Below are 144179 nucleotides of genomic sequence, written 5' to 3'. Positions count from 1 at the left end.
GAATTTGTCTTAGAAATATGCAGCCCAAAGCATGGTTCATGTTTCTTTTCAAAAAGAGTACAGGAAGACCTCCAGCCAGTCAATGTCTCACTGCTTAAAAGGTCTGGGTCTGAGCTGGATCTCATTTAAGTCTATAGGAATTTAGTTCAGTAGGACTAGGACTGGACACTTAATTAGGGAAATACTCAAATTTCTGCAGCAAATGGTTTCAGAGGTATCTACCGGAATAAATCCAATAGGACTGCTGTCAAAAGGGCTCCGTTTCTATTCAACAGCCTCAAATAGCCAAGTCCTAAGGTTTCTGTCAAATGGAAGGTCTTGATTGTCCTCTCACTTATACCAGCATAAGACAGAGGTTATGTCCTTAACAATTCAGGTCCTCTCATGGTGTAAAATCAGCATCGTTTTTGGACTTCAATAGAACTTTGCTTATTTAGGCCATCTGAAGTCCTGGTCCCTATGGACTTACATCAGTGTTCAAAGAATCTTAGTAAGAGGAGAATTAGGACTTAGTTTCTTCTCATCACTAGGGCCCAAGCCAATAAAGTGTTTAAGCAGGTGAGTAGCACCATTGCTTAAAGTTAAGCACCTGCTTAAGAGCTTTGCTGGATATAGTGAATTTCCCCCAGTACTTTAGAATAAATGGAGATCAGTGTGTTTTGATATCACACTAAATATATATATTTATATATATATATTGTTATATTCTCAGTGCAGGCCAATTTCAGTATCTAAATTTTCTTAATTTTCATCATGGGTGTACCTACCTTTGAATATGCAAAAGAAATAGAACACCACATGAATTAAATTCACTGCTGAGGTAAATGGTCATGGCCATTACGCACAGGACTGAAAGAGAGAGAGTGTAGTAGGAATTGGGTGTCCATAATAGATTGACCAGAAAAGGAGGCATGCAGGCGGTACATGAATGCAGCTTGCACCAGCGAGGCATTCAGTGGGTGGGCAAATCAAGAGCTTAGATGGTGAGGGTGAAAACCACCAACAGAGGAAGATATGATAAAGCAGTTCCTGCCACTTTACTTTACATGCTTCTGATATCTACATCTGACCCTCCAGCAGTATAAATTAAGGCTGCACAGCTGGAGCGCAATGTGTCCATTTGGTCCAAGTTCAAACTAATAATGCCTCAAGTTTCCTCATATATAAAATAAATAACCACACCCCTCTGCAAAGTGTTTTGAGCACCCCCTACATGAAACACCCTTTTTAGGCTTCCTAAAAAATATAATTTTCACAAGATAATCCCTGCGTGTAATTCCATAGTCTAAAAAATTGAAAACCTGAAAAAACACTGTTCCCTCCTAGGATTTTTCTTGGGTTTTTTTGCAGGCTAGTTCTGTATTTTGTCACCTGCCAATATGAAGATCATCCCTTGGATTTTTAGATGTGAAAAGGATTAGCACTATAGAAACTAGCCAATGGAAGGAACATTCATGAGCCATCCCCTGTAGTCATTAAACTAGCTTTCTGAATACATCAATTAACTAAACACGCAACTGTTTAAATCAAGCCACCTCATTTCTGTTCTACCACATTAAATTCAAGACTACTTAATTAAAACTAATATTCAGTTTCAATGTGCCTGGTACAGAATGTGCTAAATTATGAGAGTCACTTGCAGAAGGAAGTGTTGAAGGAACCGATATGTTAAGATTACATGTGCACTACACCAAACGAAATAGATACAGAAATGCAGCAGAGCTCTTTCAGAGAGTATCTGCTCAAAAAAGCTCCAAATGGAAAGATACAAGGGAAAAAAACAGCAAAAACTGACCTATAACCTGGAATCCAATTGATGCAATGCCTGGGTTTGCAGACCACCTGAAACAAAAGCTCTAAGCTGCGTGATTGCTCCTAGCTATCTCAGTGTAGCATTAAGTCATGCTCAATGAAAATCACTTAAAACGTTATCATTGTTAACTATTTCACTGCTGGCTAAAGCATGTAAAAAGGAAAGGGATGAGAGGAAAATTTACATGATCTACTCTGAGCAGGGCCGGTGCAAGGAAGTTTCGTGCCCTAGGTGAAAATTCCACCTTGTGTCCCCTCCCGCTAACTCCGCCCCCCCCGTGGCAGCTAACCCTGCCTGGGGAGCCCGCCCCAGCTCACCTCGGCTCCACCTCCTCCGCTGAGCATGCTGGCATTGCTCTAATTCTCCTCCCCTCCCAGGCTTGCGGCACCAATTGTAACAGAATTAGAGATGATCTAGGGTGGGGAGCAGTTCCCCTGTGCGCCCCCCCCCCCGTTACTGCAGGCAGCCCCCCTGCCCCAGCTCACCTCCACTCCACCTCCTCAGCTGAGCGGGCTTTTAGGTGCCCTCAACCACTAGGCGCCCTAGGCGGCCGCCTAATTTGCCTAAGTGGTTGCACCGGCCCCGACTCTGAGGCTATGTCTACACTGCAGCTTTTGTCAGCAAAATTTCTTTCGCTCAGGGGTGTGAATAAATCATCCTCCTGAGCAACATAAGTGACACTGACATAAGTGCCGGTGTGATGGGTTGTCCTCCCCTCCGGGGTGCCACCCAATGAACTGGGGTACCACTGAGCCTGCCTACTCCACCAGTCTGGGCTCCCATACATTGGCCTGCTGAGCCACGCCCTCTAGTCTCCTCCAGCACACACACAGGTAGGGACACACCCAGCTGCAAAAAGACAGACACTGAGATCAGCTCTGCATGGGAAGGATTCAGCTAAGGAATTGCCCAGCACACAAGTGCACACCCCCTGGAGTGTAAACCCAAAATTGCATAGTCTTGCACTGCACAGAAATCTGTACAATGTAAGCTCATTGAATTCGCTCCCTTCCTCAACATGGAGGAAGATATGCACAGCTTCTCCCCCACACATGCCCACATTATGAATTCCACAAACTGGTTTTAAAGAAAACAAAAACAAGTTTATTAACTACAAAAAGATAGATTTTAAGTGAATGTTAGGGATAGCAAACCAATCAAAGCAGGTTACCTAGCAAATGAAACAAACACACAAGCTACGCTTAATATACTAAAGAAACTGGTTACAATTTCTCACCCTAAATGTTGCTTTAGACAGATTGCAGAGGTTCTTGAAGGCAAGCTGCTCTTGCCTGCAGCTTAAAACTCCAGGTATTTCTTTCACAGGCCAGACACCTTCCCAATCTGAGCTCAGCTCTTCTCTCCTGCTCAGTCTTTGTTTCCTAGATGTTTCCAGTAGTCATCCTGGGTGGGGATTCAGTAAAGAATACTGGTATTCTATCATGGAGTCCAGTACTAGGTGGGATGATCACATGACCCTGCAGTGTCAAAGCAGCCATGAGTCAAAGGCTGTTTGCAGCATCTCAGGAAGGTGAGAGATTAGCATCTTCAAAGAGCTATTGTTCTCCCTAATGGTCTATTGACTTGTTTCTGGCTACCCAGCCAGACTGATTGCATTTTATCTGGTGGGCATTCCCCAGGTGAAAATACTTTTGAGGTACAGATGTATAGTCAATATTCTTAACTTTATCCTATTTGTATGCATGTATGTAATCATATTCAGCAAATCATAACTTTTCCAATGATCTCACATGCCTTATCTTGCATAAAACCCATCTTAGTTATGCCATATTCATATCATAACAATATCTCTGTGAAGAATATGGGATGTAGTGTCACAGCTGGTGTGGACAGCACTATGTCGGCAGGAGAGCTTCTCCTGCCGACATAGCTTCTGCCGTTCGTGGGGGCTGAAGTAGTTAAACTGATGGGAGAGCTTTCTCCCGCTGGATTAGAATGGGTACCTTGGAGAGTTTACAGTGCAGCTGTAAACTCTCTAGTGTAGCCATGCCTTGAATAACATCTTATTATGGCATCAGGAGTGGGTGACACCGCTTACATTTTTTCTCCAATCAAGGGTGAACCAAGTCCAAGGAGCTTAGTAGGTGTCAAGGAATTTATAATAGCAAAGAATAGGGCTCATCATTTCCTGAATAACCTCTTCCAGAGGCAGATGATCCAGAATGAAGAGATGGCTGTGGCTGCCAATAAATACAGGTACCAAACATTCAACAATGCAAACCTCTGTTGTAGAAAGTTGGAGAGAGTGCAAAGTCCCAGTTCTGGGTCAGAAATTGCAATGCCTTACTAATGCCAACAACCCTTATTCACGTGAGTAGTTGTATTATACATTTCAGTGGAGCTATTACTGAGAAGAGGTGACTTACTTCACATGCGTGAAACTTTTCAGGATCAGGCCCTTAATGTGGCAGAATAAAGGCTCCAGCTATTCAAATCTGACTGAGATTTAGGCATCACCGGTGGATGGGGAGGAGATGGGAAGACGACAGGTACTATACTAGAGAAAATAAAGTATGCCTCAGAGTCTCCATATCTTTTGGCCCAGAACAACCTCAAACCAAGATCTATTGACACAGTGCAGCCAAGAGGATATGAGCACCATCATCACCACCAGGAGGCGTTGGAGATGGATTGGCCATGTGCTTTGAATGGAAACTGATTCCATCACCAAAGCAGCAATAAGATGGACACCTGAAGGTAAGCGAAAAGGAGGCTGCCGGAAAACAACATGGCGAAGAGCTGTGGAAGCTGACTTGAAAAACCTGGGGCACAGCTTGGGAAACCACTGAAAGACCTGCCAGAAACAGACAGGAGTGGAAGAGCTTCGTTGCTGCCCTAAACGCCGTAGGCGTAATGGGAACATGATGACAACGACGATGACAACTACTTCTTGTTTTTTTAAAAAGATCCCACAATTCATCGCCCTTTTCCCTCATGCTTTTTTTTTCCTCTCCAAGACACAGGAAGGAGACATCACTAGAGCAGCCTAAAATCCAACACTAAACACACAGTGCAGGCTTTAGGCAATTATTGATTTTGCTATTTAAGTAAAAAAAGTAGTTACCATAGCAACTCTAATACCACATAGTATGTACAATATCACTGGATCTAAAATAACCCCTCCCCCCCCTTTTAAAGGCATAGACATTCATTCTCAAACTGCTGACTCATGAAGAGGATTTTACTTTGGCTTTGCATGGACATAGGTGACCAGACAAGAGACAAGGCATGGGAGAATCAGGGTCCTTGTTTGTGGCTGCTTTAAAATACATCAATTTCCTGATATTACTTGTTCATATAAGGAAATGTTATAGTTGCCTCAGAAATGTTATGCTGCAGTCGGCGTAATAGCCAGTGGAAAGGGGAGAACAGCCCACAAGATACTATCCCTGACTCACACTGTGAAGAAGCTGGAGAACCCTTGATAAAGAGATTCTGTGCTTTACCCTCTATGGGATCCACTCCAAACTACACATGCATCGTTCCCAAAAATGGCTGAGGAAGGGGACTCTCCACTGTCCTCAGTTTTACTGTCTTGCTGAGGTTCCTCTCATTGTGACTGAAGAACGTAGACTTCTAAACTATTTGTCCACTGCAGGGTACACTCCCTGGTGACTTCAATTAGAGTAACCAGAATTCTGCTATGAAGAAGCCCCTGGTTCATCAAAACTTTGTTTATATATACACACCGAGTTAAAACTGGTACAAGTGAGAGGTGAATCAGGCTCAACGTTCATTGCATTTCTCCCTGACATTTTGTAAGCTTTATAAGAATGAGGGTGGAAACATATGGATTTTTGTAAAAAATGACATTACAAAAATATCCCCCCTCCCCAAAATAAACTACACTGCATGTTCGTTATACTTAAATTGTACCTTGATGGCACAGGCCAAATCCTCGGTGTAAATCAGTGTAGCTACTCTTACTTCAATCAATCTTTGCTGGCTACACCAACTGAGGATCTGGCCCCATCTCTCAGAGAATGCCAGGAAAAGGAAATTGCTTACAAAAACGTGAGCCAGTACATCAGCATTTTGTGACATGTAGGGTACCTCTCAGTAAAATCAAAGGCATTTCACATTCTGGTTTGCATACTGAGGCATTCCACAGTCTATGTCGTAGCAGACAAGCCAGCATGTGATATGGCTTTATCTCCACTCAGAGGCCTGCCACACGGCAAAATATGCTGCAGGCCTAACTGAAAAGTGTTCTAATACATACTGATAAGTAGTATCACTGAGCTACAGTCTATGCAGTTTATGACTGTAACTGTCACACGTGGCCAATAGGAGAAAACGTTACGGAAGTTTATTATATTTTCATACTCAAATAATGCTAAACCAGTCTGGCTGAAATGTACAATATTTGAGCAGAGAATAAAGATGAAAAATTGCACTCCAAAAAGGTATTCATTTAACAAAGTTAAAAACTGAAAAATTGTTGGAGAGATACGGGGGTTAGAAATGGAAGTTGCAATTCAACCTTATAGGTACCTTGCTCTGCCTGTAGTCACAACAACATTAGACAGAAAAAGAAGACACACTACGAACTAGATTCTTCTGACTGAACCCAACTCCACTTGTAGAGTCATACAGGCTATCTGCATGTCTTATGCCTCTAAGGGGCTTGGAGCTCTGAGCTAGCAAGACCCATACAAAGTGAGTTGGGCTTGCCAGAGCAATTAGGGCCAGGCCAGCCAGGTAACATGTTTATTCAGTACAACTACTCTGTGAGAGCTTTCACTAGGAAGACTCTTATGGAATCCTGGCTGGATTTTTAAGTTGCCCTGTCCCTCCAGGTTGAAGCCCCTCTAATGGAGCGATAGATTTGTTACACACCTAGCACAGTTGTTGCTCATTTGGGCACTTCTGGCTCTGTGTTTGGAGACATGAGTGAGATAAGAGACTACAGAAGAAGTTGGCTTTAAGGATGGCTTTGGAGATGGAGAGGGAAAACACAACAGGCAAGAGATAAGGAGTTGTTCTAAGTATGAGGAGTGGCATGAAAGAAGACATGAGGGCAAGGTCGGGGAAAGGAAGTGAAGGGGCATCTTGAGACAGGGTTGGATGAAATGAAAGCCGAGAATTAGGCTGGGGCCATGTTATATGGGGCCTTGAATTGGAGGAGCTGGATGTGTTAAAAAGCAGAAAGGCAATGAAGGAATTTGAGGAGAGGAGTGAAATGCTTGCAGCAGCAGAAGTGGGCATAGATAAGTTTTGAATAGACTGAAATGAGACGAGGAAAGAAGCAAGGAGGCCAGAGAGGTTATCGCAGCCAAGGTGAGAGACTGCCAAGATGTGGACATGGATTTTATAGCAGTGATGATGGGGAGGAAAGGGTAGATTTTGGTGACATTGAAGAGGAAGATGCAATGGCTTTTAGTAAGATCCTAGTTATGAAGTTGGAGGAGTAAAAAATAACAGCAAGCATTGTAAGCCTAGGTGACTGGGAGGATAATGAAGTGACAGACAAGGGGAGGAATGGAGAGGGATTATAAGGTAAAATGCAAAACTCAAATGTTGACATCCTGCGCCAAATCCATCCACGAAGCCAAAGGAGTTACAACAGGAATAGGTTTAGCCCACTGGGTTTGAAATAATGTGAGACTGTCTAGGAGAGGATAGCAGAGTGAGCTGGAGATGCAAGGAAAGACATGGGAGAAGTCAGGTGTATGGAGAGAATCATCACAGAGGTGATAGTTGAAACATAACATAGAAATATAGATACTAGGGCAATGGATGCTCTAGAAGTACTTAAGATGGACAGATATTATAAATGCATAGACTGTTCTATATTTCCTAGTTATGCTCATGTTGATAAGCTGCTTGAAGTTTCAAAGATCCATCACATAATGCTAATCTCAGTTAGTATGCAGATGTTATGTTCAGTAAATAAATGGTTATTAAGCCTATGTTAATGGAGACATGCAGAAGAGAGAGAAAAAAATACATGGAGAGATGGACAGAGTTACAAATTAAAAAGTTTACCATATTTAGTAGACACACACCAATCTGCCAAGGTACAGCTGAAAGATATAGGTCTCTTTCTCTCTTTTTAATAGCAATTTCTGTTTTCTAATAAAGTTCAAAATTGAATTCTATATGCTCTAAGGGGATATTTTTTTCCAACAAAGTTATACTTTCTCCAATAATTTTATGCTCATTTTCAACCCTCAGGCTGTTGAACAAATATATAGATGTGTCTTCATAATTCACTTGGCTGGCAAAATTGAAAATTTCTGGCAGCCAGTAAATATTTTCTGTAGAATAGTATCCTTCTTTCTGGTGTTTTTCAATCAGGTTTTTTTTAGCTGGTTGGTTTTCGGGGATGGTGGGGAGTGTTATTTCCAGGGATGTGTGTGGTTGTCTTGTTCTATTTTATTTTGTTGCTAAAAGTAGGACAATAGGGAATGTTGTTTTTTTTTAGGACAGTGGGGAAACTTGTTAGCTGCCTAATATATGCAGTTATAATTTGTGTGTTTTAAACTATTCTCTGATGCTACTTTGGCTTTGCTGTACTGTTTGGGCCCAATTCTACAAATCCTTACTCATGCAAACAGTGCTTATTCACACAATTAGTCTCATCAACTTCATTGGCACTAGTAATGTGAGGAAAGCTTTTTGGAATTGTGCCCCGCATACGGGAAACCAGTGGCTGATATAAGGTACTACTTGTGTCCTAGATTCTAAGCGCTGGTCACAATTTAAGCTAGGGTGACCAGATGTCCTGATTTTATTGGGACAGTCCTGATTTTTAGGACTCTCTCTTATACAGGCTCCTATTACCCTCCACCCCTATCCCGATTTTTCACATCTGCTGTTTGGTCAGCCTAACTTAAGCAGAGGTGTAGAAAACTAGTTTGAAATTCACCATTCCTTACCCATCCATAAATGGCTATTAGCAGGATGGGTAAGGAATGGTGTCCCTAGCCTCTATTTGTCAGAGGATGGAGATGGATGGCAGGAGAGAGATCACTTGATCATTGCCTGTTAGATCCACTCCCTCTGGGGCACCTGACATTGGCCACTGTTGGTAGACAGGATACTGGGCTAGATGGACCTTTGGTCTGACCCGGTACGGCCTTTCTTATGGTCTTATGTTAAATCCATATCTTTGATTTCTGTTCATGAACATAGGCTCCTCCTAAGCTGTGCTAGCATGATTCAAAATAAAACATCAATGACAGTCTATTTTTTAAAAGCACAATCTATTTATCCGATATCAATTGCCTACAGCAATGAAAATTTCAGGTTCTTATTACTTTCCACTTCCCCTCCCACAAATGACCTCTCAATTTCCGTTGATTTCAAGGGGACCTGAAGGTTGCACAGCACTGACAGGATCAGGCCCCAGAATTGTTTTAAGAGAGAAATAATTTTCTGTCTCCTCCTCAAATCGAGATGCGTTGATATGAATAATCAAACTTTCACCATCAGCTTCTGGATCTACACAGAGCAACAAGTAGAAACTGAAAAATTCTTTAGGAATAAATGTGAGCAGCAAGGTGCTCAGTGCAAAAGGGCTACTTTATTATCTCAATCAGAACCCAGCCTGCTGTGGCCTAGTATCATGGAAACACAGCTGTGTCGGATAGCTATCTATTTACTAGACTGCTGTCATAAAACTGATGCAGGTGACTGTGTAGGGAGAATATAAACCTTCTCTCTGGGAATCCGATCACTGTATTGTTTATGGCAGGAAAGCTGTAGCAAAGAATTTTTATTTTTGACTTCACTGATAAATAAAGACCAGGTACAATAAACATGGTACCCTGGGCATACAATACAAGGCCAGATCAGCTACGGAAAATCTTTTTGTTCAAAGTGCCCAAGGTCTTAGTTAGGCTTCCATAGTGCAGAATCCAGACAGATATTATTCATTTATCTATTCACGCTCCAGAATAACCTCCCCCGGAAGCGGAGGGAGAGGAGAGTAACTAGAGTCTGCTGGTCTTTGTTGTAAAAATGGAAGACAACGAAGGAGGAATCATGTCCTGTCTGTAATGTACCAACCTATAAATTAATCACTACAGACCAAGGCTCTTTAAGATATGTGCACGACATCCTTTTAATTGGACTAATTAATGAGCTTGTTTCATGGTCCAATGTGTCAGTCAGTCATAAGTTAAAGGGTTTGTTCTTTACGAGTCAGGAAAAACTCAGCTCGCACATCTCGGCTTTGGGCTCCAGGCCCAAGTGGCAGGAAGGGAAATGTTTTCTCTCTACTTGTTAGCACATAATATTCCTTTCACATGTCGCTGAAGCAGACTTCACCCAATTCCTCAGCCTGCAGGCAAAACAATAACCTGTGTGCCTCTTGTAGTAAGTCAGAGAGAGTAAGGATGTGGGGTGCAAAGTTAAAATGCAAAATTCTAAGCTATTGTAGAGCTACTGTGGATTACTCCAGTGTAAAAGAAACCAGAATTTAGCCCAAACTACCTACCACTGGGATGCTACATGGTAATGGGATACAGAGCCTTTCACCCTTACTGGTACAAGTCAATCCTAGGCACAGGCGCCAAATTTCCAAAGTGCCAGGGGTGCTCAACCCCCGGCATTGTCCCAGGCCCCACCCCGTCCCACCTCTTCCCGCTCCATCCCCTCCCCTCAGCGCACAGCGTCCTTGCTCCTCCCCACTCCCTCCCAGCCTCCTGTATGCCACTAAACAGCTGTTCGCTGCAGGTGGGAGGTGTGGGGAGGGAGGAGGCACTGATCTATGGGGCCTGCCGGTGAGCGGGAGGCGCTGGGTGGGGTGGTGGGGGAGCTGATAAGGGGGCTGCCAGTGGGCCCATGGGTGCTCCAGTCCTAGAGCATCCATGGAGTTGGCTCCTATGATCCCAGGTTTGTAACAGTAAAATCATGGATGTTAACAGCATATGTTAAAAAAAATGCTGCCAAGAAATTTAGGTCCCCAGATCTAGGCTCTGTTTAGAAAAAAAAAAACAGCTAAAAATATTCATCCATAGTCGATAAAGATCAAACACAACCATGATTGTTTCCCTTTTAACTCCTTTTGCCCTATGTTTCATACTAGTTGGCAGCAGTTTCCCACCATAGGGGCACATACCTCTGACATGGAGGACAGAAATACACCTTCAAATAAAGCCATTAGCCTTTTTTTTTTTTAAAGTGATCTGGGAGAAAATATAAAAACCATTGTGAATAAAGTTGGCAGACATGACAAAAAGTGCTGATAGTGAGGAATGGTCAGTTCTACAGAGTGATCTCTGGTACGGGTGAGTGTGACACTCTGCACCCCATATTTACCATGATGATAGGATTATATGTTTTGTACAAAGTATGTCTCATGAGGTGCCATTTTAAAAGTCTTAATCTTTTGAACTTTAATATCCTGTTAAGTTGTATGTGCTATCACTGTATATGAAGTTTTGCTATGTATGTGCCACTGAAACATGTTGTGAGATTGGGAACACCCACAAGCAGCCTTTCAGGTACAATAAAAAGGCCAAACTACGTTAATGGCCTATTGAGGAAAATACAAACACTCACAAGGATTATCCCAGGAACTGTATACAATGGAAACCTCTCTACCTAACAGACTGTTTGATTCATGTCACAGCAAAAGATCTTTCCAGCAAGTTAGAAGAAGATATAAAAGAGGGAAGTGACATCATTGCTTGGCCTCACTCCCCCTACAACACAACACCTGGAAACACCTTAGGAACAAAGACTGAACTGGGTAGTTAATAAATCTGTTTCATATTTTTACCTAAGACAGTGTGTTTCAAGTGCTAAAGGGAAATCTGCTCAGGAGCAAGGGATGGTGCATTGTCCTCTCCACACTGAGGGAGAGGTGGACAGGGTAATAAATTCATACTGGTCAGCTTTTGACCAGGGTAAGACAGTACAGCTCTGGCGTCCTAGGCTGTGAATCTGGGGGAGAAGCTTTCATGTAACTGCAGCTGGGTGTGTCACTTCCTGTGTGAGTGCAGGACGAGGAGCATTCTGCAGCTTGTCACAGCAGCACAGTGTGAGAAGGAGCCCAAGCTGATGAGACAGAGGGCTCATTGACACCCTAGTTCCAGGTTGCACCACAGGGGGGCCTGTCACAGTGGGATCATTTGAACAGTGTTTTTAATACAGTCAAATGCTAGATTATACATCTAGGAACAAAGGATGTAGGTGATACTTATGTAGGCATGGCAGAATTCAAACTTTTTAAAATAGAATTTCAATGGATAAGATGAATGTTTACTTATAAGCATTTTTTCAATATTCATTGATTTAAATTTTCAGAGTTGTGCAAGATTATGGTGTTTAAGCGATTTTATTTTTATCTATTTATATTTTTCCAGTTGGAGAAATTATAGGGGGTGTCAAACAAGGGGGGAGGTCACAATTATTTAACAGTAGACACTGAGATCCAAAAAGTTAAAGCTTCAGACCACTAACACACAAATTGTCAACATCGCACTCAAAATATACAAAGTAAATATCCTTAAACCAAACAAGTGAAGAGGGCTTTGAATTATGTTCAAAGAGGGCAGGTGACAAAAAGGCTACAAGCAGGTTAAAAAAAAAGAAAACCCTAACAGAGGGCTAGTTTGGATTTGGAGGGGGGAGAGTAATGGTACATTCCAATAGAATCATAGGAGCAACAAGATGGAAATCAGTGGAAGAATTTGCTCAATATCTCAGATGTCTATAAGCAAATGCAAGGAGTATGGGGAACAAACAGGAAGAACTGGAAGCATTAGTACATAAGCTAAATTATGCCTTAACTAGCATCACAGAGACTTGGTGGGGTAAATCTAATAACTGGAATGTTAGTATAGACGAGTATAAACGAGTATAGCTTTATTCAATACCGGATTTATAATGGCGCCACTGGCGCCGGGCCCACAGTCTAAGGGGGCCCGGCCCACTTTTCTCCGCTCCCCAGCCCCCGCTCTCTCCTGTGGGGTCAGAGCTTGACGCTGCCAGCTGCTGCGGCTCCGTGGCAGCCTCTGCCTGCAGCCTGGCTCCTGCCCTGCCCCTTTCCCCAGCATGCTACGTCTCCCCCCCCGCGCCGATCAGCTGGATCAGCCTTGCCGGCAGGAGCAGGGAGGAGGGAGCAGGGAGGAGGAAGCTGCTGCACGCTGCTCTGGGGAGGAGGAGGAGGAGGAGAAGAAGTGGGGTGAGGACTCTGGCCCTTGTAAATTGAGGGATAACTGTCGAAAAGGGAAAGGGACTATCCCCTGTACCATATGGCCTCATAGTGCAAGGGCAAGAGCATGCGCATCCTCTCCCAGAGTATAAAAAAGTGGAGTGGCCAGTGAAATCAGGACTCACCCTACAGAAAGCTCGGGAGAAAAATGCACAAGTCTGGTTCGTGGATGGGTCTAGCTATTATAGTGCTGGGAGAGCTTATGGCTCCAAATACTGTTAAGGTAAAAACCAAGCGGGAACTAACTGTGAAGGGGCCAGTAAAGCCATACTCAGCACAAGCGGTGGCTGTACAAAAGGTGTTATAGGTGGAGAATCAGGAAAAAAAAAACCTGGCAATATTTAACAATTCGGACTGGGCGTGCAGAACAGTAGTGACGTGGTTACTCATTTGGGCATCTAGGGATATGTACACGGGAGATGGAAAGCCAGTGAACAGTACTGGGAGCGAGTGGCAGTTTTAATAACGGGTATAAAGGGAAACACTTATGTAACACATGTGTAAGCACATCAGAAACCAGGGGGTGAAGAAGGATTTTGGAATAACAGGATGGATGTTTTAGCCAAACGAAGGGCCCGGTTAACACAAAGTGAGGAAGAGGAGGTTATCAATGTAGTAACCAGAGCACAAAAACAGCTGACAAACCCAGAGACATTGGATCTGCAAGCCCTATAGGAAGGGGGACAAAGAAATTAAACAATTATTGACAAAAAAACAAACAGAGGAAAATTGCACGCACATAAAGACCCTGAAGGGGTAGTGTGGGTCACTGAACATGACTTGGACCTTTGGGAACAGCCTAAAAGGCGGGTAGAGCCTAAGAAAGTTAGGACTGAATTGATTCAATATGGTCACGAACAAAGGCATTTTGGGGATGGACAAAACTGCGGAAAGAGTCAAAGATGGTGGCCCACCCTAAAGGAAGATGTAAAGCGGTGGTGCAATGATTGTTTGCTATGTGCTATGGTCAATGCAGACCCACAGGTACAAAAAGGTCCCATTGCTCAGTGTCCTTGGGCCCAGTTATAGACAGACTGTATTGGACCCCTACCAATCACCCATGAAACAATACATTTTGTTTGACAATTGTAGATCCCTTTACAAAATAGATAGAAGCCATCCCAGCAAAGACTGACACAGCTTTGACTACAGCCCAGCAATAGTTTAATGTAGTGGTTAGCTGGTGGGGCTGCCCAAGGAAATTGATTCAGAGCAAGGCCCACACTTCACTGGGGCAACCATGCAGGAACTGTGTAATATACTAGGCATTAACTAAAGGTTCCACATTGCAGATCACCCCCCAATGCTCAGGAATGGAACGAACTAACCGCACTCTGCTTTCAGAAAAACGGTAAAAGAAAATGGAAAAAATTGGGATGAAAAACTGCCTATGAGTCTAATGGCCTTGAGGTCGGTCCCAGCGAGTCATGGTTATACTCCCTTTGTAGCAATGACAGGAAGGGACATGAGAACACCCCAACAGTGGTGGCTAGATGTAGATATTCCAGATGGGTGGTAACGCTAAGTGACCAATGGACCCAGTCCTTTTTAGAGGCATTAACAGAAATCCACAAGAAAAACAGCAAAACAATTGGGTCTTAATGTAAAAAAGATGGATGAACTGCTGGGCTGGGCAAAAAGGCCAATTGAGTGGGAGGTTGGAGAGTAGGTGTTGTATCAAAAATTTGAAGAACAAGATAATTCTTTGAGTATGAAATGGATACTCTAACACTATGATAGAAAATTGTACAGGACCTAATATATATGATATTGATATTGATATTGATATTAACTGCCTTAAGCTTGTACAGAAGCAAGAAGAGGTCAATCCTTTTAGGATCCCTGTATTCATCCCAAAATGTGGGATACTGAAAGTCACTCTGTCAGTGGCAGATTAGCCACTGGACCAACAGGGCTTGTGCCCAGGGGCCCTGGAAAAATGGCCACACCTGCTCCACTGCAGGAGCACCAGGCAGGTGGAGTAGGTCAGGGTGCAGGGGTTTGCCCTCCTCCGTCCACCTGGCATGCCAGCCAGGGGGTAGGGGCTTGCTCCCATGCCCCGACCCCACTCCCTGGCAGGAGCACTGTACAGACGGGGCCACCCCCTGCATCCTAACCCCATTTCCCTGGCAGGAGCTCTGACCCAGGAGCCCCACCGAATCCTAATCCGCCCCTGCATGGGGTTTTCTTGGCAGCCAGGAGAGGACATTCACATTAGGGTGTTAACGGGGTTTAGTGAGCCTCCTCTGCTTCAAATCTGGGACTCAAGACCCATTACACTGACTACTCTCTCCAGGCAACAATTGAAAGTATCAGGAAACTGCACAAATGCGTCTTGGCAGGTGGATATCTGGGATATAGGGGAAATGGTGCCCCCAGGGCAGTGAATGTGCTAAAAACAACTAAAGTTCAATTACATTATCAGTGTCTGACTAATTTTCTTAATATCTCTGCCCAATTAAGTGTATATATTGCAAAATGTCTGGGTAACATTACATTTTGAAATAACTACCACTGAATCGGATGTGCAAAAATCAAGACGACACCCATTAAATGGACCACATGTGGCAAAACTGGATCCTCGAGAACAAGTGCTTATATCACCAATACAATCTCTAAAGCAAATTGAGCTGGACCTTACCAGATTTAAATGTGTTCAAGGTGGTGCCTCAATGCACCCCATATGTACAAACTCTCCATTAGTGGTGGGCAGCATGGTTTAAAGTATGGTATTTTGAACAATCCATAAGGAAAAGGAGCCCAAGGGGTATATTGGAAACTGTTTTGGGTGGAACTGGATTAGGAGTTGGAATACTGGATGCTACTAATAGAGGTATTGGCAAACAAACTAAGTTATGTTACAGCTGAAATACAAGAATTGGGAAAGCCCATCAGTGCATCCTTGTCAAAATTAGGAATGGATCAACAATTATTTTCTAAATTACTGCCAGTATGGCAACAGCAAGGTGAAAGGGATTTGTTACTTTTATCAGGGACTGGTAAAGAATTATTTTGTAATATTTTAGTAAAATGACTGGTTAAAGTATAGCTAAGCAGGACTCAAGTTCCATTGTATAAACTGAGGTCCAAGAATGAGACCAGCAGAGAAAGAAAGGAAAATGAAAATAGTAAAAGGAGGAAAGAACTGGAAGAAAAAGAAGAACTCACCTCCAAGACACAGCCCAAGAGCAGAGCTGCTAAAATCCTATGCACAAATGTGATCTGCAGCAACCAGAACCCAGATGATACCAACCTTGCCTGGGCAACAGGCAGGGACGGCTCTACGTATTTTGCCGCCCCACGCACGGCAGTCAGGCAGCTTTTGGCGGCATGCCTGCGGGAGGTCCACTGGTAACGCGGATTCAGCGGCATGCCTGCGGGAGGTCCACTGGTAACGCGCCTTCGGCGTACCCACTGCCGAATTACCACCAAAACCATGGGACTGGCGGACCTCCCGCAAGCATGCCACCGAAGGCAGCCTGACTGCCGCCCTCACAGTGACCGGCAGGCCGCCCCCTGGGGCTTGCTGCCCCAGGCATGCGCTTGGTGCGCTGGTGCCTGGAGCTGCCCCTACCAACAGGGAAAGTCCACCTGCGTGCTCAGAATTGGTGAGCATAGGATTATGTGTTCTGCTTGGTGATTGTTAAATAGAGGTTAAGGATATTACTGGGTAAGGCTCTTCCACTGATAAAAGGTCCTGCAAACCTGCAGAAGAGTACACTCTGAGCCCTGGGAACTGGGTAAGGGTGATGCCCTAGTGTGTGCAGGAAACATGTCCTGGGTACAGCCCTGAAAAGATGATTAAGGCCAATTTTTTTTTTAAATGTCCACTAATTTTCTTTGGTTTTGGCCTCTGGTGTACCTCCCAGAGGTATCCGGAGCTGTGAGACACCTCGCTACAACCTGCCCTTAGCTTCTGATAGTCTTGTCTGTATCTACCAGGGGTCAGTCCCCTGACTCTCCCAGCCGCGGGCAACACATGCACTCCCCACTCAGCCCAGGCAGGCTCCGCTGTCCCTCCTGCAAGCTAGTGATAGACACTGGTGAGGCCTCAGCTGGACTATTCTGTGCCTAGATCCCACACTTCTGTTGCAGAGTCCACAGGAGAGCAACATAAATAACATCATCTTTAGAAAACCTGACCTATGAGGAAAGGTTAAAAAACTGGGCATGTTTGGTCTTGAGAAAGGAAGACTGAGGGGGGCCTGAAAACAGTCTTCAAATATGTGAGGGCTGTTATAAGGAGGACAGTGATCAGTCTCTCTCCATTTCCACTGAACGTAAAACAAAAAGTCATGTGCTTGATCTGCATCAAGGGAGATTCAGGTAAGATAGTAGGAAAATTTTTCCATCTATGAAGGTAATTACATCCTGGAATAGGCTTATATGGGAGACTGTGGAATCCCTGTCATTAGAGGTTTTTAAGAATAGGTTGTACAAACTGCTGTCAAGGATGGCCTAGTTATACTTGGTCCTGCCTCAGCACAGGGGGCTGAATTAGATGATCTCTCAAGGTCTCTTCAGTCCTATATTTCTAAGATTTACTAAGTTCTCAAGCAGCATTTTTCTTAACTTACCTATCCAGAAATTTCAATTTTTATTGATGGAAATATTTTTTCATCGGTTTCTGTGGGTATAATGAAATTGACACTTACCAATAAAAACCTAATCCTTCCAAATCCATTTATAGGATGGACAGTATCCTGGAATGCAGGAATTTCAGAAGGGATGTAGGATGGATAACCAGCTGAATGTAAGCTCTCAATGTGTGTGGGTGGGTGGGAGGGGGAGCAGGGTGGAGGGTTGAGATAAACAACACAATTTCTAGCTGTATAAGCAGGGGTGTATCAAATAGAAATAAGGAAGTTGTATTAACTCTCTATACAGTTCAGTGAGATCATTGCAGAAGTACTGTGCCCACACTTCAAAAATAAAATTTTGACAAATTGCTACATTACATACGGTATATACACACACCCATACATATTGTCCACACATACTTATCTTTTTGAAATGTATCACTGGTGAGGCAACAAGCTTTCAGTAAAAACTTTAGATGAGGTTCTTTAGTGAACTAGAATGTAAGTACCAGATCCAAGGGATCCCTGTAAACTATATGTACCACATTGCTCTCTGCCAGTTGGCATTCAGAGGTTCTTGGGTCACCGTATCCAATTTGATACATCTAGACCCTGATTTTCAGTCATTGTAGGCTTGTGTGCTCATTAGTGGACCCTTTGAAAATTGGGCCTAATGCACAGAAGAAAACACAGGCAGTGTGTAGTAAGTCAGAGAGTTAGAAAGGATGGGTGGTGCGGAAAGTTAAAATGCAAAACTCTAATCTCTGTAGAGCTACTCTGGATTACTCCAGTGCAAAAGAGATTAGAATTTGGCCCAGACTATCTAGCACTGGGATGCTACATGGTAATAGGATACGGAGCCTTTCACCCCTTACTGGTACAAGTCAATCCCAGGTCCGTAACAGAAACACCATGGATGTTAACAGCATGTGTGTTAAAAAGACCACTACCAAGTAATTTAGGCCCCCAAATCTAGGCTTTGTTTAGAAAAAACAAACAACAAGCTAAAAATCTTCGTCTATATTTGTTAAAAATCAATCACATACACAGACAACGCAACCATGATTGTTTCACTTTTACCTCCTTTTTGCCCCACATTTCATACTAGTGGGCAGCTATTTTCCATCCTCATTTTCAGGCCATAGGGGCACTACCTCTGATCTGGAGGACAGAAATACACTCTCACAGAAAGCCATTAGCCATTTTTTTCCCCATAATCAGGGAGAAAATATAAAAATCATTCCTGATAAAGTTGGCAGACGACAAAATGTGGTAAGTAATGAGGAACGGTCAGTTCTACAGAATGATCAATGGTATGGTGGGACCATTTGAACACTGGGTTTTTAATAAAGCCAAATGCTAGATCATACATCTAGGAACAAAGGATGTAGGTCATACTTGTGTAGGCATTTCAGAATTCCAAATTTTTATATAGAATTTAAATGGATAATATCAATGTTTACTTATAAGCATATTTAATTATTTAAATTTTCAGAGTTATACAAAATTATGGTGCTTAGGCTATCTTATTTATTTATATACATACACACACACACACACACACAAATTCCCAGTTGGAGAAATTATGGGGGCAAGGGGGTGTCAAACAAAAGGAGACATCAGATCATTATTAAGTAACAGTAGAAACTAAGATCCAAAAAGTTAGATCTTCAGACTATTAACACACAAATTGTCAACATCACACTCAAAATATACAAAATAAATATCCTTAAGTCAAAGTAGTGAAGAGGGCTTTAAACTATGTTCAAAGAGGGCAGGTGACAAAAGCCTACAACAAGCAGGTATTTAAAAAGGCAACCCTAACAGAAAGCTACAAATTGGAGGGGAAATGGAAAATTGCAATAGGGTCATAAGAGCCACGAGATGGATTATCAGTGGAGGAATCTGCCCAACATCTCAGATGACTACACACAAATGCAAGGAGTATGGGGAATAAACAGGAGGAACTGAAAATATTAGTAGATAAGCTAAATTATTACTTCATTGGCATCACAGAGACTTGGTGAGGTAATTCTTATGAAGGCAATGTTGGTATAGAAGCCCAGGGGCATAGCTTGTTCAGAAAGGACAGGCAGAGAAAAAGGGAGGTCTTCTGTTATCCATCAAGTATATATGCTCTTGATCGGAAGTTCAGAGGGAGGTGAGATGAAGACCAGTTGAAAGTCTGTGGGTGAAGAAAAAAGGGGAAAAAAAACCTGGGGAGATGTCATGATAGGGATCTAATATAGACCACGAAATCAGACGGGTGAATGAGGCATTTTTAGAACCAACATAAATATCCAAAAAAACCCAAGGCCTGATAGTAAATGGGGACTTTAAACTACCCATATCTCTATTTGAAAAATAACATTGCAAAACCCAAAGTGTCCACTAAGTTCTAGGAATGTATTGGAGACAATTTTTTTGTTTTGGAAAGTGGAGCAAGTAACCAAGGGGGTCAGCCAGGCATAGAGTGACAAAATCAAAATGACTAAAGCACAGACACAAGTTATGCCTAGCAAGACAGGCAATAAGAAGAGGTTCTTTAAATGCTTTAAGATCCAGAGAAAGACGAAGGAAAGTGTAGATGCTCTAAACAGCCAGAAGGGCGACCTAATAACTGATGACATTGATAAGGCTGAGGTTTGCAATGCCTATTTTGCTTCGGTCTTCACTAGAAAGGTAAATGGCTTCCAGATAATTAATATGAACAACAAAGAGGAAGAGATGCAGGCCAAAATAGAGAAAAAAAACCACAGGTGGAAGAGTAGTTAGATAAGTTAAATGCATCCAAATTGACAGGGCCTGATGAAAGGCACCCTAAGGTAGTTAAGGAACTTGCTGAAACAATTTTGGAACCATTAGCAATTATCTTTGAGAACTCATGGAGATCAGGTGAGGTCTCAGAGGACTGGAGAAGAGCAAACATAGTGCCTATCTTTAGAAAGCGGAACAAAGATGACCCAGGGAATTATACACCTGTCAGCCTAAGTTCAATACTATGAAAGATATTGGAACACATTATTAAACAATCAATTTGTCAGCACCTAAAGGATAATGGAATTATAAGTAATAGCCAAAATAAATTAGTCAAGAACAAGTCATGCCAAACCAACCTAATTTCTTTTCTTTACTTAGTCAGTGGGTGCAGAAGCAGCACACAATATAGCTTGAATTTAGTAAGGCTTTTGATATAGTCCCACAGCATTCTCATAAGCACACTAGGGAAATGTGGTCTAGAAGACATTACTATAATGTTAGTGCACAACAGCTTGAAAGACCATACTCAAGGAGTAGATATCAATGGTTCACTGTCAAACTAAAAGGATATATCTAGTGTGGTCCCACAGGGGTCAGTCCTGGGTCTGGTACCATTCAATACCTGAGTCTGGTACCATTTTCATTAATGACTTGCATGCAGGAGTGGAGCGTATGCTTATAAAATTTGTGGATGACACCAACCTTGGAGGCATTGTTATCCTTTGGATGAATTAGAATTCAAAGCAGCCTTGACAAATTGGTGTCTCCTTACCTAGGGAGGGAGGCTAATGGACTTGTGAAGTGCTGGCCCCAAACTATTGTCTAAGAAAGTACCGTGCAACTGTTGTATGACAGAGGATGAACTATTTGAACAGGCCTGATTAGTAAAGATGGAGGCACCTAATTTTACCCCTCAAGGAAATGAAGAAGCTGATTCTCTGATAGTGCTACATTATCATTATACAGGAAAATGTATTCTAAGAGAAAAGCCAACTGGGCACATAGACTTAACAAATATTGCATTTCTGTTCATATGTAGTGGAACAGCCCAGGAGAACTTGATGGTATTGAGAGCCCAATGGAAAAATAAAACTCAACCATGTGTACTGGTTTTTGTTTGTTTTTTTTAAAGCACAAGTCTAATTCCTTGTCATCTATAAACTGGAATAGTTTACAAAGTAAACATTTTTATGTCTACAAAGAGAATTTTGAGCCTGTCCTATACAATTTGGTTTCCTAGGGAAGATGATATGTTCGTTGCCCTAGGAGCTTCTACTTTTAGTTTGTTAGCCATAGCCATTCAGAGGTATTTCACTATGATTAAAAAGAGGCCTTATAATGCAAATAAAAATACAGGTTCTTCCTTCTTATTGGTACATGTTGGCTTATTTCATTTCCATGAGTACCTTACCAGTCCTATAGTGTGCTGAGTTTATGCAATGCTAACAGAGGGTACGTCTACACTACGGGATTATTCCAAATTTACAGAAAGCGGTTTAGTAAAACAGATTGTATAAAATCGAGTGCACGCGGCCACACTAAGCACATTAATTCGGTGGTGTGCGTCCACGGTCCGAGGCTAGCGTCGATTTCTGGAGCGTTGCACTGTGGGTAGCTATTCCATAGCTATCCCATAGTTCCCGCAGCCTCCCCCACCCCTTGGAATTCTGGGTTGAGTTCCCAGTGGCTGATGGGGAAAAAATCATTGCCGCGGGTGGTTCTGGGTACAGCCTCACCCCTCCCTCCCTGAAAGCAGCAGACAACCGTTTCGTGCCTTTTTTCCTGGGTGAACTGTGCAGACGCCATAACACAGCAAGCATGGACCCTGCTCAGCTCAATACTGCAATCGTGGATGTTTTAAACACCTCGCGCACTCTCGTGCAGTCTATGGTGAACCAGGACCTTCAAACCGAGGCGAGGAGGAGGCAGATACGGCAGCGCGGCGATGACAGTGATGAGGACGTGGACACAGAATTCTCTCAAACCACGGGCCCCTGCGCTTTGGAGATCCTGATGGTAATGGGGCAGATTCTATCCATTGAACGCCGATTTTGGGCCCGTGAAACAAGCACTGACTGGTGGGACCGCATTGTGTTGCAGGTGTGGGACGATTCACAGTGGCTGCAAAACTTTCGCATGCGTAAGGGCACTTTCATGGAACTTTGTGACTTGCTTGCCCCTGCCCTGAAACACCATAATACCAAGATGAGAGCAGCCCTCACAGTAGAGAAGCGAGTGGCGATAGCCCTGTGGAAGCTTGCAACACCAGACAGCTACCGGTCAGTCAGGAATCAATTTGGAGTTGGAAAATCTACTGTGGGGGCTGCTGTGATGCAAGTAGCCAAAGCAATCACTAAGCTGCTGCTACGAAAGGTTGTGACTCTGGGAAACGTGCAGGCCATAGTGGATGGCTTTGCTGCACTGGGATTCCCTAACTGTGGGGGGGCGATAGATGGAACCCATATCCCTATCTTGGCACCGGAGCGCCAGGGCACCCAGTACGTAAACCGGAAGGGGTACTTTTCAATGGTGCTGCAAGCACTGGTGGATCACAAGGGACGTTTCATCAACATCCACGTGGGATGGCCAGGGAGGGTTCATGACGCTCACGTCTTCAGAAGCACTACTCTGTTTAAACGGCTGCAGCAAGGGAATTACTTCCCAGACCAGAAAATAACAGTTGGGGATGTTGAAATGCCTGTCGTTATCCTGGGGGACCCAGCCTACCCCTTGATGCCATGGCTCATGAAGCCATACACAGGCAGCCTGGACAGTGGTCAGGATCTGTTCAACTACAGGCTGAGCAAGTGCAGAATGGTGGTAGAATGTGCATTTGGCCGTTTAAAGGTGCGCTGGCGCACATTACTGACTCGCTCAGACCTCAGCCAAACCAATGTCCCCTATGTTATTGCTGCTTGCTGTATTCTCCACAATCTCTGTGAGAGTAAGGGGGAGACCTTTATGGCGGGGTGGGAGGCTGAGGCAAATCATCTGGCCGCTGATTACGCGCAGCCAGACACCAGGGAGATTAGAAGAGCACACCAGGAAGCGGTGCGCATCAGAGAAGCTTTGAAAACGAGCTTCATCACTGGCCAGGGTAGGGTGTGACTGCTGTGTTTGTTTCCCCTTGATGAACCCCCACCCCCCTTGATTGACTCATTCCCTGTAAGCAACCCACCCTCCCCCTTCGAGTACAGCTTACTTATGCAAATAAAGTCACTCTCATTTAAAAATCATGTATTCTTTATTAATTCATTATAAAAAGAGGGAGAGAAGTAAGGGTGTGGTTTGGGAGGAGGATAGGAGGGATGGAGAAGGCCACTTAAAAAATTTCACAGTAATGACAGCCTTCTGGTTGGGCTGTCCACAGGGGTGGAGTGGGCGGGTGCACGGAGCCTCCCCCCACACGTTCTTACACGTCTGGGTGAGGAGGATGTGGAACATGGTGAGGGTTGAGGGTGGTTATACAGGGGCTGCAGCGGCACTCTGTGATCCTGCTGCCATTCCTGAAGCTCCACCAGACGCCGGAGCATGTCAGTTTGATCACGCAGCAGCCCCAGAGTTGCATCCCGCCACCGCTGATTTTCCTGCCGGTCTTCCTGCCGCCACCTCTCATCTCGGGTGTCCCTCCTGTTCTCACGTTCACTGGCATCTTTCCTGTAATTTGATACCACGTCCTTCCACTCATTCAGATGAGCTCTTTCATTGCGTGTAACTTCCATAATATCCGAGAACATTTCATCTCGCGTCTTCTTTTTCCTCCGCCTTATCTGGGCTAGCCTTTGGGATGGAGCAGGGAGGCTTGAAAAATTTGCAGCTGCATGAGGGAGAGAAATATTTAAAAAGATACATTTTACAGAACAATGGTTATACTCTTTCACAGTGAACAGCACTATTCACCTTACATAGCACATGTGATTTCCCTACAAGGTCGCATTTTTCATCTTAATACTGAGTGCCTGCAGCTCTGGGGTTACAGATCTCACAGACACAGGTCCGGGCATCAGAATTCAGCTTGCATGCAGCCATGGTAAGCCACTGTCTTTCGGCTTCTGCAGTGATTTACCCCTCCCCCCAACGCATGGCTAATACCATGCTAGCTCCCTGCTAATCAACACCCTTCCCCCCCACCCCACTGCGTGGCTGGTAGCTTGGGGAAGATCCCCGCTGACCAAACACGAAAAAGATCATCGGCATTTCACTCCTCCCCTCCCCCCGCTTGGCTACATGCAGGAAAGGATTTTTTTTTAAAGCTGCTGCAGTCCACAAACCCAGTAGGAAAATGGCCATCCCCCTTACTTAAATTCCTGATTTTCAACCAGGTTACCCTGAACGATATCACTTTGCTGAGGATAACACAGCGAGATAAAGAACGGATGTTTCTTGAATGCCAGCAATCACCGGGACCATACGCAGCTATGCTTTGCCATGCAATGATACCTGATTACTTGCTACATGCATGGCGTGGTAAAGTGTCCTACCATGGTGGGCGGAACAAGGCTGCCTTGCCCAGAAACCGTCTGCAATGGCTTCTGGAGTACCTCCAGGAGCGCTTCATCGAGATGTCCCTGGAGGATTTCCGCTCAATCCCCAAACATGTTAACAAACTTTTCTAAGTAACTATACTGGCTGCGAATGCATCCCAAGTCCTCAGGGCAAATCAATCATTAAAAAACGCTTGCTTAAAAAACAATGTTTGATATTTGCAAAGGTACACTCACCAGAGGTCCCTTCCATGGCGTCATTGTCTGGGATAGTGGCTTGGGAGGGTAATTCCGTCAGGGTGAGAAAAAGCTCCTGGCTGTTGGGGCTCACGGAGTGCTGTGTGCTGTCTGCTAGCTCGTCCTCCTCTTCTTCATCGTTATCTTTCCCGTCCACATAATCCTCAGCCATGGCAGAGATTACAACCCCCACCTCGGAATCCATGGACAGGGGTGGGGTACTTGTGGCGCAGCCCCCTAAAATTGCATGCATCTCACCGTAGAAGTGGCATGTTTTTGGCCCTGCCCCGGACCTTCCGTTTGCTTCTTTGGTTTTCTGGTAGGCTTGTCTGAGCTCCTTAACTTTCACTCTGCACGGCAGTGAGTCCCTGCTGTGGCCTTTATCCGTCATAGCCTTAGAAATTCTTTCAAATACTTTTTCATTTCGTCTTTTGGAACGCAGTTCTGTTAGCACTGAATCCTCTCCCCATATAGCGATCAGATCCAGTACCTCCCGTGCAGTCCATGCTGGGGCTCTTTTTCGATTCTCAGGAGACTGCATTGTTACCTGTGCAGATGAGCTGTGCGTGGTCACCTGTGCTGATGAGCTCTCCACGCTGGGGAAGCAGGAAATGAATTTCAAAAGTTCGCGGGGCTTTTCCTGTCTACCTGGCCAGTGCATCAGAGTTCAGAATGCTGTCCAGAGCGGTCAGTGGTGCACTGTGGGATACCGCCCGGAGGCCAATACCGTCGATTTGCGGCCACACTAACCCTATTCCGATATATTAATCCCGATATTAGCGCTACTCCTCTCGTCGGGGAGGAGTACAGAAACCAATTTAAAAGCCATTAAAATCAATATAAGGGGCCTCTTAGTGTGGACGGGTGTGGCGTTAAATCGGTTTAATGCTCCTAAAACCGGTTTAAACGCATAGTGTAGACCAGGCCAGAGCCAACCAGTTTCTGTTTGGTGGAAAGCATAGGATGAGATGCCCACTTAATCTTTTAGCCATCTGATGACAGCTCATGTCTATCTGCTTCTCAAGCAGTATACACCAAAACAGTCTCTCTCTGGAGGACAGCAAAGAGGCGGAAGACCATCAGGTAATTCTTTGTGCCTTGTGCATAGTGCAGTTGCACACTGCTAAAACAAGATCATTTAATCCATACATTCAAACAACCACTCCCTGAACCACAGGAACTGAATATGAAGCCCAAGAACAACCTGCTGTTGTTCACATGCTCCTCCTTTTGTTGTCAAATTCAGTGAAACTTAGTATTCAACTCACAGGTTGGAGTTGACTGAGAGTTAAGCATCCTAGCCCAACCTGTGTTACCAGATGAAAGGCTGGAAAATTTATCATTCTTCAGAAGATCAGAGCTGTAACTAGATATTTTAGCACCCGGGGCAAGCAATCATATTTGCACCCTTTAGAGGCAATGTTGCAGGGGGGCATGACACGTGCTCCCCCAAGATTTCTGCCTTCCATTAAGCACAGAGGTTTTAGGGCTCACCCCACATTTGAAAACTGTTGCCTTCTACCAAGAGCCGGTGATAAAAGCTGGTGGAAGCTGCCCAGGCGCCTGGCTCTCCGTGCTGTGGGAGCCAGGGTGCTGGCTACCTGGTAGCTCTCCCTACCCTGCTCCCTGAGCCTTGCCCCCTTGCATGGCCGGACATGCCCAGGCAGCGCTGGCTGCATAGTTCCCAGCTGCGACCCGGATGTGCTCTTGCCTTTCCCCCGAAGGATCCCGGATCCCGCTGGCAATGCCCACCGCAAGACGGCCCCTGACCACAGAGCACAACTGCCATGAGATGCTCCGTGAGGAATTTGTCGCCACTACAGAGCAGCAGCAGAGCCAGGAGCACCAGGGGAGCAGCAAGCGAGTGCCTCAGGGAGCATCTTCTGACAGTCAGGTTCCAGAGGCAGGGGCCAGCTCCAGGGGGCATCACCAGCTGCTGCCAGGCTCCTGCAGGGAAGAGGCAAGAGTGTGCCGGGGAACATCTCAGAGCTATGCCTGCCACCCGCCCGGCCTGAGAAGCACCTGGCCGTGCCGAAGTGACCTGGTTCAAGGAGCAGGACATGGAGGGCTGCCAGACAGACAGCTTCCCTGCTCCCACAGCATGGAGAGACAGGGGACTGAGTGGGCCGGGCAGCTCCCACCAGCTTCAGATCCACCAGCTCCTGGCAGGAGGCGACGGTTTCAAACTGTGGGGCATGCCCTAAGCCTCTGTGCTGAATGAAAGGCAGAAATCGGGGTAGGGGCATGTGACCCCATGTGTCCCCCCCAACACACACTCCTTTTCTCTTCCCTCAGCAGCTGTCCCTCTCGCCCTGCCCTGGTTACAGCCCAGAAAAAGAGGATTGAGGCCAAATTTTTTAGAAATATCCACTAATTTTGTTTGGTTTTGGCCTCTGTGACACCTCCCAGAGGTACCCATGGTTGTGAGGCACCTCGCTACCACTACACATAGTGTGTGATGATCTTATCTGTACCTACCAGAGATCAGCCCCCTGACGCTCCCAGCCACAGGCAACACGACTGTTCCCCTCTCAGCCCAGATGAGCTCCACTCTTGCTCCTGCAAGCTAGCAATAGGCACACTCCAACCCCCAAGGCTTCTGAGCATCCCCTGTGGTGTCCAGTCCCCTAACCACTGGACACTCACAGAATTACCAGACCCGCTGTTCCCAAAGGAACAGTACACCACAGTTTATTAATTACGCCTTAGAACACAGCACGGCTGAACCAGGGCTGGCTCCAGGAACCAGCTGAGCAAAGTAGGTGCTTCAGGCGGCCAAGGGGAAGGGGCAGCACGTCAGGCTCTTCAGCAGCGGGTCCTTCGGCCCCTCTTGGAGGGAAGGATCTGCCGCCGAATTGCCGCCGAAGAAGAAAGCAGCGTGGTGGAGCAGGCACCAATCGTGGCTTTTTCTTTTTTGGACTTCTCCCCACCGCTTGAGGCGGCAAAAACTCTGGAGCCAGCCCTGGGCTGAACACACAGCCCTTCCATTGCTTTACAGAGAAGGCAAATATAAGTTAATTTAAGAAAGAACAGAGATAGAGAGGATAGCAAACAGAAATACTGGCAATAAGGAGTTACATATAAAATACAATCATAACACATATCCGACAGACTGAACTTCATGTACAAGATGCCCTCTTGTGTAATAACATCCTGCGTCCCCAAAAGTCCTTCTCACAATGTTCTTCAACCATGATAGCTGTCAATCTCCTTTCCTGAGACACCCCCACTGGCAGGCGGTCTCCCTAGATAAAGGAGGGCAGTGCCTCTGTCTACACCCCTAGATCATTAGACCAACCCTTTGTTCTTTACTTGTCAGCAGGGTACCCTGCTCTGCTATTTACCTCTCCCTGTTAATTTCTTCTCTTGAAGTCCCTGCAATCTCTTCATTAGCATTTGACTCCGTATGCAAATGGACTCCCATTGGAGGACACAATGGTCACCTAGGGCAGGGGTTCTCAAACTGAGGGTCATGCTCAGGGGGTCATGAGGTTCTCACATGGGGGTCACGAGCTGTCAACCTCCACCCCCAAACCCCACTTCGCCTCCAGCATTTAAAAGATATTTAACACTGTTATAAACAGGGATTTGGAGCAATCAAATTTTTGAATTGCTCCGCTCCAGTTCCGGGCAAAAACCTACTGGTCCGTGCTCCAGCTCCGGGCTCCGCTCCAAAGCCCTGGTTATAAAAGTGTTTTTAATGTATAAGTGGGATTGAACTCAGAGGCTTGCTGTATGAAAGGGATCATCAATACAAACGTTTGAGAACCACTCACCTAGGGAGATAAGTGTCTTCAACCTCCTGTGTGTTGGAACCTGCCTTAAGGCATGCTACCTTGGGTGATGACCTGCCTTTAATTACAAGGCCCTGAGAACATAATTTCATATATATTAGAGCTGTCAATTAATTGCAGTTAACTCATGTGATTAACTCAAAAAAAATCATGATTTAAAAAATTAATCGCGATTAATCGCAGTTTTAATTGCACTGTTAAATAGAATACCAATTGAAATGTATTAAATATTTTGAATATTTTTCTACATTTTCATATATATTGTATTCTGTGTTGTAACTGAAATCAAAGTGTATATTTTGTGATAAACTAGAGATAGTATTTTTCAGCTCACCTCATACAAGTACTGTAGTGCAACCTCTTTATCAAGAAAGTAAAACTTACAAATGTAGATTTTTTTTGTTACATAACTGCACTTAACAAAACAATGTAAAACTTCAGAGCCTACACATCCATTCAGTCCTACTTCTTGTTCATCCAATCACTAAGACAAACAAGTTTGTTTACATTTTCAGGAGATAATGCTGCCCTCTTCTTATTTACAATGTCACCAGAAAGTGAGAACACGCATTTGCATGGCACTTTTGTAACCAGCACTGGAAAGTATTTACATGCCAGATATGCTAAACGTTCGTAATCCCCTTCATGCTTTGGCCACCATTATAGAAGACATGCTTCCATGCTGATGATGCTCATTAAAAAAATAATGCGTTAATTAATTTGTAATTGAACTCCTTGAGGGAGAATTGTATGTCCCCTGCTTATGAGTGGGGAAGTATTGCCTCTCAGAGATGCCCAGGGGTGGTGTGTAATTTTCCCAGGTTACTGGGGCAGCGCTCGAGATAGTTCGAAAGGAACCCCTAAATATTGAACCCGGCACTGGCTGCTGCCAGCTCCACCAGACAGAAGGGTTACAATTAAGTATTTACACATCCACACCAGAGAAATTCTAAATCCTGTATGTTCAAGTGGAAGCAAAATTAACCAGGATGAGTTGACGGCTGTCCCAGTTTGTTAATGCACTTTTTCATATTTGTGTGGGTCTCAAAGTGGACATAGAGCAACTGACCTTAAGAATATCCTCCCCTTCTCTGAAGAGAGCCTAAGTTCTTTTCCTACTGAATAGGGAATGATTCTGAGAGCTGATGCTATGTACCTTCTAAACTGAGTTATCAAAAGGAGCAAAAGGGAGCAGCTGTGCCACCACCACTTTCTGAAATCAGGAGCTCAAAATAAATTAATTCCTGTTGTCTTTAATGATGATTGTGTCGAACTGTGGGATCAGCCTGGTGTTTCAATATCTGCATTGCTTGCTTTTGCCAAATTTGACTTCAAACACTTAATTATGAACTCTTAGCCTGTGCTCAGTATCTAGACAAATGATGGCAATTGGTGCCAGAGATCTCTCCTGAACACCAGGCATCGTAGAAGAGCCATTTGCATCTCACTCTCTGCAGCTATGGGCTAGCTGGTATAAACCAGTGTCAATCCATTGAAGAGACCAGTGATAGCTGGTGTAAACTAGGCCAGGCTTTGAGGGACTGACTACCCTAGGCTGCAGTGTCTGGATAGGTGGGAAGTTATGGTGAACAAAAAAAGGGATTTTTTTAAACCAATCCTAAATACCCTTTTGAGGTCTAATGGGTGGAATAGGTGCTTGGGACAGGAAGAAATGTCTCTACACAACAAGATAAGGTACATCACCAATGTGCAGCTGACAATTTCTTCCCTTTTTTTCCCCCTTCCCTGGCAAGCATTTTCATACTTTTTCCCATGCTGCCTCTGTCCCTTGTGAGTTGGAAAAATTCCCAGTCAAAATCTAGAAGGCCATCTTGTCCTCTTTCAAGCCCAAGTCCCTCATCCAGCTCATCTCAGCAGTAATGCTACAGCAAAGTACAATGTGATAATGGCAAGGTGGAAAGAGGACTGTGATCACGACTGCCGACTGGTTACAAATTGTGCACATTTTTCTTACCTTCCCTGCATGCCTCATCCCCCAACCTGCTTGTTTGTCTCATCCACATATTACACCTTGCCTTTTGGGCTGAATGCTCTTTGGGGCAAGGTCTGCCATTGTCTAGATGTTTGTACAGTGCCTAAACTCAATGGAGTAGGGTGACCAGATGTCCTGATTTTATAGGGACAGTCCCAATCTTGGGGTCTTTTTCTTATATAGGCTTCTATTACCCCCACCCCCATCCCGATTTTTCACATTTGCTGTCTGGTCACCCTACAATGGAGCATCAACCCCGTTGGCCTTCAGGTGCTACCACAATAGAAATGATCTGTGCATTAAGGTTCAAGGAGAATCTAAAATATCACAGCTTTTCTATTTGTGTTTTTCATAGGTTTGTGGGTATGTGTTTCAAGGTGCCATTTATGGGGCTAAGTTAAATGCTAGATTGGTTGTCTTATGGTATTTGTAGCATTCAGATACAGAAACCCCATACGAAAAAGATCTTGTAACTCTCCACCCTATAAATTGTGCCCTGAGATATTTTTAAAATACATACAGACCCTGCACACCTGTTCACCAAATTCATCTCTTCTCTCTCAAACTGGAATTACCTCTGTAACTCAACCAAAAAAGAAATTCAAGTGTCATTTGAGATTCTCCTGGGACAAAATCATGCATCTGTAATAGATACATCCTAGTACAACAGCCATCACTAGTTTAAAATTTGTGGTACTGAAAGGAAGAATTCACCTCAGAAAGGTTTACTTTCTAATGGGCATATTTGGCATATTTTGAAGCGTAATGTTCTTTAAGACAGTGCATTGGAAACAGAGCTGTGTGGCTAATTTAACCTTCAACACAGCCAAAAGCAGTGCAGACAGTTCTGAGAGAAGAGGCTTTGAATTACTGCTAGCAATCTCAAAAAAAAAAAAAAAAAAAAAAAAAGCAGGTATTTGAAAAGTCACTTTATTAGAAGTAAATATAACGGACTTGGTTATCCTCAGGTTGCAGTCACACACAAGAATCCCAGTCCTCATTGCTCCCCTGGCTCCCACAGCCATAGCCAATAAGTAGCCTTTACTACTTAACGTGAGCAAGGTGCCAGAATCTGTCCCTCAGTCTTTTTGTGCCTTAGTGCTCTTACTTATAAAATGGAGATAAGACAACTTCCCTGCCTCACAGGAGCATTGTGAGGATAAACGCATTAACATTTGTGAGGCACCCAGACACTACTGTGATAGGGAGCAAAGAAGTGCCTAGACACTCATGTAGCGAGCATGTTTTCAATACTTGTGTCTTTAAACCCATACTTGGAGGTGCGGCCATTGGTTTCTTTGGTGATTACAGAAACAAGCAGCCAAATTCTGTGCTCCATTACATGGTTGCAATTCTGGAGTAATTCTATTAAAATAAGCAGAGTTACTCCCAATTTACACCAGTGTAACAGATCTGACTCTGGCCCAGAAGCTCTAGAAAATGCTCCTTTTTGGTAGCAGCGCAGCTTCCAGAGTGCTACAGGTAATATTGCCTTTACATGCTAACTGCCTGGGGATGACAAAGCATAGCAGTGCATGTATGTATGACCAGCCAGGTTTGGTGGGACTGAACAGCAATTGAGAGCGACTCTTTTAAATCTTCAGTTTGGCATGTTTATTTTTCTGTATGCTATGCGGTGTCATCTGGGTTTTCAGACTTGTGTAGGAGCCATAGAATCATTTTCTGGCATAGATGCAGTGCATTTATGGGGTAATATTCATGGCATAGGAATAATATTGCTATTGTGTATTTAAGTAGCCATTTAAGGAATGTCACAGAGTGGCAGGCCTCTGCAATTCAAGCAGGGGCAGTTCCCCTGTGCCAGAGCAGATAATCCCAATTGAGCTAATTAAGGGGGTGGAGCAGGAAGGAGATCTGCAGAGAGAATCTCCTATCGTGGTCCCAGAAGAAGGGAGTTGGGGCTGGATAAGAAGACCCAGCTTAAAGTTGTGTTTTTCTATTGGGAAGAAAGCAAAGAAAATAGACCAGGCCCTGCATCTTCTCTAGTGCTCAGACAGCAGAAAAGGACAGTACCTTAGAAACTTAAGGCTGGGTGGAAGAGTTTTGCTTTTTGCTTTTGAAACTGTTAATAAACTCAGACTGTGAGATGGACTGTGATCGAATGAGACAGACTGTGTGGAGTTGTTAAGGGGCCCTGATGAGGGGAAACTGAAAGAATGCCACAATGACCTCCGGCCAGGAGGTGGTGCTCAGGAGATGGCTTCTCTGGTAGGGGGAAGAATTTTAAAGAGTGCTTCACAAAACAGTAAGGGGGATAAGCTTATGCCAATTTTCAAAATGGGTAAAATTGCTGAAGCCCACACAAATACCATTGGCAGAGCTGGGAATAGAACCCAAGGGTGTGGTCCCTGACTCCAGTCACTACCCCATACAACCTCCCATGCCACTGGGATATGCAGCTTTTATGGGCAATTAGACAGGTGTCTGATAATAGCAGAATATCACTAATTGCAAGTATACACCAATGCCAGGAAAAACTATTCTCTCAAAAGACAAAAGATTGTTAAAACTGATAACATTTTTAAAAGGTTTTAAAACCAGTGAGAATTTGAAATTTGTGTGCTGCTGCTTCTTGAAATTTTTATCAATGTACTCAGATTGCAGATGCAAAGATAAAAAGCCATGCAGTGCATTGGAAATAAAGGGTGACACAGAAAAACTTAATGTACACTCAGATCAAGTAGCCAATTACACCACTGTTTATAAATTCTGAAAGACTTTTAATCCATGTTATTTCCCTGTTGATTGCAAGTTATTTCACACACCTTGATTTTCTTCCTTGCCTTTTAAGAGAACAATCAAATATGGCTCCGCTTTATTTATTGATGCCTTGGGGCTCCAGCTTCATTCCTTGTGTGTGCAGGAGTCTGCATAGTGCAGGAAATAATGTGTGTTAATTAACTGATACTGCAGAGAAGGCAGAAGCAAGAACAGAAAACATTGTTTACTGATGCCCAGCAAAATATAGGGCCAGATCCTCAGGTGTGTAAGTCAATGTAGCTCCATTGACTTGAAAAGGAGATACACTGATTTACACCATCTGATGATCTGGCCCCATTGTACCTATCTTTAAAATAATTCTTACTGATTTTAATGCTGGATTTAGATATTTATTTAAATGAGCCCACTGGGTATTTCCTGTTGGGTTACAGTCATTTCAGAATGTGTGAGCTAAGGTATTTGACAGTGTCCCTTGAAAAGGAGCATTTTGATTCAGGGAAAATGTTTCAGACATAACAATATTTCACACTTACATAGTACCTTTCATCCAAAGATTTTAAAGACGTGTACAAACAATGAACTGAGCTTCACTACATGCTGGTGAGGTAGATAGTTTCTCCTCTATAAAATGGAGAGAGTACTTGAGGCAGAGAGCAGTTAAGTAACTAGCACAAGTGTAACCCACTGGTCAGCATGTATTACATCTTCCCCTCTGGGCCCAATTCACAGACAACGTGAGTCTGTTATACTTCCTAGCTAGAGAGTCTCACTGTTTAGGTCAATCCACATTTAGTTAGGGAGATCCCCAGTTCAATACCCAGTGCCAGCCAAGATGGCTGACATCACGTAAGCAGGGTCTCCTAAGATTTGAATTGCTGTGGACTTTAGATGCACTTCCTCTGTCCAAAGGAAATGCATGACCCACTTAGGGTTGCCTCCACCGAGGTACAAAAAACAGGACCTTACATTTTTCATCATTTTTCTTGCCATCTTCACTAATTATTAAGAGTTTTGATCCTTTCTAGCTCATGTTCTCTTCCAACTTGGTCTTTAATGCTGTTATACATTCCTGGAGTGACAGATTGCGATTTCATAAAAACAGGAGTTTGGCACTGTTGCAGGTGCTCAAGCAGAAGAAATAAGTTCTTATTCAAATCACAACATCAAAGGGAATAGAAAATATATGACTGGTCAAATACAGAAAATTGCCTTTTGTAAGAATGTTCTGAAGCATATAAAAACAGCTTTATGAAATCACAAATGTGGGAGGTAAAAAATTGCTGCTAGTCACACTACTATACCTACTGCTATGACACAAGACTGGGAACCAAGAGATCTAAGTCCTCATCTCAGCAGTGACTTTCTGGAGTAAGTCATTTTATTGACCTGTACCTCAGTTTCCCTATCAAAATAGGGATAACAGCAGCTTCCTCATCAGATGTGATGTTAGACTTAATTCATGTGTTTCACATACATGTAAAGTCGTAACAGCAGTATTTTAGTAACAGAAAATACCACCTATTAGAAACTATTTTAGCACAACTTAACAGGGTAAGATCTGAAGTCGTAGCTAAGCCCAAAAGGGACACTAATTCAACAGGTCAGAAGGAGGGCATTTCAAGTTCCTTTTGTGTGCACAGAGGCACACGCCTCAGAGAAAGCTCTTTACAATTCCATAAAGCCAAATAAAACAAAATGCTCTGGTGTTTATGGAAGAGAGAATGTACTTTAAGAGCAAAGCTTTTTCTAACTGGAGCTACCAGAATTTCTCATCCTGTTACACAAAGAGAATGGAAATTCCCTGCCAAAAGGGAGTTTAAACGGGGGGATTTCAGAACCCACATATAGAGTGCTTAACCCCTTCTGCCAAGCTGGACTGGAAGATTCCAAGAGCTCACAGCAGTGCTGTCTGATTATAGCTGTTTTCACCAACTCTGCCTGCGTGGACTGCTCTCTCAGTTTAATGACCAAAACAAGCTCAGACTGGTTTTGATAAGAGAGGCCTGTATTCACAACAATCCTTATACTAACAACCAAACCACAGGCATATTATAAAGCTAAAAGTATAATTGAACCATCTCAACGCAAACAATTGTTTGCTAACAAATTGCACCAAGAGCAAGCCAATGCAGTGAGAGTATAAACATTGGGGGGAAGAGGGGGCAGCAGCTCTCCATGCATTCAATGCAAAATATAAAAGATGGCATCTGGGGTAACAGGTTTTCTAAAGTGACCTGTGTTATGTCTCAGACCACCTCCTCCTCTTCTACCTTCCAGATCTTCATAATTTACCTCAGCTATTCTCTAACCCACTGAACAGAGACACAACAAATGGAACTGTGCTACAAATGGAAGTGCCTGCAGCATTAATCTCCAATGAAGGAAGTGCAGCCAACTGCCCTACAAACTGAGCAAATGTGACAACTTCATACAGGTAACATGTAAAACATGAGGCTAGATTCCTCTATTACTACAAAGTGGGTTTCAGCAGCGTAAATTAAAGCACAATCTGCCCCATCATTCTGCAATACATTTCTCAAAAAATGGTCAGACACACAGAGCTAAGCGAGAGATTCACAACACAACCACAAGCTGCTTGAAACCAATTTAATGTCATGTTTTGTGACAAATTGTTACCTGACCCAAAATTCATAGAAAAGATTTGTAGAGATTCACCAGCCTCTCAAGCAAACCTGAGCTGATTCATTGTCTGGTATCAAAATTGTGCAAAATTCAGTTTCACATCCTGAGTAACGAAGTAATGGCCATTTACTTTAGATGTTAGGTTCATTCAAACCTGAAATTCAAAGTGAAACTTTGGGGTGCAAACCCTTGAGGATGAACCCCTCCCCCCAAAAACAATATTCACAAAAAGCAAAACTTCTGAGTTTACTACTTTCCTAGTCACAACGTTTGCAAAGCTCTAGTATAGCAGATGCATGGCAGTATCCATTGTCTATAGCTCAGACTGGAAGCCAATGCTTGGTTTCTGCCTGAAGATGAATATTTTTGGTAGCTATTTTTCATTCACTGAGAGTAAAAATTAATTGTATAAACTGTAACATGTCTCACTATTAAATGGTGGACGTCAATACACATGTACACATATAGTCCCACAAACTGTTAGAAACCATATGTGCATATGCCATCAACAAAAAACAAAAACAGGAAATCCCTACTTTAGTTCCCATCCAACCCTGACAACTACAAGCAGGATTTCACCTTCACTGTATTACCTCAACCACATTCACAATACAGATACCCCTCCCTCTGCCCAAAAACTGTAATTAAATTTTAAAAATAGGTTAATATGGCATCTAGGTTGTACATTTAAAAAAAAAAATCACAAAAAGTCAGAGAATGCAGAAGTTCCAAGAGTGATATAAAATCAGCTGCTGTGCATGTCGTATTTCTGTATTCCTGCATTTCTGGTTAAAATGTGCAGTGTAATATGGCACCGTTTATATTTTAAAAATAAAAAAACAGGCTATGCAATACAATCAAGATAATCCTGATGAACCTTCACTTTTGCATTTCCTGATTTTTTTAAAATTTTTAACTGTGCAACGTGAATATTGCATTAATTATATACACACACATTCCAGTATGATTTGTTGAAATTAATATGGAAGGGAAATGATCAAATCTATTAATTTCCCCTACGATCCAGTGCATTCTACAGGTAGAGCAAAGAATTTGGGGGCTGGATTCCTGAGTTCTATCCAGGGCCGGCTCCAGACACCAGCGCAGCAAGCAGGTTCTTGGGGTGGCACGTGGGTCCCTCGGTCCCTCTCGGAGGGAAGGACCTGTCGCTGAATTGCTGCCGAAGAATGAAGCGGTGGTGGTGGAGCTGCCACCGAAGTGCTGGCAATTGCGGCTTTTTTTTCTTCCCCCACCCCGCCACTTGAGGTGGCAAAAACGGCGCCAGCCCTGGTTCTATCAGCTCTGTCACCTATTCACTGTGTGATCTTTGGGCAAGTCAGTGTCTCTGCACTTCAGAATATTTATAACATAGGGCTAATATTTACTGCATATCTCCTCAGGGACATTGCAAGGCTTACTGTGCACATGATTTGTGGTTTTTTAACAAAAGATGCTATACAAGCACTAATTATTAATACTAGTAAACTATTCTTGGGCCTATAAATGAAAGCTTTTTTTTTTAATTGAAAAAAAAGAATCAAAGGATAATGAACACAGTAAGAGATTCAGCTTCCCTGCATAACGTCCATGTAGAGCGAGGGCTTTTCATAATCTAGTCACATCCACAGACAGCAGCACCCCTCAAGAGTTGTGGAAATTGGTATCTCTCTTATCATAAAAATCTCCGCAGGCATTTTTGGTTCATATGCACAGAATTAAATGACTGCTCAAAAGCAGGTCAATGCATAGACTGTCAGAGAAAGATTTTTCCGTTGGACATTTCATAGATATTTGATCTGCTGCTGAATCACTGCAGCAAAATTCCCACTGAACTGTATTAACTGCACGTCATTTCTATGGGTATCATAAACAATCTTGGAAGAGTGCTCAGGAAAGCAGATATGCTGGTCTGTTGTCTTGAGATCTGATACCACAGCTCAGTATTAGCACATTTAATGAAGGAAAGGGAAGGGATGATGACAAAGGAAACCAAAGTTTAGAGGCAATTTAGAACATTGCCCTCCAACCTCTCTGGGCTAAATTAACCCCATGACTGCAATGGAGTTAGTGCTAAATTCATTTCTGGTTTGTCACCTGTCACCAAGTGTTCCACTGGGCCCTGAGTCAGCAAGATACTTAAGCCCATGCCTAACTTTAAGTATTTTAATAGCTTCACTGAAATCAATTGAGCTACTCAATTGCTTAAAGTTAAGCATGTGCCTAACCTTAAGCCTGTGCCTAAATACTTTGCTGAACTAGGGCCAAACTTTCTGCTCACGGACTGTACTCTCCCCTTGTTTGTTGTATTTTTATCATTTGATAGCTATGCTGCATTACTGACCTCAGTTCATAGCTTCAGTGCCTCTGTTTGGCTTCCTTCCCCCTAAAAATCCCACATTTGCAGCTTTCAGTAGTGATTTCTTGCTGTGTATCTAGCTCAATCAGGGGACAAAGAAAATGGGGCTCTTCCTACTCACCCCATTCCCAGTGTGGCCTCCGTACAAATTCATTGAGCAAATAGGGTCTCTCAAGAAAAGGGATTGTTTTTATATCTTTCATCATTCAGCAGGAATATCATCTCTCTCGCTTGATGCTGAAATAGAATGCAGGCCTTGCCTGTATTTTGTTAAACACAATGGAGGCAAGATGCAGTTGGAGTGAGAGGGAGGAGAAATATAGCTTGAGATAAAAAAAATCTCACTAAGTGTTCTTGCAATGAAAATTAATATTAATATTAATTCATATAGTTACATATTAAATTCTAGCTATCCCTATATTTTAAAAGGGCCTCACCCAACCTCTCAATGTGTGTGCAAACAACTGCATATGCCAGAGGAGAATGGTCTAGTGGGGCAAGGAACCATCAGCAGTTATCCTATGGGGCAGCAGTCAAGGATATTCTTTGCTTAGGGCCTATTCTAAATGATAAAACTACATTTCAATCAGTTAGTCAGGGCTTGATTAAGACATAAGCACTATAGACCCATGTCGAGGAACTCTGGAGTCATGTGATTACATCAGGGTCTCAGCTTTGGTTTGCACTCACAGAGAAAAAGCGTTGCCCCCTTAAGAAAAGCTTGAAAAGGTGACCTGAATGTAACCAATTCAGTAACATCTTCCTGAGTCTGCAGACACCCTGAAACAATAGTACAGAAAGGGGGAAAATGCTGTATGCTTCTCTGTGTTAACTCCAAGACACCACCACCCACCTGCTCCGCTCTGGGGTGAGGTGCCCTACCCCCTTCTGCTGCTGCTACTCTACCTGTCCAGTGAGGAAGGGAGCCTTAGTCTGTCCAAATAAGTGTGATGGATGGGGGGTTTTCCAGCAGACAGTTGTTGCGTGGGTGGCACTTGCCACTCCAAATGAGGGGCAGGGCCATGGGAGCCCCCTTGTTGTGGCAGGCCTAGAGCCCCCGATTGCCTTAATCTGGCCTGGTTTGTGCTGTGTCTTTGACAATAATGGTTGGAAACAGAGTCAGAGAATTGGTGGTGCATAGTTCTGTAACATATATTGAGCAGAGATGTGTGTTTTAAAAGTGAATTGGCTCAGTAAGAGATGAATAAATAATAAAGATTGTCTGATTAATTTTGCCTCGCTCTGTCTGGGAATTGTCCATGAGTTAATCACGATGGTGCTGAATCTAACTGGAGGGTGTGGTGCTGGCCATCCCTAACCCAATGTCAACAGGGAGACAAGCCACTTTCCTGTCAGAGTGTGCACTGCTTAGAGGCTTGATTTCTTTGTTGATTTAAGTCCAACTGCTCTCAACTAGCCTTACGTGGCCTGACTGGGCTTCCAGAGTCACACAACATTCCCCAACTGGCGATGTGTCAGACACTCCATCAGAGACAGGGTGAGAGCACAGTCCATGCCGGTTATGTGCTGCTCCCCCTGTGGGAGGATCAGAGTCCCCCAGTTCCACTCCCCATGTCAGTTTTGGGGTAGAGGGGATATAGAGTAATTGCCAACAAAAAGTTGTCTCTGGAGCACCAATACGCTGACAGTTAGCCTGAGGTTTCTGGCCCTTGGCAGAGTTGGCTAATTAATCTGAAGAAACTAACGCAATGGAATGCAAAAATCTCTCTAAGGCTGGGGAATGGGAAGTGTGCCAGTTGCCAGCATTACCTCATCAGTAGCCAAAATGAAACATTCACTGTCTTGGGCAGGTTTTCAGATTCCTGCTAGTGCATGTTTTAGTAATGGAGGGGGAAAAAGCCAGGGATTGTTTCCCAGTTCTGCCCTTTTGTGTTGTGCAGACTCTGCTATTACTGATGAATTTTGTAATTCCTTAAAATCAGCAGGGTGAAAACAACACTGCTTTAAAGGATGAATAAATAGGTTTATAATAATCAATAGAACCCAAAGTGCTACGTACAAAACACCAGGCACTTGAGGAACAGCCAGATTCTGACGGAAATAATAGGTGTGAGAGGATGGATTATGGAAGACGAGAGGCTTGTTTAGAAATAATGGGCTGAGAACGGATGGGTAGCAAAAAAGAAAACAGCAGGAAAGCACATTTTGAAAGGTGAAGGTAAACAAAGAAGAGTAAGAGCATTAGATGAAATTCCCTTCAGAGTCATTTCTTTGGCCTCGTGTACACTAAGGAAATTATCTACGAATGCCCTGCCATTGCTAACACCAGCTCAGTTCCCCCAGTACTAGCAACAGTGGGATCCCTGGTGTGAATGGTGTACCAACCACAGCAGCAATTTTAACACTATCATTTAGCCCTGCTTAGAGGAGGTCTAAGTGTTAATAATGCTAGTGGCACCTGACAGCATGTCTACACTAGGGCTTCCCATGTTGCTAACATTAGACTTTATCTAGTATTCAGCTGTGTGGAAAATTTTCAGAGCATGTCCCTTCAAATTTTCAGAGCACGTCCCTTCAAAGGCAGATAGGGCCTTTGAGTCACTGCCATTTTACTCCTGCAAAGCAGCAGCGTTTCTGTTGTTTTGCAAAGATGACACTTTTCCTGAAAGAAGAAGTTAGCTTTAAGGAACAAAATCATATTAGAAGTTAAGAAACAAACTAAAGAAGGGAGGATGTAGTTTCAGGTTCTATATATTTAGACTTCCAAGGGCCAGGGGTTCAAATCCTGGCAGGGCTGATTTAAGATGAAATCTTAAAAAACAAGGTACTGTCTGCTCTGATTGCATCTTTCCTGTGGTAATTTTTGAAGAGATTTTGTGCCTCTTTGCCCAAAGTTTTCCCCATACTGCCCACTGTTGTTCAGTTCACTATACTCCTACTCTCCACCTCTGTGGTGGCTGCATTTCACCGGTACTATCAGAACGTGTCATAGTATTTTTGGGCCTTAGCTACAGAACAGAATTACTGGCCCACCTTCCCATTCCCAATTATCTCAGGCAGCAGGATTATTCTTTGGAGTACCCTCGAGCTTTGTTAGTTTCAAAACAAAAAAAGGGGTGGAGAAAACTCTTTGAGCAGCTCACAGCTGCTCCCTGTAGGATAGGTGGAGCCCAGCTGCTTATGCTGAGGTCTGAGCATAGTTCCTAGCTGCATTCAAAAAAATACATTCAAAGAACAAGTTTCCAAATAAGCTAGAGGTCTGAAATCACTGTAGCCACTAGAGGGTTGTGTGTGAGTTTTAGCACTTAAATAGTGGTCCTTTACAAACATTCCAAATATCCCTGACTCTGATCCTCAGCTTCTCTAGGCGCTCCACAGAGATTATGTTGAGCATCAACAGCAACCTTTTGTTTCTAAATTAATGTTCTAAGTAGATAACACCATCTTTGGTCTCCCTTATTTCTCCCTTATTTTGGTCTATCTTATTTCTAAATCAGTTGCTATTGAAATACGCCCCATCAGTAAGTTGGAAGCGATGCAGCAAGTGGGGAGAGCTTATGGGGAGAAATAAATATATCTTTTGCCCTTTAAAAAAAACCCACATTCCTTTAAAAAGAGAGCCTCAGATCTCAGAACACATGACAAATCTTTCCAAATTGAGTAATGTGCTATGTAAATTTACTGCCACAAGAGGGAACTCTTATTGCATTATTAGAGGGTTCACTTTATGGTTAGCATTGACCAGACCCAGCCGCATAAAGTGCTAGAAATACACTCCTGTTTGTTCTGTACCAGTATCATTTTAGAGTCTATCACATTCCTCCCCTTTCTGTATCTTAGGCCTACTCCACATGTGAGTTAAAGGCTTGTGACAAATTGACAGCCATGAAGGCTGAAGTCCTCTCTCTGTGAAATGGGTACAGTAGCCAGGCAGCCTTCTCTCCATCATCTTCCCAAAGTGGAGTGTAAAGATCAGGTTATACATGAACAGTGGCAGTGCATGTACAGAGCATGTTGTACAGGGATTTGTTCCTACAAAGTAACCAAGCCAATCCCCAAAAGTGCAATTCGGTGTATAGCAAATGCAACGTAATGTGTAAGTGTATATAAAAGGATGAGGTTTCCTGTGCAACTTTGGATGTGTGGCACGCTCTATGCCCACCCTCCGCGTTTTAGTCTGATCAACTCAGTATAGCTTTGCTGTCTGCCAGATAAAGATAAATAAGTGATGAAATCTGGAGGCCAACTGAGTTTTTGAAGACCAAGTGGAAAGAGGTCTCAAAAGGGAATCCCAACAAATATGTGCCAGAGATCCCGGTAATCCCAGAGAAAACATACGCATTACATATATCCTTATGGACGCTCTCTCTCTTTCTCTCTCTCTCTCTCTCTCTGTGTCATGGACTCCTTTGCATCAAGTCACAGCCTACAGATGAGGTAGATTGACAGCACCCTGCTCCAGCAGGAGCTTCTAGAATTCTTGAGGCAGATCCTCAGCTAGTGTAAGTTTAAATATCCCCACCGAAGTCAATAAAGCTTTGACAGTTTACACCAGAGTCTCAGGCAGGCATTATGCCTTCAGGAGCCCAGGGAGAGCACAGCTGCAGAGTGTTCTTGGCAGAGGCCCAGCGTGTGCTTCTTCTTTTGAACCCCTTATCCCCACCACTCCCCCGGTCAGTAAGCTTGCCCTATGCCTTGCTATGTAGACATATTAATTTTCCTGGGGGGAAAAAGCTTTAGAGAAAAATGAAGAAAAGAACTGTTCATTTTCATCTTTTAAAAAAATGCAGCGGCATACTTAAATGAGGCAAGAGCAGCCAGCTTCCTCTTCCTTCCCCAGGAGAAAGCAGAGAACTATAACAGCAGGGCTCTTCACTTCCTGGGAGAACTGGGGCGGTGGGTTTCAGCTGCTGTTCCAGGAAAGCTCAGGAAAGAGGTGAAGTGGGGCTCTTGCTCTGTCCCTACAGCATCCATCTTCAGCCTATCTGAGCACCTCCCAGGAGTTAACAGAACAAAACAAACTCTCTCCTGGGAAACCTAGGGAGCCTAAGCACCGGAGGTTTCCATCATTCCCCAAGAGATCTTATGCAAATTAAGGAGGAGCCCCAGTATAAGAATTCCTCTAGTAGGATGCTTTCTAATGGGATGTTCTCGCACCGGAAAAAAAGTGTCTACTTCAGGTGTTTCTATGTAAGTTTTCTACACAAGAGATTTCTGCATATTATGTTTTCTACATGTAAATCCCTCACATGGAAAGTGTTCTACACAAAAACCTTTCCACATGAGTCTGACTCTTCATACATCATGTATACAGTTTCCCACACAGAGATTGTCTACAGTCAGGGCCGGCTCTACAGTTTTCGCCGCCCCAAGCAGCACACCGAATTGCCGCCCTGGGTGGGGGGGGCTGTCCGTGTGCCCTTAGGTCAGCAGGCGCGTTTCCGCTGCGGCTGCAATTCGACGGCAGCTTCTATGTTTAGCTGAAGCCTCCCCGGACAGCTAAACATAGAAGCTGCCGCCGAATTGCCGCTGCCACAGAAACGCGCCTGCCGCCCTAAGGGCACACAGACTGCACCCCCCCCCCCACCTGCCCGCAGCGGCAATTCGGTGCGCTACTTGGGGGCAAAACAAGGGGGGCTGCCGCCCCTTGCAGAATGCCGCCCCAAGCACCAGCTTGGAATGCTGGTGCCTGGAGCCGGCCCTATCTACAGTCAAGTCCCTCACATAGGGGTTTCTTTCCATTTACTAGGAGATCGGGGGAGCAGTCTGAATGGTTTTCATCATTCCTTTACTCTCTCTCTCCCCTGGTACTTTGGGGCTTCATCAGCGGAGTTTATAAATTCTTCAACATGGAGATATGGGAAACTTTAGGCCAAAAAAGGAGGTTCTTACAAAGTTAGAGGGGAGAGTGGTAGTGATGGATGGATGGATGGATGTCAATATCAGGCTGAGAATGGAAATCTTCCTACCAACTCCAGTTAATGAACTATGGCACAGCACCACAGACCAATAATGGAGAGTGCTTTGCAGCTGAATACAGCTCCCTGAGCACAAAATCTCTTCCCCACCCAATATATCCAGACCACGACTTCTATTCATTTAAGTCCTAATTCTGGAGAGCATTTACACTGTACACTTAAGCCCATGCTGATTCAGGACAGCTCTTATTCATGAGTTTAAAGACGTACTTAAGTTTGCTCTGAATCAGGAGGCTAAGGAGGCTAACATCTTCCAAATGGATGTGAAGTGAAATCTAAAGGCATCTCTTTATGTAGTTATGTCATTTCAGACAGACAGCAATATTAGCAATAAAATGGTGTTTTTTTTAAAAAAAGAAATAACTATCACAGCCTTCCACATGTAATAAAATGGGGTTTTGTATAATTTCATCAGGTTACATTTAACAAATGACTTATTTCTTCCTCCTCCTACTATTCTAGTGCATGCATGTACCCCCCAGTTTCTTTTTTGTTTGAATTCTGCCAGACTATCTGTATTGACATCTTTCTAACTGTAATTGTTATTCAAATAAAATAGACAGTAATAGATTATTCTGGAGCTCACTTTCCTTTTATTGTTTTCATTCCTAGGAGGTTCTCAGCTGCTCTCTGGATGAGATGAGCGAGTGACAGGAACAACAACCAACAACAACAGAAAAGGCTAACAGAAGAGAAAGGAAGTATTTGATGGCTTCCCTTGTCATCTGTTCCCTGCCCCTTCTCATCAGTCATAGAATTTTGTGACTAGCTTGTTTCCACAGAGACATATGGCACTAGTAAGTGGGGATTTGAGAACTCAGCTGTTATTCAGAATGCAGCATTTTTAAAAAGCTATACTAGCCACTCTTAATCCTCTCAGTGGAACTCACTGTGCAATCCATAGAGGTAATTTAATGCCACAATGTACAAACAACATATATCATTTATAAGAGAATTTTGAGTATACCCTTTCTACAAAGCTTTCCCCCTACACGCACACACAATGCAAGTCAGTTGTTAATAGGCAATGATTCAGGTCTCCAAAAGGAAAGTTCTAAGTGCTAAGAGCTCAGAAATTTCTTTGTCATATTCCGCTAACTTAATGTGACTCTCTACCTCCACGTATACAACGAACACCATCAAAAAGTCAGCATTTACTAAGAGTTACCATACTGTTTCTGAGATAATGTCAGGGTCATTTCTAATTCTAAGTATAGAGAAATATAACAGCATATCAGACATTACTGTATGCGAAGTTGGCAAATAATGACTTTTTGGTGATGACCACTGTGAATGTCTGTACATGTGCACACTCACATACACCCCAAGGCTGGTTTTGCAAGACTCAATCAAGAGTTGTTTTGCAAAATCCAAACAGGGCCTGATCAAATCTAAATCTCATTTTATCCAAATAAAGTTCAGGGACATTTGGATACATGGTTATGTCCATCTCCAAACACATGTATATTTAATAGATATTCAGTAATACATCACGGTTTATGTGTAACAAGGGAAACAGCTGAAAACGGTTTCCCTTGTTCCACATAAACCGTAATCTATTATTGAATATTATTAAATATACATGTGTTTGGAGATGGACATAATTGATATGCATGCGCAATATGGCTGAGTTAATGTTGAGGAAGCATTTCTAACTTTTGAAGTGTCTGGACTTTGGAGAGCTTGATTTCTCAAACTTAACATGGCATTAATGCTTGCTTTTGCATTTTACAACTTCAGTGCCTCACCAGAATAATAGTACACCCAAATCAAGTATTATTGGGAAACCTTCTCAAGCACAAATCACTTATGAATGAGATGACTATTGAATAAATATAATATAGGGATTAATTAGCTAAAGCTCTTTGTTTACCAGACAGAAAGAAAGGAAATACTCTCTCATTAAATATTAAGAGGCATGTTACATGTGCTTCCAAGATCCAGTTACGCTTTCTTCAAAACTGTTTTTAATTTAAAAACTTGGATGTGGGTGCAAAGTCTAATGTCCCAGTATATTAAAACTATAATGTCACATGTTAAACACTTAGTCATCAAAAAGGAGAGAGACACCTAAGTAATATCAAGCAGAAAAATTTGAGTTCTATGAAATGTTCATGCTCCATTCACAAGTCTGACATTTACATAAATAATTGTTTAGGTTCATGATTGCGCATTACTAATTTATATCCTGTGTGGAGCAAACTTAGAGGTAAAAGAACAATCCTTTCATTTCCAAGCCCGTAATTCTAAGGAAGAAATAAAGTATGCAAGATATTTTATCCTCCTAGGGAAACCAACCCCATACACTAAGAAAAATAGAGGATTCAAATCCTCATTATTTTACGTTTGTATAGTAAATAAGCCACATCATACAAGTATATAAATCCATGTCAAATATACATAGAATATTTTGTGGTCCGTTCTCTACTCTAGGATTCTGTAATGCATGCACACCATTGTAAAGTGAGTCCTGATATGCAGCAAAGAATCCTGTGGCACCTTATAGACTAACAGACGTTTTGCAGCATGAGCTTTCGTGGGTGAATACCCACTTCTTCGGATGCAAGTGATATGCAGTGAGTCCTGATATGCAGTGTGCCAGACCTTTCTTTCCCTGATTCATGCCACTTCATACTGCAAAGATAAATTAATCCTTCCTGTCTCAAGGTCTTTGACTGCTAACCTTGTGATGTCTTTGCATCCATGTGCATACTATGGAGATGCTCATACCACTTCCCCATCACTCTATCAGGAAAGAGAGAGCTGTAATACCTAAGTATTAGCAAGAGGGAACCCCTGGATATCAAGTAGTCTGTCAAGTGATTTTTGTATGTGAAGCAGTTATGGATTTTCTCCAGGTAACCCTGGAGATGCGTCAGATTCTCAGGCAGAGATGCAGTTACAATTTACACACACACACACACACACACCAACCAATCTGTAGCATAGCACTAATCTCCCATGGCTAATGTCATATTACACACAGTGTGATCACTAACCCAGCAGGGGCAGTTGGACTGAGAGCTTGTGTGTGTTAATCAACAGCCTTATAGAGAACAAAACCAGCAATGCTCCCAGAGGATTAAAAATTGTGCTCACACCCCAAAAGGGACAGAACTCTTCCATTTTTATCATGCTCTGGCCCCTGCATTTCAGCCTTAGAAAAAAAGCTTGCTCTAATTTTCGAGGAGGATAATGCTGATCAGGACATGATTATTGTGTTCATGCAAATCTGATCTAACGCTGCTAAAGCAAACAAAGTAGAAGATCGGGTGAAAGGGCCATTGTGACAGACAACATCATGGAGGGGAATGCGGTTAATCTGAAAGGGCTGCAAGACTGAGGGGTAATCACTCAGATAGCTATTAATAAATCCCTTTGATAAAAAAAATAATTGTGTGCCATTGCATATGCCTTCCTACACACACGCTAACAAGTTTAATGAGGCAGATACTGCAATATATGATGATCACTAGCTTTGAGGAGGACAAGACTGCCATTTCTAATGTGTGATTACTATTGATGTGAATTGGATCCTGGTATTATTTCAGTTTATAAAATCATCAGATGACATGCACCTAGGCTAAGCCTCTTTCCTCCTCACAGCATGAGGCTGTGGAATTACCCAACTTCGTAGTTTAATACATTTGCACGTCTTTGGCTTAATGACTGGAGATGGTAAGTTCACAGAGAGAGAGAAAAGCAGCAGGGGCCATCTAAGGGCAAGAGAGTGAGCCCTTGAATTGCTGCTTCTGTGAAAGACAGCCCTTTTGAACAGCCTTTTTCTCAGGAAAAGGTTATACAGACAAGCCCTGAAGACATCAAATCAAACTGCATTTCTAGTGAACCTTCCATGCCATGTATTCCAAAGCACTTTTGAAAATTATATAATTAGCTGTGACTGTGCAAAAACAGGGCTTGAGCCTGCAGCTACATTTTAGATGATGAATGAATTATCAGTTACTGGCTATGTGATTAGGTGGAAATCTTGATGCTTAACCCAACAGCGAAGTGGTCATATGACCCTGCTCTCAACAGCTATACCTCAATGGACAAGAACATCACCATTAGGCAGAACTAGTGATGCACCCAAAGGAGTACATGTGGGACCAGTGCTTGAAAATAGCTGGTAGACACCGATACAGGCACCATCTTGTTCTCCAGAATCTCAACTTTCATTTAAAAAAGTTAAGTCTCTAGTTGTTGTGGTTGGGAAGAAGACACTAGGTTCACATTTTTGAGGTAACAAAGCAGAACTTGCAGAGAGCCTGGAACAATAGCTCTGAGAGGCATGAGTGGAGCCCCACTGCTCTAACGCCCAGTCCTGTGCATCAGTTATTAGACCACATGTCCTCTGTAGGAATGTACATGGAAGACAATAGGGGACCCAAAGATGTGTACCTGAGAGGCAAAGTATTGACAGGGTTAAGATGGCCATTTGATGTTTTGCCCTTATAAATAGGGCTACATAAATCGATGCAGGTAAGAAAGATATTGCAGTTTGGAACTAGGTACTCCCAAAGCTTTAGTGTACATGCTTAGGTCAAAAATGGACATGACTTGTGTCTGCATTTCATAGGATACTGCTGAGTATCCATCAAAGGGCTTTCCTTCATGTTTAAATAATGTGATGTAATGTAATGCTGACAGGTGCTTTCCACACCGAAAAAGGATCGGAGCAGAAAGTGTTTGGATTGGATTGTTGCAGAGTGTGTGTCTCCCCTTCCCCCAAGTTCAGACCCTGAAGTTGCTGTCTAGCATGCAAATGATGTCAAAGTGAACTAGATACAGCTTCATGGACTGCTCACTTTACTGCGCAGCAGCATGGAGACAAATAATTGGGCACTGAAAGAAGGAAAATAACTTACTGATAATTGGTGTGTTCACAGCACTAGGGCTACAGTGTTTGTGGCAAAAAAAATCATGGGGAGGAAAAAGAAATGTGCATTACAGGTCATCATGGAAGATGGTTAGTATGAACAACCAACCATTTCAGTTTTGAAATATCGTACCAGTTTTACCAAATATTTGTAAAAATGTGTCTTCAGGCTCCACTTTGTGTGTGTCAATACATTTGATATTCTTTTGTGTTGGGAACTTTTATTAATTCACTTGCAAAGAGCTAAGAAATATTAAGGACTTCATAGCATAAAATACAGTAGCATATAATTAAAGAGGGCACTCTGCGGTCCTCAGCCAGTACTTAAGAACTACAGGCGTAAAACATTGTATGTTAAAATCCCAACAACAAATTCAATTATTCAACATGCTTTGTCTTGCAGTTGGAATGGAGATTGACGGACAAGTGGAAAGTGACTCCGAGAGCGAAGGTAGAGTGGAGAATAATAGCTGCTGTCTTATTTGGAAATACATGATAAGAGATCTTTTTTCTCCAAAGGTTTATTTTGTGGTTTGACTTGCTACACAGTGGCAATAGTCTAATGAGGTATGCATGGTTATATTCAGTGTTGTTGTAGCCCTGTTGGTCCCAGGATATTAACGAGACAAGGTGGGTGATGTAATACCTTTTAGTGGAGTGAAAGCTTCTCTCTCACCAACAGAAATTGGTCTAATAAAAAGATAATCTCACCCATTTTTCCTCTCTACTATGCAATAGTTAGTTAGATTTCCTACCTAGGTAGTTGACTTTGATGATGATGATGATGATGATGAGGATGTTGTGCAGGAGAATGCTCCTAAACCTGGCTGTCCCCTTCTCTCCGTGTCCCTGAGAAGGGGTGGGACCCAGAGTGAAGCTTTCCTTGGTCTGCCACTGTAAAGCAGGCAGCACTGTGTTCCATGTGTGGTGTGATGTGAGTGAATTTACAGGATAATGCAAACATCTAGAAACTGTCACTTTTCACTGCTTTTTATGTAATTATTGTCATTACAGTAAGGGTGAGACTGTTACATATGACTTTGCGAGGAGAGAGGTAAAGCCAAGATAGATTTAGGACAGACTAGCAACTCATGGCAAAAATCAGGAAAAGCCATAGACCAGATTTAAAATTTAAAACAATACCCTCACAAATACAATAAATAAAGAGACATTACAATAAGGGCTAGGATTGCTGGGTTAGTGGATGGTTTATGGTGATAGACAAACCCTCTAGACCACAGTTCAAATCCAGCTTAGGTAAATAGTAACTAAAAATAATCATCTGATGGCCTCTGTGAAATTAATTGATGGTCTCAGTCCAGTTTCCAGTGGACCAAGAAACCCACTAGAGCTGGTTGATTTTTTTTCCCATTAGAAGCAAGAAGCCTTTTTAAAAGTGTTTTTGGTAGTTTCACAATTTCCCAGTTTTTCCCATCTAAACCAAAAATGTCAATATTTTGACCTCTGTTTTTTACCCTTTCTTCCCACTATTTTTTTTAAATTTTAATTTTTGTGTGCGCACCACTGAAAGCAGCAAAACAGGTGACCTGTAGGGTTTTGTTTTACCACTTCGTCTTTTCTTCCTCTCTATCCCTCCCCTCCCCCATTTTCCCTTCTGCTACTCTTAACTTTTCAGAATGTTTCCACCTTTGGAAACATTCTAGAGAGGCAGAGTTACAGACTTTTCATTTTTCCTTTTGCCACTGTGTAACGTTTCCAAAGTTGGAGACATTTTGAAAATTAGTGGCAGAAAGCAAAAATGAAAGTGAATGAAGCCTTAGAGAGTGTTTGTTTTAATCCTCTTTTTGCCACTGGGAGATAAAAAGGGGCCGGAGGAAGAAAATTAACAACATTTTGGGGAAGATATGTCACAATATTAAAAAAGAAACAAACGTTCCCTTTCAAACGCTGTGAAATGGGAAAAAAAACTTTGAAATTATATTTTTTTCTTTTTTGCAAAATAATTTATCGATCAGCTCTAATATCCACATCACAACTGTCACAAATTAGTGTCTCTACTGACAACATGAACAAGAAAATGAATGTGCATAGAGACTGGTCTACCTTTTCCTCCCTAGATCATTCCCCTCCAGGTAATGATTACAGCTTTTTTAAGGCAGAGCATGGAGAAGCTTCTACTGCCTATAATGCATTTGTTCTGCACTGACAATGGACTTCAGTCTCCCGGGCTAAGAATCAAGCCACTTTCATGCGCACTAAATTAACATGCTGTTGTCTAAAGTATAGCCAATTGGCTCACCACACTTGAGATTCGATATTAAAAATGTTCTAGAGATCAAATCACCAAGCCTAGCCAACTTATTGTCTAGAAACAGAGCAGTACAATACAGAAAAGAAAGAGTTAATGTTACCAATGCTTCCGAGAAGCAATTCTCCCAGCATGCACTCCACCTTACATAGAAATATGCCTTCAAGACCAGTCACATATATTCACACAAGACCAAAATTCACCAATCAGCTTTTACCTTGTTTTTTTGTACCATGATGTACCCGTCTCGTTTTCTGTTTGGAACCCATATTCCAAGGGTTAGGGTGATGAAGGCACTCCTTAACTGCACCAGGACATAGAATGAATGTATCTTGAGTTTGATAGCTTTGGCAAATATGAAATCTAAGTTCAGCTTTGCAAAGTGTTGTGGGATACTTGGCATGAATGAACAGAATTATTGGAAGAACATGATACAAGTCAGTTAGCATAATGGCCCAGCAGTCATATTTAACATAACATATACAATATTAGTACCATGCACATAATACCTATTAATGTGGGGGGGGGGCATCTATAACATAGGTGTTGGCTAACAATGCAATTTTTAAAAGAAAAGTAGAATAAATTAAACAATTTGCTTTCACAATTCTGGCATATATTTAAATGTCTATAAAGTGGATAGAAAGCTGGCTAGATTGTCAGGCTCAATGGGTAGTGATCAATGGCTCCATGTCTAGTTGGCAGCTGCTATCAAGAGGAGTGCCCCAAGGGTTGGTCCTGAGGGCGGTTTTGTTCAATATCTTCATTAATAATCTAGAGGATGGTGTGGACTGCACCCTCAGCAAGTTTGCAGATGACACAAAACTGGGAGGTGGTAGATACGCTGGAGGGTAGGGATAGGATACAGAGGGACCTAGACAAATTAGAGGATTGGGCCAAAAGAAGTCTCATGAGGTTCAACAAGGACAAGTGCAGAGTCCTGCACTTAGGACAGAAGAATCCCATGCACTGCTACAGACTAGGGACCGAATTCTGCAGAACTGCTGCCCAGCCAAGGGACCTAGGGGTTACAGTGGATGAGAAGCTGGATATGAGTCAACAGTGTACCCTTGTTGCCAAGAAGGCGAACGGCATTTTGGGCTGTATAAGTAGGGGCACTGCCAGCAGATCGAGGGATGTGATCATTCCTCTCTATTCGACATTGATGAGGCCTCATCTGGAGTACGGTGTCCAGTTTTGGGCCCCGCACTACAAGAAGGATGTGGAAAAATTGGAGAGAGTCCAGCAGAAGGCAACAAAAATGATTAGGGGGCTGGAGCACATGACTTATGAGGAGAGACTGAGGGACCTGGGATTGTTTAGTTTGCAGAAGAGAAGAATGAGGGGGGATTTGACAGCTGCTTTCAACTACCTGAAAGGGGATTCCAAAGAGGATGGACCTAGACTGTTCTCAGTGGTACCAGATGACAGAACAAGGAGTAATGGTCTCAAGTTGCAGTGGGGGAGGATTAGGTTGGATATTAGGCAAAACTTTTTCACTAGGAGGGTGGTGAAGCACTGGAATGGGATACCTAGGGAGGTGGTGGAATCTCCTTCCTTAGAGGTTTTTAAGGTCATATTTGACAAAGCCCTGTCTGGGACCTGGGATGATTTAGTTGGGGATTGGTCCTGCTTTGAGCAGGGGGTTGGACTAGATGACCTCCTGAGGTCCCTTCCAACCCTGATATTCTATGATTCTATGATACTCTGACTAAGGTCAGAAGAGACCATCATGATCATGTAGTCTGACTTCCTGTATGCTGCAGGCCACAGAACCTCTCCCACCCACTCCTGTAATAGTCCCCAACCTCTGGCTGAGTTACTGAAGTCCTCAAATCATGATTTCAAGACTGCAAGTTACAGAGAATCTACCATTTACACTAGTTTAAACCTGCAAGGGACCTGTGCCCCTTGCTGCAGAGGAAGGGGGGGGGGGAACCAAGGTCTCTGCCAATCTGACCCAGGGGAAAATTCCTTCCTGATCCCCAAATATGCCAATCAGTTAGACCCTGAGCATGTGGGCAAGACCCACCAGCCAGACACCTGGGAAAGAATTATCTGTAGTAACTCAGAAACCTCCCCATCTAGTGCCCCATCTCCAGTGGCTGGAGATATTTGCTGCTAGCAGTCACAGATCTGCTACATGCCATCGTAGGCAGCCTCATCATACCATCCCTTCCATACACGTATTAAGCTCTGTCTTGAAGTCAGTTAGGTTTTTTGCCCCCACTGCTGTCCCACTAATTCTGTAAGAACAGGGTCTGGAAATGATTTCTAGCTTTCAGCTCCTAGGATCCACTGATGCACAAACATGAGTTTCACGATCATCAGTGAACACTGTGTGCACGTGTCCGATGCTAAATGCAATTCTCAGCCTGCTTCTTATCCAAAGTCTGTGGAGGTCAAAGTTAGCTTGTTCAGACCCCAGCAGGGTTTGGATTAGGCATTCTGTCTGTACTTTTTGGATAAAGGGCAAATCTTTATTGCACCAACATAGAATGTTTCCAGAAATACTTGTTTTTATCAATTGCAGAGGCTGAAGAGGGGGGAAAGGCAACCAGAAAGCAGCACTCCAAGGAAGCTATCAAATCAAGTGGACATGAAAGGAAAAAGCAAAATAAGAATGGGGAAGAAGATGAGCTTGAAGAGAAAGTTGAAGCCCCAAGGCAAAAAAGAACTACTAAGAAGAAAAGTCACAAAATGAATGACAGTGATGGGGAAAGTGAAGCAGGGGAAGCAGCAAGTGGGAAGAAAAAGAGAAATAAAAAGGCTTCTAGCAAAGACCAAAAGGAAGCAGAAAATAAAGAAAAGCAAACAAAGAAGAAAGGGAAGGAGCAGGATAAGAAACAGAAGAAAAACCCAGCAGCGAGGTACTCTAACAAACCCCAGACAGAAACCTACATAGTAGAATCTCATTTTTGTTGAATGTCATCTTCCTGGGTAGCAGGTTCGTGAACCTGTGGCATATTGGTGCAGGTTACTAAAAGAACATATTACAGTAAATTGTTACTTGTAACAAAAATTTAACCCTGAGAAACAATAGAGTTGGTTTTCTGGTTAAAATGCAAGCTAGATTCTTTTCAGAATCTCCTTCTACCCCAAATATGATCATAGAATTAAGTATGTAATGGATTCCTAATGTGCAAATATTGGAGCTAGAAAGAGTCCTTTTAAGGAAGACAACTGAAAGTAAGCCAGAATAGGGCACCTTCCTTTGGGTGAACACATGATAATCCTAAAAGGTTAGAATGGATCTCTTAGGTTTTCCAGACTATTCGCCTGTTCATTCTCCTTTGTTCTAATCTTTATCTTCTTCACCCAGACTTTTTATTTGCTGTGTCGCCTGGCTATCATATTTCTCACAGTGATCGTATCTGGTTAACTGTAAGAACCCCAGTGGCAGTCAAACAGGTCACATGATACTTATGAAGCTGGTTGAGTCACTTTACAACAACAAGAAAAGATCCGCAAGACTGAATTGGAGTTATGGTTGAATCCCCGAAATGACACCTGTTGTTTCCACTAAGTGTTTGTTAGTGTCAGCTCATGTGATGTCAACTCATGTGATGCCAGTGAAACTTAGGTTAGGTGACAATAAAACAATTCATTTAAGGTCTTATTTTTGCAACACTTCCTTTGAGCAGTTCTTAGGCAAAGGGTGTCAACAGGACAACTCAACATCAAGGCTCCAGAATTGAGCCTTTTATAAGTGAGGGCCAAGACAAGATGCATGTGCCAGATTCTCAGCTGGTGTAAATCAGCATAACTCCACTGAAGTCACTGGAGCTATGCTGATACACAGCTGAGGAGCTGGTCTGGGACTGATCTGGGTCTGGTGTTTATATAAAGCACACACATCTCCTCCTAGGCCACCGTTCTGAAAGGACTTGTGTCCTGGGTGAAGGTGACTATTTTTATAATTGAAATGTGGCAGGCAATGTCTTTTATCTGGTATTCTGTAACCTGAAGCATTTGCTCAAAATCTTCTCCTTGACTTGAGCATCCTAAAGAAACTGGATCATTTTGACTACCCCATCACGGTGTCAATTTAGTTGGTAGCACTGTCACATTTGAGCCAGAAAGGTGTACGTTCAAGTTTCCTCCCTTGGTTTGGGTTCATCACATGCAGTGTTGATATTGAAGTACAGCACTGAGTGGGGAAAATATCATCTGAACTCACTAGTAAATATCAAGATTGAAGTTAAAGTTCCTGGAGAATTTTTCAAAGAGACAAATAAATCAGTGTCCTAGGTAGAGTTTTTACCCATGAAAGTTTCTGATTTTAAAAAATTTCCCCATCATGCATGGGACAAAGTCAAAAATTTCAAATGAACCAAAAATCAAAACCAAATTTGGATCAGATAATTCAAAATGTTTTGTTTTGATCATTTCAGAGTGATTGATTTCAATTTCTAGCTTTCTTTTTTTAAATGTTTATTTAATAATTTACCATAAATTAACTTAGATTTCAAAATGAAAAGTTGTTTTGAACCAAAAAATGGAACTCCTTGTTTGGAAAAAGTGACATCTCAGCAATTTCAAAATATTAAAAAATAATAATTTTTTTTAAACAGGCAATTTGTCAAAACCAACCCTTTCCTGACAGTTTTGAATCTGCATTTTCTGAAAAATAATTTTTTTTAAAATGTATATTTCATCAAACAATTCCCAACCAGTTCTAGTCCTGACCAACATTCCTCCCCACGGCCCCCCAACATGTTATGGCATACAAAGTTCTCTCTATTATTGTGGAGAACATAATGACTGCTCCATTTTTTGTTCAGTTACTGAACACTGCCTATATCTAACTCACTGGTCTGCAAAGTTCTTTATAACCCCTGAAGTCTATGAGGTGCTATATACAACTACATTTTATTACATTGTTTGTGTGATTTTTTTTCCTGATTTTACTCTACTTTCGTTCTAGCTCGTCTTCCTCATCTGCTTCCAACTCATCTGATGAAGAGTCTCTGTCAGAGGAAGAACTGATGAGGCTAAAGGAACAGGTAGAGGAAAAGAAAAAACTAATATCTACCATGAGGAACAAACCTTGGCGTATGGTGAAGAAATTAGCATTGCTCAGGTAGCCCAGTGCATTCCCAGCTATTTATAGTTTTCACCATAGGAACCACTGAAGCTAGAGTGTGTGTTTAATAATTGTTGATGCACATAACATTTTAGAATTACAGTTGGCTGCTGCTATCATTATCCCAAGAAGCCAGCCTTGGAAAAGCAACCAATGGAACTTAGCCAGCATGATTTGGTTTAAATGAGAAGCGCTTAGAGGCAGGATTCTGTTGTCAGTCTCTGTAACTAGAGAACAGATGATAAGCAAAATCTGTTCAACTGATACCCAGGCTGGGATCATTCTGCCCTTTTATTTAAAGGCAGAGAATGACTTTCAGACTCCTTGTTAAAGCTAACTCTGTGCCCTTCTTTGCTTATTCATGCCTACTGTTATATAGCAATCAGAGCAGCTTGTCTCCATCTTACTTTACACTTCCTGGAGCATTACTGCTTGCAGGTGACTTGGAAAAAATACAGTATTGTTTACAGCCAAGATAACACTGCCTACCATCCCACACTGTGTGCGTTAGCAATGCAGATTTCACTCCTCACAATAACCTTGCAAAAAGTGCCATGAACCCACTGTAGGGTGAGAAATGGGTTCACTGTCTTGTGTTTGCCTAGAGCCAATCTGACCTTCAGACACCTGGCCCCTCTCACATCAGCAGCATACAGTTTGATTCCCACAGAGTAGTTATAGCAGCCTGGTCCTTCCCTTTGCCTCTCCTGACCTGGGTTCTTGGGGGAGGTGGGAAGGGGACTTCAGCTCTCTGTACTTAAATTTCCTCATCTGTAAAAGGAGACTGACTAACCATTTTTGATCTCCCCAGGTGGGTTGGGAGGGTCAGTCTGTTATTAATTGTAAAGACCTGGAGACCCTCAGCATGAAAGGTGTTACAAAAAGGCACAAAGTATTACATTATTATATAGTGTCCTAGCATCTGAGAGGTTGCCTGGAATCATGTTTGACTACACACTCACCTCTTTGTCAGGGCTGGCTCCAGGCACCAGCCGACCAAGCACGTGCTTGGGGCGGCACCTTGGGGCGGGGCAGCGCTCGGTTAATTTTTGTTTTTGTTTTTGTTTCGGCCGGGTGGCACTGGAGGGGTTTTTTTTGTTTGTTTGTTTTTGTTTTGGATGGGCGGTGCTCGGGGGGGGGTGTTTTGACGGCGCGGTGGTTGGGGGGGCGGGGGCTTGGGCGGCACGGCGCTTGGGAGGGGTCGGTAGCACGGCACTTGGGGGGGAAGGGGGCTTGGGCGGTGAGGTGTGGCGCTTGGGGGCAGCGGGGGGCTTGGGTGGCGCAGCGCTCATGGGGGTGGGTGTTACGGCGAGGCAGCACTCTTTTTTTTTTTTTTTTTTTTGCTTGGGGCGGCAAAAAAGTTAGAGCCGGCCCTGCTCTTTGTCCCCAAAAGAACAGCAAAGAACAACTGAGAGTGAAGGAGAACACATATACCCATTCTAATTTACTTAATCAAACTGCTCCATTACCTTGGCTGTGCAAGAATATTTAATGAATAGGTTGGAGTACATAATAATACTAGTCTATCCAATGATCTCAGAATGGTTTACAATTAGTTATTTGGGACTTATAAACACAGCTGCTCTGAGCTCAGTAAGTATTAATCCCATTTTACAGATGAGGAAATTAGAGCACAAAGAAAATAAAGTCAACATTTTCAAACATGGGTACCTAAATACAATTTTGGGGGCCTCTCTTTAGGCATCCAAGTTTTGAAACATATCTACAAGTGACTGGCCCAAGACTACACATTAAGAAATCTAGGAACAGAACCTAGATCTCCTACCTCCCAGGCATATGCATTAACTACAAGATCATCTTTCCTTCCTTCCTGACAGCTGCACTGTTAAGAAAGTATAGAAGGAAGAACCAGACTTCTCCCATTGATAGGGAAGGAAGACCCAGAATATGAATGCTGTTGGATAGGGAACTAGTGACCTTAGGTCTGTGTATGAGGAAACTCAAACAGAGATATTAAGTTTGGGGTTTTTTGGGAAAAAAAAGTATCACACCAGAAATGTTTGACAGAGCTGGGAATAGAATCCAGGTCACCTGACTCTCACTGTCTTCCTCCCTTTGATAACAGCACAATTCAAAGAAATTAAAAGTGACTGTACAACATTCTCTGCACCCAGTGCCATCTTGGGGAAGATTCTTTCAATGTTTTAATGTAAAACTAATCACCTTTGTATTTTTGAATTAGGGAGGCACAAGCTTTTGTAGAGAAGTTTGAAGGAGCATTGGGAAAGGGAAAAGGAAAAAAATTCTATGCATACAAGATGATGATGGCAAAGGTAAGTGCTACCGTAATGACAAAAAGAAGAGTGGATGCTTGGTCACTAATACAGTGTATTTTTGGCTACAAGCAATAAACTCACATTGGGCAAAATAGCCACCATTACAGAAGCTGAGCTAGCGCTCCCTGTATGTATTTTAATTCACTGAATAGCTGCATTTTTCATGGTTCCTAACCAGGGGCAGCTCTAGAAAATCCGCCGCCCCAAGCAGGGCGGCGTGCCGCGCCACTCGCGCCGCCCTTCCCCGGTCCCGCGACCGGGGCAGAAGTGCCTGCGGACGGTCCCGTGGTCCCGCGGCTCCGGTGGAGCATCCGCAGGCATGCCTGCGGGAGCTCCGTCCGAGCCGCGGAACCAGTGCACCTGCTGCAGTCATGCCTGCGGGAGCTCGACCAGAGCCACGGCAAGAGGGGACCCTCCGCAGTCATGTCTGCGGCACGTCCGCTCCTCCCGGGGCTCCGGTGGGCCTCCCGCAGGCATGACTGCGGAAGGTCCGCCGGAGCCAAATGCCGCCCTGCCGGCAAAATGCCGTCCCACGCACCTGCTTGGCGCGCTGGGGTCTAGAGCCGGCCCTGTTCCTAACCAAATTCATGTTTACGATGATATGAGCCAAATTCTGCCCCAACTTAAACCGCATGCAGCCTCCCTACAGTACAGGAGGTTGCAGAGCATGTAAAATCAGGGTAGAATGAGGGTCTCTGGGTGTGGTCTCTGACAGGTTAAAGTATTGATTGCACTAAGGGTTGGAGACACAGCCAAATCCAGGCACAGTACCATTCGCTTCATTGGAATTGTGCCAGTTTACAAATTGGACACTGAATGGGAAGATGACCATAGAGAATTGTGACTTCTCATTGCAAGACTGGAGTCAGTAATTAAGTTATTGCTTTTATGGAGATTCCACTGATGAGCTTTTTTTTAAAAATTGATCATGTCCTGTTCCCATTGACATCAGTGACAGTTTAGCCAGTGAGAAAAGAATCAGGTTTGCTATTTGTCAAATGAATCCTCCTTTTAAATAGGAATGGGCCCAAACCAAAGCCTCACACACAATTCTTGGTCTGCAGCCTCAACCTCTCTCTCTCTCTCTCTCTCTCTATCAATGGGTTAAATCCCAACACTAACTCTGATCCTGCAGAAACCTAAGAAAGTTAGGATTCAGGACCTGAATTTGAACACCTGAGTTTGGAAGTGTTTGGATTCAGGGTTTTGATGTGGACCATTACAGAAGTAAAAAAAGGTCAGACCCAGACCCAGACAGAAAACTCCAGAATTTGGTTCAGGCTCACCTCTGGCTTTAAAGTTTGCCACCAATTTTTAATAACTCAGCTATGCGCTAACTTTAGGGACTCCTTAAAGAAAGCAATCCCAGATGCCTCTCCATGACCAGCCTAACATTATATCGCTATTTGCAACACTGTTTTCTTATTTCAGAAATGGGTGAAATTTAAGAGAGACTTTGACAATTTTAAGACACAGTGTATACCTTGGGAAATGAAGATAAAAGAAGTGGAGAGTAAGTGCAACTTCCATTTAGACTGAGACATGACTAAGATATGTTGTTGTACTGTTTTGTGTTACTTCAAATAATCTCTTGGTCACAGAGAATCCTACCGTACCCACAGTACTAACCACTGCCTCTTTTTGTTTAAGGTCACTTCGGTTCCTCAGTCGCTTCTTATTTCATATTTCTGCGATGGATGTATGGAGTGAATCTGGTCCTTTTTGGTTTAATATTTGGACTGGTTATAATTCCAGAGGTAAGATCTTAGGCCCCAATCATGCATTTAGGTTCATGCAAATAGTATCTTCTCCACAGTAAATGTCAAAATTAGATTGATGGCATATTGTTACTTGTTATTTCCAGTTGTACTTTGTTACTTCCAGTGTTATTGCATCTGGTAATGTCACATCCAGTCATGTCATCATGCTTATCTTAACTCTTGATCAATTTCTTATCTTCTGCATCATTCTCATTTTGACATTCATTAGGAGCAAGATACTGCTCATGCAGGCACAGAGACCTTGGGCTGTCTTACTGATAGATCTGTGGATAATGTCACTTCATGATGCTCTGTCTTCCTGGAATGGCAGAATAAACTTCAGTTTTACTTAGCCTTAGTTAAAATATGGTAAGAGATACATCTTATGTGCCTATTTGGATTTATAGTAGCAAGTTAGGCTCCTATTTTTGAAAATGTTGGGTTGTGACTATGTCCCTAAATCCTTATTTATCACCAATGGGAGAGATTTTCAAAAGCATCTTAAGAGACTTAAGAGCACAATTCCCACTGAAGTCAATGCCCCGTAATCACTTGAAGTGCTCTGATGGGGTGCTCCACTCACCGCCAGGATGGCGCCTCCTCCTGGTTATTCTGGGGAACAGCTCATGAGTTCATCATCTCTTCCCGCGGTTGTACGTTGCCTCAGTCTCTCTTTCTGGATCAGCAGCCCCCTCTCTCACTCCACAAGGTGCTGCTTCTTTGTAACTTGACCCTTCAGCCAGGTCACCAAATGTTTCCCCTTCTGGGGTTGGAAAGTCTCTTCCCACAAACAGGCTTAGGCAGCCTTCCCATTTACTGCTTTGTCATGCCACTCCCTCAGTGGCTGGCAGGGGAAACTGGGCCCGCCCTCTACTCTGGGTTCTGGCTCAGAGACCCTCTAGCCAGCAGTCAAGGCCCCCTTTCAACCTTACTGCCTTTCCCTGACCCCTCTGCTACCTTCCTGACTCTCCCCCGTCCCCCAGGTTTGTCAGCCCAAATGTACCTCCCTTCTCCCAGGGAGTGACTGCAGGCTTTCCCAGCAACCCCTTTTCTGCGGCCAATTTCCTGCCTTTATAGTCCCAGCCCAGCTCATTCCTCCTCAGCTGGGCTTCCTCATTCAATGAGGGGATTGCTTAGCCACTGGATTCCCCCCCTCAGCTATGACCTGTTGGGTTAATTAGCCCCCTTCTCAGTCTGCATTAACCCTTTCAGGGCAAGTGTGAGGTGAATACCCTTTGAAAAATCCTGCCCTTAAGCAACTAAACATGGATTTGGAAGCCTAACTTTAGGCTCATATTGCTGAAAATTTTGGGCAGAGTGAAAAACAGAATTCAGGAATTCTATTGGCTTCAAGTATAGGCCATCATATCTCTAAGAAATCCAGGGTGTACATTCCCAAAAGTAATTAAGAAAACCATAGTGACAATATGATACTGTCAAACACATTTCTTAACCCTGACATTCTTGGAGAAATCACAGTAAAGGTAATATACTGGTAATGTTAATTACATGGATTGCCTATTAAGCAGGGGCGGCTCTAGGATTTCCACCGCCCCAAGCAGGTCGGCACGCCGCGGGGGGCGCTCTGGCGGTCGCTCTTCCCGCGGCTCCGGTGGACCTCCCGCAGACGTGCCTGTGGAGGGTCCGCTGGTCCCGCGGCTCCGGTGGACCTTCCGCAGGCAGGCCTGCGGGAGGTCCACTGGAGCCGCCTGCCGCCCTCCCGCGGGACGCCGCCCCAAGAGCGCGCTTGGCGCGCTGGGGTCTGGGAGCCAGTCCTGCTATTAAGGAGTTATAAAAGGTAGGTACAAAATACTTAATGATGTGGTTTAAAAGTTCTTACTGGTGCTAGTGTTCTTACTGGTGTTAATTTGACATGGGTGCTTGACTAGTAAGTGGTAAGTTTTGCATAGTTTCTCAGGTTCTTCCAAATTAAGAGAATGCATAAAATAAATAAGATTTGCCAAATCCTCTAACAACCAATAATTGTTGGTTTCCAAAATACCCCCGTTTTCCACATCTTAAATCAGCCAGTTGTTTCTTCATGAGAAAGGGTTTTCTTGTTACTCTTTTCCATTGTTATTGGAGGAGGCTTGGCCAAAGAAGAGTATGGTGGAAATACTTAGCTATGACCCTTTTAAAAATAGATGTGTGTATTTAGCTATATAATACTATGGCTCAGTTTCTGTGTGCTGTGTCTTTAAGGGCTCTGCTATCCACCAAGATTGCCAGATGTTCTTGTTCAATGCATTTATTACAGAGGAAAGAATGTGTGGTCTTCTGATAGAGATTGCACTTTTTCCCCCCTTCTTTAATTTTGTTGTTCGCTTTATATAAAATAAAAGCCATTCAGATTGAAAGTATCCTCTGAGCACGGAAAGGTATAACCATTAGAAGTGAACAATACAAATGCATTTTCTTTCTTTATGAATTGTACATTTCCGTATGATGAAGTAGTTGTGCCTGTTTTGTCTATAGGGTCTGTATTTTTTTCGTGGTGCATTAAACTGTTACAATGTATACAGGGGCTGGGCAATAACCATTTAATTATAAATGGCTTTAAAACTAAGTATACAACCCTTGCAAAACAAATGCATTAGAAGCGATTGACGTGCTCTGTCTGCTTCATGCTGCAAATGTATTCTAAACTATTTATGAGGCATTTAGACTTTGCTGTGCACTGGCCAAAACCTTCTTATAAATATATTAACTCTTTATGACTCCTTCATAGACAACCCTTAAATTAAAGTGTTGCCAATCAATTTAGATAAATCCTGGTCTTGCTGCAAGTCCTATCCTGCACAATGCTATTGGGAGATGCCATGGCATTATTCTGTTCTCATGTCACCTTCCTGATGCCAGCTGCTCTCCTGACCCCTGCCATTTACAACTGCTTAACGTTGAGATTATTTCATAACTCAAGCACTGTATAAATATAAAACCTATCTGTAAGCATGAACAAATACCCCATAGCTGATCTTGGCTTCTCTTGAGGGGAGAATACTGCATCAACTGATAAAATGAATCCCTTTGTTGCATTAGAGAGATATAACCCATGAAGTTCAGGGCAAAAGAGCCTTCTATCCAAATAAGTGAAGTTTAAATTGAAGCTATTGCTGTGCAGACATGCTCCTCTCTCTAGCAGCTTCCGTTTCCCAGGCAGTATTTAGCCAGACTCTGAATGTTTCCAGATGGTGCTCTGACATGGAGAAGAAAAACAAAATTCTAAAAAGTACAATATATGCTATTGATAGAATTCTATGAAGCGCTCATCATTTGTCTCAACTCTGACATCACTGGGAATAGAGTTAGGCCAATGCTGAGCATTTTGAAAATATGACCATGAAAACATAGATATCTTTGCCAGTCCAAGCCCAACCCCAGCAATGCTCCACTTCATCCTCCACTAACAATTGATTTGTGTGCCAGTCCACCACTACATAATAGAACAATTTTGTTTTAGATCAGGGCGAGCTCTAAGCAAACCCTTTTAAAGGGGCACCAAGAGAGAAAAGTTAGAGGAAAGGATCTATAGCATCCCCCTGCCCCCAAACATTGCCATTCCTTCCATTCCACCATCAGGATCTAGAGAAGGCAGTTCTGGAGCACTAAAGACCCAGATCAAGCAGTTTTCCTGATTTACAGCACAGAAGAGAGAGCTGAATTACACCAAATATATCCGAGCAACAAGAAGAAACATCATTTATCCTCGGGTTGCACTTTACATCACCAGTTTAGTAACAGATGAAAACAATTTAAAAAAAAAGGCAAGAAGTTAAACGATCCCATTCTTAGTTTCTGCATTTCATAATCTGTATGTTCATAAAGCATTAAGCCATTTTCACAGTAGCCCTAAACCAACTCCTGGTTACTAGTGTTCATGTACAGAGATGTGCCAACAACATCAGCATCTCTGAACAAAGGAGCATCTGGAATCCTGCACACACACACACACATCAGGTTTTGACTACCCAGGAGCATTTGATTACCCATGAGCCATCTGCATGGCAGCCAATGGCTCTTATTGAATGAGTCTAGTTCAGGTTACATAGAAAACATTTTATCCACAGCATCACCACTAGATTACTAAGAGGAAAAGGGGAGACAGAGGGGGAGGGCAAATTCGGCTCTCTCATACACTGAAGTAACTCCATTAAAATAAATGGAATTGCTCTGGACTTAGGCCAGTGTAAGCAAGAACAGAATTTAGTCCAGAGAAGACATTAATTGGTTGCAAGTTAATTTAGATTCCTCCATCCCGTGTTTATTCCTGGAGAATAGACCTTACTTGCAATAGTTTCCAAATCCATCTCTCAGCCCTTTTTAAGACTTTCCTCTTTTATTTAGGGGCGGTGGTGGTTTGGTTTGGGTTTTTTCTTCATTTTTAACAATGTACCCATCACAACTACGATCACATTTTATGGACTTTATGAGATATGTGGTATATGAACATCAAAGTAGTAGCAGTAAAAGGGTGGTGGTTAAACAATATAGGGCCCAATTCTCATCTCATGAGTTTTGTGCTGGTCTAGTTCTAGGAGTTACTTCTCATTTACACCAGTTTGAGATCACAATCAGGCTCTTAGATGAAAGCCTGGCCCCAGTGAAATCAACGGCAAAACTCTCATTGACCTCAGCAGGACTAGGACTTCACTCTTTGTCTCTAGGCATCCTTGTGAAAGTGTTCACCTTCTTCACTCATGTCATTCACAGCTGATTCCAGATCTGGAAGTTTGTACCCTTCCCACAAGAACTAGCAACATCAGGGCTGGTAAAACTTCAACCTACCACTCGAGAGAGTCTTAAGCTCAGTTAACTTGACATCAGTGGCACTATTCACATGCCCAAAGTTAAGCTAATGTTAAACCAATTTGGTGAATCAGAGCCATAATCTACAGTATATATATATATATATATATATATATATATGTATGTATATACACACACACACACACACACACACTCACAATGAAACACCAGAATTTTCTGCACTTTTGATAGTCCTGGGAAGCATTAGGAAGCTTATGGGGATCATTAAATGTGCAAGTGCTATTTCAGGTTGAGTCACTACTTGCAATCGGAGTTCTGTAACTTTTTCTAAATAATCCTCTTTGTGAATTTGTTCCACATTTTAAAAACCTCTCTTTTTCCTGTTGTATCTTATTACAAGGAAAATATTTAATTAATGGAGAAATGAAAGATGATATACACTCTGCTATACTATAAACATGTCTTCATAAACCTCACCTAGATCTTGATGGGAATCCCATATGGAAGTATACCTAGAAAAACTGTACCCAGAGCTGAACAAGCTACCGCTATGGATTTTTCTGTCCTTTGGGATTTTGAGGTATGTATAGTACATTCACTTCCAAAGTAGATAAGGTGTGTTAATATGTATGGGAACAAAATTCATCCCTGATGTAACTCCACTGAAATTGCTAGGTTTACAGAGATTAATTTGGTACAAGATGTTGACTAAATCATTATTTTATGGTTTACACACACACACACACACACACACACACACACACACTTTTCCCCAGACAAGGACATGAAATGACTCCCATTGACATCAATAGGTTTTGGATCAAGCCCCAGAACATTTTGGGCCAAAATCTATTGTGTGCGCGCATTTATTTGCATATGGATTTAGCAGATTTCCATACACAAATGTGTTTGGAATGCACATACCGCACATATATGCGCAATTGTTGGTTCTGCAGGAAAAAGCTGCGGCTTTTTTAATTCAAAAATGGGTTCACATGCACAATTACAGAGCATGTGACTGTTCAAGTTGTAGATTTAATTCTCATTTTACAATAAGATAAAACAAATAAATCCACTGAAGTCAACGGAATTACATCAGTCCTTCACTGGGAGAAGTGAAATCAGAATCAGACACCTATTCTCTCCATACCTTAAAAATATATATATCTGTAGCCCTGGGAGACTGAAGTTCTATATATCTCAATCCTTGGTTTCTTCTATTAGAATTACAACAGGCAGGCCTATTAGTTTGATTTGCAATAATAATTTTGTAGCGAGGATAACTATCCACTAATAAGTGGAGTGAAAGCAACTCATTTCACATATGCCACCGAATAAATCATCAGATAGTAGTGACTTTTAGCACTTCTGATGTAGGTTCACACAAGTGACCTAGACTTACTGGCAAGGAAAGATTTTGGAAAAATAAAGACAGCTTAATAATTACATCTCTGCTGCACTGCGCTGCAAGTCAATATAGACCAATTATCACATAATCACCATCATCATCTTACATATACATAGTAACTTTCATCCTGAAAAAAATTCATAACTTCTGTATTAACAAGAATCACTAGTGCATAGGTTGAGTATTGATTCAGAGGGAAGAGTTCTACTTAGTTACCAGCACCACTTCCTATAGCAGCTCAGGTTTTCCCATTGGGGCCAGAATGTCAAACTCATGTGTGCGCTGGCGCTAAAATTGAGGTATGTCTAAGCAGAAAGCATCTTCACATAAATGGCAATAAATGGAGAAAGTTAGCCATGAAATGAGGGGCCAGAAGAAGGTTGGTGAGGTGCTTTTGCCACTTATCAGAAGTAAAGTGGCAAGCACTATAGGAGTTTGCTGAATAGACAAAGTGGAGCAAACTAGGAAATGAAATAGCCATTATCCTAAATTTCCAAGTGTGTCTAGTGAAACAATGCCTCCGCTTTTTGGTGCCCAACTTGAGGCACCTTGAAATTTTTCAGAAATTCAGTTTTCAGAAATTGCTGAGCCCCCATTCTCTGAAAATCAGGCCCCTTGAAAGGAGTTTGAAGTTGGGCAGCCAAAAATTGAGGTGCTCAAAAAAAAAATCAGTAGTTCCACTTGAAAATTTAGGCCAACATGCTTATGTGCCTTTAGGAAACCTTCAAGCTACTAAATCAGTCCTCAGAGAAAACTAGCAGGAGGGTGAATAGGTTCTTTCTGTATGATTCATAGACTCTAGGATTGGAAGGCACCTCGAGAGGTCATCGAGTCCAGTCCCCTGCCCTCATGGCAGGACCAAATACTGTCTAGACCATCCCTGATAGACATTTATCTAACCTACTCTTAAATAGCTCCAGAGATGGAGATTCCACAACCTCCCTAGGCAGTTTATTCCAATGTTTAACCACCCTGACAGTTAGGAACTTTTTCCTAATGTCCAACCTAAACCTCCCTTGCTGCAGTTTAAGCCCATTGCTTCTTGTTCTATCCTTAGAGGTTAAGATGAACAAGTTTTCTCTCTCCCCTCCTTATGACACCCTTTTAGATACCTGAAAACTGCTATCATGTCCCCTCTCAGTCTTCTTTTTTCCAAATTAACCCAATTCTTTCAGCCTTCCTTCATAGGTCATGTTCTCTAGACCTTTAATCATTCTTGTTGCTCTTCTCTGGACCCGCTCCAATTTCTCCACATCTTTCTTGAAATGCGGTGCCCAGAACTGGACACAATACTCCAGTAGAGGCCTAACCAGTGCAGAGTAGAGCGGAAGAATGACTTCTCGTGTCTTGCTCACAACACACCTGTTAATGAATCCCAGAATCATGTTTGCTTTTTTTGCAACCACATCACACTGTTGACTCATATTTAGCTTGTGGTCCACTATAACCCCTAGATCCCTTTCTGCTGTACTCCTTCCTAGACAGTCTCTTCCCATTCTGTATGTGTGAAACTGATTGTTCCTTCCTAAGTGGATCACTTTGCATTTGTCTTTATTAAACTTCATCCTTTTTACCTCAGACCATTTCTCCAATTTGTCCAGATCATTTTGAATTATGACCCTATCCTCCAAAGCAGTTGCAATCCCTCCCAGTTTGGTATCATCTGCAAACTTAATAAGCCAATATCTAAGTCATTGATTAAGATATTTAACAGAGCCGGTCCCAAAACAGACCCCTGCAGAACCCCACTTGTTATACCTTTCCAGCAGGATTGGGAATCATTAATAACTACTCTCTGAGTATGGTTATCCAGCCGGTTATGCACCCACCTTATAGTAGCCCCATCTAAGTTGTATATGCCTAGTTTATTGATAAGAATATCATGCGAGACCGTATCAAATGCCTTATTAAAGTCGAGGTATACCACATCCACCGCTTCTCCCTTATCCACAAGGCTCGTTATCCTATCAAAGAAAGCTATCAGATTGGTTTGACATTATTTGTTCTTTACAAATCCATGCTGGCTATTCCCTATCACCTTACCACCTTCCAAGTGTTTGCAGATGATTTCCGTAATTACTTGTTCCATTATTTTCCCTGGCACAGAAATTAAACTAAGTGGTCTGTAGTTTCCTGGGTTGTTTTTATTTCTCTTTTTGTAGATGGGCACTATATTTGCCCTTTTCCAGTCTTCTGGAATCTCTCCTGTCTCCCATGATTTTCCAAAATATAATAGCTAGAGGCTCAGATACCTCCTCTATTAGTTCCTTCAGTATTCTAGGATGCATTTCATCAGGCCCTGGTGACTTGCAGGCATCTAACTTTTCTAAGAAATTTTTAACTTGTTCTTTTTTTATTTTATCGTCTAAACCTACCCCCTTCCCATTAGCATTCACTATGTTAGGCATTCCTTCAGACTTCTCAGTGAAGACCGAAACAAAGTCATCATTAAGCATCCCTGCCATTTCCAAGTTTCCTGTTACTGTTTCTCCCTCCTCACTGAGCAGTGGGCCTACCCTGTCCTTGGTCTTCCTCTTGCTTCTAATGTATTCATAAAAAGTCTTCTTGTTTCCCTTTATTCCTGTAGCTAGTTTGAGCTCATTTTGTGCCTTTGCCTTTCTAATCTTGCCTCTGCATTCCTGTGTTGTTTGCCTATATTCATCCTTTGTAATTTGTCCTAGTTTCCAATTTTTTATATGACTCCTTTTTATTTTTTGCCACATTTTCTCTTTCCTACCCAGCGGAATAGCTTACTTTTGGGCCCTTAATAGTGTCCCTTTGAAAAACTGCCAACTCTCCTCAGTTGTTTTTCCCCTCAGTCTTGATTCCCATGGGACCTTACCTATCAGCTCTCTGAGCTTACCAAAATCCGCCTTCCTGAAATCCATTGTCTCTATTTTGCTGTACTCCTTTCTACCCTTCCTTAGAATTGTGAACTCTATGATTTCATGATCACTTTCACTCAAGCTGCCTTCCACTTTCAAATTCTCAACAAGTCCCTCCCTATTTGTTAAAATCAAGTCTAGAGCAGCTTCCCCCCAGTAGCTTTTTCAACCTTCTGAAATAAAAAGTTGTCTGCAATGCAGTCCAAGAACTTATTGGATAGTCTGTGCCCCGCGGTGTTATTTTCCCTCTCCTGAGATCAGACAATAGAAGATGGTATTTCTGGAAGTGTTTTTGAGATACTAGCCGATGCTGCTGAGAACTACTGTTGAAGGTGGTACTTCCAGAAAAATCATCATTATTCAAGTTTTCTAAAAACCACTAATGCTGAAAGTAGGTCAGGTAAATTAATCCAATTTGTTAGCAGGTCTTCAAATGTCTGTTTTGAGCAACCTGATACAGCTGTGATATTGTCCCACTCATTTTTAATTGAGGATCTTACTGGAGTTTTAGAGACTTATTCTCCCCACTCCCTAAGCCCACTTGCCAGCATTTAAAATTTACTGAAGCCCAGTGCTAATTATCAGTAATCTGAGTAGGTTTATGTAGAATGAGCAGTGCATCTTTAAAAATTAAAAAAGGAAGGTAGCAGCAATCTTTAGTCTGTCTTGTTAGGGGGAAAAACCCACCACAAGACAGAGGGTAATTTTTTGCTGACCTGCAGCTGGTATTTTTATTTGAATGCCTGTAGGTTCCGCACATAACAACTAAGGAAATTTGTTCTGAGATGGGGCCATATGTGACCATGCTAGGACAAAGAGCAGATCTACATTTAGCTTCCAAATTTTTGCCTTTTGCTTGGCACACATCCACACTGTGCTGCTGTGACTAACATCCACAGAGACTCACCCTTTATTACTACAGTGTGCACCATACGTGTGGTGCAATGGGGAAAAAAACCTTGAGTACATTTAAAATGAAGAGAAAAAGCACCAACATCACCAGTCCCTGTAAAGTAGATTTCTAACAGAAAAATATTTTTCAACACAGTAACAAGTAAGTGAATACTTTGGCAGCAAGTGGGTTACATAATGGATGACATCAGCAGAAAATAATAGATCTAATTTAGACATACTACTACATGTATCACAGAAGGAAAATAAAAAAAAAATGTGATGTGATGTTCTGTACAATTTTTGACCAGGGACCAGAAAGCTAAAACTGTAGGAAGGTTATTTTCAGGCTTGAGTTTCACTCTGCACTAATGAACTCCAGAATGGTCCTCTCTATATTTTACAAGGCTTTTTACTTGACTCCTCCCCACCAGACACAATATAATCTGCTACAATTTCCAAGGGACTGTGTTGCTGCCATACCAGCTGCTGAGTTGCTGCTCTGCTCTCAATAGCTCCTCAGTAATGGCAGAGACATGCGAAAGGTCATGCTGTACCTATGGCATTATACTCAGATTTGCAGTGTTCCCACCACCTGCTGGAAATCATGCAGAAATAACTGTGCACAGGGCCGGCTCCAGGCACCAGCTTAGCAAGCAGATGCTTGGGGCGGCCACTCTGGAGAGGGGCGGCACATCCAGGTATTCGGTGGCAATTTGGCGGAGGGTCCCTCGCTCCCGCTTGGAGCGAAGGACCTCCCACTGAATTGCCGCAGATCATGATCGCGGCCTTTTTTTTTTTTTTGGCTGCTTGGGGTGGCAAAACCCCTGGAGCTGACCCTGTGCAGCCAGTGTTGTGGCTTGGATTACTAGAAATCTCCCATTAATATACACATGCATAACTAACAACTTTTACTGAATGCATCCAACTGAGCTGGGGATTTTACAACGAACTGATTGAACTGGGTCTAGTGTACAGCCTAGGATATTGTTTTAGTTGTTCTGAAGTCCTGATCAGAAGCACAGATGGGAGCTTTCCAGAATGTTGTAGCCAGGCAGAGCTGGATTAATGCAGGGGCCTTAGGGGCTGCAGCCCAGGGCCTCAGACTAAGGGGGGGCCCCCACAGGCCGGATGCAGCTCGCTGCTTCTTTTTGTCCGGCCTGGCAAGTCTCTGTGACGCGGGCAGACACAGTTCCCCTAGCCTCATTGCCCCCTCACCCCACCCCGGGGCTGGAGCTGCAAGCACCAGCTCGCCAATGTGTCCCTGTGGCATGGGCTCTGCAGCTCCCATTGGCTGGGCACTGCAGCCAATGTGAGTTGTGGGGGGAGGAGGGGAGCCTGCAGCACCTGTGGGCATGGGCAGCATGTACCATGCAGAGCAGCCTCAGTAGTAGACAGGTTCGGACCTCAAAATTCACCCTCTGACTTGCTTCCACTCACCTAGACAGATTCTTCTGGTCAATAATGGGGCAGTGTGTGTGTAGAAGGGCTTATTGGAAGCCGATTGGAGACAGCCAGTTGGGGCTCAGCTTGGCCCTATATAAAGGCTGCCCAGGAAGGGAGAAGTCAGTCTGTCCCAGATCTTTGACAGGGGAAGGTCTGTCTCCAGAGCGGGCAGACTAGCACTGTGGACAGCGCAATGCTGGACAGGCTTGGGGAGCAGAAGGGAGCTCTAGCCTGCGGCCTGCCAGGCTGCAGGCCCTGAAGGGAAGGGCCTAGTGCAGGGGTCGGCAACCTGCGGCTCCCGGCTCGCCCGGGGAAACACCCTGGCGGGCCGGCCCGGTTTGTTTATCCACCGCGTCGGCAACTTCGGCCGATCGCGGCTCCCACTGGCCGCGATTCGCGGTCCCAGGCCAATGCGGGAGGCAGGAAGCCGCGGCCAGAACATCCCAGAACATCCCTCGGCCAGTGGGAGCCGCGATCGGCCGAAGTTGCCGACGCGGCGGATAAACAAACCGGGCCGGCCCGCCAGGGTGCTTCCCCGGGCGAGCCGGGAGCCGCAGGTTGCCGACCCCTGGCCTAGTGGGTGCAAGGGGCCATAGGGGAAGCAGCCCAGGGAAGTGGACAGACAAGGGGAGAGAAGAAGGACAGTGAGGCTGCTGCCAGAGGGTCCCTAGGCTGGGACCCACAGTAGAAGGCTGGCCTGGGTCCCCCCTTTCAGTACACCCAGCCATCGACCATGAGGAGCGGCCATCATAGACTACATCAGATCCCTGACAGGAAGGATTAGACTTTGGGGGTGTGATTGGACATGGTGGCTGGGGTGTTGGAAGACTGCTGATCACCTTCCCCACCACCACCCTGGAAGGGGGTGTGGATGGACTGAGGGGAACTGCTGGAGGGCAGTGGTCCAGAAGAGGATTCCGCAAGCTGGGGAGCGACGTGGGCTCAGATGCCAACCAAGAGTGAGACACCACCAAGAGAGAGCGCTCCACTGGACTGAGCTAATTCCCGGAGACTTTCAGTAGGAGGCACTCCGGTGGCGAGTCCCAACCTTGTCACAGTGTGTATCAGGCATTTGATAAGGATAGCAGTGGAGTGGTGTTTCAGAAACTAGTTGCTAAAAAGCCAAGATTAACTCAAAAAATATAGAACTAAAATACTTCATCATTAAATTGACTATTTTAACTTGCAAAATTTACAAGAAAGGTTAAAACAATCCAATGGCCTTCATTCTTGTAAGAGAAATGCACATAGACAAGGAATCAAACTTATTGGTGGGATTTTTTTGTTTTGTTTTATTTTTTAGGGTTATATCAAATATTCTGCTCTTTTTTATGGCTACTACAACAACCAACGCACAATTGGCTGGTTGAAATACAGGCTACCGATGGCATACTTCATGGTTGGAGTTAGTGTATTTGGCTACAGCCTGATGGTGGTTATAAGATCGTAAGTATAGTTTTTTGGCTTTAGTGTTTTCCCCTCTTCCTCCGAGATTCAAACTAATCTCTATTGCATTTCACCTTTCTCCTCCGCTTACTGTTAAAATAGCAGATTTAGGGACATGGCATGGCACTTTCAGTTCAGTTCCCCGGTGATTAGAATCCGTGTGACAATTTCAGAAGACTTTTAGGGCCTACTTTACCAAAGAACCTGCTCTTGCATTCTTTGTACCCCCAAAACCGCACACTGACACCAACAGGAGCTGTGTGGTCTTCACAATGAGTACACATTAGATCCAAACTCTAATGAGCAAAGCAGGTGCATACCCAAACCAATCTGCATTGGGCAGAATAATAAAGTTTTGCACTAATCTATCACCTTCTAGTCAAGGATCTCAGAAAGATTTAATTTAGCCTCCCAAAACACTGGAGATAGACGTTATTGACCTCATTTCACAGATGGAGAATTACAGGCACAGAGTTAAGTGATTTGCCTGTGGTCACACAGAAAAGTTCTATTCCTGCTTTTGAACAGACTATTTGCTGACTCCACATCATGTGAGTTAACCACAAGACTACCCTTCTTCCCCATAGGAAAGTGTAAGCCAAATGGATTTTTATGTTTATTGAAACAGGCATGTTGCTATTCAGTGCACACAAAATCTTGAGTTCTTTGTTGGAATGAGGCACAGAAATGTATCCAGACACTCAGATGTGCTGTACATTTACAATATTACTCTACTCCAGCATTGTGTAACCATTGAAATCTCTCTGGAACATCATGTTGTAGCTGGTATATCTGACAGCACCAGAAATTTGTTTTTCTTAATCTAAATAGCATGGAAAATAGCACAGACAGTTTGATGATGAGGGTGATATTTATTTGTATTGTCACAGTGCCTAGACATGAACCAGAACCCTATTGTGCTAGACACTATACAAATAATTCCTCTCCTGGTCCATTTATGAATCCTCCTAAATTTCATTGAAGTTACTGTTATTAAAAATCCTCCAATATAGCTATCATCTTGTAATGAATAGTGGAACTGCATCATGATATATAGACTCAGCCCTCCTTAAACCAGAGGTGTTTATTTAAAGAAAACAGCTACAACCAGACACAAAGCAGATACTGCCACATAACTTGAGTCCCAGCTTTGTTTTCCTTATTTACCAGGAATCACAACTTGTCTGAATTTCTATATAGCACACAGGGGCATCTAGTGGCTGAATAATATACTGCAAGTAAACACATTGCCATTTATGTCCTCACACAGGATGGCCAGAAATGCCAACGAAAACACAGGAGATGGGGATGACAACAATTTCACTTTCAGCTGGAAAATGTTCACTAGCTGGGATTACCTCATTGGCAACCCAGAGACCGCAGACAACAAATTTGCATCTATTACAACCAGCTTCAAGGTAATATCCAAATGGCATACACTTTCTCTACAGGGGAGATGCTACCAGAATCCACCTTAGCAGAATTTCAAAGGGGAAAAATTAGACAATAACCTGGATATCTATATAACATCCCAAAGTGCCCCCGGGACAAAATGATTAACCATGGTGATTCTAAATTCCTATGTTCTGAGAGAGATTAGCCCTAGCCATGATGCATTAATATGAACTTTCCTAAATCCAATGGGATTCAGATCCAAGGATCTGGTTTGGAGCCCAGCTCTAATACCAATATAGAGGTTGCGTTTGTTTTTATTTCTAATATAACTCTCACAATCTGCCAGTATACAAGCTGAACTTGAATGAAGGGGATTTGGCAAAAATTCTTTGTTTAGCTTAATACATGTTTATGGGAAAAGGAGACAGACAAGGAGTTTGTGTACATTTGCATTTGGGTCTTTGCTATCATGTTACGCAATACCAGCCAAATTCTGATTCAGTTATACTGGTGTGAATCACAATAACTCTACTGATGTTAATGGAGTCATTGTGAATTTATACTGGACTAGTTGAGAACAAAGGTTGGCCCATATTGTATTAATTCCGAAGAAAATTGTTATGGAGAAAGCAATTATTGAGAAGATCCACTGTAGAACTTTTTGAAAAATGCCAGTTATATGCAGGAAAAAAAAATAATATCCCATGAAAAGTTTTGGTTTTTCAATAAAAATCCAGAAGACAAAAATGGAAAAAAGTTGTCAATTTTTCAAAACCATTTTCTATTTTAACACATCAGGCATTGCTAACCATTTTTGGTTTTGAAAAGCAAACACTCAACACTTTTACTGAAAACCAAACCAAAAAGATTAATTTTTTAACTGTACATTGTTACCCCCCAAAAAATTCAGCTTTGGAGTTATGGAAAATTTTCATTAACATTTTGGTCAAAAAGCCATTTTTTTTCCATGTAACAAAGTTTCAATAAAAGTCAGCCAGCTAAGATGAACTCCGTGCATAGAAGAGCCCAATATAAAATGGATTGGGTAAAACATTTCTAGCATTCTTGAGAGGAGCAAAGAGCAATTTAGGTATCAGCACACCTGAAATGGTTTTACACACTGAGAAAACCAACTGCATAGATCATTGTGGAAGGAGAAGTCAGTAATTAAAGGTGATGTTCAATTTCCTAAAATACAAATTCTTGAGCTGAATCCTACATCAAAGTCCTTGAATTTCTTGAACTTAATCCTCTGCATTACTCACACTCAAAGTAAGACCTTTGAGAAGGAGGGAGGTGACATGTGCATCAAGCATAGATAAAAATGGAAGGATCTTTGCTACAACAGAAAAGCCAGTTTTAAAGGTGTATTAGATTTAGGGCTTATAATGTCTAACAGTAGACAAACAGCATCTGGAGTGCTTGCATTAGTCATTTTAGTCTTCTTTATTTTAATATTTGCTGTTGAAAAGTTCATCCTTGAAGCTGGTAAAACTTTTGGGTACTCTCCAGAGAAAATTACTGGCTCAGGCTGCCAAGTAGTGAGCGGGTTTGTTCTTAATTTCTTTTGGCTCAATCCTGAAAAGCCTGGACCATTTCCTTTATTGTACAGGTAAGCAGGTAGGTAGGGAAGATTTAGGATCCTAACAATTCAGAAAAATGCAACATCAAGTCAGAGTAAGTGGCTTTTAAAAAAAGATCCAGTGTGGGGAAAATTCCTTGTAATGCTTTGAAAGAATGGCTTTACTCAGCTATAATCTAAGCAAACATCTTGGACAGTAATCTCCCTGGTTTTGAAAACACAAATTCCACAAGTGGTGTGATAAGGCAAGGGGAGGGTGCTAAGAAGGCAAATGTGGTACAAACTCAAACTCAGATTGTGGAGGACAAACTGAACTAATGTGACAAAGAATCTGAAGGAAAGATATTTTTCAGTTGCTTAGATACCAATGCTAGGAGTCTGGGCGACAAGCAAGAGGAATTGGAATTCTCATTGATGAGAAGAAATTTGATATAATTGGAATGTTAAAATCACTGGTTACAATCTGTTTAGGAAGGTCAGAGTGGGTAAAATTGGGCGGCACTTTACATTAATGACACCTTTTTAGTTGATAACTCAGAAGGGCAGGATCTTGAATGCATTTGGATTAATATGCTAACTAACAAAGGACAGGAGGGGGTACTGGTGGGGATCTGTTACGGACCACCAAATCAAACTAGAGAACAGGATGAGTTACCCCTGAACACCCAGCTATAATGTGTGAAAAGAAAAATTGTGTTATGGGAGACGTAAGGTGAAGGTTCCATGTGACCAGTAGTATAACATTAGAGTTTCTAAAAAATATATTTATAGAAAATTTTCCAATGCAAGTAGTATTGTACCCAACGAGAAGAAACTTAATTATGGACCTCACTATGACACAAAAAGACAATTTCATTCCTGGACTGGAAGTTGGTGGTTGCCTAGAGACTACTAATCATGATCTGATTACATTCAATCCAGGCAACCCAACCAGAAATATATGCTTCAAAAAATCCAAATTTTTCCCAAAGCTGAGGAAAATTGAGTGAAATTGAGAGGAAATCTTTAAACATAAAAATATGAATGAAAATTAGGCATTCTTTAAAAAGAGAGTTTATTAGATGTCCAAAAAGCCATGATTTCACAGTCATAGCTCTCAAAAATAAGATAGAGAAGTGGCTGGATTACAGGTTATGAGTACCCTTATGGGGAGAAAAGGGTACTAAACTGTTCTTTAACCTAGTAGAGAAAGGCATAATGAGAAGCAATGGCTGGAAGATGAAGGCATAATATTTAACAGTAAAGGTATTAACTACTGGAATATTGTAACAAACTTCCCAGGGAAGTGAATCTCATGATGTCTTCAAATGAAGATGGGATGCCTTTCTGGGAGATGTGCTTTAGTCAAACACAAGGCCTCATCCTCAATAACAGCATGGGGTAACTGGATGAAATTCTATAACCTGTTATAGACAGGAAGTCAAAGTAGATGATCTAATGGTCCCTTCTGGTTTTAAACTCAATGAATCTATGTATCTGCCACAATTCTTTAAATGTATCTACTTATAAAGGAGTCTATTGTGGATGAGCAAGAAAGTAACAAGGATGAGAACATCCATCTGAGAAGATTCCTTCGGGTTCTGGCGAACGTGCTTATCATATGTTGCTTGTGTGGAAGTGGCTACCTCATTTATTTTGTGGTTAAACGGTCCCAAACTTTTTCAAAAATGCCAAACATTGGCTGGTATGAAAGAAATGAGGTAAGAAGAGTTTGTTTCTGATTTTCTGTAATATTGACTTTCCTTGGAAAGAAGTGTAATTGTTAGCATGAAGATAGCTGCTAAAACAAAAGATTGTGGGTTCAAGTTGCACATCAGGATTAAGGTTAAAATGTTCAAAAGCACCAAAGTGTACATCTAATACGGGGTGGGGGGAGTAAGTCTCAGAGTTTGGATCTTGGGCTTGTGGTACAGGGCAAAAAAAAAGCTATGTAGACATTTCTGCTTGGCATGGAGCCCAGGTACTGAGACCTACACACCTTGCTGGATTTCAGAGCTCAGATTCCAGCTCAAGCAGGAATGTCTACACTGTTATGTTTTAGCTCCACAGCCTGAGCCATACAGGCCTGAGTCAGTTGATCCAGGCGCTGAGACTTTCTGCCACAAGGTTGTTTCTCCCCTCAGCCCCAGTGTAGACATAACTGAAGTGACTTAAGTAACTAAGTCCCATTCATTTTCAATGGGGCTTACGTGACTTAGGTGCTTTGGAAAATTTTACCCCACGTCTCACACCAGGAATTGAGATGCAGTATTGTACTAGAAGGGTCCCTTGACTGTTAGAGGTGCCCTCCCTTCAGATAAAAAGTTAAATGGAGATCCCTTCTGTCCATTGCTGATAGATCTGGTTGAAAAATAGAATCTCCGCCTCATGGGAAATGGGGAGATTTTGATATTTGGTTTTGTTACATTTTAAGGCAAAAAGTTGAAATCTTGGAATTTTTCACAGAATGAAGTATTCCTGAATGTGTTGTAACCTTATCAAAATGTTTCATTTCAACTTCATTTCAGCTTTTGTTATAATATATAAAAGTTGAAATGATGAAGTCCAAACTAAATATTTAGATCATCTCCTGTGAGAATTTTGACAAAATTGACACATTCCTGCAAAACATTTCAATTTAGTCGAATCAGCATTTTCCAATAGAAATGTTCCCTCAGAAAAATTTCAACCAGCTGTAGCCTCTGAGGCTTTTCTGCTGATATTTTAAGATCTCATGGAATTTTCCCCAAAAGAAAAAAAGAGACATTCCTGATGCCCAACTTCTGGCCAGTGTTTCCTCTCTCAGTAAGGTAGGTACTAGAAAAACCTGTATATTCTGTCAGGGACTACACAAATGCAACTCTTCTTAAACTCAGCGTTGTACATGTATGTGACCAAGGGCACAATTTGTGCATCACTGCTGTTTTCATAAGAAAACTGAGTTCCAGATATATTTCCATCCTAGTCAGCAACATTCTTAAAATTGTGAAGGCGACACTCATTTTAAAAAAAAAAAGATTTTATGCACAAGCTGATAGCTTAATTTCTATGATATTCTTGCTACATTAAAATAGGACCATTGGACCTCATTCTGAAAGGCCTCAGCTCTCCTTAAAGTAAAAAGGGAGTTGTGGTTAAGTAAGCTCCTCACAGGACTGGGGTCACAGGAGCATCTTCTGTTGACCTCATCCAACATAACAACATAAGTGTCCTGGCAAAATACACAAGTCATCCCAGCTTATTCAGATTCTGGGACTGTAGGAGGTAAAGTAATTAGATATGCCAGGAATTGAAGTCATTTCAGCTCAAAACACCTTCACAAGGCCATCAAAAGCTCCAATCACTTGCTGACTAACTGCCTGCAGTCACTGAATTGTGCAGATGTGTCACTGTTTAAGCCTTATTACTGTAATTGGACTTTGTTAATAAGGAGCAGGGACTAATTTGGTGACATGCTACCATATAGCATAACTGTTTCAGCACTATATATATGTTAATACATTTCCTGACCTGCATTAATGGAAAATTGCAGACTCTGAAAAGAGATGTCAGCTTCCTCTTCATAGGAAGTGAAGTGGCCTTGATATATGAAATACTATAAAACCTATTTTGATAAGTGCTGAAAATAACATTGTTGTTGTTATTAACAGTAATATCCTCATTTGGCAGGTTGAAATTGTTATGTCCTTGCTAGGAATGTTTTGTCCTCCACTGTTTGAAACCATTGCTGCCTTAGAGGAGTATCATCCTCGCATTGGATTGAAATGGCAGCTGGGACGTATCTTTGCTCTGTTTCTCGGGAACCTCTATACCTTTTTATTGGCCCTAATGGACGATGTCAATGAAAAGGTAAGCAGCACTACAATGAAAGAGAAAACAAGACTCATATGTTCTAGAATTCTTATAGCTAACATGAACAAAAGGCTCCCTTGCAATAGGATATTACTGATTTTTTCCCCATTCATATGTATATAAAAAGGTATATATGTAAACAGAGGGATTGTCTTCTGTAATTGCTGAAGATTAGAACAATTTGAATATTTTTATCTGACACTGTTGGCAGTTTCTACTAATGCGCCACCTCAGTTATAATTTTTATATCTATCTTTAAAGTTTTCCTATTAGAGTGTTGCTGGCTGATAAAGAGCATAGAAGGGGATAAGTGTCTAAAAATGATCCACTGAAAAGCATTTTAAATTGAGAACAATAAAGTGAATCTGGAAAGTTTATTCTGCCCTGAAAATGATAAAGTGAGCAATCATAAATGTGAAAAATCAGACTCCCTCTGAATCCTTGTGAAAAACATCCACAACAGTGCAATTTTTCTGTTAACAGTGGCCAGATTCTGATGCCTTTACTCACCTTGCATACAATCTTACCACAGAAGAAATCCTGTTCACAACCAGAGAGCTGCCCATGGAGTAAGGTGCTAATTAGCATGAGCAAGGGGATCAGAATCAGGCCTAATATGAGCACTGCCAGCAGCAGGCTCTGCAAAGGCAACTTTTTATTCATTCAAACCTTATTTCTAGCTTTCTCCATTCAAACATGACCTGTTTAAAAAAGTGCTTTCAGGGAAGGCAAATATCCACCCTTCCACAGCAAAACACAAGGCCTAAGCACCTCTTAAGCCCTAGTAACTTTTCAATTGTAATGAACAAGATTAGTTATATCCTAAGCTGCAGTGGTTCTATATGGCAGGGGAGACTGGAACCATCTCTATCAATCATCAACCTGCTATCCATCCTGATAAAAAAGGAAATAGAATGTGTTCCCTCCCGTTTCAAATGCTCCCGTTTCAAATGCACTACAAAATTGTGTGTGCAGTAGCAGGGTCCACACAGCCAATTAGTGCATGGCAGGCTAGCGTGCTGTAAATTCACAGCTTGGCTTGCTGCACACTAGGTTTCTACATAGATAAGCCCAGATGCTATTATTATTTGCTTTGTGAGCTACTGCTCTTGTTGGAACCCAGAGGCTACATTTGTTGTAGGTCACTATTTATATTAAAGATGGCACCTACATATCATGGTGGTAGCCACGGTAGATAGATTAAAAACTGTACAGCTTGGGCCTATCTGGATTTGGGCTGGAGCCTGAATTTGCCCTACATGTAGGTGTACTCTGACCTGGTGTATTGGTTTAGGCCCAACACTAGAGGTTTTCAGCTGCATGTGTCTCTTCTGTTTTAGCTGACTGAAGAAGTGGTGATAAAGAACATCACACACTGGACCCTGCATAGCTACTATAACTCATCTGCAACAAATGACAGTGCGGTTACTCCACCTCCTATTGATCCTGCAGATGTGCCTAGAGGTCCTTGCTGGGAGACAACTGTGGGCATTGTAAGCAGTTTTGGGGACTTTGGCTATGATAATATGTAGAAGTTTCTTAGCGGAGTCTTTTTTCGTTGTTTTTAATTTTACCAAAGTCTTTGAAGTTTTCTGCCCAAATGACCAATATGGCAGGCCTGCACAACTCGTAAAGTGGTGAGGGCCATATTACTCCAAAGAAAACAGCTGAGGGCCGAACCCCTCCTCCCCGGCCCTGCCGAACCCTCCCCCCAGCACCACCCAGCCCCCTGAAACAAACCCCACCCGCCAAGCGCCGCCCACCCCACGGAAACAAACCCTCCTTCCCCAGCACTGTCCCGCCGAAACAGCGGTATTGAACCTTGGTAATATGTTATAGCGGGCCCCTAAGGTAGTATAATTAAGGTAAAAGAAAAATGTCTTTTTGCTGGAAGTAGAATAAGATCTTCCCCCTACTTTGTAATCAGTTGCCCTATTGAATGAATGAGGTGTGACTGAGGAAGGCATGGAAGGCAGCACCTCCAGACAGCTGCAACCCTTGGAGAGGGGATGGGAGCCAGACCAGATCAGTAGAACAGGTCAGCCACCGACTCGTAGCTCGCCACCTCAGCCCCCTACCCCCCGCTCGCCTCCTCAGCCACCCACCTCGCCCCCGGCTCGCCTGCCTCCCTGCTTGCCTTCTCAGCCCCCCCTCCCCGGCTCACCTACTCATCCCCCGCCACTGCCCACCCGCTCGCCTCCTGAGCCCCCCACCCTTCCCCGGCTAGTGATGAGCTGCCAAAATCTTAACAACCAGTTCCCTCCTCACCCCACAAAGGGGTTGTAGCCTGCCTCTGCCCCCCGGGACTCCTGCCCCATCCAACCCCCTGCGTTCCTTGACACACACCCCGGGACCCCTGCCCCATCCACCCCCCTTCCCTGTCTCCTGACTGCCCCCCACTGCCCCATCCAACTCCTCCTCTCATTCCTTATGGCCCCCTGCCCCATCCAACTGCCCCTGGAACCTCTGCCCCTGACTGCCCCCCCGCCACCCCATCCACCCTCCCCCTCCTTCCTGATGGCCCCCCGGGGACCCCTGCCCCCATTCAACCCTCCTGTTCCCCACCCTCTGACCGCCCCAACCCCTATCAAGCCCCCAACTCCCCCACTCTATCCAACCCCCCCGCTCCCTGCCCCCTTACCGCGCTGCCTGGAGGTGGCTGGCGGCACTACAGCCGCACCGCCCGGCTGGAGCTGGGCCACGCTGTTGCCGCGCAGCGCCTGGAGCACCGGGTCAGGCCAAGCTCGCAGCCCCCCTGCTTCCCGCGAATCAGCTGTTCACGCAGGAAGCCTGGGAGGGCTGAGAAGCAAGCGGTGGCTTCGCACTCTGGCCCAGGGAGACTGAGGCGGAGGTGATCTGGGATAGGGAGTGGTTCCCCTGCGCACCCCCAGGTTACCTGCTGCGGTGCAGGTGGAGCGGCAGTGAGTTGGGGTCGGCCGCCGTCTCACCTGCCCCCTCGCCACTGCCCGCCCGCTTCCTCAGCCCCCCTCCCCTGCCGCCAGCTCACCTGCCCTCCCTGCCACTGCCCGCTCGCTTCCTCAGCCCCCCTCCCCTGCTGCCGGCTCACCTGCCCCCCCCCCCCGCCACTGCCCACCCACTCGCCTCCTCAGCCCGCCTCCCTCCCCTGCCGCCGCACAGTGAGCCCACGTGGACCGCGCGTTGTGCAGGCCTGCAATATGGGGTGCTTTTAAAAACTTCCATGCAGTAGCAGCAGCACTGATGTACAGCACAGGGGCCTGGAAAGAGCCAAATACCTCCTCAGAGCTTATGGAAGCACTCAAGCTACCACTGACAGAAGAAATTACAGGCATTCCTCCCCTCACAAATGAAGCTCTATGAAAGGAGATTGATCTTGTGGGCAGAGCACGGGCTGTCATGAGACCCAGGCTCTATTCCTGGCTCAGTTCCCAACTCAATGTTTTGCTCTCAACATTTGGGGCAAAATTTTCAGGAGTGGCCACCAAGTATCCCAACCTGAGATACTTTCAAGAAGGCTGGTTTTCAGAAACACAGAGCAGCCAAAACTGGAAGCTATTGCAATTGGTGATACAGACTGTATTATCAGTTTGGTCGTACATTAAAGAGTAGCTTCTAATTTAATATTATTCACTATGTTTCACCTTTCACCCAGTACCTAATATAAAGAGTAGCTATAGTGCAATATGGGGGAAGCTCTGAAATCAACCAACAAATTGTAAAGAAGTTTTAGCACAATTTGTTTTGGGAAATGAAATTCATAACAGAACAGTTTATGGGGTAAGCCTCATTAAATTCAGAGCTTTCTGTGAGCACGTTTGCAGAAAGCTATGTGGTAAATCAGAAATAACCACCTCAGCATGCGTATGTTTTAGATTAGCACTGGACCTGCTCCTATTTCCTGGGATCACAATGTATAAGGGAGACAAGGTGGGTGAGGCAAAATGTTTTATTGAACCAACTTCTATTGGCTTAAAACCACCTTCACTGAAACAAGAACAGTACACCAGAGAAGTAGATCACATCATGGAACAGACCACTCTAATTCCCCACAGAACCTGCTTCAATACAGCAAAAAAGCCACTGACCACACATCCCTAGTTGTCAACCACCACCCCACACTGGAGCCCATACAAGGTATCAAACAATTACAACCCATACTTGATGGGGACCACATCCTGAAAGAAATCTTTCCTGAACTCCCTCTCCTGGTCTTCAAAACAACCCCCCCAACCTCATCATCTGAAGCAAGCTCTCCACAGACCAGGCCCCACCAACTCAAAGTGCCACTAGCCCCTGCCATAGCACCACATGCAAAACCTGCAGACATATTTCCATTGCTATGATGATCAATACCCACCCCCCACAACACACCTTTCAAGATTCCTGGGTCCTACACAAGCCTATCATAATATACAGTGTACCTCATCCAGTGCATCAAATGCCCCAACAACTATGCAGGGGAAATGAGACAATCACTATGCTCTCAAATGAACTCACACAGATAAATAATGCAAGACAAAACCAGTATATCACCTGTGGGTGAACACTTCTCACAAAACAATCACTCTATATTGGACCTCTCAGTCCTCATCCTCAAAGGAAACCTGCACAACACCTTAAAAAAAAATGAGCTAGGGAGCCCAAATTCATAAAAAAAAACCTCTATCGAGTCCATGATTTTTTTGTGTCTAGCAGAGACCCTGATTTTATGTCTCATTACAACAAATCTGTAATCCACTAACTCTCCTTTGTGCTATGACTGCAGAGGTGTTACCTGCCCACTTCATTTTGAGTGGTTTCTTGCAGTGTGTGTTAACTCCTTATGCTTAACAATCAGTACCACCTTGTATTTAGCTCTGACAATCTGATTAGCTTTCCCAGACTTCTAAAAGAGGCTCTGGGGAGCTCGAAAGTTTGTATCCTTCACCAACAGAAGTTGTCCCACTAAAAAGATAATACAGCTCTACCTTGATATAACACTGTCCTCGGGACCCTAAAAAAAAAATCTTACCGCATTATAGGTGAAACCGCATTATATCAAACTTGCTTTGATCCACCAGAGTGCGCAGCCCCGCCCCCCGGAGCGCTGCTTTACCGCATTATATCTGAATTTGTGTTATATCGGGTCGAGATGTACCTCACCCAACTTCTCTCTCTCATATCCTGGGCCAAACACAGTTACAACAACACTGCAAACTATACATACGGGAGCCACAGAATTTAGATGATCTGGTGGTCCCTTCTGGCCTTAGTATGACCTCCTGTATATCACATCCCACCAACAGCGCCCAGCATCTGCACTCTAAAGCCAAACAACCATAATGAGAACAGAACAACTGAAATTAGACCTAAATAATCAAAATTAGACCAAGAAGGCCAGCCAGCAATTGATAGTTGGTGGCTGTAATGCAGCCTGTGCTTCTTGAAACACACAGATGGCAAGTATTACCAAAAGTCAGAAGACAAGGAAAAGACCCAACTTCTATTCTGTTTAAAGGTCACTCGTGGAGAGAAACAGATGAAGGGAGGATACAGTCTTATCATGCACCACTTAAATTACAGTAGCTAATTTCTCTTTCCTTGTGTTCAATTGCAGGAATTTGTAAGACTCACTGTGTCTGATATTCTGGTGACCTATGTAACCATCCTGGTGGGAGATTTTATTCGTGCTTGCTTTGTCAGATTTGTGAACTACTGCTGGTGCTGGGACCTTGAGGCTGGATTTGTAAGTCAATGCCTTAAAGCTGAAAGGATATAAGCAATTTTTAGCCATTTATTTACATCTTATATTAGTTTTTTTAAAATGCATCAAGCCTTATTACAATCTAATTTGATATTTTAATTCATGAAGTGTGTCCATGCAACATTTCTCTGCAGGTCAATAAAGCTCACCTTAAAAAACAAAAACAAACAAAACCATCCTGCTCTAGTCCTACTAAGATAAGGACTGACTGAACCCTGCAAGATTCAGTCCATTTTGGTGTTCGTGAACTAAACCATGCAATTGAATTCACAAGGAATCAATTGTGTGCTCACTTGCTGATTTAAATTTAAATTAATTGGAGATATACCAATCTCCTAGAACTGGAAGGGACCTTGAAAGGTCATTAAGTCCAGCCCCCTGCCTTCACTAGCAGGACCAATTTTTGCCCCAGATCCCTAAGTGGCCCCCTCAAGGATTGAACTCACAATGCTGGGTTTAGCAGGCCAATGCTCAAACCACTGAGCTATTCCTCCCTCCCTCCCCACCATTGAAATTCACTTAGCTGAACCTTCAAGTCCTCCCCATTTAGGTCCCCTTCTCAAGCCCCAGGACCTCCCTATTGATGGCACCCACTATAGATGAGGCAGGATATCTTAGTAACAGTATGAATCCTATGCAATATTTGCCCTTGAATATAGTGTTCCTTCTGCTTTATGTACACATGCAGTTTTTTCCAGGCTGAATAAACAGTAGGTGCAAGAATTCACCTCAGGCAACATGGAGGAGAATAATGCACACCACTTATATCCAGCCTTACTTAGACCCTTGGAAACTACATCAGCCACTCCAGTAGCTAACCCAGAGACCAGTTTAAAAACCTATGTGTGTCATGGCATGGATTTACCTAAACTATAGAAGCAAAAAAACAACCAACCACTAACAAAGGAACTCTGAGGTTAAGAAAACATACAATCCAGAATCACTTTGAGCTGAGAGGAAGTCTCCCCACTTACAGCTAGACACAAAAAGAAAGGAACTGAAGCAGTTAGGGCTGCATGTCCTTTTATAAGCCCAGTTTATACATTTTTTGGTGCTACAAGAGAATGCTCATTTGGCCTGTCAGAGGCTGGCTAGATGGACTCAACCTTGACCATGGTCTAGCAACTTAGGGGTAACTAGTGATCCCAGCTGGGTGTGATGGAGCTTAATCAGAATGACTGTCCCCAGCTGCAGAAGACAATTTAAACAGAGCTGAACTCAGGTCAGAGGGATGAGACTCATGAGAGAGGAATAAAGAGGGTTCCTTTCCTGGGAAAGCCCTGGGGGAAGTCAGGCTAGAAGAGACCCACAGGGATCAGGTTAGGGTCCTGTGATCCCTGGAGAAGAGAGGCAATGTGGGGAATCCTGCTGGGGAAGGAGCAGCCTACAAGAAACTGTGTAGGGCCCAGGAGTAGATGCAAAGCAGAAGGGTGTAGAGTGGCCTGAGAGGGGCAGAAGAAGTTATTAGTTTTAGAGATTTATTGTGAATTTACAGTTGGATCTTTTGTTATCCTGGAAGGGATCTGAACTTTTAAGTGACCTGGCTAGAGAGCTAGGCCATGGAAAATGCAGACAGAGAGAGGCCATTGTGGGGCCAAGAAAGTGGACTGCCTGCAATGCTGCCTCTAGGCATGAAAGGGTGCACAGGAGGTAAGGGCACACTAGAACATGGCCCAACAGACAGTGCTTTCCAGAATGTTCTTGAAGCTCAGCATTGCTTCCTACACTTGTAAATATGCCAAGGCAACTCTCTCAAACTTACCAGTTAGTGGTGAGTAACTTCTTGGTCATTGAGCTCTGACTGCCAAGTGAATACCCAGGGACTGGTTCCCTTTCATCCCCTCACAGCTCATTTCACAAACACCACAATGAGCTGAACTCCACAAGGTCTCATAAGCCCTAATAATTCCAATAGAACAATGAGCAGATTTCCTTCCACAGTGCACTTTCTGCTGGTCAACAGACACACTTCACTAATTAAACTTATGAGGGTGTCCCACTTACAGCACTAACCCTTATGGGGTTACAGGTTATATGCCATGGAGTTTAGCATAGCTGCCACTGCAGTGAGACAGAAGTGTTTACCTCTCCCACTGTCCTGTAGAGTGAAGTTGGGGTTAGGGGGAAGGTTGCTTTCTGCTTATCCAATAGCCCCTTAGGGTGATTTCTGTGGGGGAGGGTGCAGCACTCCCTCCTCATGCAAGCAGAGAAGAGAGCAACATGGGTGAGAGCATATTTTTAGACTAGTAATAGGTGCTTGAATTCCCCTTGCCCCATAGTGCTTTGCACTTATGGGACACTAATAGGAACATTCTTCAGTCTTTCAGCTCTCAAGGATTCTCACAGTTTCATTTATGTCCATCCTGTGATTTTGCACTTAAACATCTCGTGCCATCAAGATTTTCCTCCCAGTCTTGGCAAACTGCCTCCCTGTTCCTTAAAGTTTCCCATATGTATGGCTTGATTTGTTATGACTGACACTTTTTATTCAACCTGTATGCCACGGAGCCATCAGTTCTGCATTTTAAAAAAGGGATGCGTCAAGACTTCAGTGCCTGCTACAGCAGGTCATACTTTACCCTAGGCCTTCTCAATCTCCTTCACCCATATGTCTCCCATCCAGTACCCTTCCTTTGTATACTCTCTTTCAATAGTAAGGAAGTGACGGAAGTTTTCTAGAGTTAAATAAATACCCACCCCTCTCTTTTGCTGCCACTTTGCTTAAATCCCCAAATTCCATAGCAGGGCACATTTTTCAATCTGAAGAAGTCAGAGATTCAAACTGTGTGTGTGAACCATGTTCATGAATCTTGCTTTTGTGAGAATCTCAGCTTTTATGCCCCAGCCTCCATTTCGACTCCCCCCTCCTTTCTTTTTGTTAGACTTGTTTGATTTCCTAAGAGTTTTCCTCAAAACAACCTCTACAATGCTATTTGGGGGGTTCCTTTTATCCTTTCCGGCTGTTTTATGAGACACCCTCCAGGAAAGCTATGAAATACGCCTCTTGCATCCTTCAGGCACTTTTTAATAAATAGGAAAAAAATGGCTTATTTTACATCTATTCACCATCTCTCAGGGACACTTAAAAGTGCTGCTTTAGGATTCATTATATGCTCCCTACTTCCTTTGTCTCTGGCCCTTGACACAGTCATGCTACATAATGGTTTTGTAACCCAGAAACAAACTGCATTCAGAATTCATCACAAGCTTACCAGGCTTAACAAGCTAAAGCACGTGAACCTTCAGGGGCTTGGGGTCTAATCCCAATCCCCCAGAGTTCAGCAAGAGCAGTACAAGGCTAAAAGACTATCTCCTTCTCAAGCAGTATACCCCAAAGCAGTCTGTCTCTGGAGGACAGCAAAGAGGAGGAAGACCATCAGGTAATTCTTTGTGCCTGCTGCACACTACTAAAACAAGATCATTTACCCATAAGTTCAAACAACCACTCCCTGAAACACAGGAGCTGAATATGAAGTCCAAGAAGAACCTGCTGTTGCTCACATGCTCCTCCTTTTGTTGTCAAATTCAGTGAAACTTAGTATTCAACTCACAGGTTGGGGTTGACTGAGAGTTAAGCATCCTAGCCCAACTTGTGTTACCAGATGAAAGGCTGGGAAATTTATCATTCTTCAGAAGATCAGAGCTCTAACTAGATATTTTAGTGCCTGGGGCAAGCAATCATATTTGCAATCTAGGGGCAGGGGAGTGGGTGTGTGTGTTAAGCACGACATGTGCCTCCCAAGATTTCGGCCTTCCATTAAGTGCAGAGGTTTTAGGGCTTACAAGCATCATGGGGAAATTTAAAATAAGCATGAAAATTATGGGACAGAAATGATATTATGGAATAGAGAACATTGCATTATTGGAAGTTGACCCCTGGCTCCCAGTCACCACTGAGTGAGTCATTTCTGTCCCACTATGTATTGCCAAAACTACCCAGAACACAGTGAAATGAATAGTGGCAAGTTGCATGCTTGGATACCTATCAGGATACACCGCACTGTGCATTGACAGGAGCACTGCCGGTGAGTACACGCTGCGCCAACGCAAGGAGCCACGTATGCACGCACACAAGTAGTGTACTAACTGCAGCAGCTGTATGTCAACATAAATTGTGTTGGCAAAACTTTGAAGTTAGATATGGTGTCAGACTGAGCAGTTTTAATGACACTTTGTAGTAGGACTACTGTTCCCTTGGCCGTCTCACAAAAACAAGATGCCATTCTTTCAGGGAGCATTATTTCTACTGAACAAAACAAAATTATGCATCATGCTTGACCTGCCTGTAGCATTTTAATAGATAAAAATCTCTCTCACACACACACAATTTACAGAATTACAACCATTAGAGAGAGAAAAGACCTTTTAGCTTGTCTAGTCTGTTTTACCACCACCCATTTCTGAATCCAGGGCAGAATTGTACCCTGGAACATATTACTCTATTGTTTCTTCTGTCCAGTTTTTAATATCCAGGCAATCAGGCTTTCACCATCTCCCCTTGGAGATGAATGCCACCGTCTGGTAGATCAAATACGTATCTATACCATACTAATACTATAGCACTGTCAGCTCCTACAACATCAAGAGACTCTGTTTCACACAAGGCAATTCTGCCCTTTGGTATTTAGACAGATAGGATAGGTGAGGCATAATATCTTCTATTGGATCAACTTCTGTTTGTGAAAGACCTGAAGAAGAGCTCGGTGGAGCTTGAAAGCTTTACTCTTTTGCCAAAGAAGTTGGTCTAAAAGATATTACCTCAGCCACCTTGTGTCTCTCAGATCCTGCGACCAACATAGCTATACCACCACTGCAGAAAACTTTGGTATTTAGGTAGTTCAGTACAAAATGACACCACATATTGGACAAGCCACAAGTCCTCTCAGAATTACCCCTCTCTACCCTTCCCCCAACCCCCACCTCACAGCCTGCTTCTGGGAAATTTAAGCAAATGGTTGTAGTCAGGGTATTTTTCACTCTCAACCTTGTTATAACCACTCAAACATTAAACATCTTGCCAAGATATAATTAGGCCAGTGGGCAGATACAGCAGCTGGAGAAGTAAAATAAACCCACACACTGTCGACCTTTTCCTCATAGCTGACTCTATTATTCAAAGATTCAAAACAAGGACAAAGTAATTCCAAACACTTGGTAACCACCACCAGAGGCCTTCCCAGCTTTCAGCAAGAGAGGAGAGGAGGCCCACAGTGCACAACTTCCCCTTGGTTTTCATAGCTGCACAGGTTACCTACTCAATAGACAGGCAATCTGGGCTCTACTTGGAATCCCCTAACACACTAGAACTTAATGAGCACCTTTATACCTTAGCAAACCAGGCAACAGCAGATCATTTATGTATAAATTATTTCCCCCTCTCATTTCATATAGCCCTCCTATGCAGAATTTGATATTAGTGGTAACGTGTTGGGCTTGATCTTCAATCAAGGAATGATCTGGTAAGATATCTTTGCTCTCCCCCCACCCGCCCCAGACCCTTGGAATGGAAAAATCCTTAACAGCACTAAGAATTCAAGAGACTGGTAATGCAGCTAGATTTTCCAAACTGGATGGACTGATTTGCATGGGTTTTTGTTTGTTTTAAAGAAGTTTGACTTTTGTTCCTTGCTATTAAAAACAAAACAAAAAACCCAGCTCATTCTTCACCTTCACGTACAAATATTTGGCCGATTTTAAATGGAAATTAGTACTGCAGATCCTGACCTACTCCTTTTATAGGATTATTTTTGGATGATAAAATTGACCTTTCCCCCAGATTATAGATCTCTTAAGGATGACATAACCTATTTTGATTTTTCTGTTGGGGAGGGAGATCTGCATGCTTTGAGCATGTTACCAGGTGGTACAAGTTTGACCATTAACAGATGCATCAATTGGGTGGAGTTTGGGCTGGAATAAGGCAATCAGGGCCAGGGCACAACCCAACATGGGGACCCACACAGCCATCACCAAGCAGTGGCCCCCTTCTGCCTTCACAGTGTTGGGAGCAGTGGCAGGTGTCTCCTCAAAGCAGCAGCTGAGGAACCTTGTCTACTCTGGTGATAAATAGCTGGCTCTAGTGGTTACTACTGCCCCCTCTGCTGGAGGCAGTCTGCAGACTTAGGCAGATGTCTCTCTACCAGTTATACTCAGTGAACATTTTCATGGTTTTCTTTCCCAACCATGAAGGCTAGAAGCTTTGTTTTAAATGAAAGGTTAGATTCTGGGCTGGTCTACACTACGGGAGGAAATCGATCTAAGATACGCAACTTCAGCTACGTGAATAACGTAGCTGAAGTCGAAGTATCTTAGATCGAATTACCTACCGTCCTCACAGCACGGGATCGACGTCCGCGGCTCCCCATGTTGACTCCGCTACCGCCGTTCAGGTTGGTGGAGTTCCGGAGTCGACAGGAGCTCATTCGGGGATCGATATATCGCGTCTAGATGAGACGCGATATATCGATCTCCGAGAAATTGATTGCTACCCGCTGATACGGCGGGTAGTGAAGACGTAGCCTCAGATGCACTCATGTCTCTACATATATGCCAGCGGAGGATGGATGCTCCTTTGGGAGTAGTCATTTTCTGCATGTGGTGGGTGGAAGGGAAATGAGAGCAGCATAAACTGACCTAGCCAGAATCATTTCCATGTGTACCTGTCACCTATGCTAATGTGTTTGCTGATCCTGAAGTAGAACCCTAGTCTAGGTAAATAGTGCTCTCTTTTTTGTGTTTTTTTTAGGATGGGATCCTTTTATGCACCTGGACTGGTTGGTATAAATGTGCTGCGCTTACTAACCTCCATGTATTTTCAGTGCTGGGCAGTTATGAGTAGCAATGTCCCTCATGAACGCGTGTTCAAAGCATCCAAATCCAATAATTTTTATATGGGACTCTTGCTATTGATCCTGTTCCTAAGCCTACTGCCAGTGGCCTACACCATAATGTCCCTCCCTCCTTCCTTTGACTGTGGACCATTCAGGTATGAAATAACGACAAGCCTGAATTCTTCTTCTGCTTTTATGCAAAAAATAGTGTAATAAGTAAGGCATGTTGCCTAACAAGGACTGTATAATATTTCTATTCTGGTCTAGTTACATTTTTTCTTTAGAACATGCACCAGTGCATCATGACCAATACTGAGTTGCAAACAAACAGTCATCTAGGGTGACAAACCTACTCCTAGATAGCAGAATTCACTGAGTCTCCTGCCATCTCCAAAACCAAAGTATCCCATAAAACCTCTGACACCTATTCCTGTCGTTCCTCCTGAAAAAGTGCAATGGGAACCAACAGAGGATTCTGGAGCATATCCATGGAGAATGGATGTCTGTGTCTGAATATGATGCCCTAGAATAAAAAGTCCCAGACACACATTTCAATGTTCTGCAAAGAAAGAGGAGCCCCAAATGCCATCTTTCAAGGGCTTCCCGATAGTCAATAGCTACCGCAACATGTGATCATTTTTGTATTTGGTGGAGGAATAACAGAAATCAGATTGTTCTGAGCTTCTCTGTTGCTACTTTATTAATGGTATTTCTCTCTGTGTTTCCAAACCAGCACCGCACAGAGTGTTCAAGGGACTGGATTAATATGCCCATGATCTTGGATTTGATTTAGTAACATTATTTCCTGGTGCACACTGAGCCTGACTCAGCAAGGAGCCAGATTAGAACAAATCGTTTCTTTAGTTGCACTGTCTTAGCTTCTTCAATTGCTAATGGAGAATGTCAGCAGAAATCTGTGGAGAGCTGGAGAATGAGAGGAAATACCAAGATTTTCTTCATTTATAGACCAGACTAGCAGGATTTAATTATCTTGCCCTTTAAAAGTACATCACAATATCCAGCCCTGTGTTCTCAATCCTGCCCTCACATACACAAACACCCACAAACAATGACTTGTTACCCTCTAATGATTGTTGAGTGTTTATGTTGGAATGAGTTAGAAATCTCCTCCCACGGCAGGGCTCTAGATCACAAAAGTTACCAGACTATCTGGAAACTTCTTGGCAGACTCAGGAGAGATGACTTTCCCCCTTTTTTCTCCACCCGCCTCCCTGAAGTGGACTCTCTATTTCCTAGGCTGATTTATGTGAGCGGAACAGTGCAGGAAACTTCATTACTCATGCTGTACCTGGTTTATAAAACAAAAGTACTTCAATCTCCACAGCCACTACCTTTCACAGACATGACAGTCACATGCAGGGCTGGCCCTTGGTGTTTTGCTGACCAAAGCAGAAAACATTTTTCATGCTCCATGAGCAGCCGAGTGGCGGGGTCCTCCCACTGAGTGGACACATGAAAGTAAAAAGTCCAATATCATCCACTACAGTACTTGCACACAGTCATGCACTACTCTCAAAGACAGAATCTGTACATAGACAGATGTGAGTGGTGTACCTGAACCACAGGAGATTTTCAAAGTCCATAAATCAATTCACAACAATTCCCAAGCATTGTCTGAAGCATTAAAGAATTATTTCAAACCTTGAAGCTTCTCTTTCAAAATCCACTTGTATCTTCCTTGCTCAACCCTCTCAGCACAGCTCCCACCATAATGTTGAGGATTTGGCTAGTAATGTACCATACTTGACTAATGCAGATGGGTGAAACTGGTTCAGCCTCTATGTCTCTGTTGACCCTTGTCATGAGGATGGACTGTGACTTCTTCCAAATTGGAGTCCAGAATAATTATTTTAGCTCTTAAATAACCAAGAATACAGTGAGTCTAAGGATTATGAGTAGGGCTAATATGACCCACAGAAATGGTCATGATTTGACTCCAGCACTGATTCACAGAATCATAAGTGTTGAATGCTATGAAGAAACCTCCTAGCTTATGTAACCCATCCCCTTTCCTGTGTATGATTATTTCATTTGCACACAGCAGATTCTCTAATGCTTTATTCAGTCTAGTTTAAAATTACTCCTTGAGTGGGCTTCCTATTAGTGATCATCACAGATTGCTAATTTCGATCTTACTTAGCTGTTCTTGAAGTTGGCTCATTAGTTAAAGCATTGATTTGCATAAGCAGAGCTATCTCCACAACAAAAAGACCATCTTCAATGTGATATGAAAGTCACAAATCTCAGATTTTTTTTTTAAGTCTGTAGGATTTGTGTGGATTCCAGGGAAATAAATAAGTAGAGCTCATGAAGTAACTTGGAGAGGTAACATATACATATATATTAGTGCTTGAAGCAAGTTACCTTTGTAGAGGTCATTCACACAATCAATACCTCTAAAAACAGGTAATTAGAACTCAAGAAAGAGTGGCTAGACTGAAAGATATTTGTAAGGAAGTCTCTTCAACAGTATTTTAATATCTGAAGTCTCAGTAGCAAACAACACGTTGACAGACAATGAAATAATTTTATTGTTCTTTATAAAAATCTTTTAAAGTTGTTTAACAAGGCAGTACTGTGGCCTTTCAGTAACCAGCTACAATGTGTAATTGGTCGTTTTATCTTTCCAGTGGAAAGAAAAGAATGTATGATGTCATCCAAGAGACCATCAAGCAGGATTTTCCACTTTTTGTAGCCAAGATCTTCAGTTATGTGGCAAATCCGGGCCTGATTATACCTGCAGTTCTGCTTATGGTGTAAGTTAGATTTGCAATAATACAGGTTTGGAGAGAAGGGAGACTTGAGAGATCATGAGGTTTTAATGAGATACACAGCCTTTTCCCTCTAGATTGCAACTAGATAGCCTAGATCAGCAGTGATTAAAAGTCACAGCTGTGATTAGCACATGTAGCTTTAAGGACTGTTGTGATTATTTGTGGTTTCTACAATTTTAATGTCTGGAACATTCTGCATGGCAGAGTTCAAAAGATTTGCTGCTTGAAAGCAGCTGGAGTTGGCTGCAGTTGGCATTTAGGAATGAAGTAGCTTGGAACTAAGAACCCCTCTCACTGCTGTAACTTGACTATTTTTTTGTTGCTTTCTTGCTTGGGTGTTTTTCTGAGCCAATTAAAGTGTCAGATAAGCCAACTGTGCCTTTCAATTTATCAGATTTTCAGAAACATAACAGCTACCATCTGAAAGTTTTTCAGAAGCTAGTGTGAACAAGCATCTACATAGCTAAAACTACCACTGCCGTTGATTGTGTCATAATTAATGACTGCTAGTGGCCACAGCCTTGGTTTTATGTCTCATCCACTTCTTTCTCAGGAATAATTAGGTAGCTTTGAATCATTTATAGTCCCTGATTTCCTGCCTCCCTCCTTATAATCCATTAGCTGCTACCACCACCCCTGCTATTGTACATACAGTAAGATAGGTCCAAACTGGGGCCAGTCCCTTACATTGATCCTGCTCCAACATATAACTAGATTAAAAAGAGAAAATGCAGCTGCCAGCATTTCACTTAGCTCTGAAAGATACTGCATCTCTTCCTCCTAAATGAAGCAGATAAGGCAACCTGCAATGCAGCCTTAATACAAAAAATAACCTCTGCAAACAGTGACGGGTGAATCATAAATTTATATTAGCTTGGTTTTAGTGGCAGGCAGCCACTCATAAAATGTGCTCTCTCTTTCTAAGAACTGAATTCATTTGTTTCTGGAAAAGGAGGGGGAATTGTGAAAGGAGAGGGGGTGGAGAGGGAACAATTTTAGATGACTCCTATTCATTTACACTGTCTCAATTGCCAGAGAGTACATTCTAGATATTACATTTTAAGTGAAATTGTTTTGTCTCTGTTTCCTCTCTACTTCTAGTTGCCTCATTTTTCTGGGAGAAGCTATTTTACATAAACAAAGTTTATGAATAGGTAACCAACCCTCACTTGGGCTAATAGTAGGATTTGAACTCAGGACCTACAGAGCTGAAAATCTGACCTTTACTGCTGGAGTTAAAGAACTTACCCCCTTATGGAAAACAGTAGCAGACTCAAACCTCTAATGTGGACCAGCCACTAGCCTGGGGGAGCAATCCACACACACCTAGTGCAAATTACTTATATTGTCACAAAAATCAACTGGGGGACAAATCACATGATGTGTAAGATGCAGCTTCTCAGAGAGCCTACTCCACCACCCTTTTTCATGGTATTGCCCTGCCTCTCCTCCCTCCATCAAGTCCCCTTAAGTGAAGATCAAAAGCTGTATGAGCAGCTCAGTCCTAAAATGCCGACCGTAATTTCACTCAGAGCCATAAGGTGCAGTGAGGAACTGGAGCAAATCCAGAATAACTGCAACAAATATATGAGAGAAGGAACATAGGCTGACAAAATGCCACAAGTAGCATGGGAATGCATTAATGCCCTGATGGGAAAAAAAATTAACCAAGTTCACATCTATTGATTCACTTGTTAAATAAGTTGTGAAATGGGGAGAAGTTCCAAGATTTGAAGATGATTACCGCTATTAATGAAGGGATGCCACAGGACTGAAAAGGAAACTGGAATCTGCAGAAAGGAAAATTGATTTACTCAGAGTAACTCAAAGATCTGGAGAATAAGGGACAGAGAAAACAGAGAGCCAGTGGAGACCACAAGGGCTCTGAAAGAGCAGATTCCAGTGATCTTTTCCAAAAACATGGTTCCTTCAGGCAATTAAGTGCAGTCAGGTCAAAACCAGACATACATGGAGGGTCTTAGAACCAAAAGCAACAGATAACCAACAGATGTTTCCATGAGCATAAGGAAAAAATTCATTTCCCAAAATGCTGCATCACTAATATAGAGTAGATGGAGGTTTGTCTTAATTACATAGGAGAGAGCTCTGCAAACTTCAGTATGTTCTTTCCAGACAGACCTTTTATGTACACGTTATTCCCTCACCCACCCAGGAAGTATATAAAAAAAGGCTTCAAAATAAACTAGTCATCCTCGACAGACTTGCCCTGTCTAGCAGTGTTTGGATTCACTCTTTTTAAATCTACCCTACAAAAAGCCTTCTAACTTGGTTTCCAGCTCACTGAATCTGAGCCATAGCTATGCAGTCAAACTATGAACTGTCAGTAAGCTTTGCTGTTCCAATATTACTTGTTATATACTAGAATTTTTTTTTTTAAAGCAGTAGCAGCAAATTGATGGTGCTTTTCCAGGAATGGTTTGGAGTCACTGAGCAGATGATGTTTGGATTTTAAAGGAATAAAATCATTCTACAAAAGCAGGAGGAGACATTTTTGACAACCAAAATATTACTGGCTGGCTGGCGGCAGTGGGGATGAGACAGTCCCAGACACTTAAGCATGTTTTTAAATATGTATCTCTCTGTGAGAGAAAGGCTGCCTGCCACTGCCAGTACATCTCCTCTGATTCCTTTGGCTTCTGATTCCCTCTAGCGTGGCTCCTACCTTTATTTTATTTTATCTTTGGGGGTGGGCTTGTCCTCTTTGTGAGAGAAAGAATCAAGCCCAAAGCCCATGACTGCACTCAAAACTGGCTCTAGTTTACATGGTTTCTCAACCTGTGCCTATTAGTAAGAGTTCGGTTGCAGGCTGTGGACTGGAGCAGTGCCTTGTAGAAGAGGCAAGACTCTTCAGTGGCTAGCCTCAACTTGGAAGAGCTTGGCTCAATTCCCTGCTTTGCCACAGACTTCGTGGGTGACCTTGGGCAAGTCACTTAGCCTTTGTGTGTCTCCATTCCCCATCTGTAAAATGGGGATAACAGCACTGCCCTAGCTCACAGGGATGTTGTGAGTCAAAATGTGTTAAAGACGGTGAGGTGCTCGGGTACGACAGTGAAAGAAGCCATACAAATATCCACAATAGACATCAGCACCCTGTTGTTCTCTATTACAGTGTGTAGGGGGGCTGCTGTGAAAGTAATGACTGCTCAAAACAGACCATGTTCATCCCTAGTGTGACTCTCTTGAACTTAGCAGAGCTACACCAGAGATTCCTTTGGCTCTTTAAATGTAGCCTTTGGGGGTTGGTCTTTATCATGAGATCATTGGGAAGATGATACTGAAGTTTTCACTGGCCCACCATCACTTTGCACAATAAGTTTGCAAACAGAGCTGCCAGCTTTTGGAACCCACGCAGTCTGCGACACAGAGACTTCCTTTATTGCCTGGGGGAAGAGGCAATTTGTATAACAGTCTCCAGTTTAACTCCCATCTGAGTGCAGTGGCTGGGGAAAGGATGATGGAGCGAGTTGGGGGGAAACAGACTGAAGGTCATTTGTGGAAGGTAGAAGAGGGAGGAAGGGTTTTTGAGACTTAGGGTGTTGCCAGTGAGTTAGCCTTTGTGCCCCCCCAAATCCTGTTTGTAGCCAAGGATAACTTTAAAGGTTTTTAACTAGTGATACAGTATCTAGTAAGTGCCTCCTCCTCCCTCCCACCCAACCACAAAACACACAGCAGTGACTTGACCATGAGCATTCTACCAGTTCAGATACTGCAGCTGTTCCCTATTGGTCCTGCTGCTACTTGTGCTTTGCATCAGACCGCACCCCAGTTCTAACACAACTCTTATATTTTCCAAAACTGGCAAGCAACACGTCAAATGCAGCAAACCCAATGCAGCATTGCTTATTTGGGAGGTTCTTCATGTAATTCAGCTCCTTTGAAAACAATCTTCAGTGTTTTTTTCATCTGAGCACATCCCTTGATGCATGCACATGCAGTAGCTGGAGTTCTCTGCTTACCTCCCTATCCTGTCAGTATAATATCTTCTTTTTATATTTGTAGCCTAGCCATCTACTATCTGAATGCTGTGGCTGAAGCATACCAGCATGCTAACACGGAACTGAAGAAGAAAATGCAAATGGTATGTATGTGATTTATCCAGTACGGATGTTTCTAAAATACCATGGCACTTGCCTTTTGACCTAGAGTATTATTTTTAAATAGCTTTTCATTTTAAACCATGTTATGGAACTGCACAATAAAAAAAAAAGTGAATTTTCTTTATTGTGCACTTCACTTTGGCAGTGTTCAGTAGCTCATTACAATACTGTTCAGTAACGCTTCCTAATAAGTGGATATTAACTCATGCTAAAATTACAATGAAATTTCCCCAGAACTGCATATTATTACCCACATAATAAACTCAATGCCCAAATAATTCAGTGTGATTAATGTTCGTACAGTGAATGCCAAAAGGAGGTCAAGATTCGCCAGCGTAGATAAAGTGCTACCAACGTAAAATGTAGGCTTTATAAAAATTACAAAGCAAACAGACTTGCTAACAAGAACAGTGACACCTAGGTCTGTTATATAGCACCTTTGACCTGTTGCTCTCCAAGCACTTTACAGAGGAGGTCAGTATCCTTAGCACCATGTTACAGAAAGGCAAACTGAAGTACAGAGCAGTGAAGAGACTTGCCCATGGTCACCCAGCGGGCCAGGAGCAGAGCTAGGAATAGAACCCAGGTCTCTTGAGATCCAGAATTAGAGTCTAGCCCTGCACGAGGCTGTATCTGCCATTTTACTGGTACAACACAGGCTCGTAGTCAGAAGAAGAATAAAAATTGATGCCACATAAAGTACATTCCATGAAATACCCCCAGGGATTGATGTAACATTAAGGGTGAGAGTATGAGCACTCAGGAATCAGCAGCCTCCAGAAATTAAGGCTAAATGTCAACTTCAACTCTGCCCAGGGCTTAATACAAGCTATGTGTGTCTATAATTTCTCAAATATGATATGGACCAAACCTTAGATACACTGTATGTGGCCTTTAGCAGCACATGAGCTCCTTAAAGCTACACAAATCAACTCCATAGTGGGACAAGTGATCATGAATGAGTACAGAAGGGGCCATGAAAGAGAAGGCATTGCTACTCAGAGAGACAGAGACCTCATCAAATGTTGTCACTCTTCATACATAGGTAACTCCCCCTCAGGAAACGCATAACACCAAGCAACTATTTCACAAATCACGTCTCCAACTGCAAATGAAATCTAACAGTTTTAATTTGTGCAGCAACGTGACGAGGAGAAAAACAAGAGGAACAACAAAGCTACTACTAGTTCTGCAATGCAAGACTTAGACGACTTGCTGGTTCCAGGTGCAAAGAGTGAGAGTCAGCCCAAACCAACCGAAGGTAAAACATATTAGAGATATTTTTGTCACAGTTCAGAGCAACTGCACCTATATTTCCCTCAGTGGTCCAGCAAGAACACTCACTCTCAGGCTCCCCTGGCTTCTGCCGCTCTCAAGCGAGACATGCATCTCTCTCCCCTTGTGACCAGGTATTTCCAAGCTGAACGGTTCCCTGCCTGCACTGTGTTATTCCCAGTAAAAGACAGACTGCCTAAGCAGACCTGCTTGCTTTCTCTTCAGAGACTGATAGCGTAACTATCACACAGCTTTTTCTAAGCAAGGTAGAAGCATTGCAGAGGTAGGTGTGTTACAGAGAAAACATCAAAAACCACCTTACAAGAAATTGGGGCTGGCCCTCTGTTAGTTTAAACTCAGGCTATTGATTCAAAAGTCCTTCCTCAGTCTGTTGGGGCCTGAAGAATCTTTGAACTGTCCCCCTGTAACAAGTGATCAGCAGACAAAATGTCATGCCTGGGAGTAAAGCTGCAAAGGCTGAGATAGTTGGTGGGCAGGGCCGGCGCAACCCATTAGGTGACCTAGGCAGTCACCTAGGATGCTGACATTTGGAGGGCGGCGACCGCAGCGGCCAAACATCTGGCTGCCGCGGTCGTCAGCGGTATTTCGGGGGCAGGACCTTCCGCCACCTGGGGCGCCAAAAAGGCTGTCGACGCTCCTGCTGGTGGGAGGCTGCAATCCCCTCCTCCCCAATAGTTCCTAGGAAATCCACTTCACACATATTGTCCCTAGCATTTCCCCAAGGTTTACATTAGTCAGTCTCATACAACCCTACAACGCCACATAAAAATGTAACTTTTAATACAATGGACTCCTAAAATACTTAAACTTAATTCAATGAGGTTTGTCCCGGATGTTGCTGGAAATTGCCAGCAGTCACAATTTTTACCTTGGAATGGCTGTGAACATAAAGAAATTCTGAATTCTGTCCTCAGACACACTAGTGCAAGGGGCTTGGATGAGCATAACTAAGGGCAGATTTTGTCTGACTAAGTTTCCCTGCAATACTGGGGGAAGAAAGAAGTATATTTTTAATGGGCACATCCTGTGCAACCTTAGGCTATGTCTACACTATGGACCTTACAGCAGCACAGCTGTGCCGCTGAAAGGTCTCCCATGTAGCCACTCTATGCCAGCGGGAGAGAACTCTCCTATCAGCATAATTAAACCACCCCCTACAAGTGGTGGTAGCTATGTCAGCAGGAGAGGCTCTTACCAGCATAGCACTGTCCACACCAGCATTTTTGCCGGTGAAACTTATGTTGGCCGGGGTGAGTTTTTTCACACCCATGACCAACACAAGTTTTCCCGACAAAAGTAGTAGTGTAGAGAAAGCCTTAGGCAAGGTCTTGGAATCCCTCACCTTAGCCCAGGGCCTGGGGAGAACTGGAAAGGAATCCTTTCTACACAGCTTCCCAAAGGGAAATTATTATTGAGATGCTACTGATACAAGATGTTTCCACTGGGTGGCAGTTTGTTGACTCCACAGCAATCCCAGCTCGTCTCAGACTGGGGAGTAAAAGCAGAATTAGGAATCAAATCTGGATGGGTGAGAAATGTTTCTAAATGTGGGTTGTTGGCAAAAATAGTTACTTCTATGGAATAGAATCATTGAATGCAATATTACTTATTGAGGACTTAACACACAGATTGTGAGGCCAGAAGGGACCACTGTGACCATGTAGTCTGACCTCCTGTATAACACAGACCATAGGAAGTCATTGAATTAGAGCATATCTCCATCATACTGCCTGGAGGTGTGCCAGCAGAGCAAGCTAAGCCTTCCTTAAGTCTATGCATACAGCTAGCTATTCCTACACATGCCATAACACAGCTCATTCTGGAGAAGTACAAATGAGTCTTAATACAGAGGTTGGGCCCCAAATCACAACGCTTTGATCTGAAGTTGCCCAATATTTTTGAGAGTTTGGATCGAGGGTTTTGATTCAGGCCCAATCTCTATTTATCGTGTCATGTGAAATTGCCTTGAGAATATTCGGGGGGGGAGGGAGTGGGGAGACAACAACAGTGAATTCTGGGCTAGGGAATATCAAGAATTTGAAGTGGAAACATATTTTTTAAAACTGCTAAAAATTTTGGCATGTGTAGGAATAGCTACACCAGCTATGCCAAGCTGAGTAACTCTTGATGAAACTGAATGGAGCGACAGTGCTTAAAGAAGGTTGATGCTATTGATCATTTTAATTTCAGCTGGTGGTTATAGTTAAACACATTAGCATCTCTTGGATCTTCCCCCCATCCATCCTACTGAATTTGAAATTTCTCAATCAGTTTGTGATACATCCTTCCTTAGATTAGGGATTGCGCCTTTATTTAGGTTAGGAAAGTACCTTGCACATTGTGGATTTTAATGAAAATATATAATAAAAAACAATATTACAAATGCATAATAAGCACAAAGGTAGAGGTGTATTATTTATGATGAAGTAAGGACACTGGAACTATTGCCTCTTATAACTGTCAAAATAAAACTGCAAAGGGAACTTAGGCAGACAGGCAGTAGGTACCTAAACTGGATCTTGGCCAGAATACAGGTGCTAACATCTGTACTTTTGGTTTCTCAGCGTAGACCTCTACAGGATCACAAGTGCATACAGATAGGTTTATTGTGTATAAATAGGGTGATGGCAGGAGCAACGATGGAGGGAGGTGAGGAAGGAGTGTTTGCTTTAAATGAAATAATTTTAAGCACCTTGGCTTGTGTTTTTAATTTATTTTTTCCTGGTACAAGAGAACAAATCAGACTCTACCAGAAGAAACAGCCCTGCAGGGAAAGAAGGAAGTACGGCAAGAAACAGCAACCTCACCAGTTCTGGGCGAGGAGAAATGCTGGCACCACCGCCTTGCGTGACGATAACACGACCGCCGAGGCCTAGTTTAAGGGCATCTCACCATAGACAATCAAAACCCGGAGCTTACCAGCCGGGACCGTACCCTGGAATGGGCAGGGGGCAGCTGCATTAAAACATCTCATGTAGTTTTGTTTGGCTATAGGTGTATTGTTTATTACCATTATATCAGGCATTCAAACAATTCTTTGTTATTCAAACAATTCTAGTCTTAAGAAATTATTGCACACTGATCATTGAATGTTGGCCCTGTCTCCAAACAGCTTTATTTAATTAATCAGGTAGCACATATGAGGCAGTGACAGTATTGATAATTCTTGTGTGGATGGTACCTATCCCCAGGGCCAATATCACCTGCATTGTGGGTACATCTTTTGGTGTCTGATATTTGCTAGTCTCTTGAAAGACTTTCATTTTGTAGACCTAGTAGGAGTTTTAACTTCTCCCCTAGTTATTTAAATCAAAATTCCCCTCCCCCAGAGCGGTTCAGTTCTGAAACAAAAAAAGAACAATGTCTTTCTAACTATAGAGAAGTCCATGGTAGGGAAAGAAGAATCTTGCAAAAGTCAGATTGGTGCAAGAGGGTGTCATGTGTACAGTATTTCATCCAGTACAATTTCTCCCCATCTTCCACCCCCTACCCCTCCCAAGGCCGCCCAGAGGATTCCGGGGGCCCGGGGTCTTGGGCGGTGGGGGGCCCCGCTTCGGCGGTAAGTCGGCGGCGGGGGGGTCCTTCCATTCCGGGACCCACCGCCAAAGTGCCCCAAAGACCCACGGCGGGGACCCCCCGCCGCCAAATTACCGCCGAAGTGGGACCCGCCGCCAAAGTGCAGCCCCCGCCGCGGGTCTTTGGGGCACTTCGGCGGCGGGTCCCGGAACGGAAGGCCCCCCCCCCCTGAATTACCGCCGAAGGTCCCACTTCGGCGGTAATTTGGCGGCGGGGGGGTCCTTCTATCCTGGAGAGGAAGGACCTCCGGCCAGCGAAGACCGGGAGCGAAGACGCTCCGGGGGCCCGGGGCCCGCGAGAGTTTTCCGAGGCCCCCGGAGCAAGTGAAGGACCCTGCTCCAGGGGCCCCGGAAAACTCTTGTGGGGGCCCCTGCTGGGCCCGGGGCAAATTGCCCCACTTGCCCCCCCCCGGGCGGCCCTGACCCCTCCTCTCCCTGCTCCACCCTCTACTCCTTTTGGTTTTCGCCCTTCCAGCTCTCTGCTCAATTTACACCCTATTTCCCACCACCACCGTTCCCTGTCTGCTCCTCTTTCACAGTCTCGTCACACTCTGTGCTTGCAATTTGCAACTGCAAATGGGCAGGTTCACGTCTCACGTGGAGGAAAAGCAGAGGTGGGCTAGCCCAAGATGTTTGGGAGACTGGAAGTGTCCTGGCCTGTTTCAAAATGCCCTTGGCCATTTCGGGGTCAGCTAGACCATGATCCACCAGAACTAGAAGCTAGGAGTTCCCCAGATTTGGTGGTTGATATATCAGACCTTTCTGGGTCATCATCATCTACTTGCATGCTTGCTGTGCTGCCACTGGGCTTACAGAATCCCATCCCAGCCTGTGATTCAGGCAGTTTAGCTGTGCAAAGAGGGCGCTCTGTGCATTGTTGTTTAAATCCTGTAGAAAGTAAACCCATGTTTCTGAGTAACAATAGAATCCTCAATTTCTTGCTGCAAGTTTTACACTTGAATCAGCAGAGAGGCTCAGGCTTAAAGGCGTCCAACTGCACCCCCTCGTCCTGGCTCTGCTACTGCTCCTCAGCCCAGAGATGACGAGTAACTCTTGATAGTGGGGAGGCAGGTGACCACCCCATGTATCGCCTCTAGTCCAAGGAACAGCAGCAGAGCCAGGACCACTAGTGCAGTGGCAAGCGAGTGCCTTGGGGAGCATCTTCTGGCAGTCTTGCTCCATGGGCAGGGGCAGTCTCCTGATGGAATAACAAATCCATTATTTTTCAGAAATGCTGATTATCTAAGGCAAAGAGTAGCAAAAAGCAAGTGAGTAAGTTTTGCCATCCCCAAATACATCGTGATGGTGGACAGATTACAGTCTCCCAACAGCACTGTGTCTTTCCCTAGGAATTGGGAGGCTGCTTGCTGAAAATCGTATCTAACTCGCTCGGTGCTTTTTGAAGCAAGTTGCTCTGATACAGTGTTGATGAAAAATCTTCTCTCGCCCCATTGTCACAACACCACCAATCGCAAAGCAGCATGGTGAGCCTTTCCTACTGCACAAAGTCTGCAGAGATACCCAATTAGCTAAGTGCAGAATAGAGCCAAAAGAAAATGCCTGTTGCAGTTGCCATTGTGCTCTTTAGTCAGAAGAAAAAATGCTCAATCATAAATATCTAAATGCATCTAAAACTCTCACATATGCCCCAGTTAAGAACAAAACAAAACTGAATTCTGAACCTTATGGACCTAATCCTGTTTCCACCAAAGTCCACAGAAGGAATCGGTCACATTTTTCAAGGTGTATTTAGCAGACATGCAATCAGCCCACCTAATCTGAATTAGGATGTTTTAGGGGTGATTTGTTAGCCTGATTTTCAGTCCAAAACCTGAGCTCCTCTTGGGTATTATCAACTCTCAATACAGGCAACCCACAAAGGGAAAAAGATGGATTAATGTCTCAATCCCCCTTTAGTAGAAGCCCCCTTTGACGTATAAGGAAGATTGAAAGTTTGAGGACGGGATGGCGAGAGATGAATTTGGTTCACTGTTTTGAATAAGTGTTTTAGGTTACCATAGGCTAGCAGACGCCACACTGTCAATGTTTAAAGGTGTGCAATACTTATGTCTCCCTTCTTGCAAAGCATAAAATAACTTGAAAATTAAAATCGTGTCATTTCTGACCATCAAAGGAGACTGTTTAGTCCTCACCACAGGACTGAGACCTTTCCTCCAAAGCAATTCCAAAATATGGCATAGAAGTAACCTCCCACTTATTCTCCCATTATGCTTGTCTGCTTTGGAGAAGTGGGGTCTTCATATCACAGCACCAATCACAAATGTAATATCGATTGTATGCGTGTGAGCGCACACACACGTTAATGTGCATCTCATCCATATTTAAACAAAATCCTTTATTTTGAGCCTAATATCCCATGTTAATGATCAGAGAATTCACTTTGTCCCATATTTCAGCAAAGTACACTAGATGCTACTAAGTGTTTGAATTCTCACTATGTGCAGTTTTTACCATAAATAAAAATCACACAGACAAATGTCCCTTGAAAAATCAACCTTGTCCTCATACCTGTCACACAGTTGCCCTTTTATTTCCTTGGAATGTGAGTGGTCACCCTAGTTCAGCTAGGAAACAAGCATTTTCTGCAGTGCAACCCCCATCCCACTGCACCCAGAGGTTTGGTAGTTCAGTAGACAGATTAAAGGAAGGCTGGAAGCAAGGGACAAGGAGGAGAAAAATGCCAACAAATTTTGATGTTTGTTTGTTTTTCCAAAGTCCTTTCTGAATTCAGCATTGTGAGCTGTTGGCAAAAGTGAACATGCAAAATTCAAATGCTGAAAGTTTTCCTAATTGGTTGGGAAAGTGAGATGCAGTGGGAGCTATCTAGTCACACACCACTGAGCTTTTTTTCTGCATAGAGTGAGCTTCAGGGGAGGCTTGGGATGGATTTGCTTTTTCAACAAGGCAGGGGGAAGAAATCAGTGTTGGACTCTTAGTCAAGCATTTATTGCTATCACTAAGAATATAAAAATGGGGACTAATCCAAACTCTGCAGAAGTGTCTAATTATTTGTTGTTTAACCTCCAAGTGGCATTTGCATAAATGGCAAGTAGATTTAAAAATAAATTATTTTTTGTTCAAAAAACTTGGTTATTTTTAAAAGGCCTTTCCAAATGGGGAGATAAAATAAATGGCCCAGTTTGGAATCAGATTAAGAGACTGCTTGCATTTGCTGCAGTCACTGAACAGCTAATGCATCCCATACAGCCTTGAGGCTCTGAGCTAAAGATATTGATCAGTTAGTGATGGGCAAACCTCAAAAGATTAATTAGTTAATGTGAATCAGGTGCTTTGAAAATGATGAAATGCTTTGTAACTGCTCTTATTAAAAGGGTTAGTGGCCTGACTCAGATAAGCACTCAGACATTGGGATGGTTATTCAAACCTTAGCTGAAGTGCTCCTCTAAACCACTCAGGTCTGCAGAACTGGGCTGAACACTCAGGGGTTCAAGCCTTCTCTTAATACGTCCTATTTCCAGCGCTCAGAGAAAAGTGCCAGGGGAAGGAATTTGCCTGAACCTTAGAAAACAGAAAAAAAAATTCTCCATTTACTTCAGTGGGCTTTAAATCAAGTCCCTGGTGTCCAGGCCACTTCCTTTCCTTATCAAGATTTCCCCACGGTGAGTTAGCCGGCCACAAAAACTTTGAGCTTGAGACTAGCCTGGTTCAGCTGAATCTGCATTGGGATGAACATGCTATCACATTCTAGAGAGCGACATGCCGCTTTTCGGCGGGAGAGAGAGATGGGCTGCGTTGCTTATTAAAAGAAAAATGTATTTCTGCCTGGGTCAGAAACTGCCCCAGTAAAATGGAACTCACTGCTGGCAGTGTAAGTGGAAGATCAGGAGGAGGAGGAGGAGGAGTAAATAAATGTACTCGAGCGAGAGACACAGATAGAATATATGAGGGCATGCACAAGAGAGACTCCAATGTTGCTGGCACCGTATTTGTCCTGTGGATGACAATAAATCAAGTGGAGTCCTATGCTCTGCTACCACTGATGCAGGTCAAACTTAGACCTTCACAGTCAACTTCACTGAATTTCTAGACTCTGTCCCTTCAGAGCAACTCTATTCCTTCTGAGTAGTGACTGGCATGAGAAAGAGCGGTCAATGGGTGGTTGAAACAGTGCTTGAAAGAGTGCTAGCATCCCTGGCTTTGATTCACACGCTGCATTCCCCTGGCAGAGCATCCTGCAACGCTGGCTGGTCTCTGGACTGAAAGCTTCAGGGAATTCTCTCTAACTATGTCCACTTTTTTTTTGTCCCTGTTTTCATCTATAGGCCCCGACTCGTTATTCCACATTTGTATGTATTTAACAACATTCGCTATTTGTTAGTCAAAAGGCAGAGCCACGTGACTCAAGTCTTTCTAGATCACACTCTAATCTCTGCTATTCAGCCTCTTCCAATAATGTGGTCTGAGATATTTAAATCAAACAGATGTACTGTAAATATAACATGTCAACCCAGCCCTGTGCCCTATAATGCCCTACTATCTGTAGGGTTTTATTTGTTTACAGATCCCCTCTGACCCCCATTAGTTTTCAGTCTCACGAACCAACTTTCTCCCTACTCTTCTTTCTGCCAATTAGAATAAGATGAAATGGTGGTGAAGGTTTCCTCTAAAACCTTTGTGCTGTCTACTGTGTGCAGTCACATTATGCATCACATGTAGCCAAGATTTCCCATAAGATGATATGCCACGTTCAGCCAAAAAAATGGATTGCATTAGGTCTCATGCAGAGAGGTTGTTGTAGGTAGCATGATCTGACTCCGCCAAAATAAGAGTTTGGGTCCAGTACATGGAAGAAACTGCTTCTTTTGAGGTGCTGATCTAGCACCTGAACAATGATCTGACAAATTTCAGAAACTTCTGGAAAAATTATTTTGTGCGAGTGGACAAATACAAATTGGGGAAGTAAATGATCAGTCAGAGAAGAAGAAAAGGAAAAAATACTCTTCTTTCTTTAGCTCATTTAAACTCTCTCCCTCAATCCCTTCTTGGGCTCAAATGTGTTTAATTTCATACACACATATAGATCTTTATTTATGAAAGTGTGTGTGTGCGTATGTAATATATATCACACACATGCCCCTGGCTCTCTGCGCTGTGGGAGCTGGAGTGCTGGCTGGCTGCCCGGCAGCCTTCCCTACCCTGCTCCCTGAACCAGGCCGCCTCTGCATGGTCGGGCGCTCCTCAAGCAGGGCGCATGGCACAGCTCTGAATTGCGCTCCGACACGCTCTTGCCTCTTCCCTGAAGAAGCCCCTCACCAACTGGTGAGGCTCCCTGGAGCTGACCTCTGCCTGCAGAGCCTGGCAGAGATGCTCCCAAGGCGCTCACTTGCCACTGCCCTGGTGCTCATGGCTCTGCTGCTGTTCCGCAGGGGCAACAAGTGCCTCACGGAAAAGGCAAGAGCACATCAGGGTCGCAGTTCAGAGCTGTGCCACCCACCCTGCCTGAGGGGTGCCCTGCCCTGCAGAGGTGACCTGGCTCAGAGAGCAGGGCAGGGAGGGCTGCTGGGCAGCCAGCCAACACCCCAGCTCCCACAGTGCAGAGTCAGGGGCCTGAGTGGGCTGAGCAGAACCCATCAGCTTTAGATCCCCTGGCTCCTGGCAAGAGGCGATTGTTTCCAAACTGTGGGGAGTGGCCTAAAGCCTCTGTGCTTAATGGAGACAGAAATCTCTTTATTATTACATTCAAGGGGCCCTAGAGAATTATTTTTCTATTTTTATAGAACAGTTTATATTTTACTTGTATACAAGCTGTAACCCTAGATGCTTTACAGCGTTAAATACAAGCCAGTAGATGAGAGACCTCAGAAATTACTGAAAATAAAGGTGTCATGATGACAAAAGCCCTAATGCTGAGGTCCTGTGGGGAAATTGAAAAGGAACAATTGAAGCAGGGCCGGCTCCAGGCCCCAGCACACACGTCTGCAGGAGGTCCACCGGAGCCGCGGGACCGGCGACCACCAGAGCGCCCCCCGTGGCGTGCCGCCATGCTTGGGGCGGCGAAATTGCTAGAGCCACCCCTGAATTGAAGGATGGGGTTAGCAAGGGGAAATTGATTATGGATGACAGGAAGGCAAGAGATTTAGGTATTAAGAACTACAGGTTAAAAAGGTAATCACTAGGAACGAAGAGAAAGAGTCACTTTTCATCCAGTCAAGCAGCAGCAAGTGTGACCTCGCTTGCAAACTCTTTTCAGTATATGTTTGTAAGGGCCTGGCACAATGGGACCTCAATCCCTGTTTGGGGCCTTATGCATTATCATAATATGAATTATTATTAATAATGAAATGCTTTCCCTAGGAAATGAGTGGTAAGCATAGCAGGCTGGAATTCAATACACATCTGAAAGTCAATTATAGGGCTTGAGAGCGAGATTATTGGAAAGACTTGGACTGGGCCTGTAATAGTTATATATTTTGGTATGGGAGGGGGAGAAGGGGGAACTTACTAGGAAATAGCTGCAGGATACAGGGGTTACAAACCGTGACAACTTTTGGAGGCTTGAAACAGCCCCAGAAGGAGTAACGGTTAGAGTAGGTTTTTCAAAGGAGCTATGTATCAACAGAACAGTGCTCAAAGAAGATGCCAATGTTAAATTAGATCTCTTCAGGCAGATAGCAGGGGTGGGTGGAAAGCAACTGAGCTGAGCTAAAAAGGAAAAAGATATAGATTTGGCTAGACAGCTCCACCATCTGGCCTGTCTGTAGGTTGGTGAAAAATAAGGAAGCGCCAAAGATCAGGTATGCTGAAAGTGCAACGAAGTAAGTGATAGCTAGACCTTAATTAAAATGCAGTAGGGCTGAGTAGGCTATTAGCACATTTTATTGGGGAATGACTGCTTCTGAAGCATGCTAAATAGGCATGTTTTCCCCACAAAGCAATGCTGTTTATTAATACCTTTACACAAACACGCCATTGTTCTAATTAAGGAGCGCTTCACAGATGAGAGGTTATTTTTATGGTATGTGTAGTAAATAATTCTCTGTCTAAGTAGATGTTTATGTTCTCCAATATATGAAGGGCTATATAACTGATTCATAAAGTATATACATGGGGCCATAAACATCCAGTCAGAGAGCAACTGTTTTTATAATAAAACATTTTATACAGTAAATGGAGCACATAAACTTCATAAACAATGTAAATGCTACCTGAATATAAAAGGGAAAGGAGATTGCACTAATACAGCAATACAGACACAGACATGTTGTAGCTCTTGGGATGTTTATATTAAAATATTGGACAGAAAAAAAAATACACTGATCATATTGCTTGAACACATCTTTTTTGGGAGTGGGGGAAGCAGAGTTCCCAAAAAAGAGAATGGAAATCTTACTTCTGAGGGCTACAAACGAGGATATTCCAGTAAAAGATGCTACAACAAAACATGTTTGCATTTTTACTAAATTGTATCTTTTATAGACACTGCACCTTAAGATTATTTAACTGCGTGAATCATGCAGGTATCTAATAAAATAAATATCTGGATCTTATATTTTGCTTTTCATTAATAAATCTCAAAACACTTCACAATCTTTAATGTATTTATCCTTTAATGTATTAGTGTTGGTCAGGAAATATGTCAGTTTTCTGATGAAAGATAGCAGAAATTTTTCAACTAAAAAAAAAAAAAAAAAGCTGATTTCCTACCAGTTCTAATAAAATACATGCATTCATTGTGGGAAGATAGTGTATGTACCACTGCCCTCTACTGGTCATGATGTGTAAGAATGTCTCACCTATGGCAATCATTTGGTGTTATGCTCTAATACTGCAGCGCACACATTTTTAAACAGGCTACACTCACAAAAAGAAAAAAAAAAGAGAGGAAATCTGAAAGTAAATGAAGAGCCATGACGGTAGAGGAAGGCTGTTCCTTCTGATTTCAAGATATGCATGTATAAATTAGGATACATCTTTTAATGCAGCCTTGCAATACAGTCATGATTTTCTGAGAGGAGCTGCAGATGCTCAGTACCTTAGAAAAATCATCCCACAACTCTAGTCACCAACCTTTGGTATGATTGATAGTAATAATGAAAAACCTAACATACTACTTACCCATGGAGGTGGTGGGGGGGGGGGGAAGAGATATTTCTCACCTGGGTGGATAGACAAGTAGAATTTTTCTATACTGATTTAGCATTAGATCCTTTCTGCCAGTTACTAGTGGCCACATAGGTGGAAGATCAGGCAACAAGGGTAATTTTATAAAAGAAAAGAGGACAAAATTCTTTCTTTGGGGCATTAACTGTCTCTTACGTCAAGTGCATATAAGGAGCCTAGCACAATGGGTCTCTGATCTTAGTTGAAACCTGTGAGTGCTACCATAATGCAAATAATCAATAATAAATAAATAAATGAACCAAATTGTTTGAGGATGAATCTTACACAATATAAGCCAAATACATTTCAGGACAAGAAACTTACCTGAGCAGAATTCTGAAAACAAGAACAGTTTGAATTAAAAATAGAAAGATCTCACAGTAGTGCCTTGGGGACATCAAAAGATTTAGTGCCATAAAAAGATTTGGTGCCCTCAAGTCTCAGAACAACAAAGTAGAGTGTTTTTTAATAAACCAATGTGCACTATTGTGGTGATGAAGAGAGCATGGGATAAGAATGAGCCACTGGCATTTAAACACAGACTGGGGTATTATAATTCTCTCTCTTTCTGGGATGATTAGCATTCAGAGATAGGACACAGGCACCATAGTATACAGCACTAAGGAAGTATGCTTCAACTGCTGAACATAAACAATGTACATTACTGTTGTGAAACACGATTACTTATCAGTGAAAGGTTAGCTGTTAGCAATGTCTTGACAATAGCACGGTTTGCAGTGCCCTACAGATTGCAATTGACTTCTAGCTGGCAGGCAGATCTGAATAAAGCTACAAATACTGAATCTTTAGACCAGCATCTTGGCAGAATGCCAGTGTTTGGGACCACATGTATTTGCTTTGGTGTTGTTCAAACCTCATAGATTATACAGATAATTCAATCAGAGGAGTTCAGAAGCACCGTCCTTTCCACTGAACAATGCTCATGAGGAGGCTCATCTGACAGCTTGTCTTAGGAACATTTAGAAATGGTGCACAGGATTTCCAGGTGGACCATATACAGTACTACATGTTAAACATGATGGTTTATCTGATAAAAAAAATAATGCAAAGCAGTAAGAGCTGAAATTCAAGACCAAGTGGGCCAAATCCCAGTCCTTACTCAAGCAAAATTCTTATTGATTTAATAAGACTACTTTTACAGATTAGGAAACAAAAGCAGAGGTTAAGCAGCTTTCCCAGGCTCACCGAGCAAGCCTGAAACAGGGCTGGGAATGATTTGGCAGCGCTCCCATCGCTAGCTCATACTTTAACCACTACTAGACAATATTTCCACGTGTACTTACAATAGCCACACAAAGCATTTCAGCAAAGCCCCCCACCCAAGTTATGTTAATCAATGGATTTAACTGGTTATGCTTTTACAAGTGGAGAGTCACAGATACCCCAGTATCACCTCAGAGGGAGAGAGGGAGGGAGGGAGAAAGAGTACAAAGCTTTGTTCAAATGAATGCGTGATGGGAAGGCCAGGGGGAACCATGCCCTTCTGAACAGAGTGTATAAACCATATTGCCATATTTTAGTGCTGGCTCAATGCAGGTGCTTCTCCTCTTTGGAGGGAATGCTGTTATGCCTTTGGGAAGGAGTTAGAGATGAATTACAGGGCATCCTCCATGGAGTGCCTGAGAAAATGCTTGACCATAAGCAGGGGATCTTACAGGCTGCTTGGGAGCCACTGCGTACTATATAAGGGCCTGATCCTGAAACACTTACCTGGGTAGAACCAGTGGAGTCCATGGGATTGTCTGCAAGAGTAAAGACTTGGAGGATCGGTGCCTGTAGCACAGTGCAGTGATGGAAAGCTGTTAAAGGGCACTCGTGCTCAATGCTTCTGTGTGCTGCCTTAATCCTAATTAAGATGCTAAGCAAAGAGGGCAAAACAAATGTTCTACTTCTTTCTGGGGGAGCCCCACATTAACTAGGACTTAATTTCAGAAGTTTATATCTCCCCACCCTATTCACACCTTTTACAATATTTACTATCAATAACTATAAAGAATTACTGAAGAGTTTCTCTTCCATCACAGAACCAAAATTTAAAGGTAAGCCAAACAATGTCACTTCTGGGGTGGAACACAGCAGTTGCATACCACCACGAAGCACCATTACAATGTACTTTAGACCAGAAAAAGAAAGCCATACTGAACTGGAAATGCAGGGGAATTTCAGGTAGGCAGAATAAAGTTACCCAAGCTCGAATTTTGCCAGGACAGAAGAGTTAACCCCCCAACTCTAACAGGAAGTACCACCGCATCTTTAAAGAATTCTCAGAGACAGGCCCTCCAATTTTACATTTCTCCCTAAAAACATCCTTCACCAGCATCACAGTATCACCTAGTACAGTGGTTCCCAAACTGGGGTTCATTAACCCCTGGGGGTTCGCAAAATGTTACAGAAAAAAAATCCTGAATGGCAGACAGAGCTGTCCCTGGGGATCCTGGGCAGCACAGGGCCAGAGCCCCTGGATTTCCAAGAGCTAAGCAGATCAAAGCAAGCATATCTATCACACTGAGGAGATTTAAACTTCAAGACTCCTTATAAGAATGGAAAGGGAGGTGGATATTTTTTGCTGTTTTTAAAATTAAATAGGCAGCTAGTATTGTTTTTAAAATTATTATGAAGAACAAGTTTAGGCTTTGTTGTAACGTGCGTTGTTTGCCTGGACTGCTCAAGACCTGAATGCCTGTGTAGGAGGAACTCTTTGAGTTGGCTTCTTAAATACCTTCATGCTGTTTCATATCTGATACTCCTTGAAGAAACATAGGCGCCTTGTCTTATATAGGTGTATTCAAAGTGATACAAGCTACGAAAGTGAGATCTTGGAAGAGTGTTGCTGTTTTCATAATGTAATAAAAATACTGTAATGATAATGTGTAATAATCATAAAATTTGTTTTATGACATATTTCCAAGATCACTGCTTTTATAATTTATACTCAAGTAAAGGAGAAAATCCCTGGAAATATTCATTTTTAGGAGGGGGTTCATGAGACTTGACATTTTAGTGAAAGGGGTTCACAGGTTGTTAATGTCTGGGAACCAGTGCCCTAGCACTATGCTGGGATGTTCGCAGAAGGTACTCCTCCTTCTGAATCAATGCAGAACTAAGCCACAAGCACAGCTTCCTGCAGCAAGTGAATGTTGCTTGAATATCTAGCTTCCAAGTATAGACCCAGCCTGACCCACTGCAGCCTCTACTCCTCTTAGTCACGGCTCATTTACTAAATGTGTTTAGAATCGGTCTCTTCCATGGGTTAATTGTAGCTGGAAGAGAGCCAGCACTAAGACATCTGTCTTCACAAACCATCTACAGATAGCACAATAATATCTATTTCCGAAGGCATTTGGGCCTCACCCTTAGAGTGAAAATAAGATGTGTACAACTGCAGCCTTTTAAAACAAAACATATTTAAAATAAATGAGTTCCCCCCCTACACACACACACTCTCTCTCTCTCTCTCTCTCTCTCTCTTAAGAGGCTGCCAAGGACAAGAAAGGGCTTACATTGTATTTCTAATGAGAGCTGGCAGGGAGGGCTATTCACCAGCTACCCGAGTTATCGGGCTGAAGCTCAACACATCTCTAAGGAGACCGTCTACTGTACTCAGGAGGAACAAAAACTGTTTGCATTTTGCATGGCTCCTTTCTAGGCTGCAGACAGAGCCTCACAAAAGTTATGGAGGTGCTCCCCTCCACTCCCCACTGAGTGAAGGCCAAGGAAGGGGTGTGTGTTAGAAAGGTCTCCCCACGGTGGTGGCTCATGTCCTGGCAGGGTAGGGGGCTGTGGAGCTGGGACTGGTTCCAGGAGTTGCAACCTGGAATGAGGGGGAGGTCACAGCACCAATCACTCAAATCAATCAAATTTGGCCTGGCTAGGGACGGAGCGACTACTGGGCCAACCTGAGAAGAGTTGCAATCCTGCACACCGGGTCACCCTGCCACTCTCTCATATTTGGCCTGGCCACCCACCATCACAATAGAGAAGTGTTCAGGCCAAACCAGGTGCTGCAACTCCTTTGTGCCAGCTTACACCACCACTCAGATTGGGGGCCCTCTAAAATGACAGGCCTGGAACAAACTCTCCTTTTGCCATCACCCCATCTGCATGGCCCCTGCCCCTGACAATCATCCCAGGTACTTCTGCTTAGCTAGAGATCTTGCTCAGATACTCTGAGCTCACACACTGTAAGAACCCCCTCCCAGTGCTGAAATGAGGAGACAGCTGGACACATGTATGGAGCTGTTGATAATTAGCACATAGAGGCTGTTGAGAGCAAAGAAGCTGAGCCCACCCAGGGTCTGTAAAGAACCTGGGTGTAGGGAGAACTTTTTTAAAGCAACATTTTGAAGCTCTGGATTCCTGTCTCCTGCGTTTGAGGGACCTCACTGGTGTGGTAGGTTTTCCTTCTCCTACAGGAGCAGCGTCTGGGGTACAAAACGAGTGAGGACAAGTACATCAGCTCCCTAGAGTCTGGAGAGCTGCAGCAGGAAGGCCTGCCGCAGGGCCTTATAGGAAGAGAAATAGAGAGAATAGAAAGAAACAAATGGAAAGGGGGGGTGGGGGAAAGAGTACCAGAGAAGTGATTTTTCCAAAGAAAAATAGTCTTGGACACATTCCTCAAATATACTCCCCTCACAATACTGAAAAAAAAAATATATATATAGCTCTTATATGGCTTTTCATCAGTAGATCTCAAAGGGTTTTACAAAGGAAGTTTGCATCATTATTGCTAATTTACAGAGGGGTAAATTGAGGGACAGAAGGTGAGTGGCTTGCCCACAGCAGGCCAATAGAAGCTCTGGGAATAGAACCCAGGTCTCGCTAACTCCCAGTCCAGTGCTCGCCCTGCTAGGCCTCCACAGGTATGGCACTGCCTGCCAAACACAGCATTTCGGCCTTCACCTGGCAGTGCCAATTCAGAAAGCTCTGATGAAGGCTCCAGGCTGAACACCAGCTTTTACTGACAGGAGACCGTGTGTGAAAACTGAGAAACTGACTGGACCCTTTTTTGTTTTACAGTGTGCTTTCTGGCTGGTGACACATGGGCAACCTTATCCCCAAATCCCGCTGTGATGAGAAACCTTTTTGTCCCTTTAGCGTTTTTAGTGAAAAGAGCACCATACATCAAGGACTCCCGCTTTTGCCAGCTCCAGGGAACCCATGAGTGGCAAATCACATCCCATTTGCATTTTTAATGTGTCAGTTATAGGCAAGTACTTAAACATGGCACTCTTCCATCATCTCTCAGGAGTCACTAAGCCTTAACTAATGATGATGATAAAACAGACTTCAGGAAGGTACCATACCCTTTAAAATCTGAATGGTTCCTAAGCCGAGAGCGCGCGCTGGGGAGAGTGGGGAGGGAATTGAGTATTAGGAGACTACAATGCAGAAAATACATCATAAATCATTCTGCATCTTAAACGCCAAGTTCATTTTTGGTCACCATATCTCAGAAAGACAGAGCAGGGTAGGAAAGGAGTGGAAAAGGGCAACAGAACCAATCTGGGATATTGTACAGAACAGGGGAGTCCAGATAAGGAGAGACTAACAGGCCATGGAACTAGTTGGTTTAGAAAAAAGCAAGAGGAACTATAAGAGGCATTGTCATCATCAGTTCCCTGCAATTACCACTCCTGGTCTCTAGTTTTTTCCCTCTGTCCCAGTGCGACTACAGTACCTTTAGGGAACAGGTACCATTCTGTCCAAAGCAGGTACTCCACCTTCCCCCAGTAGTCAGAGATTTGCTTTCCTTCGCTGTGGAACAGCCCCCAATCATTAGCCTGAGAAACAACCCCTAAACCAAGACTTCAACAAAGTAGCATTCTCGTCCCAAACTAGCACTAGTTCATCATGCTGTGTTACGCATACACATGAAGAACCCTTCCTAATTTATCTGTAGTAACAGGATTTCTCCTGGATCGTATTCAGCCCTATAAAGGGAGATAAAAGTGAACGCTATAAAGAAGGCCAATCAACTATTCCTCAAATATAACAACAAACACCTGGAATTTTAAAATAAAATATACATTAAAATGGATGTAAAGACCTACTACTTACCTATCACCGGTGAGCCCTTCCTCTCCTGCAGGAGTCATGCTGTCTGCTACCACCAGATCCTAAGGTACAACAGTCATCCAGAGAGCTAACCCTCACCACATAGTGTAGTCTCACAGGGACTGAATCCCAGTGCACCCACTCCAATTCTCACAATTATATTGTGTCTCATTATATTTGATTTTTTTTCTTAAAGGCCCAGCCTAAGCTCATGTGATTAGGTGAGAATCTCTGTTTTCATTTAAAAAGTGTGTAACCTTGATGGCTGCAGAGAAAAGCTTAACAATGTGACTTGATCTTAAAGCTAAAAAAAAAAAAACCCCAGAAGACTAATAAACTAGATCCAAAATGTATTCTATTTTTTTTTTAAATCTCATGATCTTTTGAGGCCCAATTCCTGGTTTTTGAACACTTGGGATTGGCAATACTGGTTGCTGGAGATCCCAGACTTTCAAAATGAGCTAGCGGAGCATATTTGGCTGACTACAATGTCCAAACAAGGAATCTTTAGCTCACAAGCTAGAGAATCACCACTCCCTGTAGCTATATTAGGATAGCAAACTAGTACATCAGTTCTGGAGCTACCAGAAGCCAAGTTAGATGGAGAAAAGGACATTTCTGGAGCCATCAAAACATTCCATGCCTAACTTCTACCTGCCAGCTCTCTTCCCAATGGAGAGAAAACCACACCTAAGGGAGGGGCTGAAGAACTACACCCAGTCTATAGCACCTGGAGAGAGGCAAATGGCTGCACCCAAACACACAGAAAAAAAAAAGGGGGAGGGCTTTAAAGGAACCTGCAGGGAGGACTAGACCCTAACTGCACTGTGAATGACGGCACTATACAAAAGAGGATTTTGGCAGCTGCGAGATGGAAAAGATGCTGCTCCTTTATTGTGCCTCAATGAAGCCACCTCCCTGTTTCCCCTGATATCCCCTCCCCTTCCAAAATGAAAAGTCAGGACCTGTTACAGCAACATGTCTCTGTTTTTTCCTTCTCTTATTTCCCAAGTATTTCACTCCCTCCCTTCTCTTTCACTCACACCAGTCATTTTCATCTTTCCTTCCCATTAGTTACAGTGGAAAGGAGCCTAAAGGGCCTGTGTCTTATGAGTGGACAAGCAGGCCAAAGAGGAGCCTACACTCCTGACTAATGCTCTCCCTTAATTTACAAAGGGAACAATGATCTCTTTCCCCTCCATTGATATAAAGGGGAGGGGTGACACCTCTGGGGGCAGTCAGCAGGATGAGCTTTCTAACTATACGGCTTGGTAACTACTGCAATAGGTTAACAAAGTTTGTGGAATCCCCATCATTGGAGGTTTTTAAGAATAGGTTAGATAAATACCTGTCAGGGATGGTCTAGGGCAGTGGTTCTGAACCAGGGGTCCAGGGCCCCCTGGGGGGGCTGTGAACAGGTTTCAAGCGGGGCCAGCATCAGACTCACTGGGGCCCAGGGCAGAAAGCCAAAGTCCCAACACTGTATGGGGCTGAAGCCTGAGCGGCTTAGCTTCATGGGGCCCCAGGCAACTGCCCTGCTTGCTACCCCATAACACTTGCCCTGGCTTTAATATGCAGAAAATTAGTTGTTGTGACACAGGTGGGCCATGGAGGTTTTATAGCATGTTGGTGGGGGCTCAGAAAGAAAAAGGTTGCAAACCCCTGGTCTAGGGGTCCTGTCTCAGCATTGGGGAATGGACTAGATGTAGGGTGACCAGAGAGCAAGTATGAAAAATCAGGACAGGGGTGGGAGGTAATAGGTGCCTATAGAAGACAAAGCTCCAAATATCGGGACTGTCCCTATAAAATCGGGACATCTGGTCACCCTAACTAGACGACGTCTCAAGGTCCTTCCCAGCCCTACATTTCTATGATTCAGTAAGAGCCACAGTCAACATCTAAAAACTCCTGTTTTTTTGTAACACCAGCAGGGCAAGCTGAGGGAAGTATAAGCTTCCAAAGCAGGGAAATTGTTCTGATTACCCAAGGCAAAAGAGGACAAAGGAAGGTAGCCAGTCGGACTGGGAGAGGGAAAACAAAAAAAAAAGCAGTGATTGTGCTGGGAAAGCTGAGACTAGAAAGTACAAGGAAGGAGCTAAATTAAAGGGGGAAAAAACTGAGTCAACAAGAAAAAGTATTTGTTTTCAAACACGGCCCAAAGCAACCGTCTTGGAGGAACCAGAGAAGAGTAAACAACGGGGCCTGAAATGCAAGGAAGACAGATGGTGCCAATAAATCCAGGTAGCGAACCACTGTGCTCAACCTGATGGAAATGAGACCTTCTGCTTCAAGGACTTTCCACCTCAGCTTGTGAGTACTATGGCTACAAGGAACCTGAGAACCGAATCTGGGAATGCTTGAAACAAAGCTGCCGTGCTTGTTATCAACCCTTTGTGAGTTCCACTTTCTCCCAGATTAGAGAGAACCAAGGGTGGCTTAAATTAGGAATGGAGGTGTCAAAGGTTCTCTTCAACTTACAAGGCCAATGACCACCCACGTGTCCTCTATAATTGAAATAAAACAATGTAAATTTTACAGCAGAACATTGAGAAAGTTTAATATTCAAAATGTGTCTAGCCAGAGTAGCATCTGCAGTTAAGAGGCATCTCAGTGGATACTGTAATTTATTTATCAGGATGAGGGTTCTACTGGGAAATGGTTCTATTTACATTTGATAAAGATGCAGAGCTGGGTGAAATCTACTTACTGATGGCACTTTATGCCATATTCTCACCAGCTTTCCCAAGGGTTTCAGAGATGTTAAGGAGAGGACCGAACCTTGTGAATTGAGAGTGTTTGAGGTGGAGAAACAGTTGCCCAAAGCAACTCTCTGGGTTTTCAGTGAAAGAAAAGAGCTGAAATATTTCAGGGTGTTTCTTTTCAATCTCTTGGAGGTAAAACAAGATTATATTAAAGTCAATAGTATAAAATGTGACACAAGTCCATTAGGATGATTACTGATGTACTCTAGCCTGCAGACAGGTCAGCTGTCAGAGCCAAGTGCTGTCTATACCATGTTCTAGCCCTGACTGAAAGAGGCTAGAAGGCTGATATGCTGGGACTGAAGCCTGTCTTTCCAGCTTCTCAAATAGCTTGCTTAGCTAGCAGTTACACAGTAGGTACTAATGATGGTTTCTTCAGTACTGCTTGGAGAATGGCAGGTTTGAGGATGGGTGATAATCTCTTGGAGGAGGGGAGTCTTATCAGGCCCTTACTGAACCCAGAGGCGGATTTACTATGAAACAATGCAGTTACAGGGGCGCCCCCAAAATGGAGGACAAGTCTCATCTGACAACCTGTCCCCAAGTCCCAGCCAGCAATGCAGCAGGGCTTAGGCAGGCAGACGGCCTGCATTCCATGGCCGGTGGCCCCACAGCGCTCTCAGAAGTGGCTGGCTGCTGGCACATCTGTGTGAGCCCTTGGGGGTGGGGGAGAGGAAGAGGCGGATCCATGTGCTGCCTCCGCCCAAGGCAGTGCATGGAGACCTGCTGCCCCCATTCCCCCAAGGGGTGCGCAGAGACATGCCAGCAGCAGCACTGCAGCGCTAAGGCTGACCCTGACCATGCCACCCTTAGGGGGGGGGGATGTCTCCACATGTTGCCCCTGACCCAAGCACTGACTCTGCAGCTGCCATTGGCCAGGAACTGCAAACTTCCTCCCAGAGCCTGCACCCCCTAACCCAGGGGTCCCCAATGTGGTGCCTGCAGGCACCATGACACCCCCGGGGCATCTAAATGCACCTGCGTCCTGGCTGGCAATCGAGCGTCTGCCGGAATGCTGATGAATTTCAGCGGCAACACCTCTCGCTGACATCGCTTGTCAGCGGCAAACGACGTCACCGAGAGGCATCGCTGCCAAAATGCTGCCAAATTCAGCAGCATTTTGGCGGATGCTCGATCGCTGCCACGGTTCTTTGCAAGATGAAAAGGTTGGGGACCACTGCCCTATCCCAAGCAAAGTACCTCACTTTATTTTCATTTGCTTCCTATTACTTTTAGAAGAAAGAAGGGGAAAAAATGAAAAATGGGGGCAGGAGGGGGGAGATTAGTGTTCTTTTTCTTGGCTGGGTCCCAAGGGTGCGCAGGGTGGAAAACGAAACTGCGCAAACTCTAAATCTGCCACTGACTGAACCAGTGGAATCAGTCTCTTCCCCCCAAGGTACTGCTTTGTCAAGCACTTGTTTTTTCACAGTGTTGTGCTGCTGGACTCCTACGCAGACTAGGTGCAACAGCACCACCCCGTGGGCAGGGAAATAACTAATCAGGGAAAATAATCCAGCTCTGGGGTTCCCCAACTGTAGGTAGGCCACAGGCACAACTGCATTCTCCAATCAAATCTCTAACTCCAACTGACTCATGTAATTTAAGTAAAAGCTCTATAAATAACTTGAGCTGTATATGCTGGAGTATAGAAAATGCAATGTCATGTTTAAGTCTCACAAGTACAATAGTGTGTTTCACTTCAAGATAAACCTAGAGCAACATACATGGTCCACCATTTACAACAGTATAAAATGACCAGCAATATTTAAATCTGACATGGATATATTTATTTTTCAAAAAATAAAAGGATGCACTCATGGAGAAGATATTTACTGGATCAGATGAGTTCCCATAGCCTTAGTGTTATTTTTATTTACAATATTTGATTTTCTAATTAGTAGAGAATAAAGGTATCTTTACTTATATAGCACATTCATATCACACTAAAAAATGAAAAACATTCAAAATTGTTTTAAAAATGAATATGAACATTTCAGTTTTATACATTGTATATTAATATATAGTGTTCTCCCTCTTTGAATATTTTGCTCTCAACTTTAATTTTAAAAAGTTTTAGTAGAACCATCTTGTTTCAAAGACCTTGAATTTCTTTGAGTGAATAGTGGTAGGGATTCTATTACACCTGTTTAAATGCACATTTCCTTTTCATTTTAATGTAGTGCTACTTTATATGTAATAATTTTCCTACAATAGAGGGCCTCTGAAGCAGAAGTAGGGGAGCCTTAATCTAGCTGATGGGATCAAAAACCCTCCCAAGCTGCAAAGATTTGAACACACATCTTCCCCCTACAATCAGTTGGTTTTTAAAAGTGCAACTGTGTATATGTAAAACTTCAATGGCAGTTAATATAAAGATGAGGTAGTTTTAAGTGTTACATCCCAACATTATCAAAGCTACCAGGTGAGGGATTTACACTAGATAACATGTGATAAGCTTCATGGTCCACAGAGAATGAGACATTCTCAATGTCCGCTCCCGTTTGATTTTTTGGAAAGGCAATGGAGCCTTCTGAACTGGTTTCATCCCAGACATTGTGCTGTAGCAGAATTGTGGTGGCATTTTAGAGACAGCCCACTATGTCAATGTTGGGAGCCACAAACCACGCTATATTGTTGAGGACTGCAAAACAAAAGCTTCCTGGAGGGCTTCAAACCTTGAACATTGTTGATAACACTGGTGCTTGGCTTGATAGAATTCCATACATCAAATCATGCACTGTAACCTCACAAGCCTGGTGGCTCTAGGGCAGTGGTCCTCAACCTTTTTGGGGCCAGTAGCACATTCATGTTTTCAGAAGAGAGTGGTGGACGTCAACAATTTTTCAAGGCTTATTTTGTATTTGTACATTAATACAAAAACATAATATACATAATATATGAACCCATAAGATAAAAAGGGTAATTTTACATGTAAAAGGTATTAAATTATTCAGCAGTTACTCTTTCACCTTACCATGTAAATTTGCTTTTTTATCTACCTGTTAAGAAAAATTGAGTTTTTACAAAATAAACAATTTTCATTATTTATTTTTAAAAAGTTAAACATTGTTGAACTGCTGGTCCAAATATATTTATTGTTCTTACTTTAACATAGAATGAAGCCTGCAGCCCTGGAGTTCTGTCCTCGGCAGGCGTGGGGCTGCGGTTTCTCTCTGGCCCCGTGCCTGCCAGGGACTGAGATCTGGCGCCTACAGCCTGCAGCCCCCGAGTTCTCTGTCCCTGGCAGGGGTGGGGCCACAGTTTCTCTCCAGCGTCGAAGCCCGAGAGAAGCAACGGCCCAGCACCTGCTGGGGACAGAACACCAGCACCCGCAGCCTGCAGCCCCGGAGAAGCTGGAGGGAAGCTGCAGCCCTGCGCCTGCCAAGGACAGAACACCGGTGCCCACAACCTGCAGCCCTGGAGTTCTGTCCCCAGCTGGCGCAGGGGCTGCAGCTTCTCTCTGGCTTAAGCCATGGCCCCGCGCCTGCCTGGGACCAAGAACACCGGCGCCCGCAGCCCCGGAGTTCTGTCCACAGCAGACGCGGGGGCCACAGCCCTGCGCCTGCCAGGGACAGAACACCAGCACCCGCAGCCTGCAGCCCTGGAGTTCTGTCCCAGGCAGGCGCGGTCCGGTGCCTGCCACAGACAGAGAACACTGTGCCCGCAGCCCCGGAGTTCCGTCCCCAGCAGGCGCAGGGCTGCGGCTTCTCCCCTTTGCTGGGCACTAGGCAGGTGTACATAAATGCCCTGGTGGGCGCTATGGTGCCCATGGGCACTGCGTTGGGGACAACTGCTCTAGGGCATAATCCATTCTAAACATCAAAGACACATTGGTTTATCGGAACACCTAAAAGCAGCAGCAGCACAGCTCCATATAGACAGCTTTACATCCACTAGACAAGAACTATGCAGACTTGTCTGTACTCTTGCTAGTCCTTTTGTCTTATAAAATGGTTATATGTGAAATTAAACAGCTAGTAGGGTCACCTGCTTCAAAGTTGATCTTCAGCCCTTTCAGATTCACTCAAACCATCCTTCCATACCCATTCCCACCACCACCCCTCCCCAACAACATTAGGCTTAAGATACAACACCCAGCTTGGATCAATGCCCACACAAATATCTGAGATGGTGGGAAACAAGCAATTTGAATAATGGTAAAATGTGAGAAAACAATGCTACTTAAGTTAAAACCTGCACTTGTTTCAGGAACATTTCTCTCTGTTGGGCATGTAGATGTATAACAAAGGGGCACAAGCTCTTCCCAGTTTGTGTGTTTAGATACCATTTTCAGCTCTCCTCAGTATCAGGCTTTAAATATCGAACTCCCAGCACAATTTTAATATGCAATTGATGAGATTCATGGATGCATTCAGGAAGCGGTCTGAGGTGGTAGTTTGTGCAACATGCATGGATATAGCCCCTTTACTGCTATCATCCATTATTTGTGATTAAGGAGCTACACCTGTATGATGGGAGATAGAAAAATAAGCCAGTGTGCATTTATCACTTCAGTTTTCCATCTGTCTGGGATTCAACAGTCCCCATCCTACCAGCTACGGAGTTTAGAGGCTATGGCCAGTTAAATGTGAATAGGCTTTTAGTACTGACAGCCAGTGAACTTCTGTCTTTACTCCTTAGTCCGACTCAAAAATAATCTAGAGACAATCAACCTGGTTTACTTCCACTATTAACTCACGACTCACCAGCCCTGTAAATTTCCTCTTGAAATTATTCAACTTGCAGGAAATTGCTTCTCTATATTGCTTGTTTTACAGATCCATTAGTCACTTACACCAGCCTAAAGGATTTTATAATAGTCAATTTGCATTAAGTATTCCCTGTAAGGCAATGAAGTTTTCATAGGAAGTTACCCTAGATGTATACAAAATAATTCATGAGAGGATGATTCCTCAAGTGGAAAATCTCAATTGCTGCCTTTTAAAGTGGACTTAGTGTCTGAAACATCTCCATAATTTCTGGGCACCTTTCCAACAGTATGTTTTAAACCTATGGTATCAACAGTCCAAAATGCCCATCACTAACTATAGAAAGTCTTCAGTCCCACCGTAAAACAGGTGATCTAGGTGTAGAAGACCCCATCCTCTTACATGTCAAGGGAGTAGCTATTTGAGCCAGTTATATACAACATTCCCCATGCACTAATACTTTTCTGATCAGAACAAGCTCTATGAAGATTTGTTTCTGAAAAGCACAAATAAGACTTTACAAAGTGAAAATTATAGGTTACATCTTGGGCATCCCAAATCTTGGCAAGTGCCCACATCAAGTTTGCTTATGTCTAAAGAAACTAACTGGAGAGTAAATTGAGATTTCAGAAAAACAATATACCAGAAAGGAGGACCAGAAATGCAAGGTGTAAGAAACAGATCTTTTATTTACTTCTTTCACTGTACTTGTATTGAAGTTAAGACCATTCAGTGGCAGTCCCAACCCACTCAGTGGCCTGTGCTGTGGGAGCTGCAGACCAGTCTTCAGTAGCAGGCTGGGCACTCCAATCCTCTGAAATAATAAAGTGACTATCAGGAACTTCTACAGCAATTGTACTCACATCCTGTGCATCTATTAACTAGTTTCACATGCATATCTAATCATGCATTTGAATAGGCAAGAACACTTATGGAAACAAGTGTGGTTTACTGTTCATGTATCCCATTGGGAAACAATTTGTGACCACTAAGAAGTACCGATCTAAAGGTTAAATAAGGGCTTGTCTACACTATGCAGCCTTTAGTGACAAGGCTGTGTCTACACAGCCTCTTGCTAAGAGTCAGTGTGTGTGAATGCTCTTTTGCAGTATTTTGTCAGCACTTTTGCCAACAAAATACTTCCAGCCCCATGAGCAGCATAAGCTGTCAGCAGGAGAGCGCTCTTGCTGACAAAGCTGTGTTCACACTGTTGCTTGCATTGGCAAAACTTTTGTCTTTTGTGGGGGGCTTTTTTAAGCACCCACGAAAGAAAAATTTCAGCGACAACTGTGCAGTGTAGACATACCCTTAGGCTCTAAAGACAGGGTAATCTATACAAATTTACCAGATGAATAGATAAAAAATACTTCCCAATACTCAGCCATGCTAACCAGAGGACATCTGCAGGAAATGTTTGGCAAATACTATGGAACTGCACTCTAAACTAATGAAAATCTGAGGAAATTCACTCAATGCACATGAAAGCTAGTCAGAGCTCTATGTGCATCTCCAAAGTTTCATATAGTTGACTATCACCAAGTCAGCTCTTTAAAAAAATCCCCCACATAAGAACTTCTATATCTGCCATCAGCACACTTCTCAAAAACTCACCAGTTGGGAATGGTTGGATTGGCACAGATGGTACCTGCACCCCCTCAGACCAATCCGCAACCTCAGGCTGAGGAGCAGGAGCAGCAGCAGCAGCGGTGAATTCAGGTGCTGGGGCTGTCCATTCACCCTGGAACTCCTCCTTGGTAACTGCCTTCTCAGCTGCAGCCTGCTCTTCCTTTTCAATCTACCAGACACAAGATTGTGAGAATCTCAGCGGGAGGGAGTACACTCCTATATTAGCTAACTTGCACTGCTTGAAGACCATTTAAAATTGAGGTTAAAGTGAGGTTCTAACTATTTTAGTGATTGTATTACAGATGAAACTTCCCTCAAGTGACCAGCAAGGTTGTTTCCATACCCTCCCCTACATGCACACTCCCAACTCAATCCAGAAGTTTTTACCTCCTCAGGATCTCTGTAGAAGTAGAGGTCAGGCATGACCTCCCATGGGTGTTCACGGGAGATGGTACCACGCATACGCAGGACCTCACGGGCGAGCATCCACCACATCAGACCCACTGAATGGGCCCCCTGAAACACAAACTGGTGTCTAACCTTTGGTTCAAAACCAGTCCTTAAAAAAAAGAAGGATATATGCCATAGCTGAAATCTATAAAAGAAGAGCACAAAATGTACACACCAAGTCCAAACCTCTTAAAAGCACAAGCTCTTGTAACTGAGTAATGCTTATTTTTCCCTCAAACCCTTCCTGAGGGTCCTTGAAAGATCAAGGCAACTCCTTTCGGGCACTGCTCACTTTTCAGATCAATGGTGAAAATACCTCATAGGCACCCCATAAGCATCAAGACTTTAAGAATACAGATATGAGTAGTATGTTTATGGGGTAACTGAACTTACATAGCTAGGAAAAACTGACCAAATAGACAAAATTTACAGCATATTCTGAATATGTTCAAGTTTTGATTTAGGTATGAACAAATTTCAGAGTAAGGGTCTAATCAACATCCTAGGCTCCTGCCCCCATAAGCCTCACCATTGAGGTAGTTCCAGAGACGCGCAGATGTATTCCAGAGCAATTTCATCAGCTGGAAGACTCATCTTGGTGCTTTACTTTTATCTCTCACGTTTAAGAAATGTCGCAAGAATCACTATCAAACTCCACTCATTGGACCACAAAGGCCCTTGTGGCGTTAGCGAAAAATCCTGCCATGGTTACTGTAGCACATGTCCTACACTTGAGAGTTCATTGGCCAGAAACTGACCTCAGCTCCAAGCTCTAACAATGTGCAGTTCAATCCCTCCTTCACACCATCTCTCCCTCCCACACCATGCAAAAGGCTTTAACTGGTTCTTACCAAATTAGATAGCCAATACTTTCTAGCCCTTCTCTGCAGAAAGGGTTTTGAAAGAGTGCATACTAAGGTTTCCATACCATGGATCTAGAGTGAGTGCCAAAGGGAGAAGCACTGAATACTAGAGCAACTACCTTATTATTGCATGGGATAGCAATATCCACATAGCGCAGCGGGGAGTCTGTGTTGCACAGCGCAATGGTTGGGATGTTAACGTAAGATGCCTCAGTCAATGGCTGATGATCAGCCCGGGGATCTGTAACCACCAAAAGGCGCGGCTCACGGAAGGCAGCCTGGATCTGATTTGTGAAGGTACCAGGGGTGAAACGTCCAGCAATTGGTGTAGAGCCAGTGGCAGCAGCAAACTTCAGAACAGCACGCTATCAGGGGAGTAAAAACAAAACCAGGATTATACAGCTGGATCAACAATCTCTCTATCATGGTACTGTGGCAATCAAAGAGGATATGTATTTTTGAATGACCTTCTTTCTATTTCAATTTCTATTGTCTGACTGAACTCCGACAACTCAACTCTGGCATGAAACAGAATGGAATTGTAGTCACATTCACAATTATTTCCAGCTCTGCGAGACTGAAATGGAGTAATGCCTCATCTATCAGTGAAATAAGCAGCCAGCCCAGGACTGTAGAAACATGGGACTACTTCCTAATCCTAACCATATGCGACTCCTCAGAGGTCTTAACTCTACTCTTAAATGTCACTAATAATCTAGCTTTACTATTTACCTAGCTTCTGTATTTACACTGATCCTCTTGTAACAAATACAGGGTGAGGGTGTAAGGAAATGGAAGAAAGCAAAATATTTCTCCCCAAATTTCTATACAGTATTTCAATTTCCCATATCTGGCTACAGCAAAACTTTAATCACAGGTGAAAAAACAGTTAAATTTACCAGCGTCAATGTCTCAGTAATATCCCACCAAATCTAATTTATTGAAAAATTCTTTAAGCCCATCAGATTTCTCAATTAGGCTGGCATGTGGCAGTGATTGCCATCAAACTCCAGTCACAGAGTTTTAGCAAACATCCTGCCATGCTGCTCCACTGTAGCACACTTTTGGCACTTGGGAGGTCATTGGCAAGAAATTAGAGTCAGCTCCAAGTTTTAACAGTTGAAGTATACAACAAAATCCATTCACAACCTGAAGGTCTTCTGCTTACATCTTAGACCTATACAAGACCTACCTATCATGACACTATGAATTTGAACCCACTCTTTTGCCCATCTCTACCAGTGCAGAGGCAAAAGCTAACAGTGGCTAGGCTGGACTTAATTTGAAGGGTAAATTCCCTGCTGCATCATAACTGCTTTTATGGCAGCATCTCTCGATTTGGAGAATGAAAATAGGTCTTAAAGAGTTTATCATTAAAATGGAATGTGAAAGCACTGCAATGCAGGAAACCCAGAGACACCATCTCATTCAGCAACAACCCCTACCAATGTGCAATGTTGACTGATTCCCAAGAGACTTGGGAAAAGTAACAGCTGCAATACCAGGCCTCCAAAAGGGATGTATAATGCAGGAGCAGGTTTTCCCCCAAGATTACAAGAAGTGAAGAAAGAAATGTGCATAATTAGAATGCATGAGAACCCATCTAAAACAACTGATTTAGTCACTAATCTGTCATTACCTTAATTACCATCACCTAGCCCTCACATCCAAGACACTTGCTCTAAAGGAACAGAACAGCACACTACGAACTATTCAACTTGTGTCTGCAGAACATACAGACTCGAAGCTTCTGTGTATATGTGAAATTTGCTGAAAATGGACACACATTCTTCCCAAACCCCAAATGCAACAAGTCTATGTCCAAAATAAGCATTAGATTTCAGGTTGCCTGCTTCCATTTACCTAGCCTCACAGCCCTGCATGCAACATATGCTCAGTGAGCACAACTCTACAAAAGCAGGCCTTGCGCCCCATGAATAAGGTCCATACCTGTCCAGTATTCCTGGAAGAGATGACGCTCACATCAGCTGGGTTTTCAATGGCAACGATGGCACGGGCTGCCAATAGAAGCTTCTCCCAAGTCCTCTTCAGATTGATGATGTAAATACCTAATGTTAACATCAGCATCCTCAATAACCAACAAGTATAAGCTCTCATTGGAGCTGCACTTTTGTGCAACTAGATTGGCATGTGGCAGCGATTACTATCAAACCCCAGTCACAGAGGGAACACCTCTCCTGGTGTTAGCGAATATCCTGTCATGCAATTCACTGTAGCACACTTCCGACACTCAAGAGGTCATTGGTCAGAAACTGGCCTAATCTCTGAGCTTTAACAGTGTGCAGTTAAGACTTGTAACGAGGAAAATAAAACAAAGGATCACCACATATGCACAAAACAATTGTGTTATTCAAACCCAGAGCGGTAGAAACTTTCTGAATTTCAGTTCTGTCATTGATTTAACAATTTGACAAAGAAAGCAATTTTGGATCAACACTATAGCTGGGGGAAAAATTGACAAACTCAAAAGTTTTGATTTTCATAAACCAGTTACAAAATTAAAAATCCTGCACAACACTTTTCCCCCCTATTTTTTACCAGCTTTACTCAAGCCATTCCTGCACGTTTGGCACATCCTTGTATTAAGAGATAATACAGTAAGGAAAAAAGATACTTAGTAAATTCTATTGGTTTGTGATCTGCAAGAGAAAAAAACTACACTTGGGTTTTTATTTGCCCTTTTTGAGGTATAGGCGGAGGCCTGGAATTTTGACATCATACCTACCTAAAACATGAAAGCTGAACAACTTAGAAGGGACATGATACGGAGTTAGACTGTTTTTGTTAGCATCTATTTAACTCCAGCATTAATTAGTATTTTGGCTAAAGGACACCTTTGTTAAACATCCCTAAGACCTTCCAGCATTATCAAGTTAGACTAGACTATTTCTAAGGTAAAACCATAAGCAGGAAATAGAGGTTTGTGAAAGTTTATGTGCACCACAAACCAGAAAAGGTACAAACTCAAGTTTTAAGATAACCTGCAAAAAAGTGTAACTTTCACTCAAATATACCTCAGGGGTGGGCAAACTTTTTGGCCCGAGGGCCACATCCGGGTATGGAAATTGGGGACGCAGGCTCTGGGGTGTGACTGAGGACCTTGGGGTACAAGAGGGGGCTCTGGGCTGGGATTAAGGGGTTCAGAGGATGGGAGGGGGATAAGGGCTGTGGCAGGGCACTGGAGCGCAGAGAGGGCTCAGAGATGCAGGCTCTGGAACGCGCTCACTGCAAGCAGCTCCTGGAAGCATATCCACCCTCCGGCTCCGAGGCACAGCCAGGCAGTTCTGCACACTGCCATGTCTGCAGGTGCCACTCCTGCAGCTCCCATTGTCTGGGAACTGCAGCCAATGGGAGCTGCGGGGGCAGCATCTGCGGACAGGGCAGCACACAGCACCACCTGGCCGTGCCTCCACATACTAGGAGGAGGAAGGGGATCATGCTGGCTGCTTCCTAGGAGCCACATGGAGTGGGGGCAAGCCTCCAACCCCACTCCTTGGATGGAGTGGGGCAAAACCTGAGCCCGCTTTCCGGCAGGAGCTGAGGGATGATTAAATGATCTGACAGGCAAGATGTGGCCTTAGTTTGCTCACCCCTACTCTAGGTACTCAATGTTGCATAAGATACAGAGCCCAGCTCTGCTGAATTCATTTTTCAAGAATAACACTTAGCTGTGAATGGGTGACAGGGGATGGATCACTTGATTACCTGTTCTGTTCATTCGCCCTGAAGCACCTGGCATTGGCCACTGTCAGAACACAGGATACTGGGCTAGATGGACCTTGTCTGACCCAGTACGGTCTGTCTTATGTAACCATGTTAAACATCATTGCCAGTTGCTGCTACTAAATATCCATTTTAAGTCCCAAAGCACTGCCGAAGTACTTACCATCACTTTTCCTTTTGTAGATATACTGTTCCATCTGAAAGTCTAGATTGGTGCCTCCCAAGTGGGTTCCTGCAGCAAGGAATTTGAGGACATCCTCCTCCTTCATCTGCAGGACATCGAGACCTCCGGACATTGTGAAAGTTCCCCTTTTAAAGTAACGACAGGGAACCTGGAACAACAAATCAGTTCACTCTACCACAAACTTACTCAGAAGTAATTGTGTGAAGTAACAAAACATCGGGGAATCCTAGTCACTGGAGGTTTTTAAGAACAGTTTGTACAAACATGTTACGGAGGTCTAGATCAGTGTATCTCACATGCAGTCACCCGGGGCTTTTCTTGCAGCTAACAAGTCTAAGAAGTAGGACTGTTGATTAATCGCACTGTTAAACAATAGAATACCAATTTAAATGTATTAAACATTTTCGATGTTTTTCTACATTTTCATATACTGTATTCTGTGTTGTAACTGAAATCAAAGTGTATATTATTGTTTACAAATATTTACACTAACACTACACTTTTTCAATTCACCTCATACAAGTACTGTAGTGTAATCTATCATGAAAGTACAAGTTACATATGTAGGTTTTTTGTTACATAACTGTGGCACATGCTTTCGGAAGTCTTAAAAGAGCAACACTCCAATGTGTAAACATTGTGGGTAAAACAGTAGAGGACATACAATTCTCAACCAAGGAATTCAGTCACACATTTAATTAAAGCTTTTTTTTTTTTTTTAAAGTGTCATCAATGTGGAAGCATGTCCTCTGGAATGGTAGTCTAAGCATGAAATTCTAAACATTCATATGCCCCATCTGGCAGGTAGAGATCTTGCAATGCCAGCTACAATCGTGCCATGAGAACACCTGTTCTCACTTTCGGGGTGATACTGTAAATAAGAAGCAAGCAACATTACCTCCTCCAAATATAAACAAGCTCATTTGTCTTAGCAATTGGCTGAAGTAGGACTGAGTGGACTCACAGGCTCTCAACATTTACATTGTTTTATTTTTGAATGCAGTTTTTGGTACATAATTTTACAATTGTAAGTTCAATTTTCAGGATAAAGAGATTGCACTACAGTACTTGTATGAGCTGAACCGAAAAAACTTATTTTTAGAGTGCAAATTACATGTAATCAAAAATATAAAGTGAGCACTCTACACTTTGTATTCTGTGTTGTAACTGAAACCAATATATTTATAAAAATATAGAACCATCCAAAAATATTTAAATAAATGTATTCTTATTAACAGTGCAATTATTTGAGATTCATTTTTTTAAACTGATTGACAGCCCTACTAAAAACATACAACAATAAAAGCAAAAGAAAAAAAGACAAGAATATGAAAAGCACTTTATTTGTATTTCTATCCTGTTTGGGCTCAGTAAGGAAATAGTACATTATTTTTATTGTGTTTGCAAAAACCCCCAACATAAAAAAATTACTACAAACTGCACATATGCATGGACATAATTAACTTTAGGAAACACAAGTAAGTATTTTAGGAAAAATTGTCAAGAGCAGCCACGGGTGGTCTAGATGTATTTGGTCCTGGCACAGTACAGGGCTTGACTTCTCGAGGTCCCTTCCAACCCTGCATGTCCATGACAATCCCTAGGGTGGGGGTGCAATCTAAGCAAGGTGCGACTGAAAACCCGTAGTTAAAAGGATGCAAAAAAGCAACCTCCCCATTCTGCCATCGGTGACTCGTGTGGCTTTTGCTTAAGTTCCCTGCAGTACAGCTGAGCTACCCCGAAACGGGCCCCCCCCCCCCGAAACAGCAGCAGCGACGCGCAACCGCACAGCGCCACTTGCCAGCGCGTGGCAGGGCGGGGGGGCCGCGCGCGCGCTTGGCGGGGCTCGCGGAAGGCCCTGGATTGGCCGAAGCGGCGCGTGCGAGCTCGCGGGGGGAGAAGATCCCGGAGACGGGCCCCTAAACTAACCTCCCGCCCCGCCTGGTCCGGTCCCGTCCCGAAACCCGCCCAGAAGCTTCCCCACCCCCCGCGCGGACGGTCCCCCCGGCCGGCTCCCGGCTCCTGCCCCGCCGCAAGGCTCACCCGGTGACAACGCCGTATGGAGACCACGCTCGGCTCAGCGAGAGAAAGAGGGAGGCCGCGCGCAGTGACGTTCACTTATATGTTCCCGTCGGCCAATCAGCGGCAGCGACGTAGGCGGAAGTGAGAGAAAGGGTTGAAGGTCACCTGGTTCCTAAGGGGCGGGAGGAAGGCTCGGGGCCCTAGCAACAGTCACGTGGAAATGGCCCTCTGCCGCAGCGCCGGTGCCGGGCAGCAGCCGGCAGGTGGCAGCAGAGCCGCGAGTGCTGGGGGTCCCCGGGCTGGGGCTCTGGGGGCAGGGGAGAGGCAGGGCCTGGGATGGGGCCCTAGAGCAAACACGTGGCCGTCTCTCCTCCAGTGTAACCCCCCCCCCCGCCCCGCACACACACCCACACCGCTGCCAGCTCCCACCACGTTATCCCCAGGCCCCACCCGCTGGTGTTTGGGTTCCAGCCCCAGCTGCTGGGGTCCTTTGTTCTGCCTCGACCTCAGCTTTCACACCCCATACAAGTAAGGGTCCCAGCCCTCCTGGTTGCAGAGAAGAGCTTGGAAACACGATGCGACTGCACCCAAGGCCGGTGCTACCACTAAGGCGAACTAGGCGGTTGCCTACGGCGCCAAGATTTGGGGGCGCCAAAAAGCGGTGCCCCCAATTATTTTTTTACAGCGGTTCCTCTCTGAGCGTGTGGTCACTGCGCCACTTCTCCTGCCTCCCAGGCTTGCAGCGCCAATCAGCTGTTTGGCGCCACAAGCCTGGGAGGAGAATTAGAGCAGAGCAGTGTGCTCCGGGAGGACGCGGAGCAGAGGTGAGCTGGGGTGGGGAGGTGCTGCATGGCTCCCGGGGGAGAGGGCGGAGCCTCAAGGCAGGGGGGGAGCTGCCGTGGGGTTGGGGGCACCTCAGGGTGGAGGGGGGGGGCGTGGGGAGCTGCCGCAGGGCTGGAGGGGGGTGGTGCAAGGCCCAGTGGCTAATCCACCACTGTTGCTACCTCAAAGGGTTTAATGGGTCCTTTATGTCTCGCTGTTGTCCTTAGAATTCTTAATCTATAATAGTCACTGTCTTACTAGCTGGTGGCAGCTCTCTTACATATGTAAATTGCTGTTTGTAGGATATGGTAGGCCTGCTTTTGTGTCACAGTTTACTCTCCAGGTTCAACTAATGGATTGGCTAGGGAAACCGAGACTCTGGAGTTCAAGTGGCCTCACAGCTCTGTGCAATACCTACTACCTGTGGTGTGTATGCGGGTAGAGATGTATAATTTTGTGTATCCAGAGGTTATTCCATAGTAATTTACAAATCCTTTCATAATCTTCACAGCAGTATTAAGTATAATGTTCTGATATTAAGGGATTTATAAAAGCAGATATAGGCATTGTGCAATACACAAAAGGAAAGGCCCTGATTTGAAGCACTTAAGACCTAAAACCCCCCATATATATAGAAATGAGGACACAATGAGACAATGGGCGAAAATATATTACAGCAATTGGGGAAGAGTTTAAGATGTTACTGCCTTTTTTCCCTACTCCTATTCTGTGTTTTCTGTTCTGTAAACTCTTCAAGACTGGGATCTGTCTTACAATGCTTGTACTGACAAGCAGCCTTTAGGGCAGTATAGAAATAATGGTTTTATCATTCACACAGTGAGCACAGAGTACTGTTGAAACCTGCAACAGCCTTGCTTTTACTGTGCCAGTTAGACGTTTTCCTTCTCCTTAGCCCTTCTATCACAGGTGTTGGTTTTAGATGCACACAGCCTGAGGCCAGGGACATTAGAATGATCTTTCCATAGCCTGAAGGTGACTTTGTGCTTCAGAATTACCTTGACCTGCCACTTTTTCCTCTGGTTTATTTCTACATTAGGCAAGGGGTTTGAACCTCGTCAAGCATCAGCTGTGTGTAGCAGATAAGAGCCCAACTGTTGACTCCACCCCATGAGCCTTCTGATCCACGGCTGATGCTGAGCCCTGCAAAAATCTCTTCCTTTTGTGACAGCACTAGCAGAGCCAGGCTGGTAGAGCACGTTTGTGGAGATGGAGAGGTAGGGCTAGGGTAACCAGACAGCAAATGTGAAAAATTGGGACGGGGGTTGGGGTAATAGGAACCTATATAAAAGACCCAAAAATCAGGACTGTCCCTATAAAATCAGGACATCTGGTCACCCTAGGTAGGGCTGGAGTCACTTTTAAGGACCTAACATAGGCAGACTCTGTAGAATCAGTGGGGCTCTGTGTAGTACACATGGGAATGGAATCATGAAGAGCAGAAGGCTGCGGACTTTTATGCCATAGTAGCACGTTCATGCTTTTAAGATCTACAGGTTTCTCCTGGTAATTCCACTTACAAAATATACAACATTTGTAGTAAAATCAGATTTACAAAAAACAATTTCACCTTATGCAGGTTCCATTTTAATACCGCCCCCTCCACACACATGCACACCAAAAAGAAATGGCAGACTATCATTCCTTCCCCAAAGAGCTTCAGTTCTACATCCCACAAAAAACAACAGCTGCAGAGCTTCCAATCCATGAAGTTAGATTAGCTTTCAAAGGGTAAGGAGCCAGAATTGAGGTTTGTACAGTACATTTCAGACTTCAGTTCTGTAAGAGGGGTTGAAGAAGGGGAGTGATGGTATAAACCCATGCATTAGCTGTTATCTGCTTAGCAGGTTACACACAGCTTGGGGCACCAGAACTTTTTTTTTTAAACTGAGCTCAACGTCCAGATTCCTGTGCTGCCTTGCATCTTGTGCTCAAACTCAGGGGCACTAGATTGGACGCTCTTTGTGGCAGGGACTTTTTTGTTCGGCTTGTTCACCTAGCACTCTGGGGGCCTTGCACTTGTGTAGTCGTTTCCACCTGTGCACAGTGAATATCCATCTTAAGGGGAGCATTTCCCCCCCCACACCCTCCTTGGCATTGGTGTGAATGACTATGCAGGACCCTGAGCAGTGTCTAAAAATGCCCCAAACTCTTTCACACACTCTCTTTGAAAAGGGCCTGGGGATTGTTAATTTCCACAGGAAGCCTGACAAAGGGGGTCTGCAGTTGATTTCCTATGAAGGCAGTGGTTTGAGCATTGGCCTGCTAAACCCAGGATTGTAAATTCAATCCTTGAGGGGACCATTTGGGGATTGGTCCTGCTTTGAGCAGGGGGTTGGACTAGATGGTCTCCTGAGGTCCCTTCCAACCCTAATAATCTATGATTCTATGAATAATATTAATAGTTAACTTCCTCTCCTCCCATGACTGCCAAGTTAGGGATTCCATCTAGTGTTGCCTCTAAAGGCTAGAGCCTTCAGCAGCTTAAATATGACTGTGCTTTATGTCTAGCCAGATGTGGAGCTCAGCAGTAGCAGAATCTGCAAGCTTGGTTGGGAGGCTGTGCACAATAGTGGTACAACTCCTGTGCCCTGATTCCATGCCAGAGAAACCTGCTGACAACCAGGCCTCTCTATCCAAGGAGGCACCCGCTAACTCCTGCTTCTATAGCCCTCCCTCCCCAATCCTGGAACATGAATGTCTCAGCAGATAAGGTGTCTGCAAAGGGCTCAGCCATGCTCCTAGGAGACCGATTTCACAGGCGTGGCAGATATCAGCTGTAGCAGGGAGCTAATGTTTTTGGCAGCATCCCCTGAGCAGCAGGCTTCCTCCAGCAATAGAGGCTCCTGTTCTGTGTGCCTTTCAGTCAGTATGCAGGCTCTTGCCTCTCTGCAAGGGCAGTCAGCTTAAATAATCAAGTGTTTTTCTTACTATAAATGTTTACTGGAGATGTTTACTTAAGCAAGTGCTCAAAGCTAGGGGCACTGAAGGGGAAATGTGCTCCTCCCCATCCACAGACAGGAAGCTTTTTGGGCCAGGAGCTGTGGTTTGGTTCTGTTTAGGCAACACCTGGCACAATGAGGTCCTGCTCCGTGACTGGAGCTACAAGAATAATAATGAAAGTTCTCAACAACTCCTTTGAGAGCAATACTATGCAATTCTTCTGGGGTGCACCTGCTTAGGAAGAGACCATCTGTCTAAACAGCAAAAAAACCAAACCAAAACAACAACAAAAAGCCCTGCAGCACCAAGTCTCAGAGCTCAGGTTACTGACTCAGGCTTATGCTTTAGGGCTAAAAATAGCCCGGGGAGCATCTCAGAGCCCAGGCTCCAGCAGACCAAGCCCAAATGCCTACACAGCTATTTTTAGCCCCAGAACACAAGCCTGCATCACTTCAGCTGGGCTCAGATTCGCTGTGGTGGTTTTTTGTTGTTTTGCCATGTAGACGTAACCTGACTGTGCCTCTCCTGCAGTTTCCCACAGGGCTGTTTGTCCTCATTGCTTTAGTAGAACTGGTCCCCATGGAAGTCAATTGAGCTATCTCGCCTCATCCCCCACCCCACACACTAGGGAGTTTGTTTTCCATCCGTTTCTTAGGTGTCCTAGTGTTTTTTTTTAAAAAAAAGAAAGGCACTGAAACTAAGACCAAAAGATTCCCCGCCCGCCCTCCCTTGGGAAGAAAGAGAAAGGAGCTGCTAGTCCATTTTGCAGCTACAAATGTAAGTGACAGTGTAGAATACAACCTTCTTGCATGATATGTTTTATTACAGAGGCATTTACATCCATTGGAGTTAAACCTGGATAATGGTCCAAAGCTGCAGCTCAATTTAAACAGTGCAAGAAAAACAGCTGCTACAGAAAGACTGCAAATGGAGTTTCTCCAAAAAAAGACTCCATTTCTCAAGTCCTTTTTCTGGCCTTCCATCTTTCTTAGCTAAGTCATATTTCAAGCCAGTCAGTGCTTTTGCCCTGCCATTGTAGTCATGTGGGTAGGCATAACAAATGCCTATAGACAAAGAATAAAGCCAGTGGAAAATGTCTTCTTCCAAGACATTGGGTCATGCCGTGGGAAATACAATCTAAAGCACAAGGGAAGAGGTGTAATGGCCTTTGCTGCAAGCCACAACGGAGATGTCAGTTAGGTTCCCAGCTATGTTATCCAACATCAAAGCTACTGTGCAAGGTATGGTAAGACTGCATTTCCCAGCATTCCTTTCAGATACATTTCCCCCTTTCTCACTCTAATACATTAAGCAATGTCTGAAACAAATGGTTACACGGTGCCCCTCGTAGCATTCTCCTCTATGCCTTCCCTGTGGGTGCAGAAGCAAAATACACTGACAGATAACTGGACGAGTGTCAGATGGCACATGGTGTGCCCAGTCTATGATCCCAGGCCACCAGGGTAGAAAGTTGCAGAGTTCTGTAGTCCAAGTCCAATCACTTCTTCCCCAAATGCCTCAGCTGGCTTCTCAGGGCACATAGGACTATTCTGAAGGAGTTTCTTTCAACGGTCTTTACCGTAACCATGTAGTTCGTAGGACACTGAAACCCTCCCATCTTCCAAGGAAGTTGAATGATACGGTCCTCCTGGAATGCTTTACTCTGACGATGCAAAGTCAAAACCTTCTCTCTGCTACTTGCATTTGTGTCAGAGAGGGCAAGTTTTGCAGCCTAGTCCCCTGGATCAGAAATCGTTATCACTCTACCACTGTGGAACAAAGATCCACCCGCACAGAACTGGGAAATCACATCTCACCAGCTGATCCAGGTGAGCAGGAGAAGGGCTTAGGCTGGTCTCCTCCACTACAAGTCCTTCAGGATTTCAGCCCCATTTTTGCCATCATCTGCTCATATAAAGTCCATGCCATCGCTGCCATCAGAGTGCGCCGCAGGGCACGGGGGACGCCGCCACGGAAAAAGCCAACCAGTCCATAGTCCTGCAGGACGAGACAAAACAAACACCAGCTGTCTCACTTCATTTAATTCCTAGACATCTACTGGATGGCATAATCCATGGCTGCACTGAAATACATTCTGTACTAGTCCCTAGTGCCTGAGAAATCCATGCTCACATAGCACTCAGCCAGAGGGACAGCCGCAGGGAAGGGATCTCTAGCATCACTCAACTGCAGTGACTCCTGCTGATGAAGGACCAGAAGTTACTGGACAGCTGCTATACCGTGAGGCACATTACAGAACAGTAAGAAGAGGGAGGGGAACCACAGGGCCTGAAGGGAAAGCCCCACCTCTGCCCGGGGGGGGGGGGAAGGGGGAAAAGGACAAGAAAACGACTTCAGGTCACTTAATATAGTCACCAGCCACGACAAAGGACTCTGCTTAAAGCGCTGCCGCGGCAGCATTTTATTATCACTGCCCCATTTGTGCCCCCCAGTCTGCCAACCGGGGGGGGGGGGGAAGGAGCAGCTGCCCTGGGCTGGTGATTTAAAAGGGTCCAGGGCTCTGGCTGCTTCTGCAGAAGTGGCAGTGACGGCCAGAGCCCCGGGCCCTTTAAATCACCGCTGGAGCCCCGAGCGGCGCGGGCCAGGCAGCGTGGAAGGGCTGGCTGGGGGATGCTGACCCTCCCAGCCCCACCCCTTCTGCCTGAGGCCCAGCCCTTTCGGGGGGGGAGGGGCTGAGGAGGCGCGGAGCCGGCCCCCATACCAGTAAGTTTTCAATTTTACTTTCACCCCTGAGAATTGCCCACAAGTATTTTTAAAGCTCTGCCTAGGATTTACATTCATTGAGCAGAAAGAGAAATTCTGAATGGGAGCAAATAGAGTCTAAGCAGAAGCGTGGCTAAAATCCAGATTTAAACAGACCCAAACTTTAGGGAGGAGGATTGATATGGACTTGAGCAGCAAAATTCAGCTCCAGATCTTTCATTCTGATTTTGCAGGCTCTCACTTGCAACAAAGAAACAGTCTAGCCAAGAGTCATCTGATCAGCAAGGTAACCCAATGTCAGGACAACTGTAACCCAACTTTGATGTTGTGTATCCCCTAGCATTGCATCACAGGGGTTGTGAATCACATCTTGGGCTAGCATCCAATGGACATACAACTCGGGGGCCAAATACAGGTCCATGAGTGCTCCACTGGGGTATCCACTGCATGCATCCCCACCCAGTTCCTTGGAAAACAAATCTGTACATTCACTTCTTGCTAGTATTCAAAGGACAGATAATTGTTTTATAGCCCATTTAGCCTTGAAGCTCATGTTTATAACGCAGCATATTACAAAAATCCTCCTGCCTCAGTCTGGCAATCACAGGAGTACTACAGTGATAAGCCATGGATGTCAGCAGCCCAGGACTGGGTACAATCAGATCCTGCAAGGTTATTTGCTAACACAATTGAAGTGAAATCAGTAAGTACATTTGATTAACAACAGTCTAAGGGTAAAAGTGCTCTATAATGGAGTGAAGAAAGGTGAAGTGAAACCTCTAGGTCATACGATGGCTCAGGATACAAGTTAGATTACATGTGAGGGGTGAATGTAACATGCCCAAATGCGTATGACTGTCGTCCCCTTTTTATTCACTCACTCCCCATACTCAGCTAGAGAGCGTGTTTGCTTTTCCATGGGATTTGTTCTGTGAACATAGGTAAAGGATGGTGGAGCACCAGGAATAACCAGGTGATGGAGAAGTTATCTAGCACGTTAATTTTCATACCGCTCAGAAGGAGCAAGAAACAAGCAACAGTAGCGTGTTGGACGCTGATATGGATATCTGCCCCTTGGGAACTGGACTCAGACCACCAACCAGTCATCAGATGGGAGTAACTTCAGTCACTACTGACCCAGGCTGTATGTGAACCAGTGACCGAGAGGTGAAAAGTTCAATCTCCCATAGCATAACACAGAGGAAGCATTTCAGAAGCTACACTGCGTTCACAGCAGTATACCTAGTAATAACTCATTTGAAGGTCTGCTTTAGAGATGAAGGCGAGAACCTTTTTATCAAATCTGCATCTCTGGTGAAGAGACCAGCACTGAAGTTACATTCACACAATCTTCTCAGCCTCACCTTGAAGATTAAGGCAATGGCCTGCCCCGTCCAGCGGTACTTTTCAGGTGTCAGCTGCATGTGGGTTTTGATTACATCAGCAGGCTGTGTCACCAATGAAGCCAGGATTCCAGCAAAGATTCCACAGCTGAAGTTCACTAAGGGGGTGAGTGCTGGATCAAACTGGTCTGGAATGGAGCAAGACACAGCTTAGTCAGACATAATACAGTACAATTCTGTTCTGTAGATAGTGACTTTCTTAGAAGCTGTATCCCAAACTAAATAGTTACCAAATTATAAAGTAGATAACTGAGGAAGAGACTTTTCAAAGGAGATTAGCAAATAGAGACACCAATGCTAATTTTGGCTAAACAAATCACTTCCATTGGGACTGAATTTGACAGACACACAGAGCTAAAGAAAGGCTGTTTTAGAGGGCAGAAGTTGCAGAGGAGAAGGCTCTCACACCAAAATCAGGCAAGTCTCAATTTAGCAGAGATTGCAGGAGTGTTGGGGAACTATACAATGTGCACAGCTCTGCCAACTCCTCATCCCTAACTCACAGTACCCCTTGCTTGGTAACTGCATCCCAGAAGTATCTGTCTCATACTTTGCTTGTAGGCAAACAGATCACTGTGAAGCATGATGCATTCTATGTGCAATCTAGACCAGAGTTCCCTGAGCACCAACGTGAGGCCCAGGTCATTTTCATTTAAGACTCCTCCAGAACGTGAGCATCCAGTTCTCTACAGGTGGAACACTAATGCCCCACCTTAGCCCTACAAGGGATCAATTTAATCAGAAAAAGGCCAAAGTAAAGCATGTGGACAGAAAGGAAAGAACCACATTATGTGTTATTACATCCACATTCAGCATTACCCTGAGGTATAACTTTTTTGGTCTGGGTGTAGAACATCAAATAGATGCCGGAAAAGGGTGCATCAC

General features: G+C 43.6%; 3 protein-coding genes and 2 non-coding genes across 8 annotated transcripts in view; 1 reads left to right on the top strand and 4 right to left on the bottom strand.

Annotated features, from left to right (window-relative positions):
* The first annotated feature begins 49452 nt into the window (after nt 1–49452).
* LOC123364461 (transmembrane channel-like protein 2) lies at nt 49453–104196 on the top strand. The gene is made up of 20 exons (XM_045006625.1): nt 49453–49498; nt 49812–49859; nt 54211–54547; nt 56605–56760; nt 58967–59057; nt 60492–60573; nt 60711–60817; nt 66069–66167; nt 73521–73663; nt 74934–75081; nt 78152–78340; nt 80289–80468; nt 81812–81964; nt 86047–86175; nt 91585–91652; nt 92939–93178; nt 95675–95800; nt 99839–99917; nt 101077–101197; nt 103964–104196. The coding sequence occupies exons 1-20, from the start codon at nt 49453–49455 to the stop codon at nt 104194–104196; spliced, it is 2775 nt and encodes a 924-aa protein (XP_044862560.1).
* A 22970-nt stretch (nt 104197–127166) lies between these two features.
* Nucleotides 127167–135503, bottom strand: LOC123365354 (40S ribosomal protein SA). Its single transcript, XM_045008132.1, has 7 exons — nt 135406–135503; nt 133342–133510; nt 131385–131503; nt 129554–129799; nt 128509–128637; nt 128107–128290; nt 127167–127309 (listed from the first exon to the last, which is right to left on the bottom strand). Exons 2-7 carry the CDS (start codon nt 133472–133474, stop codon nt 127215–127217), a joined length of 906 nt encoding a protein of 301 aa, XP_044864067.1. The 5' UTR covers nt 133475–133510; nt 135406–135503; the 3' UTR covers nt 127167–127214.
* LOC123365467 lies at nt 129199–129358 on the bottom strand. The gene has a single exon (XR_006577601.1). It is a non-coding gene; the product is annotated as a small nucleolar RNA SNORA62/SNORA6 family (small nucleolar RNA).
* On the bottom strand, nt 131582–131741 carry LOC123365469. Its single transcript, XR_006577603.1, has one exon. It is a non-coding gene; the product is annotated as a small nucleolar RNA SNORA62/SNORA6 family (small nucleolar RNA).
* Nucleotides 135504–140692: 5189 nt separating the features above from the next.
* LOC123365410 (mitochondrial glycine transporter-like) overlaps nt 140693–144179 on the bottom strand; it is a 10231-nt gene continuing 6744 nt past the window's right edge. For all 4 annotated transcript variants that reach the window (XM_045008231.1, XM_045008230.1, XM_045008232.1 and 1 more), the window contains 3 exons: nt 144114–144179; nt 143256–143422; nt 140693–141165 (listed from right to left, as the gene is read on the bottom strand). The exon at nt 144114–144179 is cut by the window's right edge and continues 103 nt beyond it. In XM_045008231.1, coding sequence (XP_044864166.1) covers nt 141043–141165; nt 143256–143422; nt 144114–144179 — 356 coding nt within the window. In that variant the 3' untranslated portion in view covers nt 140693–141042. The remainder of the gene's footprint in view (nt 141166–143255; nt 143423–144113) is intronic.

The sequence above is a fragment of the Mauremys mutica genome, chromosome 2 (assembly GCF_020497125.1).
Source record: "Mauremys mutica isolate MM-2020 ecotype Southern chromosome 2, ASM2049712v1, whole genome shotgun sequence".
In the NCBI taxonomy this organism is placed as follows: Eukaryota; Metazoa; Chordata; order Testudines; family Geoemydidae; genus Mauremys; species Mauremys mutica.
This window is presented reverse-complemented; position numbering and strand designations above follow the sequence as displayed.

Excerpts from the sequence above, each read along its gene's own strand:
- LOC123364461 (XM_045006625.1), top strand. The coding sequence starts at position 49,453 with ATGGGGAGGAAAAAGAAATGTGCATTACAGGTCATCATGGAAGATG. Across the intron at positions 56,761-58,966 it reads AAGAAATTAGCATTGCTCAG|GGAGGCACAAGCTTTTGTAG; the intron begins GTAGCCCAGTGC and ends TTTTTGAATTAG. Across the intron at positions 75,082-78,151 it reads CTATTACAACCAGCTTCAAG|GAGTCTATTGTGGATGAGCA; the intron begins GTAATATCCAAA and ends CTACTTATAAAG.
- LOC123365354 (XM_045008132.1), bottom strand. The coding sequence starts at position 133,474 with ATGTCCGGAGGTCTCGATGTCCTGCAGATGAAGGAGGAGGATGTCCTC. Across the intron at positions 129,800-131,384 it reads CTTCCAGGAATACTGGACAG|CGTGCTGTTCTGAAGTTTGC; the intron begins GTATGGACCTTA and ends CTCCCCTGATAG. Across the intron at positions 128,291-128,508 it reads TCTACAGAGATCCTGAGGAG|ATTGAAAAGGAAGAGCAGGC; the intron begins GTAAAAACTTCT and ends TGTGTCTGGTAG.